The 144,179-nt window shown below is 41.0% G+C and overlaps 1 protein-coding gene and 2 long non-coding RNA genes across 3 annotated transcripts; 2 read left to right on the plus strand and 1 right to left on the minus strand.

Annotated features, from left to right (window-relative positions):
- Positions 1–7,294: 7,294 nt before the first annotated feature.
- CDH6 (cadherin 6) lies at positions 7,295–114,281 on the minus strand. Its single transcript, XM_052781010.1, has 12 exons — positions 114,095–114,281; positions 60,506–60,861; positions 36,370–36,664; positions 34,742–34,861; positions 32,527–32,694; positions 30,813–31,000; positions 29,105–29,358; positions 23,094–23,230; positions 18,415–18,536; positions 17,496–17,613; positions 17,158–17,409; positions 7,295–13,535 (listed from the first exon to the last, which is right to left on the minus strand). The coding sequence occupies exons 2-12, from the start codon at positions 60,731–60,733 to the stop codon at positions 13,045–13,047; spliced, it is 2,373 nt and encodes a 790-aa protein (XP_052636970.1). The 5' UTR covers positions 60,734–60,861; positions 114,095–114,281; the 3' UTR covers positions 7,295–13,044.
- Positions 72,113–74,015, plus strand: LOC128139079 (uncharacterized). The gene is made up of 3 exons (XR_008234213.1): positions 72,113–72,277; positions 72,677–72,715; positions 73,935–74,015. It is a non-coding gene; the product is annotated as an uncharacterized LOC128139079 (long non-coding RNA).
- Positions 96,312–98,714, plus strand: LOC128139083 (uncharacterized). Its single transcript, XR_008234214.1, has 3 exons — positions 96,312–96,554; positions 96,656–96,736; positions 98,278–98,714. It is a non-coding gene; the product is annotated as an uncharacterized LOC128139083 (long non-coding RNA).
- Positions 114,282–144,179: the final 29,898 nt, after the last annotated feature.

A 144,179-nucleotide genomic window follows, 5' to 3' on the forward strand; every position in this document is an offset into this window, starting at 1 on the left:
TGTAATAGGAGACTGGGGACTTAATTTCCTTCTCCTCTTTTTCTCTTCTAAACAAACTAACTCCAAGACCTTTTACAACCAATATATGCCAAAACGTCATTTGTTCATTTAAACTGTACAGCCCAGTGCAACTTAAATATAATTACAGCACAGCAGAACAAAGCTAACTTCATAAAACTAGGACATGGCAAGCAACATCTGATTAGACAAGCATCCTCCTACAGGTACAGAACCATTGGCAACAAAGGAGAGTATCGCGTTAATCCGGGATGTAATAGGAAATTAAACAGGCTATCATTTTGTCATTTATTGCAGAGGGATACACCAGTACATTTGTATGGAGCCAATTTCAAAGTGAGCGCTGTAGCCATCCCTGCAAATGGAGCAAGTTCGCAAATATGGCATTAATTGTGTTAATGAACCCTGGCCTAGAGTCTGTTCATGTGTTTGTTGAGTTCTCTCCAAAGCTTCTTTGTCTAAGTATTCTTCTTCTGACTTTATGGTAAATGACTTGAAGTTGCTACAGCAAACAGATGAGAAATCTAATGCAGTAAAGCAGCAGGGTTTTTGAGGACTGGAAAAGACAGTGCCTGACAGTACATGTAATAATTTTGCCATGAGTATAAACTCTTATATCTGCAGCATATCAGCGTGTCTTCATAAGTGTGGAAGTGTTTTTTCAAATAACAGTTGAGACTGATTAGAGTTTGAATCCTTGTCCCAGACTTGAAGAAAAAAAAGCACCAATTTCGCCCAGATTTATACATATTTTTCATTTTATGCACCAGGACCAGTGCCTTTAGTTTCAGTGAACTGACAGACTGAATAATCATAAAATACAAAATAATTCAAAGTCAGCTTCTGAGCCCCCATCATGTTCTAGAAATCAACTCCATCTTTTTTGGAGCAGCCTTTGGATTCCTGAGTTCCCCTTGATCAGCTCTTGTGTGCCTGCAGTATTAATGGTTCAGGTTTATGGGAGAGATGTAAATATGTCCACTAACCTCTCATGACAGTCCATGTTACATTTCTGTCAGGAGCAACGTTTCTCCAGCTGACCCTCAGCACACCTTTCTCTTTCCTGCAGCATCAACCCCTTTTGTCCTTAGGTGAGACAAATACCGACAACTCTTGTCTTCCTTTTCCATGGCTGGTACTAAGTGGGAGGAGGTACTACGGAGGAGTAGGAAGAGAGCGCTAGCTGCCACTGGTTTCATAGGAAAAAGGGCTTCCTAAAGCTACTTTCTGGGCCTTGCTTTCAGCGTGGGAGGAATCATATGTGTCTCTTTCCTGTACTCAACAGCCCTCACAACAAATAAAATATGTGCCTTATTTGCTAAGGAGCCTAGAAAGAGTTCTGGTGGCCTCTAACTCACTGCTGTCCCAAAGAGATTGGGCAGTGGGAAGGCAGACTAAGTGGAAAGTGTTTTTCTTTGAATAATCAAAATATCTTCTGGAGTTTGCACTTTCTCACTTCATCACAACAGTAGCTCCAGCAATGACAGGAATAGCTTGTGTGCTGGCAGTACTGCACACGGAGAAAAGGTCTTTTGAACTTTACCAGTGATTAAAAGGTACCTAGTGAGTGCCCTGAACTATGTGCATCAGTAAAATGTGAATAGTCCATTCACAATTGCAGGGGTAAACCAGAGCGTGGGCTGAGTACCCGGCAAGGTTTCAAAAGACAAGATGGAGTAAGGTGATAAGACTGAGTAAGCATTAGCATAACAGCTTTGTATGTATATAGTTAGTTTATAGCGTAAATGTTTATGAATGTCTGTAGACTACCTAGAGGATAAAAGAAGGGATATGCAAGAACAAGAGCTGAATGAAATAAGTTTGCAGTCCAGCTTTGGTCCAGCTGGTCTAGAGGCTGCGTATGCAGGAGGAGTGGTGAGAGCTGGCACAAAGCAAGCACTGCCTGCAACAGGGACGTGACCTTCCAGTGGGGAGGAACCGAGAGAGAGAAGGGAGACAGCTTACAGGATTTGATGTCATCGCAGCTGACATACAATGAGGGTTTTTTCTGGTTTTGCAAAGTAATAGTTAAGGGGCAATAACATGAAATGCTGAAGTCTTAGCACAATGTTTTAAATATTATGATCCTACTGCCAGAGATCTTTGTTCACAAGTGATTCTTTTATTTCATAGTCCTCAGGAGCAACATCGATAATCTGAGTCCCTTTGTCCTCTGCTGCGCTTCATGCTGGTCATCAAACAGTTAACCTGTATTGTCTTTCAGGAATCCCATTTCACTCCTGCAGAATCAATGATAAAATTCTGACTGTGCAAGTGAGTGAGCCCATGGGCCAGGTGGATATTTGGTATCAAAACATTTGAAAGGCTCTTTCTGCAATAAAAAGCTATATGAAGTATTTGCTCTAAAGACAAGTACCAATCTCTTGTCTCTAGGGCATTTGTAATCAATATTATATTACAGGTTGATTAAATACCAAGATATTAGAACGGTGAATCTCGAAGTGTAGTTTTGACTTTTCTTTGCTACTCAAAAACAACTGTAAAAATTGTTTAGAGAAAGGTTGACAATACCAGAAAACAGCAAAATCAAAATAGCATCATAGTTACTATTTCTGGACGTGCAACCTTGGCAAGGGGGAAACGCTCATCATTGGATCGGTACCTGGCAGATGCTGTGGGTGGGCAGAATATTATAACCTTGTGGGCTAAATATTTTGCCCGTTTACCCTGCGCTCTGTGCAAGTAGATAGTAGAATGTGTGGAATAATTTCTATGCACAGCTTCTTAGACTAGTATCCAGCGTGTGCATAAGACGTGGGTGCCTCTCAAAAAGCTGGTAGCATCCACTTGAAGCCAAATAGAAAAGTTGAAATCTGTTGTCTTCACAGATACGTGATAAGGGATGCGTCTGGTATGGAAACTCTAGATTTCATGCATTTGACACTGACAAAAAATGGGTAAGCAAGAGAACGAAGGCCGTGTGAAGAGGCATGGCTAACCCAGCCATCATTGGGAGCAGTAAGAGGTGGCTCGGCCCTGTTGTCACTGGATTCCTTTTATCCCTTTAGGCTTTCTGTCTTTGGCAATAGGTATTAGGTTCATGTCCATCTGAACGTGAGCGATAAAGTCTAGGACCGGTGTGAGATAGAGGAGGCAGAGAGAACCTGGCTCTGTACTCTTAACTATGAAAAAGCTGAGCCATCAAAATGCCCAGCAGTGGCAAAACAAAGGTGCACCTAACTCTCTTTTTTGGTTCTGACAGGGATGCCTTGGTACACGGGGGAGAAAAGTACATGAAACGAGGAACAGGGTGAAGAGTGCACCCTCTGCGAGCCACCAGCAAGCAGACTTACAGACAGCGGGCTGGTTGGACCCCCACTTTCTCCTCCTGTCCCTACACCAGCTTCCCCACTCTTTCACTTACCAGAGCTCTTTTATTCAGTCCTCTTTTCAGTGTCTTGTTACCAAAATTTAGGTTTGTTCCTTGGGGGCATTTTTGGGTTTTGTTTTATTTTATTAAAGAAGGTTTGAGAGTTTGTTTGTTCTAATAAGCTGGAGCTGTGATTGGGAAATGGGTTAAGCTTGCTTCCAATTAAGATAATTGACATGAAATACCCAACTGCATCCTGAGAGAGAGTGAAATAAGTTCCCCAGCTGAGTTGTAGAAGAGAGTGGCTTTGTCTAACAATGTAGGTAGAAGCAGATGTTTAGAAAAACATGTAAAAGCAATCAGGAGGGGATTTATTCATTTGTTTATTAATTAAGATGCATGCATGAGCAGACAGACAGCAAACTTTCAAGTTAAGAAAGGCAAAGTTCCAGCAGGGGGTATAAGGAAAGCTGTATATAGGTGATTCTTGGGGATCTGTTTTTGGTTTGTTTAGTTTTTTTTTCTTTTTATAAAAGAGGAAGCACCCCAAAGCTTTTTGGAAGATTCAGGTCACCATGTCCCCTTGCATATAGTCTTCCTGACTCTGCTCACCTGGTCCTGGTAAATTTTTTCTCTTTTGTTTAAATAAAAGGTACATGATAAGGTGCTATCAGGCTATGAGTATCTCCTCAGCTAGTAAACATATACATGGTTTTCTGCGCTCTGTGGTTTGCTAAGGTTAAAAAAATGTATGAGTACTAGAGCGACTCTGAAATAGTGAGTGACTGAGGACTTCTGACAATGCTCATGTTTGTTTTCTAATTTGAGGGGAATAAGGAAAGTGGAATCAGCTTTTCTGTTTGGAGGGACAGAGATGCTTGGGGATCTGATGTGGGGACAGACGGCTGCTGAGAACCTGTTAGTTGGTGAGGTCATTTTAGAGAAAAGAAAATGTAGAGGGTGGGTATTTGCTAGATAGCTGGCTGTGATAAAAACAGGCAAAGATGTACTAGTGCTGGTAAGAAAGAGGAAAGGCTTCAAAGGCTTTAGATAAGAATAGGTAATTTTTTTCTTTTTTTTAAATGTCTGTACCTTATCCGACAAACTTGGATTTCATTTACAGCATCAAAAGTAACATTATCTGAGATTAAAATTGGAAGGACCAACACTGAATTCACTCGGCTGCTCATGTAAGTGATCATTCCTGCAATTTTTATGCAAGTATTAAAGTATCAGTTAAATGCATTGCTCTTTTCTTTGGTTTCCTTGTTTGAGCTGTCCTTGAAATTCAACAAGGACTGGCTAAACTGTTTTAAAGTAAGAGACAGTAGGCTTTAATGGCTTGTCTGGCTAACTTGTCTCTGTGATGACTTTGGTAGTATTAATGAAAGATGAATGTTGGCGGCTTGTGGTTTCTGTGTTGCTTGTTGGGGGTGGGAGGAGTTATTTTACATGGATAAACCTGGTAAATTAATGTCTGAGAATCAAATATGTTTTCTGGCTGAAATGCTAGCCTTTAGTTGCCTTTTCTTTGTGATCGAGGTGTTCTTTGGTACAGTAAGTCAAATAAGAAGATAAGAAATATGGCAGATTCCTCTTTCATGTAAATAAAAGTGGTCGGGTCTTTCTGTCCTGCTTCTGGTACTCGGAGCCTCAGTACACGTGGAGGGTTGCAGATCCTGGACCACCTCTCAGCAGGTGAACAGCCAGGATTCCTGCTGCTGCTACTGTCTTTGTGTAGAAGATGAAAAGCTCAAGCTGATGTTTTGTGAAATCTTGTAGGGCTGCTCTAATGCAGAAAGTACCAGAGCCAAGAGGTGGGCTAACCGCAGCCTCTGCGTGCTGACGCCTGCAAGTGTGTGTCCTCGCTGGAGGCTGCGGAGGGGCAGGAGATACATCCTCCACGTACAGTGCAGTGCTTAGTTTCTGAGGTTTGGTGTTCAGATAATGAGACAGTTAAAAACAAACACTTTTAATTAGTATGTAGACCTATGTATTGGCAGCCTTATAAACTGCTATCGAGTGTCTAAAAAAGCTGGTTTCTTGGGCTATTCATACAGAAGTTTTCTTCTGGAGGTCCATCAAAGATTGCAGGTGGATGCTTAGGCTAATTCATCTCTTTGGTTACAAAAGTTACTCAGTTCTTTCATAAACCGCATATGGGTTTCAGTAGTAAACTGGTCACTTCTTGTGGTTAGTTCTAATGCTTTTGATGAAGTACTGCTTTGTTGTGACCTTTCCTACTCTTTTATTTGTCCTTGTATTTAGGAAGAAATTGAAACATGATGGAATTTCTGGAGATGTAGACAGATCTTTTAGTAAAGAAGTGTTAAAATGAATAATTTTCTTTGGAGGTTGTTCTCCTTATGTAAAAAGATATTGCAAATAACTTTTGGAGTCTCCATAAGTGAACCAAGCCTTTAAGTCTTTTTTGGACCTCATACAATGAAAGGCAGATAACTGAACAGCGCTATTATAAATTATGCGAACTTTATATGCTTCAAGGAAGGTATTCCACATGCTTTACTTTGACGAAGCTCCTGCTGACTTCCTGGGAAACCTTGGCTATGCAAAATGTGGCTTGCGATCCTAGACTAATATACTCCACATGGTAAACATCACTAAATGATGCCTTCTGAAATTATATCACTCTTTTGGGAGGCCTCACTGGTCACTGAATAGTGATCCTACTGCTCTTACAGCACGTTGCAAGCCAGACACTTAACAAATGGCATTTGAAAGACTGAGTCAATTTACCCCTGTGTCTTAAAGTGATTGCAGAATCTTTTCAAAGGTTTATCTTTATGATAGCATTGTAAATACAAAACAGAGATTGAGAGAATTAGGAATAAAAAGCCCCAAGTTAGAAAAAAACGATTTATTAAGTAGTATCATATAAATAACTTGTTACAAAAATCAATTTGCAAAAAGGCAAATTCACTCTGTCTGTGAGAAATTGTTGTTCAAATTGGTTTCTCATTAAATCCTTAAATTTCTTTCCCCCCTGCCCCCCACCCCCAGAAAAGAAGCCAGTACAGTGAACAGGAAATATAAGGGAGAAGAGTGCACACTTGCCATCTGACCATAACAAATTGCCCATCCACGCTGCAGAAGAGAGAATCATTCCAGCATGGGTCCCTTTGCAACACAGGGAAGCTTCTAGGTGTAAATCTCTTGGGTGACAAAAATCTTACTGCCCGCAAATGTCCCTCTGTGCTGAGCAGTGACCAGATCCATCTGATGCTGAGGCTCCCTTGGCATAACCAGGGGATGACATCGCGAGAGACTGTGTGGCTGGAGCATGCCAGCAAGTAAATCTTCCCAGGCGGCGGCATCAGTTTCAATTTATGCTTGGAAGTATTTTTAATCAAAAAAAATCAATACCGAAAAGCATTTATTTTAAGGGTTTAAAAATCACAAATCGCAATAGGAGTTTGCCAGATTGATTTCGCTCAGTAACACAGTTCAGATGCACATAGCATTTATTATAAGGCCTTTCTTTTAAGTTTAATTTTTCAAAGCAATGAAAGTAATCACAGAATTAAAACAGTACAGTGATTCTGAAGAGGTTTTTTTGTGTCAAAATCCAGAACAATTTTGTGTTTGCAGTGTCGTTTCTTTGTTGTGTTCACCTGAATGCTTAATAATTCTATACATTTGTTTCTTTAATAAACACTAAAGTAATAGATCATAGAAAACTAAAAGCTTATAGAAAGTGTCTCCAGGTATATTTACATAAATAGTGCAGTCTCATAGGAAAGGTCAAAAGCCCATGGGAGTGGAAAGAATTTCTCTGTATGCTGGACTTAAGCTTTATTTGTCAAATTGACTTTGTGGAAGGAGAAATTTGAAGTTAGCAGCTCCTTTTTTTTCCTTCTTTTTTTTTTTTTTTTTTTTTTAAAGAAAGCAAAAGACACATGCAAAAAAAAAAGAGCAGGTTCTGTAAGTAACTCTATGCATAATATGACAGCTTTGTGGCTTTTAAGTGCCGCGGGCCTTGCATATGAGTGATTACCTCTCCCCCCAGCCCCCCATGCAATCCACTTTCTGTTCTTCCTCCTGAAACTCCCAGTTCTCTGACTCTTGTACTCCCTGTAACCCCAGCCATGGCTTTTGCATATCCACTGCTGAATTTAATGAACTGTTTGGGAAAATGTTTAGCGTATGACAAACGCAGGTCTGGGCTGAAAAGTGTAATATCTCAAAGTGATGGGCAGGATCAAGGTTGTTTCAGCTGTACCTAAATAAAACTACTGAGGGGAGAGACTGACATTAAAACATTGCATTGGCTGCTGTGTTTTTTGCCCTCCCTCTGGAGCAATGCGTGAGGCTGTAGATAATTAAATATGCTTTTGTTCTTCTTCTTTAAGTACAGAAACAATCTCTAAGAAAACAAGTCTTTCTGAAGACCGAACTGAAAAAACCCCAAAACCTGTTGTAGCTTTGATATTTATTGGAGGAGGCTGCTGTTCACAGGTCTGGAGGGGTTAGAAGAAAACCCTGCCTTTCACAACTTAAATGACTTAGTTCATACTCATTGGAAGCAACGTAATGACTGTTAATTTGTCAGCTCTCATTTAACAAGGGAGCTCAGCCTACAGTGTTTAATTGAAACACAAATGGGCAGGGAATGGCAGCATCCAGTTGGGACAGCGGTCTTCTGAAACACTTCAATACTACTTACAACCAAAGGAAATGTGGAGGGATTTAAAACAGATGGTGGCAGGAAGAGCTAACACAGTGGTGTTCGCAGAGAGTTACCTGCTCAGAATCACTGTCCATAATTCACCCTGCAGAAGGCCATCAAGATAGATCTGCTGCAGAAATTTAACACGTTTTAATAATAATCATGACAAAGGGACTTTCTTTCCTAGAGAGCTGCATGGAATGGCCTGGATTTAATTTGCGTGGTCTGAAAAAGATGATGTCTGTCTCTCTATCCATGCAAATGTCCCTCTGGCTGATGTAGGAAGCGTGAAAGTGTTAGAAGTGACTGTGCACCATTGGCCCTGCTCAACATGGATAAATCTGGTTTTGAAACATGGCCAGCTTCCAATGTGCATTATTTCCCTTCTTTTTATTCATACGGTACGTGTGCAGACACACATGCCCAAAGCCATTTCTCCCTGCTCTACTTCTTTATGACCGTTCTGCTTTTTATGGTACTTCAGATACTCAGTTAGTTGGGTTTTGTGGGATTTTTTTGTTTTTGTGACAGAGAAATGGAAATGTTGTGCCTTGTAATGGAGCCTGCTACTTCCAAAACTGGATTGTTTGAAGGTTGCCTCTCCCATTCACTTTTAACAGCCAGGAAATACCTGTCCATAGAATGAAGTAAGACCTGACAACTAACGAAATAAAAAATGTCAGAAAAATATATCTGTTTCTTAGGACAAATTTAGAAAATACTGCTGTTGGTACAGGTGAAGTGTTGTACTCAGAATCTTTCCCAGCATTTTTTTTTTTACCAGCAATAAGTAGAAAACACAGACAACTTGTTTTTCTCACGGTTAGACACATCTCCGTCTATGTCAGGTGTGGGAACACATCCCAGTCATGTGGTACTGTTGGTAGAGCCCTGTGGAAACACCCAAATTCCCTTGTCTGGAGCTCACTGCATGTTTCTGCCTCAGCTCTCTTCCAAGTGCTTGTCTACACAGAGAGATGTCCTGGCACGACTGCATTGGAGGTATGTGCTGCCGTGTCTCCCCGTACTGGTGCTGCTGTGAGATAGAATCAGTTTTAACCTGAAATAATAATTTTTCTGGAGTAAAAAAATCATTTTTCTGGAATAAAATGGCTGATTTGGGAGCTGGGATGAAATAGCTATACTAGAAACCTTATTCCATTTCAAGTGTAGAGATGTTATTGTTCTGCAGTAGCAAGGCTGGAAAAGTCTCCCATGTAAACATGCCCCTGTTTCATGTTAACTCCACTGAGTTCCTTGGTATCTTTTAATAAGTCCCCTGTTGTTAGATCAGATGCTTTTACAAATTAAAAGCCAACTGCATTGCTCATCTCTCTACCTGGCTTAGCTAAACTTCATAATAATATTTCTTCTTCTCAAATACATGTGGTTTTAAGAAAAGCAGGCTTAAAACAGCCTTGAAACCCACTTCATAGCCCATAGTCTAACACTTGTTTATCTATAAGTGACAATTCTAGCATTGTTAAATACTCGGTTCTATCATCTAGCACGCCGGCATGCAACAAAGTGCAAAGACATACTACTGCAAAGTTTTGTATTCACTGCAATATGGCACTTTCAATATTTAATATGCAGTACTGATTTTATAAATTGCACTTTGTGGTACTGCCAAGCAAGAAGAAAAGACAGAATTGAACTCTTTTTGCTGTGTGAGAGATGCTAAATCTGTCTAATTTGCAGGAAAAACTAGACCTTAAAACCTAGATGCATAAATAATAATTTGGATGCAAGTTTGCCTTGAATTTTCCTAGAAGGATCCATTTGCTATTCAGGCACCCTATTTGTGGTGACATAACATAATTTTATATATAATATATATACACAACAGGCACGAGTAGCCACTCTCTATTATTTACTGTGTCACTCAATGGACAAGATAAAACCAGTTTTCAATTAAAAGAAAAAAAAAGAAAAACAAAAAAAACCCCTTGCGCTTGGACTGCTACTAACAATCACTAAATCGGACAAAATCACTGTACAACCATAGGAAAGTAGTTACAAGGAGATCAGCGATCCTCCTGTCTTGTCATTCCACCCCAAAGAGTGACTAATGCAAGTTTACCTGCAGGGTGGCCCAGCCCTTTCAGGGTGCAAGGTCTGGCTTCAGTCAAGCGACGGTAAGTCCCTCTTCCCCGCGAGCAGCTCGCAGGGCTAAATACGTGTGCGGTTCCACAGCCGCCTCTGCCATCCCCTCCGCGCACAGATCTGCTTCCTCGGGGCCTGAGGAGGGGAAGGGACAGTTCACCGGCTCGCTTTGGGCGTCCAGCCGGACTCTGAGGTTGAGGCGATTTGCTCGAGGCAACCCCACGCAGCGAAGGGTGAGACACAGGCGTGTGTTAGGGAGCCCTTTGGAAGAGCCCCCGAGGGATATTCTGCCTCCACCGACTACGAGGAGAGCAGCCCGAAGCGAGGGACCTGTGACGGGTGATGCTGAGCATCTGCTGCTCCTGCACGTGGCTGAAACCCAGATGGTCCCTCCTGCGTGCCAGAGCCAGGCTTCGGACAGTTCGCCTCCTGGTTGCTCTGATTTCAAGGAAGCTGTGAAGGGCTAGGCTTTCAGAGGCTTTTATAATCTTAAATGACTGAGGTGCCCTCAGAAGGGCATAATAAGGGCCTAGTCGTGCCATTGCCACCGTGACGGGCGCGACAGGCTCAGCCCCCCTAAGCGAAGGAGTTGGGCACCTTGCTCTGCTGGACCGAAGCACCGGGAGAGGTCTCCATCAGGGAGACTGGGGGCTTGGGACCCTTTGAAACTCTGGGCCCCTCCACTCTGAAAACCCATCTAATCTATCATGCTGGGCTTCTGCAAGCCGTTAGCTGCCTTGCCCTAAACCTATAAATGTGCTCCCCACCGCAAAGGAGTCCTTCCCAGTCCCAGCCGGGGACCACAGCGTGGCTGGCCCATCCTCTTCACTGTGAGCTGGGTCGCAAGACATGCCATTAATTCATCGTGCTTGTAAAAGTCTAATGCTCGGGAACCTTACTGCTCTCTTTAACTCTCTAGGAGTAATGAATTCTAGGGATTAATTTTTCATCCCTTTAAATTTTCTGTTTATTAACTTTTTTCCCTTTTCATTTTTAGAGTAAATTGGAGCTGCTGTTTAGTTTTCAAACTGATTCACTTTAGATTCGGAGGAGGGGGAAAGTAGATGCATGCTTCTAATTCTGGTATTAAATATTGTTTCAAAATGAAATAAATGAGATAAGTTATGTAAGAGTTATACTAAAAAAAAAAAAAAGAAAATTCCTTCTTTCCTTGGCACAGTGCCATGGGCTGTGTCCCTGCTTTGGGATACAGGGTGGCTTTTAGCTGCTGGAATTGGATATGTCCTATGGCAGTGCCTTAAGGTTTTCTCCAGATAGCCTCTCCTAGTTGGCTGGATTTGAAGAGCAGCAACTGCATGCGTTTGACAATCCAACAGAAATACTTAGTGGTGCACAAGCTATAAAGAAAATTGTTTTGGCCTGAGACTATGGCATCTTCCCCCACCCCACCCCGGACAAAAATTACTTAGCTTGGCAAAGCAGATAAACACACACAGAGAGACTTGTGATTAAAATTTTACCTTTTGGTGAAGTCTTTAACAACCCTGGCCCGATAATTTATTTTTTAAAATGAGTTATAGTTATAAACCCTACTCTTCAGGCCACTGGAATGACAATTGATTCTTGCTTACTTGTGCATTCACGGCTTGAATCAGGGGGGGCGAGAAAACAAACACCTGAAACACGAGAAATTAGTTCCTCTGGCAGAATGCCAGCATTTTCCATCTCTAAAGCATTTTCCAAATTACTTGGATAATTCTTGCAACATCCTGATGAGGTAGGCATTATTTCCCCACTTTACAGATAGCGAAGCTGGGCAGAGAGTCAGTCGGGAAGCCACCCTGGGCATCCAGGCAGGGAAGGTCAGGACAAAAGAAGCACTCTTTCCTCCTTTGCAGTAGCTCCTTTTGCCCCAGTGGGTGGCAGTCCCCTTGAGGCTACTGCTCCCCTCCTGCACACGAGAACAGGCAGAAGTGGATGGCTAGGAAAAGCCTGGCTCCCACCTCCCCAGTGCAGTGGCCATCACTGAATTGATGTGCAGGGGGAGGCCGACTGAAGAAGTACAAAGAAAAGCACAGTTATGATCTGCCACTTCCTCCAAGTCATGATCTAATCTGGCGTTGGATTAGATGACTTTCCCCATATCACAAGGCAAGTCTGGGTTAGAACTGGGAAACCATCTAAGAATTGGATATTGGGGCTACTGACCACACACACATGCACGCACACGCATCTCTCCAGCAATGCTAGGTCAGAAGAATATATACATAGCAGTCAATGAACTATATATATATATGTATGTTAGTATGATTCAGTGCATTGGGGGCAATGGTGAGTTCTAGAAAAACACTTAGGTTTAAATGACCATTGGCCTTTCTACCCTCCTCATGAGTAAAATACATGTTTGATGTTTTTTCTCAGCTTACTCTACTTGTATAATAAACCTCCATTCCATCACCACTACTTTTGACTATAATACATAGGGTAAACTAGGGTACCTCATTACATTGGGATGTGCAATACACAATCGGCAGAGCAGTCGTCTGAGCTGAATAGTCCAAATACAAGTAAAAAGAGCAAGTGAGCTTAAACAGTAATGTACTCCAATTTACAATATAAGCAGAACAAGTAAAAATATTGCTCCCCATCTGATCCTTTTTTTTCCCCTCCACTACTGCCGTGCCTGTAAGATTGGCTTGGTAAACTGGATGCACTAAAAAATAAGAATTTTGCCTCTTGGAAGCTCATAAAATGATGCTAGAAAAAGTTTTCTGATGGCTGAGTCACACAGACTGCAGTCATTAGACAATTTGAACGGGTAGAACAGAGAACCCCTTCACACAGCTGTGGAGAAATAGAAAGAAATAACCACTTCACATATCTTAATGCTGTTTCTGAAAATGAGGAAGGGAAACAAAAAAGAAAAAAAAAAGGCAACATATTAAGAGTCTTTGTCACTGTCCATTGCGCCATACATATCTGCCAGCTTTTTAAACCGAGGCCCCCAGTCACTGAGGTAATCGTAGTCCTGATCTCCGTCTGTAGTCACCGACTCCAAGGAGCTGAGGGACTCGGCCACAGAACCATTACCTTCGTACGCGTAGGTTGCTAACGAGTCATACGGGGGTGCCGTTGGGTCTGTATCATTTTCCTTTAACCTTTGGTTAATGAAATCTCTGACATCCGTGTTATCTCGCGCTGTTGCAGTCCGCCGTGGCATAAAAAGTGTTTCGGGCACAATGTCTCTGCGTAATTTATTATCGTCTATGGCTTCGGGATTCCTCAGCGTGCCGATATCAAATGCCTGGGTGTCTTCCTCTCCACCACCCTCATCATTATAACTGACAATGTTGTCTCTGATGTCTTCTTTGGAAATAATCAAAGGCTCTTTTTTCCGCTGCCGTCTCAGTGCTGTAAACAGCACCACTGTAACTGGAAACAAAAATAACAGGGGAAGCGAAAGGGAAAGGTTAATCCCTAACTCCATTAAAACCCAGAAGAAATGCTGCACCTCTGCTCAAATTCAAAGTCTTAAAAGATGTTTTGCAAACCTGCAAATGTGCACATCAGGTTTTCAGACTGTGCTTGCTCTGCCTGTGAGTACCTTGGGAGATGAAATGGCATGGATGTGCACTAGGAGAAAGGAGAGGTCAAGCTTGTAAGAAGCCAAGTGGCGCGTCTTTTTGTCAGTAGGCACATTTTCACCCAGAGTCATATAGCAATTTTGTTGCCTTGAGAACAGAACTAGCTGCATGAGAGTTGGGAAGGAAGAAATGCTTTCTCCAAAATAAGTAACATCAGATGTTGTTTACCTTGAACTCCTGGGACGAGATGCAACTTGTGTTATGGACAAGGCTAGTATCTACTGGGCTATGACAAAAGGTTAGCAAAGCTGCATTTCAAGATAAGTAAATCTATTCTCCTCTGGAAAAAAAGCTTGGAGTATGGAGTAGATTTTCAGCCAGCACAAGGTCCAAGTTTTATTAACTTCCCTGGCATGTTTTTACAATGTACGTCACCTTAAAAATGTACAGGGTTTAAGTGTTAGACTGATGAGATATGGTAACGGTATTTTTTAATCTGTCAAAGGCATGAGATTTCTCAAACAGATATTTTATGCCTTTTGTTCTAAAGTGTGTGTGTGTGTGTTTACATATATTTTTCATTTATTTGGAGGGCAGGAACTCTTTCCAAGGCCCTGATCCAAATTTAAATATTTTATAATGATCACCAGTACTGTTGGAGAAGTGAGCACAGAGGGTGGAAGGGGATATGTTCAACAATTTACTTCCTTTTGAAGCTAATTTCAGATTTCTTAGCTGGATTCTACCTTAAGATGGCAAATGGTTGAATATTTACAAATGAACAGCAGCAAGGAGCAGGGCTGTATTACTACCGTCTCTGTTGCTTTGGTAGTCTGAGGTCCACAGTGCCCAGTATTTCAGCTCTGCTGTGCAAACTCCAAGAAAAGACACATCTTACTGTCTTTATAGTTCTTTCAAAGCAAAGCAAATCAGAAAATGCCTAAACTCATTGATATGAGATAATAAGGTGGATCAGAATTATCTTTCATATCAACTGTGTTTCTAAAATGGTGTGTGAGTCAAAGCACAGTAACTGTTAAAGACTTTTTTTTTTTTTTTGGCAGTCCCTTCCTTGTTTGTAACCCTTTTAAGGACAATGCCATGGACTAAGGGCATCCCCAAAAGAAAATTTTAGCCTACTGAAACTTGTCTGTCTTAAATTCCTTTGACAGACAAAAAGCTGGGGTTTTTTTGTTTAAATGATGGGCTCCCCTGCAGGATTGCTTCTGTAGGTGTGCTCAAGCATGTTGTGCAAGAGTCTCGTACTCTTTCTCTCCATTGACTATAGAGGGATCCCAAGAAGAGAGGATAAAGTAGGAAAATGCTCTAATTCCTGCTATGTCTTTACAATAGGAATAGTGTGAGTAAGGGAGAAATCTGTTAATGTGAGTTGAAAGGAAATAAGTGAGGTGGTGAAACTGAAGGAATTAGGAAAGCTGGTTCAGAAGTGAAAGCATCAGGCTCTCACCCTAACGGTGAGGATTTACTTAGTGTCACGTAAGGTTCCTAATCTGAGTGATGATTCTTTGTGCTGCTGTGCAAAAATGCAGTAAAAGAGAATTCTCTTCCTTAAGAGCATAAAGCTGGGCCACTATATGGGAGGACTGGGGGAAGGTCTATGTGAGAGAACAGAGATAGCTGGAGAAAATTTTGGAGAACTCGAAAGACACAGTGTTGATTTTGAATGGGCTTCTGGAAGAGCAACCGGTAGAACGATCTGAGTAAGCGTAGGAATGATAGTTTTTACATTGAAGGGTTGCTGAAGTATCTCATTAACAAAAAAGGTGTTACACAGAACATGTAAGGATGAGACTTTGATAATTATGTCACATCTCTGATACTTGGATTTTCTTATTTTGTGCTGAACTTGCAAGGAAAAAACCCATTAGAAGTTATAGGTTAAAGTACATCACCTTTATTTGCATGTCAGTGTTTAGCAGTATCTGAGGCCTCCTGATAAGCCACTAGACTTACTCAAACTGCAAATAAACTTAGCAATTTACAGGCACTTTTTGTTGTTGCTAAACTTTAAGTTGTGGTTCAGGTCTGCCCAGAGTATTGTTTTTCACTCAGTAGTGGTTGCACATGCAAACCCTGCAACCAGCCTGAAAATAGAAATTTATATAGCTGAGTTAATTGAAAATCTGCTTATGGTGCATGGTGGCGTGAGCAGTAATTGACATAAAGTGCTGCTTAGCACACAGAATCAATTATTTTCGATTGACATAAAACAGGAAATCGTTTAATGTCAGATTGATATTAATGAGCACAGTTGTACTAACGAATACAAGACTACCTGCAGCATTAGATTTCTTTTTCTGGTAAGGCGCTTGATACAAAGTGAGCTCAACCCTTAGAGGCAATGATACCATGTTTTGAAAAATGAATTTAATGGTAAATTAAGGGTAAGATTGTTATTGTGGGAATCTTTTCTGAAAATGGGATAGTACTTACTTGGGCAAGGCATGACTATATTGTTGAAGTCTGAGAATCACAACATGGTCTTTGACTCATCACTGGAGAGGGAAATTTTGTTAATAGTAAAGATCGGGATGAATCTGCAGTGGTGATGAGCACGTCCAAGGAAATTACGAGTATGGTAGAGGAAGTGGAATCACTGAGGAAACATTTTCTCCCGTTTGACCCTACTGCTATAAAATTGGTCTGACTCCCGTCTTTCCTGGCCAGACACTGAAGGTGTCTCCCCGAGAGCTGCCTGTGTTGTATTGTACAGTTCTCGCCAGATGAATAGACTATGGCTAATGGCCGAGGGACCAATCGGCTCTGTTTGCTGTACAAGAGGGGTGGAACCTGAGTGACAGGAATGTGAGAGATGTTGCAAGCTGTCCTTATTTTTATATAAAAATAAATGTTGACCACCTGTAAGTGCTTTAGCCAGAGATCTGTACATCCTCCACACTCAGGATCCAACCTCTTCATATTCACAGGTGCCTGAAAGAGAGAACCCTGCAGCTTTTGAGAGAGTGCTTTAGTACCCAGACCATTTCAGCATCCTTTTCTAGCAGAATGGAAGCACTGAGACTTGCTTCTCTTCAGTTTAGACACAGGAAGTTAATTGTTTAAAACTAAGTTACCTGGCCTCCTTCTAGGGTCAACAGAAAGAGACGGACACCTGCAGAAGGTGCTTAGTCTGGTCCACCTCAGATACCAATAAGGGGATGGGATGATGAATCCCCACTCTACAGGTGCCTGTCTCTTTCCATTGATCAGAGGGTGCAGCCCAGCTGTGTCCTCTTGCTTGGCCATTGCTAACTTTTAGATAACTAAGATTAGATAGGATGTGTTCTATACACCATATCTGTAGCAGCCCTCAGAGGATGAAACACAATAATATAAATGGAGGATAGGACAAGGATGTCTTTGCTTTGCTCTTGTCCTAGCCTTGGTATAATCACTTGTAGAAATGCAGAATAACCGTGAAAGGAACAAAATGCTTCTGGGCTACTTACCAAGTAATATAATGATACAGAGAAGAATGGCAATAAGAGCCCCAGTGCTAAGACCAGTAGGATGAATCAAGGCTTCTGCATTACAGGACAGCATCTTTCCTCGATGGTCACAAGCACATACTCGAATAGTCACCGTTTCAGTGCTGCTCTGGATAGGATAGTCATTGTCTGATATTACCACTGGCAAGAAGTAGGTACTCATTTCATGCCGGTTATATCTGCTTTTTCGGGTGAAAATCCCTGCTGTGTTGTCTGGAAACACAAAGCATGCATCAAATCTTCATCTGAAGACTGAAACAAGGATGAGATAATAAAGAAAAGTCTTCCTAGAAATTCACCTCTGTTGTCCTGTAGTGTAAAGTTTGAGCTGCTGGCTGCCTCGGGAGCTAAGGAGAATGAAAACTGATGTCCACTGTAAGAGTCATCTTTATCAACAGCACTTAATGTTTGTATCAGCTGAAACAACAAGGACAAAATTAGCTTCAAAGTCAGTGGACCTTATGCTTATTTATGTACTCTAGGATTGTAAAGCAATCTTATTGTATTAATTTTTTTCTTGTGCTTTAAGGCAGCTGCTGCTGCTATGGCGAGGTAAAGAAAAGTGGTCTGTGTGCTGCTGATGCTGTTTAGGATCACCATGCTATTGTATCCTGTACCATCAGCCAGTAACATAATGAATTTGAAAGTTGGCAGGAAAATCATGTTGAATTCAAGAGCAGGCTTGGGTTGATGCCACTCCAAATGGGTAGGAAACCTTTGTGTGTGACAAGCAATAGAGATGAAAGGTAAGACAGTCCAAGCTGTATATTTATCTACCCAAATCTCATGTCACAGGAGTTGTTTGGCTGATCCTTCCAAATTATCTGCTACTTTGAACCATTTAGTAATAGGACCGGTAGAGCGAGAATTATCTGGCAGAGAACAGTTATATCACAGACAGGACCTGTAACAGTCATGGACCTGAAACTGTTTTTAAGGAGACAGTGGAGGTGCCTGAACAAAGCAGAGAATCACAGAATAAAAATGAGTCAGGGATAACAAGGTGCAGTACAGAAAAAACTACAGTCTAAAACACACTGACACATTAGCTGAAAGAATACTAAGTGTAATCAGGTACTATGCAGCCACTGTTTAGTTTAATTTTGCAAAACTACAGTTTGATGCAATGCAAAGTATACTTCTTGATGAGGTGATGCAAGAGTAACAGCAAAGCTCAATTAATTTGGAGTATTTTCTTAGTACAAGCAGACAACACACCTGTTCTGCCTTTGCATTTTCACAGACGAAGGTCTCGTAAAACATGGCAAACTCTGGAGCATTGTCATTTACATCCAAAACCTTAATGAACACTGGGACACGGCTGCTTTGTTTTGGGTTGTCTGAAATGATAAAACCAGAAAGAATAGAGATTTTATTTAGCCCAGCTACTGACTCAGTGCAGGAGAAGAAACGAACAGACTTAGGGGGTCATTGCCTTAATTCTTCTCACTCACAACACTCCACTTATATTCTGTTGATTTCTGGGGAATGCATTATGGGGTGAATTCCACAAAATCGTGCTGTGTTATCACTACTCTGATTCTGTGTAAGCTAGACAGTTAAGATAGGGTAGGAATCCAGGATTTACACATTCCTTTGAACACTCCAAGTATGATTATGAATGTATGCATGATATATATATAAATATAGTACTGGAATTAAATTTAATCTATTTATTAGCCTAAGTGATACAGTTTGGTGGCAACAAAGTTTCTAGAACATAATCCCTTCCTTAACTCTGAAACAGGAAGACTGAAGAGTCGTGAAGATGGGATTGAGTGTTTTTTTTCCTCTTCACCTGTTATATATAATATTCTGTCTCCTACAAACCTCATGACAGAGTTCCTTAGGCTACCATGATTACCATTATGTTATATAAATAGTAACTGAGGCTGTGATCACAGATATTTTCTAATCTGTTGTGAATTGATTTGGCTGATATTCTAGAGTTAACACTAAAATGTACAAGCTGAAGAATATAAGCGTTATGTAGAATCTGCAGACCCCCATATGTGAACATGGTTTTCTCCCTATAAGGACTGTATAGTGCCAAGAGATTGAATTTGACAAGGATATTCCTGAGCATAAAATACTGATGAAACTACTGTCATCTTTCTAGATAAAAATGAAAACATTTGGAAATGCACCACATTTTATAGATCCTTCCTTTTCCTGTTGCACTATTGGTCCTGTTGGACCATTCCTTTTCCTGTTGGGGGGAGACAGGCTTTAGTCATGAAGATACACAAAATAAATAAGAAAAAAAGGCAACAGATATCAACCTTGTCTAGGAGCCATGAACAGTGAAACAGGCAAGATTCAGAGGCAAAAAGTCACATCATAACATCCACTGACTCCTAAAAGGCACAAGATCTGCCCCCAAACTAATTTGTCATCACCAACCAAAAGGAAACCAAGAGACATTGCCAGGACGTGATCTGTGCTCCATATCGCACAAAAAATTATCTAGGCCAGGTCATGCAGACCTACCCACCTCAGTGCCTGGGAGTATGTGGGTGTGGGAATGTGTGTGATTGACATTAGTTTCATTTAAAATAAATACCTTCCCCCTCCCCTTCATGAGGGCTCACACTGAGTTTTGCTACATTAACTTCCTACCCATGTTAATATAATTTATTAATGCATTTTAATCTATGATACAAGTGAAAAAAAAAGTGCAATAAAATATAGAAGGTCTAAGACTCTGTATGATTCTACAAGCATTCATTATAGTAGCTTGTTGAGTTAGGCTTTAATAAAAGTCCTATTACTGTGTTTATCATACTTTTATAAATTTGAAAATGCCTTCTCCAAAATTGGCACTGTATATTTGTATTACAGAGTTCAGTCATTTGGACAACATATTGTGCTTTAAAGCTCCACAGCCCCATTGAAGTTAATATGATTCCATTAGGCATAAACCACTTTCTAATATGAACCATAGGGCTAAATTCATTCAATGTCTAAAATAACAGTTTATGTATAATATAGACTATGCTGAATTCTACGCTAAAATACATCAATACAAATGCTGAATTTTTATAATAGGCAGAAATCAAAGGTACTCATTTGAAGTCACAGGACTATTGGCAAGACTATTTTATAAGGGCATACCTTTCTAACAAATACATTCAAATATATTGGCAAATGTGCTTCTTCTCCTCTCAAGAATTACGATTGTTTTCTTTCCTGCTTTTTGAACCATGAACTACGTATTTTCATTGTACTTCTAGGTGCTTAAGATTCTCATGATTTAAAATAATACTGTAATAAATAGAAGCTTCATAAAAACTCTATGGACGTGGGCCTTTTTTCTGATTTAATGGAAATGTAAGTCAAAATATACGTATACGTCTTTGAGTCTTTCTTTGTCATCTTTCAAATTATTTTTGCAAACTAATGGATGTAGGTTAATTTGTTTGCATTATACTTTAATTACTGCTGGGCTTCATCTCCAAAACCAGCTCCACAGACTCAACAAACTGCTTAAATTTACTCATCTCTATAGCTGTGTGTTTTCTGTTTAGCCAGCAACCAAACTGTTGAAGTGGTTTTTTTCTGAATACAGCCTCAAAGTCCTGCCAATATTTGATTTTACCCTTAAGTAATAAGTAAAGAATATTTAAAAATACTCTGGGAATTCTCTCTGGTAAATCGGCTGTAATTCTGCAGCTGTGAATCACTAGCCCTGTGTACTCAGTTTTATTGCCAGTTTGCCTTCTGACTATAGCAGATGTACTGACCTAGTGTTTCACTATTTGTCTGCAATATTCACAGAATGATTCTCCAGGCTGCTGAGCAACTGCAGCTCATACTGGTGAAAAAGAAAAACATTTAAAAATGGAGCTATCTACACTTACTGACAATTCTAGACAATTAAAGGCAAAACAACTTGCATATTTTCATTTTTTTTTCTACTGTAAAATGAAATCAAGAACAGTCATCTCTGAAAGGTGTTTTTCTTTATGACTTTATAATTTTTTTTAAACTTTTTATATCAAAGGCAGCACCCGTCCATCTAAACACACATCCTGCCTGTAACTTGACTGGATATTTCTTTTAGATTACTTCAGTGAAATATACCTGGAGTTTGATATGATGGTATGTCACTGAGAGCAGTGATTAGCTGGAATTTAGTGGAATGGGACTTTAGCTAGCCTTGCTAGAAATTACCGGTTTCAGCTAGGAACATTAAGCAGTGGTGCTTAGTCTAGTCTCTTGAGACTAAAATTAGTGAGGTAGCCTGGATCAGACCAAGGCTTGTTTAAACAGTAGCTGCATTTCAAACACGAAAATTTCCTTTGGAAGGCATCTACCCCAGTTATGCCAAATTTGGTCTAGGCTCAGTGAAGCAGAGCCTGGGAAGTACCTTGTTGCAGCCTGTAAGGATTCAGACTAAAGAGGTATGGTAATTAAGACAGAAGCCTGTGTCAGACACAAAAGGTTTAGTTGAGAGGGTTTGGACCACTAGAAGGTCTGTCCTTAGAGAGGGAGGCAAGGAACTAAAAGAGTATCTCTCATAGATGCTAAGTTGGTTTTCAGACAGTATACAATTGTCTATACTGTATATTATTTCAGCTCTGCTGGGATCAATGCAAGTGTGCTTCCTAAATGTGCTTGCTATTCTTTCCTTTTTAGGTGTTTATTTTTCACCTCCTCCTCTACCCAGGAGCTCAGTCTACAGTGTACAACTCTTGACCCTAGATCACTCCTTCAAAGACTTAACAGAAACACAAACACCTGACTAACAGTCAGCCAGAAGTCAGTTTGGTATGCTGAAACCACATACCTAGCATTAAAAGGTGGAAACTTTCAAGAGAGGGAGAAAACTGTTAAGACACATCATTCCTGTAGGCTCTAGCCCACTACTCTTTTACATAATCCCATCTCCTTGCCTCAACAGCATTGTTTCACATCAGTTTTCAGTTTTAAAAAGACCTACAGAATAAAGAAATCTGGAGTCAAGTACTCCTTAGTTACACTCTTCTCACCATTCAGCAGCCAACTGAGCCATATACACCTACACACAACGTAAGAAGGTAGAGCTTATATTGTCTCAGAATATGTTCATAAAAAAAAAAAGCCATTTAGCCTCTGAGTTGCACAAAGACTTTGTGACAGTTATAGAACTGGTGTTCGTATTAGATCTAGCTACCATTCTGCCACGCTTCACTATTATAGGTGCTGTGACTGCAAAACCAAATAGAATTGCATTCCCTAATATTTAAGCATGTCACATGCTTGCAGTTAATGTATTAAAATAAAGAGGATTGTTTATTAAGGCCATCTGGCATACACGTCCTTATCTAGATCCCTGGCATTTCAGCTCCTAAAATCAACATGACTAGTATTATCACAAGATTAGTTCTTCTGAGCAATCCTAAACTAAGTGACAGACTGATTTGTAACTATAGCTCATAATTTTGAAGGATGCGACAGAAGTTAAAAATGGAAAACCTTAAAAGCGTTTAAGATCTGGGCACCTAGCTCAGCCTAGCCACCTTAGTCTTACTTGAAAACAGCCAGCCTGTGCTATATTCAGTCTGGATCAGACTGAATTCAGCCATGGAATGCAGTTTGGCTTTAAACTATCTTGCCTGCTGCATGCCAATTTCACAATTCAACAATCATGTTCAAAATTAAAAATGGCTATTACTGATTAGAAAACACAGAATTGTTACTTTTCCTCCCTGCTCAGCTGAGTTACCTCTTCATGAACTGTGTCCCTAGTACACACAAAACGGCAGACCACCTCTTGCAGAGTTTCCTCTTCTTCATTAGTATCGAGTGGACTATCCATATAACCTGACATCTGTCCAGCCGTGCTTTCCCCACACTCAGCTAGAAGGCTAAATTCATTACATCAGGCACAGCAGTGGTATTTAGGTTTGACTTACTGATCTCTGCCGCTATTACTGTAATGTTGTGCCATAGCAGTGTTTCCCGGTCAAGGGGTTTTGAAGTAAATATCGAACCATTTCCTGAATTGATGTTGAATACTCTGTCCATATCAGTGTGTCGATCTACAGAGTACCTGCAAATACAGAGACAGGGGTTAGGTGAATGTTTTCCTTTTAATTTCTGTGTTCTTAAACCATTTTCTAAGACTAGACATCAAACAGCTAGTAAATGGGGTTGCCTTTTGTTTTCAGTGCAGGCTTCAGAGTCTTTATATATTCACACGAAGAGCTAGTTCTGAGCTACTGGATAATGACACATTGGAGGTTTGATTTAGAAGGTGGAGCATTGTCACTGAATAAATGAATTACTGCAGAATTTACATACCTCTGAGAATCATCAAAGCTTTGTTTTTAGTGAGAAATGTGAAGTCTGTGTCCTGAAAGATATGAAGTTTATTTTAAGGCTGGGTTGGCTTTCCCTTTATAAAACTCTCTTTTTATGGTTTGATATCTCAACTATTCCAAATAATTTCTGATATAAAATTTGACAGCTGGGGTGCATTTCTGCCTTTCACTTCCTGGCATTTAAAAAGACTGTCCCCCCCCCCAACAAGTCAGCATGGAACAGAGATTCATTATTCCACGGTACCTATCACATAAAGGTTTGCTGTAATTCATTAAAACTAACATGCTAAGCCCTGCTTGATGGTATCTAGATGTGAAAAAGCATGCTAACAAGCTCTGGAGGAGCTCAGAGTCTAAATACAGATTCAAATTTTCAACCTGATCTTTTGCTTTTTTCTGCTGAACTGAATCCAACTTTAAAAGCAGAACTCTCCAGTTCGTGGGAGAGGGTGCTACCACCCTGATCCAAATGCTGTGACTTGGTTTCATCTCTCATGAAGAGCAAATTCTTGAATAAATTACAGAGGTTTTGATGGAAATATGTCTCTCATGTTGCTAAAGCAAGAATGTAATTGCATTATTCTGCTCCTGTTTCAAGCCCGAATGTGTGCTGATGTACAATCCAGGACAGAGCCTTAGGAAGCCCCGCGTGCTCCCTTGGTCTCCTTGCAGGCCACGTCAATGGAGACAAGGCAGCTACTGCTGTCCCTTGTGTCCAGACAAGGATAAAGATATGGCTGAGCTGGTATGCAGTCAGATGAAAACTGGGCCAGGAGAACAACTGGCAGAGATTACTGGCACTACAGAACTGAGGGGAATGCAGAGGCTGAAGAAAAAGTTCCGTCCCCTGCTCTGCCCTAGGAGCAGCTGCGTGACATGTCCCTTATTCTGCACAGATTTCCCAGTGCCTGTGTAGTGTCTCTTAACTTCTGAGAAAGATCTTGCATGGATGAAGGAAGGAACAGAGGAGTCCAACTGCAACACGTGATTCTGACAAAGGTTGAAAATTAACTAAATTGCTAATTACCTTGTAACTGCATTTTTTTCCTTCTTTGCAAGTAAAAAAATGGCATATAATATCCACAGCAAATTAGACAGGTCTTATTCTAAAGTAAGAATTTTAGCATAGCCCATTTTTCTAAATAAAACTATAGCAAGTATTAATTATTTGCACTAAATTGTTTTTCCACATTAAATTCCTATGGAAACAACCAAAGGAGATTCAAAGGTACTCGCACAAAAAGCTAACCTTTTTTGGTAGGACTTGCATAGGCACACCGTGCTAGTTTTTCAGGAGTTGATTTAGTTTTTATTTGCTGCTGTCACTTGACTAACAGTACCGTAGTTTCAGCTGCACAAAGTCAACTGCAGTGTCGCTAACCTAGTTCCTTTATACAGCATTGTAACATTACCATCAGCTTGAAAAGAGTATGTGAGAAGGTAGGTAATAGGCAGCGCTGACTGATGGGACAGCTCCAGCAAGCTGTGTTGTTTTGTCCAAATCTAAATAGTACATGTGAATTTGATGACTTAGCTGAAATGTTTGATGGAAACAAGTTTATACAAACCAGTCTGACTCTCTCCTATTTTGACAAAGTAAGTATTTGATATGGTAAACATTTCATTCTAACTTTCAGTCATTCAGGCTTTTATATGGTATTATGTTGGTATTTCGTGAATTCAATTATTTTTCAGATATTCTGTAGCTCATTTCCATATCTTTCAGCTGAAATACTTTGGTATTTCCATTTTGCAGTAAACTTAGATTTTGCATTCCTATTTGAAATGAAATATCAGGATTTTCCATAGATTAGCTGTTCCAGCCAACTGTAATAGTGTGTTTCAGGCTTTTATTCAGCAAGGTATTTAAGTAAGCAACTAGCTTTAGGCATGTGTTGTCCCTTCATTTGTTTTTTTTCTTCAATTATGCTTTCACTCATGCTTCATATTATGAATGGACTTAAAATATCTTAATGCATTAGCACATTTTAATGCCTTGGCATATTGTAATCTCAACCTTTACTTTGTAAAATTTCCCAAATTCAATCTGTGGTACAGTATCTGGAAGAAATGAAAAAAAAAAAAAAAAGTTCTGGACTTTTTCTGAGGTTACCAGAGCTGTAACATTGAGGACCTCTTCTTCAAGATATGAAGAATTTTGAAATATAAGGCCTTGTAAAACTGTATGTATATTCAGTCATTTGTACAGTGGAGAGTTAAACTCACAAAAAAACCCCAACCCAAAACAACCAAAACCAAACAAAAAACCCTCAGAGAACAACTTCTTAATGAAAGGTTAATTTTATTTCTTCATATCCAAAAGAAAATACATACAAGGTCAATGCAGTTAAAGTATATTCTAATTATACCATTAACCCTGGTCTAGAAGGATGATTTTAATAAGCTAGACTGTCACTTCTCTTTCTCAGTTTGTATAATCCAGTATCTTTTGATCAAGGACTGTTAATTATGTTGAATTGGTGGTGATTCTGACTTATGGATCATAACCTAGTAAGAATTAAGCAGACAACATCAAACTCATTTTTACATTTATTTAATGAAATTACTGGTGTGTATTAGTCAGATTTCAGGACTTCATCCCTTTCAAATCTTGAGGAATTGACAAGCTAGGAAGTTAAAAGGTATCTATGTAGATTCCAGTCTCTCCTTGTACGTAACAGGAAGAAGGGGAGGGTGAAAGAGAGAATCTAACACATGCAAATATGTTGTCAGTAAAATACACAAACAAAATTAAGCCTTACATTTGTTTGCAGATCATTTTCATCTGGGATACTTTAGTAAATCAAATCACAGCAGGGAGACAGTTCCAGTGACTGATGAACTTCATTATGCCTCTGAGGAGTTACTATAGCAAAAAAACTCAACTAGCAATTTAAAAAGATCTGATGTACAATACAGCAGTGCCAGTTGCAGCATTTTTTTTTTCAGTACGCAGCGGTTCATAATATTTCTGTTTAGATCAAACACAAGCAGAATGCAAAACTTTTTTTTTATAACACAGCTGGACAGTGGAGTGTTACTCAGGAGTGTAGTAATGTCGCTACGCATGGATGCATATTCAAATATAGCCAAACATCTACTGGTGTAATTTTTTATTTTCTTAATGTCATGTCACAGCAAAGCTTATTTATAAGGGCTGGACTGATGAAATGCTCTACCAATACACAGGTCATGAATGATTATGAAGTCTTACAACTAGGGCAGGTATCCGCTCCATATTTTGCTATTGCTTCGTTGTCTTCTGATGTTCAGCAGCTTGCTGCCTAATGTAACCGCAAGTCAGAAAGATTTGTGGGTCAGGAAGGGATGTGTGTGTGAATTTTTCATAATGCATTTTCATAATGATATTGTGAAGGTTTCCTTTAATGGAAGATCAAAGGGGCTTTCATCTAACAGAGTTAGGGCTCAGTTTGTTTAAAAAGAGAAATCTTCCCTCAAGTAGAGGAGAAAATGGAAGGTTTTCATTGTAATATCAAGTATCTAAAGATTTTATTTTTAACCGTCAAGAAAAATTGACAAGCAAGTGACAAGTCATATATATACAGTCTAATTGCATCTTCCCTGAAGCTGAGAGTGAAAATCTGATTTAGCATCTCTATTGCATGATGGAAAAAAAAAAAATCACCCTGTCAAAAACATGCAGACTCAACCCATGCCCCTAAATTCTAGGAGATACCCAAGACGTTAGCACCATAAAATTACATTTATTGCAAGCTAACCTCTCTCAGGCTACTCTTCTCTGCTGATTTCTTTTCCCTCTTACTGATTTTCATGTTTCTTCTTGCTGTGTTTATTTCTATTACTCTAACCTCTTCCTCATTTTTCTTTGTCTTCTCCTTTCACCTTTATTGTTGCATGCTATTAGAGTATAAAGGAGACAAGTTTTCTGCTGCACTGCATCAATTTTGACACCTCTGCTAAATTTTGCTCAATAATTATCTGATACTTTAATATGCAAAGTACCTATACTGTATTAAAGAACTGCCCTTTGAAAGATAGGTAAATTTTAGCGCACACATTCAATTAACAGAAAAGAGCCAGTAGGCAGTACTCAACAATGAACAGCATAATCCCTATCCACTGTAAATCACTTGTAATTAGGAGCTGCCGCTGGTGCGAAATGCAAATGGTTGTAGTTATCACCACAGGAAAGCAGAGGGAAGCAGGGAAGTACTCCCCTCACTCTCCGGTGCCATTAGATAGAAACAAGCAGGTTCATATGAAGACTGCAAGGGGCCTGGGTGTCACCCCGACCAATTTTTCATCTTCATGCTAGCATGCCCAGGAAGATATGCTATAGAAGGTATTCATGCTCTCCCTGGGCTTCACCAAAGTCAGCAAAACATCAAGCGGTTCTTTAAGTTACGATGCTCTGCTAGTCTAGAACTCGATCTAATTGTTGCGTGGCGTGATATAAATGAAAGCAATCCTTAATTAAAATTAGAAGGCTTAGTCTTGAACAAGAATTCACATGCAGGGCATTGCATGTAAACTGAAGACAGAGTGAGTATCTGCTAGAAACATTTTAGATTCAGTTTCTTCATCTAGGAAATTAAGATGATAATATTTACCCCTCTCACAAGATGAGCTGAGAGCTTAAAATTTACTCATGCCTCATAAGCATTGTAAGATATCTTGATGAAAGATAGTTGTTTGCAGAAGTGCAAAGTATTGGTGGATTGGATTTTTATTAAACCTGCATTGTTCTATTTTGATCTTAAGACTACTATTGCATTTCCAAGGTGCCCAACCCAGAGACATGCTGAAAATTGACCTGGATTTAATATCGCTGTATTTTTCATTTCCTCCTCTTACTGCTTTGTCAGTAGCAATGAACTTTAATTAAAGCAAACAACTCTTTAAAAGTTCTTTTATACTCTATCCAATATGACTTAAGTACTCCAGTATGTTTTCAAATATACTGAAACAATATACCTGCTAATTTACAAAAAATGAAAGCTTAGCTTTAGCTTCTCCAACCTTAACATTTCCTCCACTTCCTCTAAGACTAGTTTATTGATTCGTGGCAAGTGTAATTTATGAAGTCCATGAGACTGATTTCTTATCTTATTAACCTTACACTGATACAAGTGAGATCAGAGTCTGTGTGTGCACATGAGCTGCTTTTAAGGCATTTCTACTTGCAGTTTAGAGAAGGTGAATGTGACCTCTGTTAAGTAGGTCTGGAGGGATGGGAGAAGAAAGGGCTGCTCAGTCAGCCCCCTGTCATATAGCCAAGAGGATGCACTGCACTGCACTGGAAAATCTTAAAGGTGGAAGGAGAACACTAACATCTTCTTAGTGCTCTCTTTGCAGTAAATTCTTCCATGGTAGAAGTAACCACAAACATTAGTTACTGAAGAGGATAGGATATAAATCAAGATGCAAGGGCCATGCAAACACAATCACACATACCTAGATATGCTCAAGTGTGAGAGATCATTTACCATCTACAAGACCCCATATTTAAGCACACCTGAACAATTTCATTGTTACAAGTGGGTTTTTTGTGTGCTAACATGAAAAAATCAAAATTAGAGCTGTAAAAAGTTCACACACAACCTGAAATAGTCTATGCTTACTTGACAGGGTTCTTGGCAGCATCTGGATCCTGAGCAGTTACTGTTCCTATCACACTGTTTATTGGAACATCTTCTTTCACTTCCATTATGTATGCTGGTCTGCTGAACACAGGGGGTTCATCTACATCCTCCACCTGAATTCTGACTGTAGCTGAGTCCTTGAATGGGCCCAGGTAGAGGAATCGAGGGTCCACGTGAGTATTGGTAGCTTCCACTTTCAGAATATACAGGTTTTTATTTTCGAAATCCAATGCCTGGGAAGAGAAAAAAAAAGTTTGAGAAGTCTGTGGGGATTGCTGTGGCTTGCAGCCAGATGAGCCAAATGAATGGGGGGATGTCATGGAAAGGCCTGTGCTAGGTAACAGGTGGCTGAACTGGAATTAAAATGCCAGCAAAAAGGACAAAGACAGGACTCTGTGCCACTGGTGATACAGTATAGGAAAAACACTTTTTCAGGGAATTCTATGCCTGGAACTCCTAAACATCAATTAATCTTTCCTTCTCAAATAGTCTTAACTCCTCATGCCTTTTATTCTGTCATTTTTGACATTTTGATCTTTTCTTATCTACTTCTTGCCCCTAAGCACTACACGCTAAAGGGGGGAAGAATTTCTAGGAGCTGCTTGTTTAAATATTGGCATTCCATCACTAAAATGAAACACTGTGACATCTAGTGCCTGGACATCCAGGACCACCCATCAAGGAAAACATTATTTTATGATAGGCTATGACTATATCACACTCTTTTAAAAGTATGAAGAAGCAGCATTTAGCGACTCCTTGTTACAGTACTTAGAGAAAAGTGGGGAGAGAGTAGTCACCCCATTTTTCCATTACGTTGTCGAAGATTCACAGCTTCTGTCAGCAACAGACAGAAATGCAAACAGAGTTAGACTGATATCATAATCAGCCCCTGGCAGGCATCTCCTAAAAAACAAGTAATGACAGGTGTCGTACTGATATCAACAAGCAAGTGCATGTTTGGAAAATCTACACATTGTCTATCTAGTGGTGACTGAACTTGAACTGATGGAGGATGATATCTGTAACCTTATCAAGCTTGCCTGATAACCCACTGTAAACAATATTTCTCAAACCTTTTCTGACAGCCAATGTGCAACCTAGTAGATGATGTCCATTGTGATCCAGCAAGGCACTGTGATTTTTTTTTCTAAACCAAAAGCACGCTGATGGATTTATTAATTAGTTTTACAAAATGTGATTCAAAAGAAATTTGTCTATGTACTTTAATGCATTATAGCTCTACAATTCAACACCTTCTGATAGTGCAAAATAGGCAATGTCATACTCATCATTTCTGTGGTCTTAACACAGCACCTTCTAGTAACTGGGCAAATCCTGTAAGCATCACAGGGAGAAAATCACAGTTGGATGGTGGTGACTCCTTGAGTTATTCTGCAGATATGTTCAGACTGTAGAATTTTTTTTTCAGTCCTATCCCACTCCCTAGGTTATTTACTCTCTCAGGTCCTTCAAAGTATGTGCATTGGTTTAGTAAAGAAGGGTATAAGAGGAAGGACTCCAATTGCTTGTATAAAAGAAACTTTACATAGGTAATGTAGAGATTCCTAATAGATAGCATTCAAATTAATAAACAACACATGTTGCACTAAAAATGGAAAACAAATATGTGCTAGATAAAGTATTGAGCGGTATTTCAGAGGCTGGGATTAAGTGTGTTGTGTACCTTTTTGACAGTTATAATTCCTTCCTGTGTGTCCTTGTCTGTGGTAATTCCAAACATGTCATATCCATCCCCCTCAGTGATGCTGTATTCAATCTCTGCATTTTCATCCACGTCAGCATCATTAGCTTTTATCCTGCCAACTGGTGAGTCAGGTGGCGTAGACTCAGGAGCTCTGAACTGGTATGTGCCTACAGCAGAGACAGAAGGAAATTTTGTCAATCGGTCTCATGGTACTTTGGACACCATCTCTCATCCCGCTGTCCATGCTGGGCATGCACAGATGAGTTAGCAAGTCGCTATGTCTTCAGGCCTTGTAGGGCAACAGCCTTCAGCTTCTGCCTTACTTTCATGTGGATAAAAGTAAATAATTTTTCTATCTATTTTCTAGTATGAAGGATGGACGATTTTTTTTTTCCTACATACATGTATCTTTAGCAACATATGTCCCCTTCTAGACATTACCAGGGTGTCTGTTGGCCATATCAAAATTGTATATGAAAAATGTCTTGAGGCCAAAAGATGAATATTAAGAACTTCCGGAGGCCAATGCAGCTTAGTAACACTAAAGCCAAGTGCAGCGCAAATGCCTATTAATAAGGTGCTACATTGAATTCTCCTCTAAAAAAACTCTACTTGGGGAATGTTGGCATTATGAAGCTGTATCTTTGGCTTTTATATTGAAGACGCTTATGTCCAGAGATGTATAATTAACTCATTGGAGGCAGAGTTCTATATTTTCTCTTAAGTTGCTCTAATTTAAATGGAAATGCTTTGCCCACAGCTAAGAACAGACTTTGAACTTAAATGACAAGTTGCTTCCAATAACTTTCCCAGTGACTTAACCGCCAAATCTTGCTGATTTGTCTGATAGTATCTGCAATTATTTTCTCTAACAGCTGCTCTTGACTTTGACACACACTGACACTGTGATACACACACATCACACACAGAGCAGTGGTTAGACAAAGCAAAAAAGAAAAAGAGAGAATGAAGGAAGAAAAAGAAAGAAAGAGAGAAGGAAGGAAAGAGAGGGAAAGAGAAGTGGATGAAAGCTGATCCACTTTGAATCATTTATGGTCATGAATGGTCATTAATAGAAATTACTTTCTGGCTCAACCGATTCCCTTAAATATCACACAGATACCTACCAAATGATCTGAGGCAGGGGAAGGAAAATAGGCAGCAATGTCTGGTATATTTATGTATGTGCTTTTGTTTCAGTATGCAAAGAATATAGGAAAATCCATTGAGGCATGGCACCCATGCTTCCTGGGTGTAAGTATTAATTTTGATAGAATTGCTCTTGGGATCATTTTATGTATTGAAATAAATGTTTCAAAACTTAGATATGTTAGATTAGAACAGATATCTTAAAACTCAGTCAACCACAAGGTCTAATAGAAATAATATTGATCAAGAACTATAGATTACATCAAAGGTATTTAATGGGTAGGAAAAATAATGTTTCTGTACATTAATTCACCTCTCAGATTATCTACTGCAACTGCAGTAAAAATACTAAAGATATGATTCCCAGTTATTGCAATTAACCTTAGCATGATGCTATTGCTTGCTTGTGTGTTCTTTTTTTCTTTCTTAAAGGAAGTCTGATAGTAAGTGCACAACAGAAGAAACAATATCTCAGGTGAAAAAAAAAAAACAAACAATTTTTGTCCATTTTAATGTAAAGACATAGAATGTAAATGTTCCATACTCTGGGGGAAGCGAGGTGGATTGTCGTTTACGTCAGTCAGTGTGATGTTCACGGTGGTGGTTCCTGATAATCCGCCCATCTGGCCTCCCATGTCCTTAGCCTGGATGACCACTTGGTATTGCTCCCTGTTTTCACGGTCCATGTTTAGCAAAGCAGTTTTAATAATGCCTGAAAACATGAAAATTAAAGAGGGGGGAATTCACAAGTAAGGTACTGACTTTGATGGAAATTCTTATTAAAAATAACCCCACAGCCTAAAGAACAAAACAATCGCTGTGCAATAAGTAAACTTTGCCCAATACAAATATTTACTGTTATGAGATGGCACATTAAATTACAGACTTGTCATATCATATCTCAGGCTGCTGCCTATGTGACAGACACAGTATTAGTGGCATCCCCAGAAAGATGTTCTTTCTACCTATTTGTAACAGTGTTATTTTACATAACTATTTACCCCCTTGCAGTTCCATGCTAAAATCTCTCACTGAACTGGAAAGAGGGTCTTTGTTCATTATAATGTGCTCCATCTTTTCTCTCCTGTTCTGTCAATATTTTTATTTTGACAGACATGGTGAAAAAAAAACCAGTTAACTTCAGCGAGACATCATTAAAGAGGCAGTACAACAACATTAAGTGGGAGAAGAGAAATTAATTAAGAAAATTATGAGCATCCAAGCATGCCCAAGTATTTATATTTCTATTTACACATTGATTTAAATGATTTTGCCAGTCACTTCCTTCTTCAAAGGCACAAATATCAGTTATGAGGCCAACTCCTATTGAAATTCAATCATTCAGTTTTACCATGAAGTAAAATGTTTGCATTCTCACTGGGTCTTTTAAGGCTAAGAACTGACTCCTTTGTAGGCATAAGGGGTGAAATTCAAGTACTGAAATCCATGGCAAAATTCACAGCAGCTTCGACAGACACTTATTTCAGTCTAGGAGTTTTGCAATTGATTTCCATGGCAGGAAGATCAAACCTGTGGTTTACCTTGCTTCCCCTCTGCGCCCCACACAACCCTCTTGCTAAAAGATTATTACTGGTGAACTCCCAGCTACATCATCCTTATTATAATGCCAGATAGAAGAGCACATAGTGTACTGTCCCAGTCAGAATGAGTGCATCAGTGCAAAAATCCTTGCTTGTATTTTCTAATACCTTATGCTTGAAGGGAAGCTCCCTTTGATCTTGGCTCTCACTTTTCAGAATTAAGTACATTTTTTCACCTCAGGTTCTTCTTTGAGACATCTAATCTCTCCCTCCTTTTCCCTGCCTGAGTTTCTAAGATTTATTTAAGAAACAATGCTAAAACCTGACTAATTGTCTGGGATAATCCATTCCTTCCTGTAAGGATGCTGAGGAGAACCAATTTCTCTGGTTTCCAGCAACCTATCACAGTGAATGTTCCTATTTAAGGAGTTTCTTGAGATCCTTTGTTTCTTGTTGGAGAATTTTGTTATAGATCTTGGGAAGAGACTATCTATGTAGTCAGATAGTCAATGGTACAGCAGATTCAGTCAGCCAGAATTCTATGTTTTACATGCACAGGTTCCAAAGCTGTCTGTTACTCAGACCATAAAAAATTCCAGTCACTGTATATAATTTAAATGCCTTCCAAAAACAGAGCTCAGAAGTTTGGGATTCTATTTGTGATCTTCTAGTGTAACGCAACAGCCAATTTTACCTCTTCTATCATTATTCTTAATTAAGATTTCTTTCATAAAATTAGCATTAAAGTGATATGTTGCAGATGTACAGAAATTATAATTACTTTAAACAAGTTTTGAAGAAGCAGAAGGAGGAAATAAAAACCACCCGAACAAACCCTCAGTCTTAATTTAGCCGTTATGAAGATCTATGAGGATTAAGCACTCTTTTCCACACCCACCTGTTTCTCATTTTCATCTAAAAGCCAACCTATTTGGTTTAATTTAAGCATCCATGGCAGTCTCTGTACCCACTGCTTATTAAAAATGATTGAAAACTGGTTCACATCCAGTATTAATTGTATTTATTAGACTTTGCTGGTAAGATTAAAATAATGTAGGTGTCATGTTTACAGATGTATCGCCCTATTAAGTTTGTCAGATTTTGCACTGAGGAAGATGTAATCTCTTTGAAGTTTTTGTCTAATATGTCCTAGCTTGGCTTAGCATGTCATTTTGAATTACAGACATTGTCACAGAATGACAGATAAGGTCCCCTGACCTGTCTCAGATTCGACGGAGAAATATGGTTGTCCCTGGAGAATACTGTAGACAACTTTAGCACTGTTCCCATATGTAGGATCATCGGCATCAGTTGCGGTGACTTGCACAACAAAGGTACCTGCAATGATAAATTAAAGAAAATAAAAATCCACAGGTTTTTTTCATGGCCAAGACAGTTTATGATGTAGAAAAAGCATAGTTAATGTTCAGGTCAAACTTGTGGGAAGAAGTTAGAGATATTCTTATTTTGTAGACGTTTCTCTGTTCATAAAGGACATAGATACAAAACCAAAATAAGAGTTGGGTTATTCTCAGTTCATTAAAATACACAGTTACTGATTGGATATGTAGAACCTTCATCATATTTCTTATGAAGAAACCAGAAGTGCACCCTTCTGCAGATATTGAAGGCATTCAGAGTTTGAATCTAGGTCAAGAATATACTTTTGCAAATTTACTCATGCTTGTAAGGTGTTTGACATAGGATTGTAAATGTGTTTTTTCATGTGTCTTCTAGAGAAAGAAATGGTGTTGAATCACAGGCAAAGTGTTAACAAACATAAAAAATTAGCTTAGTTTTTGGCATTTAAAACAGATTTGTGAATAAAGTATTCACTTCACATATTAAAATGTGAATATTAGGTTCTCTCTTCACCAGATGAGGTTTCATCCATGTGAGAAGTCCCATGAATGAGAAGAGAGAGTATGCCCCAAAGTCTTTATTTTCATATTGCTTGAGCTTTATTTTAATCTCATTCTTGATTATGATTAATTAATGCTCCTCTCCCTGGATACTATTTCGGATTAGAAACGTGCTTCTTGCAGTTCAACCATCCATCGCGTTCTGACAAAGAAATCCAAATGACCTCCGTAAGAATCAGAGACAAAGAATCAAAACCTGTCAACTTCTCTGGAAAAGATCCAATCTTAAAATCATATTTCAAGCAAGTTATTTTATTTTCTTTTATTGATTGATTCTTACAGCTTGATACATTTTAAATCAATAGAAAGATTTCAATGGACTTCAGTAGACTTAGGAGCTCTTTTCTTTTGCATGAAAAGAGCAACAAAGGTCATAGGAAGTTAATGGCATATCTCGGAATCAGTGATGAGTTGACTCGGGTGACAGTTTTCGCTTCTGAAGTGTGTACAACCACTTCTGCACCTGCCCTTTTCCATTTTTTTTACCTTCCTGAACTAAAGAAGTGTTGCTGAACAGATCTAGGGGTGGTATGGACATGCTTAGGTGACCATGGATTACCATATTATTATACTGCTACTAAATCATGTTAACAAAGCGTATTAAACTCTTTACAAGTGTCATGTAACACAGCTTAGCTCAGCTCACTTTCACTGTGAACTAAAATAGATTGTATTCACTTGCATTTTTTGTGGTACAACAGAGGGAGTGGGTTTCACTCAGCTGGCACCTCTGATTCCAGCAAACTGTTGTCACTATCTTCCTGGAGTTAGACTGTTTTGTTTTTTTTTAAATGGCTGAGGTGCTTTTACTCCAGACTCAAACAGCGGATGCCTGTTTTCAGTGCCTGTAAACTTTGGGCCCTTCATTAGCTCCACAGAAAGAACCCAGACCAGTCACTGAAATCAATTATAGTTAGCACCTACCAACATCTGACATTTCGGGAATGCTGGCATTGTAAACGTCCTTTGTAAACATTGGCTCATTGTCATTGATATCATGGATCTTAATGATGAACTCAGATTCTGGTTCCACTGGTCTTCCAGTCCTTCTGTTTATAGCCTGGGCACGGAGTATGTATACAGGCTTTTCTTCTCTGTCTAGTCTCTTTGTGGCCTGGATGTCACCAGTGTTTTCATTGATAATGAAGAGGTCTCCTGCTCCATCTCCAGAAAGGATGTACTTAAGTGATCCATCTCCTTTATCCTGGTCTGAATGCAGCTGGTGGTGAAATGGGAATAAAAGAAAGAAAGGAAAATAAATAATTGGGACACAATTCTAGATACTTTAACTGATACCTTGATACATGCTTTACTATTATTAATACCCAGCCAAAAGGCTGTACACTGCTTTTGGGAAATGAGATGCTACCACAGTAGAAGCAGTGAATTGATAGAGTTGTGTCTTGATGTCGGAATTGAAACAGTCTGCAGTATTATAAGAAATTGCCTGAGGGAAATGATGAACGGAAGCTGCAGATCACTTTCCCAAGCTAAGTGTACATCAATCAGGTCTAAATGCTAGTGGATTGGGTGGAATCCTAGGAATATGTAGGACAGTGAGATCCTACACTGGAAAAACATTGGATTTGGGAACTGCAGTAAGCAAAGAATTAAAAAGTGGCCAGGCCAACCACTTCTTAAGTTTATATTCTGGGGTGCTCTGCTCTTAGGCCCCACGGACATTATGTAATATACCACACAGTGCACAACGTAACAACATACTAAATACATACATGAACAGCAGATAAATACATGCATTCACAGATGTGGTAAATTAAGAGCAGAATCAGGCAGGCATACTAGACTATTAGAGCACTGGTAGTGAAGAGATCGGCTGCCTTATCCAAAGGGACCCGGACAAAGCTGAAACATGGTGGGGGCAGGGGAAATAAGAGAATGATGGTAATTAGCATACAAAGCATGAGCTGCCCAAATCATCAGCTTTTTTTTCCCAGGAGATTTCCACGTCTTTTGAAAAGCTGCTTAGCACACACGCAAGGTATGACTGATTAAATCATACTCTCATGGCTGCTCCTTTGATAAAGGCTTATTTATCCCCCTGGCCTTAAAATCAAGGCTAATCAACTACAATTTGTTTTGTTGTTACATTAGAGAAAATAGAAAATAAAAAAATGAAACATTAAAATTATTTCTAAGGTTGGGGCATAGGTGGTGAAATTCATGGGGAAAAAAAAATCAATTAGGTAGCAGATTCCTGGAAACTGTTGATTTCATAGAAAAGACATGTTTATGAGTCAGGAGCGCTGGACTTTCTCAACCAGTTCTTTGCTTCTCTTTTCCTGCATACAAGTTAGAAAAAAACCACCTAGTTGACTATGTGGCAAAGTACTTAGCATTGTTGGATGGCATGCTTTGTAGAAGAGAAAGATTTCTGGGTTGAAAGAACACAGAAAGTTTTCACATAGACTTTACCAATGCCTGGCTATGCCCCTACCATGCTGGAAGGGCAGCCTCCAGCATGACCATATGGTCAATGTTTTAGGCTTCTTCCAACTTTCTGCCCAGATCAGTACTGTGCCGGCAGCCTACTGACTATCCACTTGGTGGCACAGTGCTCCACAGCTTGTGCTTATGCCTATGGTCCCTACAGAAAGCATGTTCCATACACTAAGTCTGCCTTTAAGGGCAAAACTCTTTGTCACCACACATACAAAAAGTGTCCAATAACACAAAATATCAGAACTGTAGCACAGTTAATCGTTAGCAGACGTGCTGAGGCACTCTTCTTAAGTTTCTCCTTCAGGGAGAAAATGGGCATTCCATGTAATTTTGCACAGAGCTGTTCCTCTTGATAATAGGAGTACTCTCCTGGTTTCAGCTGGGATAGAGTTAATTGTCTTCCTAGTAGCTGGTACAGTGCTATGTTTTTGAGCTAGGTATGAGAAAAACGTTGATAACACTGATGTTTTCAGTTGTTGCTAAGTAATGTTTAGTCAAAAGTCAAGGATTTTTCAGCTTCTGATGCCCAGCCAACAAGAAGGCTGGAGGGGCACAAGAAGTTGGGAGGGGACACAGCCAGGACAGCTGACCCAAACTGGCCAACGGGGTATTCCATACCATGTGATGTCACATCTAGTATAGAAACTGGGGGGAGTGGGGGTGAAGGGATCACGGTTGGGGGACTAACTGGGCGTCGATTGGTGGGTGGTGAGCAATTGCACTGTGCATCACTCGAATATTCCAGTCCTTTCATTATTACTGTTGTCATTTTATTAGTGTTATCATTATCATTATTAGTTTCTTCTTTTCTGTTCTATTAAACCATTCTTATCTCAACCCATGAGTTTTACTTCTTTTCCCGATTCTCTCCCCCATCCCACTGGGTGGGGAGGGAAGTGAGCGAGTGGCTGCGTGGTGCTTAGTTGCTGGCTGGGGTTAAACCACGACAAGTACCAATCAATAGCTTGTATGCAACATTTTTCATAAACAGATTTCAAAACCCTTCACAAAAGCAGTCAATACCATTTGCTCTGTTTTCTGGAAAACAAAGCATAGAATCTTGAAGTTTCTCAGAAGGCTAGTCTTGGAAGCTGGAATAGAGTTTAGGTCTCCTGAGTCCCATTCGGTTGGCCAATACACTCAGCCATAGGGCCTGGAGGAATTATATGATTTACTAGATAAAACCTCAGCCTCTGATTGATATCTGTTAGACCTGCCTGTTAAGAAGTCAGACTAGAAGTCTACTGCGGAAAGTAATTTCAATAGGACATTTGAGTGTAATTTTCCTCAAAGGCAACCTGAAACAAGAAAGGCATGGGAAGAATTTTGTCTTTAAAATTGTGTATTTTTTATGATTGTTTCACATCAAAAATTCAACTTTTGTTTGCCTTGAAAGTCTCTTTAACTTTGTCTGTATCATATTGGGATAAAACCAGCCCTCAGTAACAGACCATCATTAATTCATAAGAATCATGGAATAGTGCTGTTGTGAGACTTATTACAGGCTGAAATCCCAAACTCATTTTTATCATCATTTTAATTAAAACTAGTTTCAATGAACAAGGTAGCAAAAAAGGTCAAGCTAGAAAAGGTGTTGGAACCTCTGGGAATTGTCTGCCATCATATTCTTTTCCAGACCACCTAAAGAGCTAAAAATGGAAACTTGTGTGATTTTTCCAAGTCCATAGTTTATGAAATTTCCACTCCTTCTCCACAATTAACCCACCTATGTAAGATCGACTGCGACTTTGGATATCAAGACAAAGTATACCTCAGTGTAATGACTCATCAATATTGAGAATGAAGTGATCATCAAAAGATCAATCTCTAGCCCTTCAGCAAAAGCACTAACTTTTGAAAATAAATGTTCCCTAGGCCTATACCACAACCCTAGCATCAACCACTTAATAGCTGGGCCAAAACAGTTTGGATTTTGTTCCCTTCTTTTCAGAAAACCGTTTTGGTTTTATATATTAGATAAAACAAACAGATCTCCAGAAAAGTTTCTCATAGATGATAAATTTGTAACATTCACTTGTGAGGAAAACATCTGAAAAAACGATTTATTATTTTAGATTACTTTATCTGTCCTTGACCGTTTGCTTGGTAGAAAAGTTTTATTCAGGCAAAGGCAATCATCTGTTTTATTTTTTCTTAAGTGTCAGTTTATCTTGAAAGCAATATTTTGCCTGTGTGACCTATATGAAGAGGGAAATTGCTGCTGTAACCAAGTTAAAAAAAAAATAAATTGGGAATAAAATTAAAGGAGAAATAAATGTGCAAGTTGAGGCTAAAAAGAAGGGCCTGGAGGTGAGATGCACTTAGAAATACAGTTGGTGGTTTTGTATATAAAACTTAACACCGTTGTTAAGTTATGAGGATGAAATGAGTAGTAATAACAACACCTCTCTTTCCTTTTAAGTTGAAGTTACTTTTCACTACCCAGACACCTCATTGCAAAGGAAGTTTGCTGTGATGAGATACTCCTATAAATTATACTGCAGATGCTTTTGGGAGGACTGATCCTAGCCAATAAAAGATATTATAGCTTCACTCTGCTAACCTGTGTTGCAAAAGAGTGTCCATTATCCTCTGCATAAAGTTGGTCATGGGACAGATAAATGGACCATGGCAGATAGTCATGGGATAGAATAAAATGTCTTGGGACAGAGTGCTCATGTCAGCTGGGCTGTATCATATTACCATTCCTCAATACAAAGTTAATTCAGCCACAGGTTTTTAGGGCTCCACTTAAAGGTAGATTTTTTTTATTTCCTTAGGAACTCAGTGTTACTCAAAGGCATTCATTTCAACTGGTGACTGAACTGAGCCATACCTCAAAGGTAAGCAAAATTGTGAAGAAGTAAGTCTATGCAATAAAAAGTAAATGCATCAGCAATTGCACTGTATTAATATTATAGTAAATTGATTCATTCAGAATCTAATCTGGACACTTTTGTGAAATCGTCCATCAATCACTGGCTAAGGCTGAGGATGAAAGACAAATTAAACATTTTACTATGCCCTAGGCATACTTTTACTCATTTTACTTTAATACCACTGTTAAGTGAACCATCTGGTTCGCTTTTAATGACCTACAGTCAGATAAAAACTGTCCAGCCGTTCTTTCTTCCCTGTGCCCCCCCCCCCCCAAATGTCCTGGCCCAAAAGATTCAAATACGGTGTCCTGAAAACAGGGAAGGCTTCAGGCCTCCAGGAAAAGGCATTTAAAGTGCATACAGGACTGCAGCGTTAGCTGCCTGTATTTGACATTCTGCTTGTTGTCACATACACAATTACTTTAAAAGGAGAGGGGTTTTTTTCAAAGTAGCTACAATCTGGAGTAATCTCCTTCTCTGCAGCGCTTCTGGCAGAGCCCTCTGAAAGCTCCAAGGGTGGTGGCAATCGGGTGTCTTCAGCATGACGAAAAGGAAAGGGCAAGTGAAAGCTGTGCTTAAAGTATTTGCACCGTGAGCTTTTTTTTTTTCTTTCTTCCCCTGAGTGAATGTATTTACAGCATTTTTGTTCCTCTCCAATAGACAGTATTGCTTCACTTTAAAGCAACACTCCAGGAAAATTTACCAGGGTTTTAAAAATTGAGTTGGACCCATGCTACACAAACAGGAATTACTTCAGCTACGTATGTGGGAAGAATTTAAGGGCATGTTTCATGTGCTTTTGCAATAAGGCTATAAACTGAAACGGCATGAAAACAGCAGATCCGATTTGCATTAAGTTGTACAATTCATTATTGCCCATCTCTGATATCATAAATTCATGAGCTATACTCCAAAATGTCGGCAGCACTTACAAAAGAAGCAGCGTTAGTGTGTTTGAAAGAGGTGAGGGATGGCGGCTCCCCCGGGTGGGTCATGGCAGGGCCTGGCAGCCAGGACCTGTCCCACCGCCCCAGCCGGGAGCGGGGCAGCCGGGGGGGGGGCACCGGGGCAGCCCCAGCCCCGGGCATCGGGCACAGCCCTGGGGAGGGGAACGGGCCGAGGCTGGGCAGGAGGTGGGCCCGTGGCGGGGCCTGGCTTGGCAGGGCCCATGGCCGGGCAGGACAGGGCTGTGGGGAGCCGGAGAGCGGCCCTGCTGTGGTGTGGCTGGGGCTGACGGCCCTGGGGGCTGCCGTGGGGTCCTGGCCGTGGGCGGGGGGGGGGGGCCTGGGCCTGGGCAGGGACAGTCAGGGCTGGCGGGGCCTCAGGGCCCTTTTCTAACCATGCTAAATTAATTTTGATATGAAACTGCATGAAACAGCAGGACCAAAACTGTATAATGAAAGTGAGATCCCATATATTTTAATAGGTTAAGGCTAAGCGCTAACTTTTTTGTGTGTTTGAATGGAATACATTAGAGAGAAGCGGCTTTCTAGCACGCATATTTGTAACAAGGTTGTACTGAAAATGTACTTTTATAGCTGTGGTAATTAAATTCAAAAAAATTGAAATTGCAGGCTCTGAATATTCTCCAGAATGAAATAACATCCCTCCTCTACCTCACTCTATAACACTGATTTAAACAGCATAGTTAGTCTCATTTATGAAGTGGCTTTAGGTTATGCAATATGGCTGTAAATTGCAGTTTAGCTCCCACTAATGTCATATTGCTGGTTATGATACCTGGCAATTCAGTGGGTGAGATGGTTTTCCATCTACCCTGCAGACCAAGTTCTGTTTCCTGTTGTGAATATAACACCCTACTTGGTGAATTTCAGAGTCGTTACCGAACCTCTGCAAAGATCAAAGTCAATAAACCTTGGGATGTACACACTGAACCATCAACCTACAATTATCCAGAAATAAGCTGCCTGTTGTGTCCTATTATTTGTTTGTATTTATAAGACAAACTTGCTATTCTGGGGTTGCTGTGGTCACATTTTTGCCCCCTAACACAATAATGAAATAGAGACCAATTATTAAAATAGTAAGTAGGCAGTTGGTAGGTAGCTAATAAAGAGAATTATGGGTTTGCTCTTGGCAGTATTCATAGCACATGATTTTGCTCCAAACTGAATAGATCCAAACAGCAGAGCCCTGTCTAGTCGTTAACAAACTCAACCACATGTATTGCTTGAGGTTACACAGTGCAATGCTACAGCATTCAGAAAAACTAAAGCACTTAAAATGAAACTGCTAATACTATAATATTGCACACAGTTTCTATTTCAGAATAATAACAACTTGCACTCTTCCGTTTCTCTTCTGGTGCTCTGTATCCCTATAGCATCAACCAACCTCTTCAGTTAATATCCTAATCAGCACCATTAATATCATCAAATAATCACTGCCAAAGTTTTTGCTCCACTTGGTGCCTCCGTGTTGAGGAAAATGGCATTGGTTTTGCACATTAGATAACAAGTATTTACGTATATTTTGCAGAAGTTTAAGTATAGACTTCTTCCTAATGCACAAAAAACGCCCCCCAAACACTATATATGTGTTCCATACACCTACATGTACACATACTATATCATGTATCATCAGGGCAAATACCTACACAAATCATTTATTTCAAGCCATAAAAGATCCTTTCTTCTAAAAAGATATTCCACAAGATCCACAGCAAGATCCAGCATCACCAGAAATGACAGATTTCCTATGGATGTGTGTGCCATGTTCTTATGGCCTCAATTATGCTAAGGTCTGGTTCCTTTCATGGTCCACATAACCTCTCTATCTGACTCACCCTAAGGCAAAGCATCCTGCTCTCCCTCATATCATTTACTCCACTGCATGGTATTTTATACTTCCTGCTCCAGCCCGTGTCCTCAAAACCTCTTGACTGCAAAATGCTGCTACTTCTTGTGTTACCTAAATACTGGCCGGAGAAGAGACAGCACGGGCTGTAGTTGGTGGTGGCTTATATGTGTGTTTGTGGAACAGCCAACTGACCAAACAGTCAAGGCACAATGTAGGTTTATTTGCCTTAAGCAACTACTGTTCTTCCAAACTGTATATGAAATTAATGGTTTTGACACCTTTATTCCTCTATAAAATTTAATTGAAAGCAGTTCATGGATTTAAAAATTATTTAGAGGTGGCCAATGGAGAGAGAGAGAGAGGCTAGAGTGCTGAAGCTAGTTATATGCTCAGGCCAGATATCTGGAAGGTTATGTCAAGACTTAGGCTACACCTAGGGACCACTATTTCAAAAATGTAGCTTAAATTTCTGTTAAAAATGGGAGGATAAATGCTAAAAAAGAAGTTGGAAGACAATGGGAGAAAGATGCTACAGTGCTTCCAACTTTTCTTGGTGTTTAGAGAAACTAGAAGAGGTGATTTCTTTCCATTCTTATATAAAGTATTTTGAAGATCATATGAAGATTTATACTCTACATCCTCAAAAGAGCTGGACAGCCAGAGTTTGAAGTAAGATTCAAGCACTGTCATTTTCAAAGAAGATAAAACAACAAAAAAATATTTGACAAAATTAAAAAAGAAATGCAAACAGACCCAGCTTTACCAGATCACAGCACCACGATTCCAGATGTACAGCTGTCAGAAACAGCACTTCCACACAGGAAGTGTTGTTAGACTGCTACAACAGGCACTTTTTGTATCTCATCACTAACCCAAAATCTGCTGTCCTAAGCAATCGGCAGTCTTCATTGTTCATCACTTTCTTGAACTTACAGATGTCACAGTTTATAGAATACTTAAATTAGTTAACTATAGAAAGTGACAAGTTTACTATAGTAAGTATAGTTACTATACTATAGTTAATACAGTAAACCTGAATATGGCTCAGTGTGACTGATTCCTGAGTGTTTCAGTTTTTTAATGCAGTTTTAATTTGCTTGCTTCCCGCTATGCCTAGTGAAGAAAAAGGCGCAACAGGTACACGGTTCCTATTTGAAGAAATCACTGCTCTGGTGATTAGAGTGAGTCTTGTTTTCCAGATTAGATGTGCATTTCTTGTGCCAACATTGTTTTTCTGTTTTAAGAACCTCTTCCCACATAGATACATTCTCCCTCATCCAACATTTATACATAATAATCCCATATGCTCTCATTATTTTTCTTTGCTAGGCTACCAGCCTATATACAGTCCTTGCTTGCAAAATAGGCACTTCTGAGTCCTCAGCTGGAATCCTGTTTACAACCCCAGTCTCTCGTTTTCAAGTCAAGTGGATTCCAAAAAGAGCTAGTGAAGAACAGGCCAGATATGAAGAGCTGATGATACTAGTCATTTTTCTGTAATTGCTGCATTTCAGTTGGCCTGCCTTCTGTATGAATAGACACAGGTCTTTGAACAATAATGTTGATATTTTCCTTTCTATTAGAAATGGTACAAACATTTGCCATTTTCATTGCCATATCAAACTACCTTTTTCCTATCATCCCATGACTAAAACACTCAAATTTTTTGTCCTTCTTTTGCTGTTTCTAATTTATGACCATTCATTATGTGTTGGATTTTTTTTTAATAACTCCTATTTCAAGAACATTGCATTTTTATCCTGTTTCTATTCCTTCCATTTTGAAGAGCATACTTTTCTTCCTGTGTGATGTTCTGGTCAGCAATAAAGGTTAAGATTTGCTACTGAAATCTAGCATGCAAACATTAAATCTGTAGTAAATTAATGAAATAGACCACTGAAGGTTACTGAGGCTATATGAGATTTCTGCATTTTGGGGTGTTGGTTTCTTTGGAGCTATTGGAAAATAAGCTGTGTCCTATTTGCATTGTGCTTATTTTCTGGGTTTTGTTTATAAGAAGTTGTATAGCAGAACCTGAAATTCTTTAAACCATGGCTCATTCAGCTGTGGGATCCCATTAATACAATAATACATAACAGACTATATTTTTATATAAAGTTCATAATGGCAAGCTACTTTTTTTAAGGAAACCTTATCAGCATCAGCCCTGATTGCATGGAATCAGGTATCCTAGAAGAAAAACTCAGTAAAAAAAAAAAAAATTGTAAAGGATACAGGGATCCAATACTTGGGCTATTAAAATGCAAATGAAATGTTTTATTAAGGTAACCACCTCAGAGTATACCAGGGAAAGGGTAAAACAATAATGCCCCCTAAGGGTCTCCTTTAGCCTAAGTACTGCTTCTTAGCTCTAACCCTGAGGTTTTTACCAAAAAAATTCCATGAGATTAAAAAAAAAAAAAAAAAAGCTAAAATTTCACCCACTGCAAATGGGGAAAAAAGCTAGATGTCAGATAGAAGTGTTCAGTAACAGCAGTATCTTCTACAAAAAAGATTGTCCTGATATCAAGAACTACAGGAGGAATAAAAAAACACCCAGAAAAAAACCCACCAGGGTGATGCTATCTGTTTCTTGAGAGCATCAAAACATTAGTGATCTTTCTCATTCACTCTCAAAAGTAGGAGTGCCAATCTATTCCCTGTAAATGAATGACACTAAGAGAAGCTACAAAACAGCTTTGTGCTGCTGAACAACTTCAGGAAATGAATGGACCAAAAAGGACTAAGAACATTTCAAGATTCAGAAGCAACCAGGTACTCAAAAGGCAAACTGAGAATAAAAGATGGTGGCATCTGATTTCAAAACAAACAAACAAAACACAGAAAAGGCACTATAATAAAAGTAAAGGGTGCTGGAGTGAAAAAAAAAAAAGAGTAAGAAATAGAGTATAAAGAGCCCTGGAATACAAATTTGTTGTTTGACCGGGGACAAGAGGCAAAGCACTCTCACTTTGGACCCTCCAGGCAGCTGGAAGGCTCCTTTCATTCTCTTTCTGTGAGGGCTATATGTGAGGCTGCATGGCCTGAGATAGACAGGGCCAACAGTTTGTCTGATGTTGTGATCCTTGGTTCATGGAATAGGCTGCCCAAACAGTAGTCGGGAACCTATTGTTTTATTTTAAACTTACAAAGCTAAGAATAAACACCCATACTCTGGTGACTCACACCTTTATTACACATCCTTCAAAATCACAAACAGGTTTTCTAACCTGAAGTGCAAACATGCAACCACAGCTAATCAGCTTTGCGAAAAATCAATTGGAAAATGTCAATCCTTTCAACATTGCCTAGGGCCTATCTACTCTTTTCCCTCTTGGGTTCCCCAGTTGCTGCTGCTCTTCACTGTGATTAAACAGGGACAACGGCACAAGAGCTTTTGTCCTGCACTGCAGTACCTCAAACTAGAAAGGTCCCTTATTCTGTTGTCCCTTCTCTCTAGGGACAACTTGTTATCAGATCTTAATGAATATTTAAGCTACAAACTAGATAAAGGTGTCTCCATGTTCTCCCAAGCTGAGTGCTGCTCAGCTCTTCTGTGGTAATGCAGTTTTATTTGTTCCTCTTCCTATTATCTCTAAGCATAATTATAGCAGGAATTTACAAATTTTGCCTTTACAAAGACAAACAGGTCTTTAATTTATAAGGCACAAGAGACTGTGGTGTCAAGTCTGATCTCTATATGTATGGGCCCTTGAATTTCATGTTCTTTTATCAAGCTTCTTGCTTTTCTTTGAACTACTGTATAACGGTAAGAAAGATAGCCAATCTTCCTTTTAGACTCTAAGGCACTCAAAACAATTCTGCCTCTGAATAATAACTCACCTCTCAAAAAAAAAATAAAAACCCTTGGTTGTAAACTGAATTTTCCCAGTTTTACTTACAGCAGTTGGGTTTCATTATGCGTTTGTCTGAAAGATTAGAGAGACCTCTCCAGCTAAACGGTAATGATGTTAAAAGAGCATTGTACAGACTTCTGCAATTACCCCCACAAAAGCATGGAGCTCTGGTTGTTCTCTTAAGGAAGGCCAAGGCAGTTTAAAAAAACCTGTATTGTCTCTGTCACAGTCTTCCTGTCTCATCTTAGATCAGTACTTGACGCTTCCACATTCTCCCTGCAGTAAAATGTGAGTTGTTAACAATGTCCAGTTCTGTATGTAATGATTATAACATGATTTGAGAGCCTTGGGTGTAATTTGTTCTGCGTTAGTTTGCGGAAAGACTGAGGATTATTTAACTGGAGTCAAGGCTAGCAATACTGTGGCTTTGCCCCAGCCTGCTGCATTTAGAGGGTGGGGGATGGCCTATTCCTAATCTAGCTGCAGTGCTGGAAAATCTAATTGCTCTCAGGTGTTTGTTATTATCCACCAACTGAAAGTTACTGTCACCACAAGTTAGCTAAGGGATGGGGTAGAGAGGGGAGTTTCTGCACTCCGGGGCTGGCTATATTAGCTCAAATAACATTTCAAGGTATCTTAAGACTTTGTGGTAAAGCGAAATTGAATATATGTGCTTTCATTTCTATTAGGTGAGCTGTGGGGTTAAGGAAAATTAAGTGCCTAACTTGTAATGATTTTCAATGGGAATACAGTGAGTCCCTAAAGGGATGCATGCCTCCCTGGGAAATCTCTCTCCAAACCCCCTATTTTTCAATGAGAATTGTGCATACAATTGAAAACCACCAACTTTCATTATAGCTTTTTTCCAAGTCAGAGCAAAATAGTTCAAATATCCTGATATCCTTGTTTATGTAAAATACAGGTATCTGCACAGGAAAAGGTACTTACAGCATAGTTAATGTACCTCCACTCTTTAAGCTTACTAATTAATACATAAACTATGTCCTATTTTCCTTTTTTTCAAGAAAAGATACTTATTGAGCCAAAAGGCCCAGATATATATATCTCATCTTTTAAAAATTACACAGGGAAAAAACCCCAAAATCATATGAGTCTTTTTGTGTACCGAGCCATTTTATGGCAGAATACTTTTGTGGGTTTGATCTAAATACTTTTCAGTTAATTTGAAGGTCTTCAACTGACTATAATGAGACTTCTGTCCTGTACTGCATTACTCAAACAAAAAGGGAACTCACATAGTGGTAGATGACAGCAGGTTTTCTACTGAGATTAGGATAAAATATTTTTTTCAGAAAAGAGTACATTCAACAAACATGCACTTCAATAATTAATAACTTGGTTTAGTATATGACCCTTAATCTCTAAATTATGTGATGTCTATAGTTAGTGAAATCAGTCTGTATTATATGCCCAGCTTTGATTGCCTGTGATTTCGTGGAGAATTTACTCAGTGACAGTTGCTTACTTTTTATCAGTGCTCAAAATTATCAATTTCATCACTGAGAAAATGTTTTCTTTGGACTCATGAATTTTCAAAAATGGCTCTCAAAATTTCAAAAATTATATGGTAGGCAAATATAGCACCTTCATTAAGGTATATGAACAAGTACATTTCTAATTCGGTGAAAACCTCTATTCTCCTGTGGGGGTAGGGGAGAAAGTATCTCAAAGACGAACCAGGAAAAAAACAAACCAAACCAAAAAAACCCCCATGGCCTAATATCCAGAAATGTTTTTACTGGGATATAGTTGAATAAAACATCAGGCTGCTTCAGCAAGTAACAGCTTCTGACTACTCCCTGATGGATGCGCTTGAAAGCAAATGCTCATCCTTTGCTTACTGACAAAGGTGACCCTTTGATATTCTGAGCACTTGATGCTGACAATCAAATCCTGAAATATGTGTATGAATTTTATATGCTATATAAAAGTGTGTGTGGCAGGGAGGAAAGCAGGGGGATGGAGAAGGGAGGATATAGACAAACACTAAAACAAATGAGAACCCACATTCAGATTTAAATGAAGACTTAACAAGAAGGAAATTAATTCATATCCACAGGTTTAGTCGAGTCTTTAATCTATTTGCATGCCTGGATCTTTTAGTTCTACAGTTCAGAAGCTGGGGAAAGGAAAAATACCTCCATGCTGTCGTGTTCCCTAGCTTTGTTTCTCAACAAAAGTTTGTGTCGTGTAAACAGATAATTAAGGATTTGTGTGAGACAGCAGGTACAATCTAAAAGGCTGCACATTTAAATCTCAACAGGACCCTCTCGAGGAAGGCTGCTCAGCTAGGAATATGTTTATGGGAAACCTTAGCCAAGGCTGCCATTGAGTAGATTCTTCTTTCAAATGAGTATTCCTCAAAGTGCATTCATCAGGATGTAAAGGGATAGCTCACATGACTTGAATGCTGCAACAGAAGGATATAGGCCCTTTAGAAATGCCAGGCCAGGAAAGCACGCAGGTGGATTAGCGAAATATCAGCTCAGGTAGATGGAGCTTTGCTTTGGAACAGGTCACAAATAGTCAAGAGCTTGTGGATAAGAGGACAGACCAATACAAGACATCACGGTAGGCATCTGCTACAGACTGCCTGCTCAAAGAGATGAAGTAGATGAAGCCTTCTTTAGACAGATGGCAGAAACCCTGTGATTGCAGGCCATAGTACTCATGGGGGACTTTAATCATTCTGATGTTTGCTGGAAGGGCAATATGTCTGTGTGCAAGCAACCCAGTTTTCTGCAGAATGTCATAAGAGAATTTCTTGATCCAGGTGATTGATGAGTTGACCAGAGGATGCATTATGTTGGACCCATTACTCATGAATAAAGAAGAACTGCTCAGGGATGTGCAAATGCAGTTTGCCCACAGGCCCCAAAGATCCTTGAGCCTAGCAGAAAATTCTGGTGGAGTGAAGCATTATCCACAGCAGACAAAAACCAATAAATTAGCGGCCTTTTAAATAAATTGGACAAACTCACTTCTCTAGAACAACATTGATGCATCTAAGGATGGTGATATCATTGGGGAAGGTTCTTAAATTCCAAAAATAGGGAAAGTCACACTCATTCTAAAGAAGGGCAAGAAAAAGGATCTAGAAACTAGAGACTGGTCAGCTACACCTCAGTTCCAGGGAAGGTTATAAAGCAAATCCGCTTGGAAGATACATTCAGGTACATGAAGAAAAAGGTGATTTGGCACAACCAACATGGATTTAGTAGTGGAAAATCATGCTTAACTAACCTGATTGCCTTCCATGACGGCATGGATGGCACTGTGGGCAAGTAGAGAGCAGTGGATATTGCATGCCTTTAGCAAGACCTTTGACACAGTCTCCCATAGTACCCTGACAGACAAATCAGTGAGATATGGACTGGAAAAATGTCCAATAAGGTGGGTGGAAAATTGGCTGGATAGCCAAGCTCAAAGTGTTGTGATCTGTGATAGGAAGTCTGACTGGTGGCTGATTACTAGTGATGTTCCTCAGGGGTTGATACTGGGGGTCAATGCTGCTTCATGTCTTTATTAATGACTCAAATGATGGAATGCATCCTCAGCAGTTTTTCAGATCATTAAAAAAATGGAGGTTGGTTGGGTGAAGCTCGCTCAATATTGAGAAGGTAGAGGTGCTATCTGGAGGGACCTCAACAGCCTGGAGAAATGGACTGATGGAAAACTCATGAAGTTCAGCACAGGCAAATGCAAAGTCCTGCACCTATGCTGGAATAATCCCTTGCAGCAGTACAGGCTGGATAGAAAACAGTTTTGCAGTGAAGTATCGGGGCATTCCAGTAGACAAGAAATTGAATATGAATCAGCAGTGTGTCTTTGCTGAGAAGAAAGCCAACTTGTTTGTTTTAGCAAAAGTATAGCCTGTTGATTGAGGGTATTGATCATTCTCCTCCATTCAGAGTTTGTGAGAATACAACTGGAGTACTGCATCTAGTTTTGCCCCTTCTCTGTACAAGAAAGACCTTAACATATTGCAGTGAGTTTACAGAAGGGTCACCAAGAGGGTTAGGGGGGCTGGAGCATATGATGTATGAGGAGAGGAGAGAGAAATGGTTTTGTTTAGAATTAAGAAGAGAAGGCTTATTGTTGTTTACAGTTACCTATCGGGAGGGCGTAGAGAAGGCAGAACTTGAGAAGGCAGTGACAGGATGAGAGGCAACAAGCGACAGGATGAGAGGCAATAGACACCAGTTGCAATGAGGGAAATTCTGATCAGATATTAGGAGGGGGAAAAAAAAAAGAAAGGAGAGATGGTTAAGCACTGAGAGAAGTGCCCAGAGAAGTTGTGGAGTCTCCATCCTTGGAAATACACAAAACTTGACCAGACACTGCACTGAGCAACATGCTCTAATTGGTTTGAGGAGGAGTCTAACCTTCTTTGAGGAGGGGGTTAGGCCAGGTAGCCTCTAGAGGTTTCTTAATTATTCTGTGATTCTATCTGGCAGAAGTGATATTCAGTCCCAGGCTTCAGGTAATAGTTCAAGATCCAACATTGCCTGTCTAGGAATGAGGGTTTGTTTTGACTGGAGTGAGAATACTTGTGTCTATGCTTTCCCAATTATATCATATCTAGTATTCATGAAAGAAAAGAATTCTCTCTGCAGCACATATAATTGGTGTGATCCTATCACTCTAAATAATCTAAAAGGAATTTTTCATAAAATACTTTCTGTAGGTAAAATAATAGCTATTTGCATGAGGTAGGTTTATCAGGTTAATGGTGTATAGATCCTGACAGGCTTTGTTACTTGGAAGTAGCATGAGGCTTAAGCACACACCAGTTTACAATTACCATGAATATACATGCAAGAGTTTTCATCCACAGGGCATTAACTCTTTGCCCTCAGCCCCCTTGGCAGTTGTTATTCCCTGTGTGTACAGGACATTCTGTGAGGAATTTTAGCAGTTGTAAGCAGCATTAACTCTGCTTTAAACAACTGACCTGAAATGTGTAAAACCACAGAAAGAGCATGGAGTGGAAAGAAACCGTGAATGCTCTGACACCTGTGTTTGCATGCCCTTTAAATCCTCTGCCAGTGCCCCAATCAGCTTGATTGTAAGGGCTGCTAGGTAGAAGGAAGCATGTCATAGAGCCAAAGGTACAGTTATACTGTTTGGCCCTGTCTTTTAGAGAGACCTTAACCTTCCGTTAATGATAACATGATGCTAAACACAGAAGTTATAGAAATTACTTAACTTGATGTTGCCTTCTGACATGAAGATATAGTACGGGCAAAGCTGACAAACATGCTAAAGATGACTGAATGATCATTATGTGAGTCTGCGCGGGACAGTAAAACCTTCTTTGTTCCAATAGACATCTAATGGTGAAATATCGCTTGATGTTCCACAAAGAAACAAAGTAAGAAATAGTGCCAGATAGATGATATTCCTATACAGAGAGGCCATTCTAGCTGAGCTCTTCTGGAGCCCGGCTCTGTACAGCACGGCATATCCAAGTTGGGGATAGAGGGCTGCAGTCTTTATTGAATGATATGATTCCAAAATAAACATCTCTGAAAAGAAAACAGTGGGAATGATAGTTCTAGCATAAACATTTGCTGATCTGTTTTTCCCCTTCTCCTTTAATGTACGGTTTTAACTCCCAGCTAACTCAGTGTTTTATTTCTTTACAACCTTTGTTGTTCTGGGGTTTTTCCTGAAATTAAAGAGAAGAGAGAAAGGATTGATATTTTTCCTTTCTCCTTTCCTTCCAGAGGGTGATTCTTCCCTTTCCTTCATCTGCTACCTCAGACTTTCATAACTACAAGCTTCACTGAATCCTCAAGTACTTGCAAGTGCATGCTGGGGTTTGTTTCACCCCATTAATGGTGAAAGCAAGCCACAGTCTGCATTAGCACATACGGATCAACAGTAGGTATTCACATCACAACACATTTTCAGTTTGTGTTTTGAAATGTTACACTGACTGGCCACAGCTCTCAATCTGCTGCTGCCCCACTGTGAACCTATGTTCACCAGTGAGAGAAACGGCAGCAAAAGAAAAGGGAGTCACAGACAATATGAGTTTCATTTAATAAAGAGATTTCTCCAAGTTTTATGGTTTAATATTTTTGGTGAGCTAAGTGTAAACAACAAATGGTGGAGTAACAATGGTTCTTTGTCTTGAGCCTGAAAAAGGGATTTTTTTTAGCTGTCGCTAGTGTGCAAGTTCTATATTCATGACATTGCAGCTTTATAGCGAGGACTTTACTGTGCTATACAAACAAATAAGAAAATGGTAATCATGGCTCCAAAGACCAGTGATCTAAGTAACCCAAAATAAAGCACGAACTTCACCTGCAGTCTCTTCTTGGGGAGGAAGATTAATGTGTTCAGCTGTTTTTCTATAGCTAGAAGTCTAGGGGTACACAATTCAGGAAGACATGCTGATTGCTAACATGAGGAGGAAAGGATGATCTGTGAAAAGATGTGTCCCAAAATGTAAGCACTGGTATGAGCAGGTCATTAGCATACGGAAAACAAAATTCTCTAGTTCAGGGCACAAAAAAAGAAAAATAAGAATTAACAGAAATACTGGCTTGAGGGTCCCAGGATTTGCTTGCTTCTCTAGGTGAAATGGGAAGAAGGGGAGGAGGTTATGTACTGTTACACTGTAAGTACCATCATGTGCCATAATGGAGGAAATGTGGTATGTTTGAAACAGATGGTTGTAAGGCTCTTATATTGTGTAATATATTTGGATACAAGGATGATGCCAAATAGATTCACAATTATGATGATCATAAACATTAACCATGCTATATTTCCTGCCTTTTCATTTTCTGAATAACATTCTTGTCCATCCCACCCATTTCTCATTATCTCCTTTCTTAGCCCCCATATGACAGTTTAAAATCTGCAAGCTGTTTCTGGATTGTCATCCTGGGCCTCTAACCTCTCAACTGTCCCTCATTTCAGAGTTATCTCTATTCCACAGAGACCGGGAGTACAGAGAACTATCAGCGCCAGTAAATCTTTCAAAGAGGAATATAAGACAAGTGTGTGTATGTGTGTGCAATTCAATATAGGAATGAAGGGCACTTGGGAAAGTCAAGTGGTGGAACATAAAATATGAATGATGGATGAGGAATAAAGGAAGTGCAGATGCACCACGGCATTTGTTCTACCTTTTAAGAGAATGACAAGTATTCAGCCTATTGAAGCGGGAGGCAGGTGACCTAATCATTTAAAGGGGGGGGGGGGTTGGGGGAAGGGGCTAAGAACTCTGAATTTATTATTTTTTTTTTAAATCTCAGTTTAGAAATTTCTGACTTTCAGCTGTGCATAAGGTCATTTAGCCTCCCTGTACATCAGTTTCCTGGTGTGTAAAAGGCTGGTCTTAATGCTCCTTTCACCACAAAGTTAAACATATCATTGCAATTAACTAATATTGGTACACGTAACGGACCCTGTGACTTTCTTGTCAGGAGCAAGGGCAGAAGTGCCATAAATGGCCCACAAAAGCCCTATGCCCTGCTAAGAGAGAAGTTCCTCTGCAGAGGGTGATGCAGCCAGCCAAGGACCACAGCACCCTCACACAGATGGTGTGCTGGAGGGAGCCTACGTTTGGAAAAATGCAAAACTTTCGTCCTCCTCCTTCTGCATGGTAAAGGGTGCGGAAGTCCTCTGAGGGGCACAGCATAAAGTCAAATTTCGTGTGCACATTTAGTTGTGGAAGAAGACCGTTGAGGACTTGCCAGCAACAGGGGTCCAGCCCAGAGCCTTGTGTACACTGTGGGCACTGCTGCAACCCACAGAGCACCTCAGATTGACTGATGCAACCTAAGGATGACTGACAGCTGCCTTCAGTTTTGCTGTGAGCCACTTCAAGCCCAGGAATTGTTCAGGACTGGGAGGTCATTTAGACTTAAAGCCTGGCTCTTGGGCTGCCAGTTCTCCTGGAAGCAGAGTGCAGAATCTAGACCCAGAGAAAGGATATTCTGAGCATCAAAAAAAAAATTGAAAACTGTTTTGAGGAGAACCCCTGAATAAATAGAAGTTACAAGTGGAACTTTTAATTTTAGGCCTTGGAAAGATAACAAATAGTCACTGTCTTTGGAAGAGGAAACTGAAGGCATCAGGTGTATATCATAGTGCAAGTTACAAGGTAAAGAAAACAAACAGTGAGCAAGTGTTTGCCAATACAACTGCATAAAGGATGTTAAAAGTGCAGATGGGAAAAATGATTTTAGTTTGACTTTTCACATCTTGTTTTTTGGGGGGAGCAATAGTTTTGATGATAAGTACAGAATGCTAGTGTAGTAAAGATCTTTGAGAAAGTGAAGGTTTCTCTTGCTAGTTATCAGGTCATCCAATTAAGATATGACACCTTTTAACCACTGGAGTAATGTGACACATTATTGCCTCAAATGCTGAAAATGTATGGACAGTATTACATGACAATAATTTTCCTTGTTTAAATAGCCCCTTGTGTGTGCTCACAGTCAGATATTTTTGTCTCAGTATGTGACTTAGTCCCATTACTTGCAATGGTTTGGAGAGATTCTACCTTTTGTTTGATTTGCTTCTGGTGAAATACACTGCAAAGAACGGTTCTGCTTGCCTTCAGAATAGCTGTAGCCAGAAGCAAAATCAGGCAAAAGAAAGAAACACAGTACTGAAAATATATTGTAATGCGATGCCATTTAATTCATCCCCTCCCTCTCCAAAGCAGGATCAACAGTACCTTAAACCATTCCTGACAGAGGGGAATTTATTTTTCCCAGTGGTTCTTTCAACACCAGACAAAAGGATTCTGGTTTTGCCTACAGTAATGCAGTATCCTCTCTGCTTTGCCCAGTCACATAGCAGAAGGACTTTGACTTTATCTTCTTTGAAAAATGGAGTTGTCAGCAGAGGATGATTGTTTATGATGGGTTGTACAGGTAGTAACATCAGATAGCTTCCAGGCAAGCATACTGCTTGAACTATATGAACATCAGTAAGACATAGCAAAAATGAAAATTATGTCTGGAAGTTTCCTTTTAGTGCTGGACAGAGAGAGTGTGACAAAACCGTTCCCCAGTTGTGCCTGTTATTATCAGGAAAGCAAGTTGCTCCTTTCCACCGCAGGCTGCCAGAAGCTGTTTCTAGGTTAATGAGTAAGATTTAAGACTTGTTCAGATCTTTCTTTAGTCTAAAAGAAAGCGGCATCCTATCCCTTTACGTAACAATGATTTGTAGGTTTGTGCTCTAACAAGACCACTCACTGATGGATGCCAGTACATGGATTTTATGTAGCCAATGGGACAGCCGTGCAAAGACATCAAGAGCATAAAAATGGTAGCTATACCTTTGAGTATAATCTTGGAACACGGCAGATTTTTTTCTTTCTTTTGCCCAGGAATATCTGAAGACCTCTAGGGAACGTAGCATATATTTCTATATACAGCTTCATTATTTACCAGTGATTTAGAGATGCATTCACACCAGCCCTTTAAAATTGTACTAAGCAGCCACAGGTACAACTAGATCTCTTTTAAAACCCAACTCAGATGTGGCAGATTTTGGATAGGCAGTAGTGCTGGGCACTTCCCTACTTTGATGCTCATGTGATCCTTTTATTTTATTTTGGGATTGAGTCCCTGCCAAGTGCCATAATTTCTGAACCAGAAAAAAAGATATCTTCAGGTTAAAATGTCACTGTGCCCATCAATCACACTTCAATGAATAGCTGTAGTTCACAAGTTATTCAGCAGTGCAATGAATAATTCCAGTCTAGAACTTTTCTGCAAGTTCCTTATATTATTATGTCTGAGACTAACCAAGACTGGAGGTGTCAATTTCTACTCTTTTTAAAAGGCTTTATTTCATGAATATACAGGGATGAAATTCAGGAATAAAAGAACTGGATAATAAAGTGATGGATCTGGTGTCAGAGCCACAGAATACAATCAACGCGTCTTGATAAAACTGGGAGCTTCTTGTTGGCACCCGCATACTCTTGTCCAGTGTGATACAGCAACATATTTGGGCTGACAGTAAAATGTGTAGCAGACAAAACTGGGGAGCACTTTTTAATAGCTGACAGTACCCACGGGTACACAAAAAGGGCTACTTTCTCTCATGTGTGCTTCGGCAATTATTTCCTAAATGATGGAAAGCATTTGGGTTTATTGGATATAGAGTATACGGGGTATGAATCACAGTAGTGCTCTGGTTCATGACTTGGATGATGCTTCAGCATGTCTTCAGTACTGCCTTCAGCTCTATCTTCAGAGAGATTACCTTTCTTTTTTATTATCTCAAACCTGAATGCATTCCCCTTCACTTTTCTTCCCCTTCTGTCTAAAACTATTTTGATATAAATGTGGGTTTTGTAGAATAAGCAGTTACAGGATGTTACAACTGTAATTTGGGTAGTTTATAGAAATAATGCTGTTAGAATCTTTCACAACAGACTTCTTATATCTCAAATTTTGATGTAGATGTTTGAATTAAACAGATGTTAATAAATGAAAAGACAAAAGTAAAACCAGCCCAAGTAAAAGATTTTTTTTTTTCTTGTAGCTTATATGGAATCACTTTTTTACAATTATGATGTTAATGCCCATCAGCTTTAACCACTATACACAAAAAAACCAGAAGATCTGGGTGTGACTGCTTATACAGTAAGACATAAGCACAACTCCCCTTGACATACATATATTGCTATTTTTTTAAAAGATTTTTCTGTTCACATTTCTTTATGTTATAAGAGAATAAAAGGACTATAACAAAATATTCTTACCATTTTTGGTTCATAGTAAAGGTTAACATTTAGTCCTCTGAGGAAAAATATGCTTCATAAACATGTTCATTATCCTCATTTGCCCACACCAATCAAGTTTAATTGCTCAGTTAAATTGCCTGGTTACCTCAACCTGGAGACATTCAGCTGTTTCTATCATTTATCCTCACACCAATATGCAACTTTCTCTAATAATAAATGGCTGCTCTTCCATGCCTCTTGGCTAATTGTTCAATTACAAGGGTGTGAGCAGTTCTGACATTTGAAAGACGTGTGAAAGGCCACTTGTGAACAGCCCAGGAACACAGAATCAATGACATTTATACATTATGTGTTGTTTCTATGCTTTGTAATAGTAAGTATATTAAAGTACTGATAGGTGGAAGAACAATTTTTAAAAATAACATCCACATTTTTTTCTCTCTCAATGACTCCAGTTCAAACTTTCTTGGTTTTCTGGTCGAACTAGACCATTTTTTAACTGTCTCTCAGCAAACTCATCCTACAGGAATATTTGCTCCCTCATCAGTCTTTCTGAAGCCAACAGCTTCTACTCTAATTCTGCAGTGGAGAGAATAGGGGACTTGAGGCTGAGCAGGTTTAATGTCAAAATTCACAGTGAAAATGACAGGCTGTAGGACTCGCCTCAGGACCACATACTTTATATTTGGAGAAAGAGATCCCCATTACCCTGACCCCCCCGAGTAGACTGTGGAACAGGAGAGTGTATGGAGGACTGCTGTCTGTTAATGTCTTTCCTTTCTTTTTTCCTTGACTCCATTTTTCTTACCTGTTGGGTTTTTTTCCTTTACTGTCTCATCTTCTGTTTTTATTTGTGCTCTCTTTAGGTAACCTTTTTCTCCCAACTCCTATCCTCTACTGCCATTTGATGTCCCTTTCCCCTCCTCAATCTTGATTCCTCTTTGTAAAGTTTCCTCTCCTTCCACCTCTGTCTTTCTAGTTCTTCTCTCTTACTCTCTTCTGGCTTTTTTTCTTACCCTCTTATCTTCCTTCTCTACTACTTCTCCCTGTGGACTCTCTGCCTTTGGCTTTTTCCTGTAGATTGGGCTCAATGGTACCCTTCATGAATGCTGATTATCCTGGTCGGAGCTCTATGAGTATTACACCAGCTGAGTAGCTCTTCATTTCAGTCATGCCTTGCAGCCATTTAGCAGGAAAGGAGTGTTGCATCCAACTTTGACTGACAGCTGATTGGCAGGCAAGAAAAGCAGCCACCATCCCTCATGGGAAAGCTCAGAAGTTTGCAGAGGGAGATAAAATGTCAAACCACTGTGATCTGCAGCCTTTGCTAAAAGGCTTGAGAGATCAAACTAGTTCAGACACAATCCCATTTTAGTTTGGAAAGCTAAGCTGTATTGTTTCTGCTTTGAATGTCATCATCAATAGCATAATTACTGCATTCTGCAAGAGAGACTCCTATAGACTATGGCACCTTGGGCAGTATAGACTCTCTCTAGACTTACCACAGGTGCATTAGCTCTACAATTCACATAAAGGTTGTTACCTACATGGGGGTCTGCTGCTCAGGGAGATGGATATTCTCAGAGTTAAGCTGTGATTTTTATTTTTTTTAATTATTATTTTTTACAGACAGTTTTCTAACTGTCAGCATGCTTTGAGCTTAGAAATTTTCAGCTGCCTGTTGCTTCTTAGTCTATAAGCACAGTGTGCTTCAACTCTTTGCAATAGCATGGCTTGTGGTATTAAGGTCATGTCACAGAGTCCTCAGTGGCACCACAAAACCTCATCAGAAAATGGCTGCAGCATTGTTGTGTGCAGTGGGGAATAAAAAGGGAAATGGTTGCCTGTTTCTGGGTAGAGAGAATCCTTACCAAAATATGGGTACTGTGAATCCCAAATATCTTGGATCAAAACCTCTTCTGGTTTATATAGTTTGACTCTAGCAAAATTAATGAGCATGAGGGAAAATGCATATTACATTTTAAAGCTAAAAATCTGGCTTAGACAACCATATAATTAAGCTGCATTATTTCCAGACAAAAATAATACGGAAAATCTTTAACATAATTGTGCATGATTGGCCATGGGATTGCTGGTTAAATGAGGAACTTCCCGTTGTTGATTACAATTTGAAGCTGAAGTGTACTAACCTTTCTGCTGAATTACTCCTCAGCAGGAGCTGGGCAGATAGGAAGACGAACTAGAAGTTGTAGCAGGCATTGTTCTTACCTACTTGCTATTGCTGGCCTTCCAGCACTTCTAAAATCAAAACATAGATATGTATGAAAGAATCTTACCTTGCCAACATATTGGTAGTCAGTTCCTGTGTATTCCTCCAATAAAAAGAACTGATTCCACATCCAGCTCCTTTTGGAACGATGGAGGTCTCGCCTGCTGTTTCCAGACAATACCAAAACCTTTTCCTTTTCTGGAAAGCCACTAGTCCTTTTGGATAATGGAGTTAAGAAACTTTGGTGGGGCTGACCAGCCCAAAACAGAAGCCAGAAGCAATGGTAAGTTCTCATCACGGCAACACAAGGGGGTCTAAAGAACGACTTTTTGTCTTGTCCTCAAACTAACCTACTTTACTGCATTGAATCCAATCTCATGCCGTCTTCCTTCCTTAAATAGTCTTTGCAGTCTCAAAGGATCTCTGAAAAGAAAAATAACAATTTTTTGAGCATTTTCAAAGGTATTTAACATTCATCACTCAGCAAAAAAGTCCAAAAAGTAGAAAAGTAATAGTGATTGTTGAAAAGCTGGTCTGTTTCTGGTTCAAAATATTGCAAGTTGTCCTTCAAATAATCTGAGTGAATCTATATTGAGTAGGAGGAAGGAGTCCCAATTGGGTTTGTGGATTTCTGGGAGGGGGTTCCCCCTTTAACTCCATTTACTTCCATTCATTGACTAAGGCAAACCAGGCATTTGTCTTTTTACTGCCTGAACATTGGGATGTAACAACTGATTAGTTTCTGACTGGGGATCTTGATGAGGTTACTTTATTACATCAAAGAAGGGCTAGCAAGAATGCACACTGTCTGCCCAGGAGGCATTCTGTTGCTATAGTTATAGGATGAAGAGCCTGGACTTAGAAAACTCCAGGATTGTTCCCTCACATTTAAGAAGTTTTGCCTTTGACTTCATTTAGGAAGTGTCAGGTAAACAGGTTAGTGAAAGAAACGTGTATATTTGTCCATATGACACACATACTACACCTGTTTGCTACTGTTTAGGAAGTTAAGTGAACATTTTGGTTTTCTCAGTTACCTACTGCCAGAGTTTTGTACTGAATTAGGTTCTTTAGATACATAGTTATATATGTAAATGTTTTCATTAATAACTTCTAAAAATAAAAAAATTCAGCTAGTTCATCACTACCTGTGGGTTCTTACTAGCTACTGCTTCCTACTATTATTTACACTAAATATCTGTGCACCTACAAAATAGTTATGAAAATGATCCCTGTCTCTGAAGACTGCATGATTTTCATCATGAAAAAAGCTATACATACAGTACCAGAGTGTAGTGCGGACAGTTCTGTTTTTAAAAAATTTGAAAGCTTCTGTTCAGGAAGAAGAAATTACACTATGTGTTTCAGGTAACAGGTTATGCAAAATGCCTAATGAAGAGCTTTGGAACATTTTATAATGTGAAGAAACCAGAATTAGTTGACAGAAACATTCCACAACATATAGTTTTCATAAACACTTTGTTAAATTTTTAGTCCAAACAGATCCATACTCTTAGAGAAGGATCATTTGATTAATTTTCATTTGGTTTCACACAGATGCTCTTTGGAAAAGTTATTTTTTTTCAATATTCTGATCAAAAACCAAGAAATCATTCTGAACCAGCTCAAAATTCAACACAGCATCTCTCAATTTTTGTAAATAAAGATTGTGGAATGACAGTCTGACTATACCAAATTGAAAACAGAATTTTTTTTTATTTTTATTCTGTAAGCATTTCACACAATGCTACTTGGATCATACTCTATATCAAAGGCCAATTTTTTCCCTATATCATGTGTTTGTTTTTTAAAGGTGTAAATCAGGCAGAATTTAGCCTTTGAGCTACACTGATGGAGTCAAAGCATTTACAATGCCTCAGGTTAGCCACTCTTCTGGTTGTCATTGTTTTTAGTAATAAATTGTATAAAATAACCTCAAGTCTCTTACAGTTCTTCTTAGTAAATCATTTTCTATAAAGAAATATCACTTACTTAGCTTTTAGATGGATAGTAGGTAATGGAACCGGGCTGTTCGAACAATATTGTTTTACTGCTTCACAAGGTAAAATACTGTAAAAAGGTAACTTCTGGGTGAGAAGGAGTCAGTTTTTTAGCATTAAGAGGAAGAATGGAAAAGGTACAATTAATTCTGAAGTAGTGTAATTTCCTCCGGAGAAGAGGGAAAGTTTCTAGGTCACTGTCATTAATGCCAGTGAACTTTCTGTAGGTAAAAACAACTCTGTCCTGCAGGTCATGGGAGCTGCGTCCACACAGGGCTTTGAGTGTTGTTGTGAGAAAGACAGTGACACCTAAGTGTCTACAGACATACATATAAACATTAACACACACACAGAGATAAAAGAGCAAGAACAGAATCACTGCCCACCACAAGAAGATATTCACAGAGGAGGAACAGAAAAAGCCAGCGTGACTAAGCTTTACAATGTGTTCAACAATTGCCTTCAGTGCAATTCATGGAGCGCCGGCAAATAAATATGCAGGTCGCTAGAAGGGGACACGGGGAGATTCAGGCACCGGGCTAGGGAGAGCTGAGGTGGCTTTAAGTGTCTCCCAGTTTATTGTCTCTCTTACCCTCCTCCTGTACCCTTCCAACCTGCGTAGGGTCTTGTCCTTTACGGCTCTGCTAACATCCACTCCTCTAACACCCGGCTGAGTGGAGTCTGTTCTGGTGGGCATTATTCCCTGGCGTGATACGAAAGAGGAGATTATGTCTCACCCAATATCTTTGACTTCATTTTCTTGCTGGGTTGGTTTGTGGGGAGGCTGGGCCTGCCCAGGTAAGTTAATTAGTGCCCCAGGCAGCAGCCCTGGCGAGCTGCCATGTAACAACAGCACGGCTGTCACGATCTGTGCTTGCAGTGCAGACGTGAAAAGATGGATGAGACGGTAGCTCTGGCTGTGCGCACATGGCTTGCCTTATCAGGGAGGCAGGGTCTGAGGTAGGGAGCGCAGCATATGAGCAAACCTATTATTTTGCTATTAGTGAAGTCTGCATGGATTGCTGAGGCGTGAGGGAGTGAAAATCATCACTCGACAGGCTCCCCAGTGCTCGTCTCATTACCCCTGTGGCCAAATCCCACAGTGGGTCTCCATACCTCTGCTCCTGCACATAACATTTCCTGAGCAGTGCTGCCCGGAGCAGCATTACCTAGACAGGATTTGCGCCAGCCTTTTAAAGGATCTGTCCTTCAAACGCCAATTGCCAGGAAACAATTATTCTTGTGGGGGAATTTTCTGTGCTTGAAGTCAGCTATATTTCACAGCTCTGATGTCATGGGAGAGGTTTTATAGTGGCTCATGCTGAAATATAGCTCGTGAGAATGATATCATAGCTGTGAAATACAGCCTTTTACTCTTCTCTGCAGAGATGTGTCCAAAATGCTGAAATAAGGGCATGATCCCGTAATGTCCTTCTTGACTGGGTAGTCTTCACTAAGCAGCAGAGCAGCTAAGCCCCGGCAGCTTCCCTGTGAGTGGCAAGAGAGGAGACACACCTTTACAGACCTCGGCTTAAGCGTGCAACTGGGGTAAGTACCAACTGAAGGCCAGGATGTCTTTGCCCTATAGGTGCTGATAACTGGTTTATGGGTCATAGTGATAAATTCAGTTGAGTGAATAAAAAGGACAGGAGCACTATACTCTGAGCTGAGCCTTTAGTAAAGAGTGAGCTCCTGTGGCTCTTAAATGCCATTTTGTGCTCCAGTCCCAATGTCTCGTGCTCCAGAGAGGTCTCTGCAATGTAATAGCTTTTCTCGTGCAATCTCCTTTCTTTATTTTGAAAACAAGCCATTCACCAGGCATATTTTACTTTCTTTAAATGTAGGTGTGCAAATGTAATTGATGGGACCTAAAATTTCTTTGGTTTCTTCACATCGCATAAAGACAGGCAATAAGACAAAAGGGGAGCTTTAAACATGGCATTTCTCTCAACCATCAACTGGTCAGCTGGTTGGGGAACTCGCTGTGTTAATCAGCTCTCAGGAGTGAAAAACAATTTTACTGTACAACAGCCTCAGCCAACTGGCTTAGCTCTGTCAGCTCAAATGTATAGCAAATCGGGGCTTTTTACAGGAGAAGAAGGAATCTGCATACCCAAGCTTAAAAATACTCCCAGTCTAACTTTAAGTATGATGATTGTTAACTTAAAAGCAATGTCACTTGCAGTCACAGAACTGTCTTTGGTGTGACAAGTCATAGACTTAAAGTTTATGCTCATGCCTCTTTGAAGGATCAAAACCTCAGACAATTGCTTAATCACTATAAATATCAACTTACTTCAAAATGATTTCCCCTAGGTGATGATATTCATAGTCAACCTTTCTAGTCACCCTTTCTTCCAGTATCTCATTAATGTAGGTAATGTCTTAATGCCACCAATGTGAGAATTCAGTGCAAATTTACACCTTTCCAGAGCAATGCTTAATTATTTCAACTATAAATCAAAGAGGCAATGTGTCCATTGGAGTCATTCCTATGAATCAGGGAGCTCTGCCCTGGAGATGCCTTTCTGGCACAGCAACAGGCATCAGGTGCAGGTTCTTGACATGAGGAACCCCAAAGAGGTTCCACCTCCGCTCCCACTCAGCACTGTGGGTTGTGCTGCTCTTCCTAGTTGCTGGTTAAATAAACCAGACTAGCAAAGAGCATTCCCATGAGAGGCATCAGCAAGGAGAAGGAAAACATTTTTTCTTCATTCCATTCTGTTGAGCCCCATAGTACTCCCCCAACCAATAGAGTCTCAGAAGAATATGTTCTATAAAGTATCCTACACTCTGGATTTTAGCATAATTTCTTTTCAGATCCCATGCATTCAGTTACATTTCTGTATGTATTTATACATCTCGGACCTTACAGGCTGCTATTAGATTTTAAATAGCCTCTAAATATGCCAACAACCATCAGTGTCTCTAAAGTTTCTGACATAACGTTTATTCAAACAGAAGTGCCAGTATAATAGATCTTTTATTTCCTAGTCATCTAGGTACAGTTTCATTGTTTGAGGGTTGGGTGCAAAGCTTCACATGTTAGGATTAAGGTCCATTAGTACACTGGATTGAACATTAATTGTATTTTCAAGAATTGATAATGTAATGTTATTCTCACACTGAGAATAACAGTGAAATGAGAAGGTGAAAGTTAATAGATGATGTGGCGTAGTAATTTAGGAAACTGAGCATGGGAAATGATACTGATGTATCTGGGTGAGTGTAATATGGATCTGAAAATTCAGCTAACAGGAATAGTTAGTTTTAGGTTGGGATTTTGTGGGGGGGGTGTGTGTTCCATTTATGTGACACAATAAACTGCATCCATCCTCACGGAGATTGCTTAGGTTCTTGGGGAAAAATGCACAAAGACAGAGGATAGACCCTCCTCTCTCATTCTAGCAGATTACACTATGAATGCACCAATGTATGTGCCTTTACTGCCCCAAAATCAGGTCTGATTTATGGTTGTTGGTGCAAAGATGCAGACTAGTCCCTGGCTTCACTAACAGACATATTATATGAAGTGTCTACCACCATATTTGGAAGAAAAGGAGGGTTCTTCCCTGGAAGCTTTAATTTACATTTAATTTTGTAGAAGATGCGGGGATGCACTAAAAATATTCTGATATCATATCTTCTAGATGCTCACCCAGCCAGCGCCAACTGAGTTTGCCAGGCAAACTGACCCTGTTTAAATCCCAAACAATGCTACAGAGCAAACTGCCAGCCGTAGTAACTGGACCACAGACTTTAGCTTCACAGTTTCCCTGTGCAGGAGAGTCAGTTGCTAGTCCCCCAGCAAGACCATGCAGTGAGAGACTCTCCATACTTGCATGGTCCTGCTGGAAGGACCTTCCCCTGGCTCAAGCATCAGGTGCAAGTGTTCAACCCATCAAGCCTGAGAGAGACGAAGACATCAACACTTCATTGTCAAAGCCTGAGAAATGAAAGATGGGGAAAGCATTAATGGGGGAGGAGGATAATGGTGAAATAGTGAGTCCTGTGTAAGGTGTGATAGTTTGTGGTATGGAATGAGGCATGCTAGGTAAGGATCTGGTGATTATTTGCTTGGGTTTTACCTTGTTGCAAAGCTATCCCAAAGAATCAATGTCCAAGTCCCTAAGAGAACTCGCATGACCCAGAGGAGCCAGGACCCCAGGCTGTCGTTGGGGCTGTCCCCACAAACATGAAGTATGTAATTCTGTTACCCTGCAGGCAAGACTGCAAGGAAAAGATTAAGGCTGTAAGGAAAACCTGCAGAAAAATTACTTTCTCATCACGGGGGGGAAAGGTTAAAATAGCAATAGCTTCACAAAGAAAGTATTCCAACTAACTTAAAAAAACAGAGGCTTCCAAATTTATCATATTCAATTCTTTTCAGTGTCATCTTCATATATTTTAATATATCATATTGATACATTTTCATACATAGCAAAGAATTCCTTTGCTAGATATTTTCAGTAATAGCTAAGTTTCATGTGCTCAGAAGCTGTAACACTGCAGACTTGTCCATAATTGACTTGGACTTAAAAAGCAGTTGTTGAGTTTGAGCTTACTTTACAATTATGTCTCTCTTATGACCAGTCAGATCTGAAAGTCTCCATCTAATAATTTTCTCAAGCGTGAATTAGCTTTTACAGTTCTGAAATCCAAATGCCCTTTTCCCTTCATTGTCCATGAGGCATTCATTTGTAAATATCAGTCATAAACAGAAAAAAAATTTCAAATTTCAGTGCAAAGATAGCTGATGAAATTTTAATCTTCTGATGTTCACTTGTTTTGATGTCTTTGTTATATAAACCCATATGCTCTAGCGATCGTTCCTGTAAATACACCTCTGAAATAACAAAACAGAAGAGAGCCAAGAGAGAATTCAAACTGAAAGATTTGTGGTTTTAAACTAGAGGTACTTTCTGAAGACATCAAGTATACAATGTAATTGCAGCCAGCAGTGGTTGATTATAGTGTCTTTCAAAGTCATTTTTTTATTCAATTCTCTCAGCAGGAAAAAAGGTCCAGAATGATAAAAATAACTAAATGCAGCAGAAATGTTAAGATAACTACTACCTCTGTCCTGCATTGGGATCTATTAACATGGCCCTTTTGAACAATGCAACTGCTTTAACCCTAGTGGACCCAAATGCACATGAACACCAGCCTTCACAAAAACACAGTACAAAAGAAGGAAAGTGAGCAGTATGTGTCTTTCTTTAGTTCATGAATGGTGGTGGCAAAAGATGACTGTATGACTTTATTCAGTAGCTGGTGAGTGAATTGATGATGATGTTTGTCTGCTCTCAGATGTTTTGATTTTTTTTCACCTGACATTTGCAAAGAGCCTTAGTGTCATCTTGTTTCAGAGATGCCCACTCTAAGTCTCTGTATTTAGCCACACTGGGAGCATATCTTTTATCCACTGTGCATAAACAGTCTCAACACACAACATAGAGGAATGGCACAGAAAAAGGAACTCTTGTTTCCATTGTGTGGTTGTGTTAAGTGACTTTTCTGTGGTCATTCAAGAATATCTAAGGTGGGTCTGGAACCTGGACTTAGATTTTCTGAGTCATACAGCAGGATTTTGATCACAAGGTTATTCTCCTTCCTTTCTGATGGTGTGCCCATCAAAGGCATAATATCTGTGCTTTAGCCACCACCATGTGCACCTTTGCTGCACATACTGGCTGGATGTTGGTGTATGCTGCAGGGTGTGTGGAGGGTAGCTGGAGCACCTGGAAAAAGATCTGACGTTCCCTGGGTGCACAGGCAAGAGCAGTAACTGCTGCAAGAGCAGCAACCTTACGTAGGTGTCACAGGCTAGTCACCTCTGCAAGCAGCTATACGGAGGAGGAAGGACAGACCCAGCTCTAGCTGATCCTGTTGACTTTGTGAGCTACCTCTGCATGGCATTAATAGGAAGCAGGAGCTGGTCTTGCTCAAGGCTTCTAGCCTCTTCTGCCTTTTGCAAGTGATGTGGGGACAGGCCTCCATGGTATTTCATTGTCCCCCTGCAGAGGGAAGCATTCTGCTAATGCTGCATTATAATCTAAAATGGGGGACAGGTGTGTGACTAGCAGGTAATACAGAATAATACTGTAAATTCTATTAAGTTGTTCCTTGATGGAGAGTGGACTAAAACAGTTAAGCAATCAACTACGTTTAGCAGGAGAACAAATCGGTAGCATTCCTACTGCTGTGCAAATCCTGCACATGGGTCTTTTATTCCTGATCAATATCTTAATGGCAGAGAGTAGCAGATGTGTGTGGAATCATAGCCAAAGGGTTTTCAGCAGTACCAAAAGTATCCTTGAAGCCATGAAAATGCTGTAGGAAAACCTTATTCCTTGTTGCAGTACTTGATGGAAGTCTGCAGTGTTGTCATCCTGTTGTGAAAGTTACTGTTGTTCTCAGACATGCATTGCTTTTTATGAAGTTGGGGTTTTCCCTAAGCCTTTTTGTTTGTTTGTTTATTTTAGGATAGGGAACTAGCAGGTTCTTCAAAGCAGGAGTGCCATCAAAAAGAAATTCAGTCCAACTTACGCATCAAAATGTGATGTCTGAAAAGGAGCCTAGCCTCCCTACCCAGTTAATAGAAAGAGGAAGGCTCTTGGGTGACTTGAAGTGCCTAAATTAAAGCATTTTGTCCTTCCACTAAAAAAGCTATGTGGTTTGAATACCTCTTCTTCTGTTTCTTTTTAGACTCTGGTACTTGAAAGTCTTCTAGACAGGATCTCAGAAGTGATCAGTGACTTTTTAGGCTTTTTAATGTAAAGCAAAAATAGAGCTATTTTAAGCAACACTCCATTCTGAGAAAGGTATGAGATGCTACCACCCAAAAATCTCTAGTAAGGGAACCATTCCAAATCTTTTGATATATTAAAAAAAAAAAACAAACTGGTCAGCTTTTCCCTGAAAACTGGTTTTCTTCATGTAGGTGAGTGTGAGAGACAGGACGGAGTTAATGCCTCAAGCACCCTCGTGAGGGACAGAGATCAGGGCCTGGCCTTTGCAGTTGAGGGAAGGAACAGAACTTGCTTGCAAGGCTGCATAGCAACACGACATGTGAGGGAATGAAAGAGCGAATGTCCCAAACATGGTGGCGGGGCAAGTCAGGCACAACAGCGAACCTGCGTAACAGCGAGCCGCAGGTGGAGAAGCAGGCCAGCAACAGGGCGCGGAGGCCGGGCTGGGCCGCAGCACGCGCGGTTCCCTGTGCTGGTACACTGCACGGCCAGGGATCAAACCAGGGTCGTGCCTGCAGGGGGGGAGAAGCTGCTCCCCAAACAACCCCCAAGCCCACCAGCCCATTTCCTGACACCTAATTAGCCTAATGAGTTTGAGTGCCCGCCCACTAATGAGTTCGAGTGCCCACCCGAAGGAGGGGCAAGGAGATGATAAAAGGACATGAATTGAAGCCCCGTGTGTGTGTGCCCTCCAGAACTGGACCCTTAGGCTGGTGGGATCAACGCTGGACCCAGGACTGGTGAAACCTTTCTCTTTTCCTCTCTGTCTCTCCCTCTCCTCTTTTCCATAACCCCTACACCTCATCCCTTTAGACATAAACCGTTGACCAAGTCTGGGACTAGGAGTGGATCCAGCCGCCCCTGGGCTCCTCTCTGGGAAGGAGTCCAGAAAGCAAGGGGGTCCGTTCTGAACCTCGTGACTCAACGGGAGGGATCTCCTTATTGTCTTCCCTGAACTGATAGATCTGTGGTTAGCACGTGTTACAGGGTTTACTGAGGTAGTTCCATGCCAGTTCCTGTTGAGAGAAACCCCGACACCTGCTTTTACACCTTCTAAGTTCAGGCTGCTTCTGCCATGAGTAAAATGTTTAACTGATCGTTTGGTGTCCTTTCACCTTAATTTAGCCCGAGGGAATTCCAAACTCACCATGACCCCTCCCTGGTCTGTCTAGCATGAGTTGTGATAGTAAGATACCCTGTTTGTTTTTTTCCATGCGCACTCGACCCACTGTTTATTAGGCACCTACCTCCATGCCACCAGAGGAAAATTACCCACAAGCTCCCATAAATGAGACAGAACCACAGACAACAGATCCTTTCTGTGCTGATCAGCAATTACTCAAAGCCAAGGTGTCAGCCATACTCTCCAAGCACAAGAGAAAAATCTGGGCTTGCAGCTGCTTTAGTGGCATTGCAGTTCTCCCTCAAGTATTGCAGTGTGATAATGAAGGCAGAGGATATACTGCCATATGCATAGCCAGGAATAAAAGAAAGGAGGAGGTAAGGTTTCTTTTTCAATGGGCACCAGCATATCTTCCTATCAGACTGACTATTTCTGACAGTAGTGCTTAGGCAGTGCAGTAACAGACACAAGAAAAAGAAAATTGTTTGACAGGAATGTTTTGGTTGTGCTTTGGGCAGTGTGTATTGTTGTCAAACACGATATTGATTGCTAAAATCCTGATTTACTTCCTACAGAAGAAACCCGCAGACTGAGATAACAGAATTGTTATAGCAAGTAGTACAACTGAGGGCAAACAGGTAAGCAGAGTTCACCTGATTGTAATTTAGGCACATTAGAGCTTATGCACTTTTCATATGCACAAAAGACATTGTTCTGTTCTGGTTTTTTTAATTACAACTGTCTGTAACTTCACATTTCTAGGATAGCCAGAATCCTACATGTGATTGCTACTGCCTTTTTTTTGTTTTGGTGGGGGTTTGGGGTTGTTTTTTTGTTGTTGTTTGTTTGTTTTTTAGCAACCCTAATCTCTTCTGCCTGCCTGCCTTTTGCAGTTCTCCTTACAGGTGCTCTCCTCACTACCCCCGTTCCCAGTGTGCCCCATTTCATCTGTGGTAGAGCGAAGCAGTTATCTGTCTTAAGCAGTTTTCCATTCACCAGCTGCTGTTTGCTTCTGTCTCTCTGCTAGAGGCTCAGTGCTCACTGTATTTTTCTTTACTTCTTGACAGAAACATATGCTAATTTCCCACTCTGAAGTTAGGCAAGAACATTCGCTAGGTGGGACATGAGGTACTGGACCCGGGGAGGACAGAAACAGCCAAACTTTGGTTTTGTATTTGATTGTCAAGGGCTTTCTTATTTCTCATAGACTTTCATGGTCATTTACCACTGTGAAATGGATGTCGAGTGCTACCAAATCAGAAATGCCTGCAATGCTCAGCTTATTGTGGGCAAGTGAACTCCATTTGTGCAAATACGTTCCAACAGGAGCAATCAACTGGAAAATAGAGGGGTGCCCATTAAGACTAATTTCATTATGAATGTGCTAATAAAAGAACTGTAGATTTGTAGGTCATGTCTCTCTTTTGATGAAAGAGTCTATTATTTCTTTGATTGTGATAGTAACTGGCTATACTAAAATGCTATAGCTTCTTTAAAAGCCTCTTAATGTTACCCCTATTAACTGCACAGCTTAAGAAGCTGTAGATAGACAGGAGAGCTAATACAGATCTGCTGGCCTCCCTTCTTAGATGTCTTGATCTTACTTGGAATCCTATTAAGGATCTAGGAGATCTTCTCAAGCAGGGCTAGACTGGATGGCAGAGGCTGGAAATACCTGTGGCAAGTCCTCCTGGGCAATCCTCGTGGCTAGCATTAAAAAAAGCTGCAGCAGTGGAAGGGACTGACCATTTCTGAGTGACTTCAGAGTTACTAGGACTGGATAATGACTATTAAAATGGGAGTAAGGCATGCTTGCGGTTCATACAGGGTGAATAAATACCACGCTGTGATGGCAGGAATGTTCTGGCAGTCTGACTAGTAGGACATTCTTGTCCAGGCGGGATGATATTTATTCATTGTACAACTGCACACCAGAAGCATCTACACTCTCCCTGTGACTTCAGGTGAGGCAATAAACTTTACCACTTCAATGTGTATTTCCAGCCACGATGACTCATCACTTAACTGAGGTTTTGGGAACAGTGAGTGATGTTTCTGAAACTCTTGAAGTTTCTTGAATAGGAAACATGCATACTTGCTTTTCAAACCGCTAATCTGAGAGGTGGCTTTCTTCTTTGAAAAGGGCCTTTTAATATGTTTTTGCCAGTAATTTTATGTTTCTCAGAATATGAAAATGTATAAAAGAATAATGCTACTTGTGACTGAATAGCTTCTGAAATATTTAATAATGCCACTTATGTCACTAGTTCTTTGAAAAACCTTAATGAGTTGTTTAATTAGGAATATTGAGGAAATTTGAATCACACGATGGTTTTTTTTTTCCCCTCTCTTTGTTCACACAGCTCTGCATATATACACTGTGAACATCAAATACTATACAGGTGACTAACCCCTTTACTTGTATTATTAAAGCATACTCCTCTGGGCATTAAAACCAGTAAGAAAGGTTCCTTTCAGTGGTATGTGATCAGACCCCTGTAAACATCTTGCCTCTTAGGAGTAAAAATAAAAAAGATAGGGAAAGAATCTGATCTGTCTTAAAACAATTGGTGTTCATAGTATTGTTAAATTCTTCGCAATTACATGTGGAATCTCTTTGGGATACAAACCGAGTTTATATTTTTTGGAAGTGGGGTCTCTAATGGAATTACTGCAATCCTCCCCTTGTGTAATGGAGACTTGAATGTGGTGCTTTTTTTTAAAAAAATCTGTTCCAGATAGACTCTTTGCTATTGTTTTCCATCGAAGGGAGCGGGAGTCATGCTGCAACTGTTAACTGTATTGCTAATGCTAAATAACTATGTGATCATCATGTGCAGCAAATTGGGGATTAGAAGCTTCTAGGACAGCTCTGCTATTATGTTTTAGACAACTGAAGGAGCTAATCCTAAAAATACAAAATGTGTGATGCAAGTGGCAGTTCTCAGTCCAGGCATCAGCAAAACATTGCTCTGTGCAAGCCACTGAAGATGGCAAAATTGGCCGCCTTTGCTCAGTGGAGTTTTGGGTTTGATTCTGAATTAATTCCATGGAGTTGCCAGGATTTATAGCCAAGATCAAAAACACTGGATAAGTGGTTTGGGAGGAGCAGAATTCAAAGAAACTATTTCTGCATAATTTGTGCTTTCATGCCTGTAAACAGATGTCTCTGTTTAAGATAAACAAAGAGATACTAATCTGGACAAGAGAGACTTCCTTCTTATTTTGGAAAATCCTTTTCATCTCAAAGGTATTCCCCTGAGCAGTTAATGCTCAAGAAAAGTATTTCCAGTAAGAAATGAAACTTGTCCAGGTGAGGCGTCAGTACAATCCCTGACACTACTCTTCACATCAGAAAGGGGTAAATCCACAGTTCTTCCGTTAGTGGAAAGACTGCTCCATACATCTTAAATATTTTCTTAAGCCAAAACTAAACTTCTCTGATGCTCTTACAGACTATGGTAAACAGAAACAAACAGCCTCAGTCTTGTTGAAACTGGTGAGAATTTCGTGTCATTAGAGCCAGCATGTCAGGCCTGATTTTTTTGTTTGTTTGTTTGTTTCATGTTTCTTAGTCCTACTATTGCTTCTTTCAATCATTGATATTCTTTTTATTGGCAGACTTCTGTTTGCCTGATTTTAATGACTACAGCTGAAGACACTGGAGCTTAAATACCACATGAAGTCACCAAATATTTACTGACTATCTAGAAAAGTCCATGCTTTTGCAACAAAGGATGCATTTAATCGAATCTCAAACATTCCTAAAAATTGCACTTATTTGCACTCATAATATGTTCCACCCCAGTATCTTAAATATTACATACACTTCTAGTGCATTGTGACTGTCGTCAGCTTAGGCTGCTTCCTTCTGGAGAGATAAAAGCCTCCTTCCTGTCAAGGTCACTTAGCTTTCATCGTAAAGTCCTCCCACGTTCTGCTTTCCTGTTTCCTTCTCGCCTCTAATTATGGGCAAACTGATGTAAGCTGAAAATTGTCAAATTGCCCTGAAGGCAAACATGAGTGTTTATTCACCTAAGGTACCTGCATAGTCTCAATTGCCAAGGAGTTCGATCACTTAATAATCTTTATTGTATTTATCCTCAGAGTAATTTTGTGAGAATTGCAAAGCTACCATTCCTGAAAATGGAAACAAAGTGAATGTAAAGACCAGACCTTCAAAGGCATTTAGAAATCTAACTCTTACTGCAATCAGGTCAATGGCATTTAAGCCATTAATCCCATGATGGTTTAGCACTAATTCAAAAACATAAAACAATATGGACACCGAAAAATCTGAGGAATCATTATAAATGGAACATGGATAAACTCATAAATACATACATGTGTATCCTTCTCATTACTCTGTAAGATTTCACGTATTTCTACTCAAGTCTTGACAACTTTGTTTTGAATGATGTTTCCTTAAATAAGCTGTAAGACATTTACAGTTTTATGATATTTCTCACCTGCTGGATGAAGACAAGTTTCAAAACAAAATCAAAATTACACCAGCAGTTTATTAGCTCCATCTACACTTTATCCGTTGAATTGATTGTCTTGTAATGAAATGTTGTTTCTTCACTTACATAGCCAATCCATAATTTATCTGTTTTAAACCAGAAATTAGATTCTCTCTCCTATTTAAAGCCCTTGCAACTTAGCAACAATGCAGGTCTTAGGTACACTCCTCTGCTCCCTCCCCATAATCTCTAACCAATAGCCCTTTCTTCTGATTTACTGCAGGTTATTTTACACTGTAGGCTGTAAGAGGACTTATTTTCAAGTATGGGCACTTATAAAGCAGTAGGGATTATCCAAGATTCAGGCTGTCTGTGAAAAAACATGGTATTTCATTAAATGGGCAATCTAAGATTTATGATTTTAGATTTTCATTCCTTTCTGTTTATAAATGTCTGAAGTTTGTCAGAGGTGTGATATATTGTCACTTGGTACCATATTCCAAGTGTTAGGCTTACATATGTATATATAAATATATATATTTATGCCTGCACCTGTGTGCTGTACGCTGCTACCTATACTAGTAATGGCTAAAGTAATGCTACTATTGCTGGTGGGACCTGAACTTTGATTTCAGCGCTGAATGGCTGAAGTGTTTCCTTGATGTTAGTATCTAGAATAGGATGGAGGCTTAAAACCACAAGCTGCTGTTCCTTGAAATGAAAGTGTGACTCTATCAGATGTGAGTAGAGCTGAGTGACTTCAGCTGGAAAGAAAACCTCAGGTGTTTGGGGGAATAACATTTAAACACTTTCACTGTAGTTCCTTTGACTGTAACTGGACAAAGATCAGGGAAGCAGAGTTTTACTGACAAAAGCATTGATGTAATTGGTATGTATGAGAGGGTGTATGCATCAGCAGTACTAGTGTGAACACAGCTTTTGTAGCCCTGCACCTCAGGAAATAAGATGTTGCCATTGCTACTGAAAAATTGCAGATTTGATTTTATCTTAACGTAGGCCACTTCAGGCCTTGTCTGGTCCTGAGCTTACGTTAGCTTATTTGAGCTGAACCAGCAAGTGCCCAACAGGTGACTAATGTCCAACTTATTTTTTGTGTTAGCTTAACTCTGGGAAATTGCATGGTTTTACCCTAAAGAAATTATACCATGTGTGTTGTCCCAACAGCTCCTAAGTGAATATTCTGTAACTAAAGTTGGGCACAAATTAAAAAAAGCAATAGCAACAGACTGTGTGAAAACCCCAAGCTGACCCAGGACCAAAGAGGAAGAAACTCTGACCACCAACAGCATACTTCTCCCAGTGTGGAACTTAGGGCACTATTTGCTGTTGCTACTCATAAGAAAGGTGAGCGTGACATGACAAAAAGAGGTAGATACTAGGAAGTTGGTGACTAACAAATTGGATTGTACTATTAATGGGAATTAGCAATAGTTAGATAATATGGACTATAAATGTTAGCATCGTTGTAACAGGACTTAGAATAACTGTTTGATTTATTTTGATTTTACTGTTGAAACATTAATTAGACTAACAATAAACTCTAATTGTTGGCTCTGCATATAAGGTGTGCTCCCCTGTGCCCATAATGAGACTTTGACTGTAACACTCTTTGTCAGATGGGCAATTTTTATGCAGCAGAAATGTGGAAAAAGGGAAAATAATGAGAAGTAACAGCAAGGAGAAAGAGAAAGAGTGGCAGCAGAGAGGATCCTAGCTTGGCAGCACTTCAGAGCTGGGACACAGCTGGTTATCCAACTGTGAGCCTGGAACGCAGCCAGACGAGGAAGACTCAGGGCACACCCCCCAGATGTACCTTTTCACTGCATTTATATTAAGCTCGTGCCCGTGGCACTCTGACACATCGACTGGCATAGCAGGGGTCAGGTATTTTCTTAGGCTCCAGCCTGGCAAGGAGTTTGAGCGGGTGTCCCTCCCCTGTGCTGTCCGCTTGGAGCGGCAGGGAAGGCAGGGGACTGTGGGCCATCACGAGGGCTGTGATCTCCCTCTTGGTCACAGCCATCAGTTTTGTTCTTGAAGCAGCCCCCTCTTCTCAGCAGTTTTGCACCACAGGGACAAGCCCCGTGCCAAAACAGACAGCGTCAATTCATTAGTCAAGGCTGACTGAAATTCAGAGCCGCGTCTTGGAGGTGCAGCCCGTAATTTGGAGGCCTGAGGGAAACATGGGTGAGGGTGACTTTAAGCAGCCTGGCTTTCTGGCATGCTCTGGGGCTGAAGCAGCCCCTGACAAAGCCTAGGCAGTCCTGGGGAGCTCTGTAGTCGCTACAGCAGCCTGTGCTTTGCTGCTTAGTCTCCACCTCCCCAAATCTTTGCATCTAGAAGCAGCAGTCCAAGACCATCCTGGACATGCTCTCTGTGCTGATAATACAGGTGAGCAGAGTTGCTGGAGTTCAGCTCCTGTGCAAATGATGAAGTCTGGGGGAACGTGTCCTTCCTGGCGGTGTCTGGGGCTTTTAAGGCTCCTTTAACAGCTCCTTAAACAGACCCTTTAGTAAACACAGGGAATCTGGGAGAGTGATGGATGGCTCCCTATTCATATCCAATTGCAGCGTACAGTGTGACACACGAGTTGGTTTTCTCAATCATAAAAAAAGAAGAAAACAACATGCCTCACTGCTCTTGAAAGCTAAACTGGGAAAGAGAGCATTTTCACTTCAGTGGAGTTGAATACCCATTGAACTGACATGGTGGGGAAAGGGCTGGTCTGCGGTTCCTGTGGAGGCTCCCAGTTAAAAGGCACCTGAGCCATGTGTCCTGAATAAGCATATGAAGGAAAATGAGTTGTCTTCAAGCAAAAAATGGCAATGTCAGGCCTGCCTCGCCATTCCTTCTTAAATGGGGGAATACAATATATCATCCCCGCCTAAACTCTGCATATTGAGTTAAACCTAACATTTGGATTTATTAATAGTACAGCTTCCCTCCTTCATTCCCCTAGGATAAGAATTCAATCTTTTTTCCCAGGAGCTGCATTTTTATGCATACTTATGGGCAGACAAGGTTTGCAGAAGGTGACTCCCTACAGAAAATGTGTGGCTTCTTAATGTCAATTTGTTTCTGCATTTGCTGGAGGACCCTGTAGTAATCTGCATGAATCCTTGCTGTAAATTGATAACAAAATATGATGTCCTAGAAAGTATATGCTAGCGTGAAACATGAGGGAAAAAGAATCCCCGTTCCATTTAAAATTAACAAATTTGTTACAAAATGGAGAGATTTCCCTTTGTGTTCTGAAGTAATTTATAAGTTTGGGTTTGTTGTTTTTTTTTTTATTACAGCTGTTTGGTGAGTGGGATGGGAAAGAGACAGATAATTGATGAATGTGCTTTTTCTGATGTGGGGGGATGATAATCTTCCCCTTATGGCTGGGGAAGAAAGGGAATATTAATTGTCAGTTGGTCTATTGTGCAAAACTTTGACAAACTTCTACAGTGCGGAATCTATGCTTTTTGAATGTTTGTCTTTTTCTTCCCCTGGATATATGTGAACATAATACTTGTAGTTCTAGGTATGGCAGGAAAGATGTTAAAATGCAAAACTTCAGGAAGAAAATCAGAAGCAGAATGGGTCACCATTTTAATTCCGAACATTTCAGAGCCTTGGAGGGATGGGAAAGGAGCGGCAGACAACTTTGGCTCGGTCAAACAGAATTTCCCCTTGGGTTTCAAAGGGAGTGCATGCTGCCATTGCGTCTCTTTCAGCCACTGTGAGGGGACAGTACTGCATGAGCACTCTGGGTATCTAATCCTATTCCTCGTACTTTTGGCTAGGTAACATCAACCTTGTGGCTGTGGGTCATCTTCTGCCTTTTGCCTGAAGCTGCACTTGTTTTAGTCATGATTAGAGTTTTTTTCCTGAATTGCTTCTAATTGCACTTTAAGGCTGTTGTGTCCTACTTTATTTTCATCCTCATAGTAGAAGGGCAAGGTCTATAAATTCTATTTTAGACAAGGAAAAAAGCTCTGAACAATTTTTTAAACTGTTTTTCTTACTTGCTGTTATTTATAGGCTTGATCTCCAACCCTGTGCCCCAGCTCACCTCTGTACCAAACCACATTAAGTCTTAACGAGAAAATCTTTAGGGTGAGATCATAACAAATAAATAGCTGTTTACCCATGAGTCCTTTCTATTGTTTCTCTTTTTTGTGTGTATTGTAGTATTTCTGTGGCTTGATAGGATCAAAGTAGTCTGGCTTTTGTATTCCCATAGCTGGTCACAGGCTATATGAACATTTTTCAAATTCAACCTTCCACCCAGGACATGTACTAGCTCTCAAGGAGGCATAAAGGAAACATCCCAATCCAATGACTGCTGCAGATGTGTTCAATAAAAGAAGAGCTGTAACTACACAAATTACCTTTGCTAAGCTGCAGGGTGCTACAGAACTCCTGGAATGAGTTTCTCCCTGCCACAATTTTCATTCTCTCTGCTGGTTGTGAATGAATACAAATTAAGAAGAAATCCCTGAAAGAGGTTATAGGCCTATACAAATATCTTACAAGAGAATTGGGCTGCTCATGCAGCTTATTTTTACATTGCAGAAAGTTTTAGGAAGAAAGGGATGCTCCCTCTTCAGAAGCCTGCATGTGTAGGGCAGGAATGTGAGATGTTCAGCACAGCTGACTGGCAATTTCGTTACAAGTCTTGCAATAATTGATATTTTAATTAAAGCCCCAGCTCCTGGAGATGGGTGATTGTCGGAGAATCTCCATTTTCATTTAGGAAAGCATGTTTCTAGTCTGATGTTTGCCAAATAATATTTGGAAAAATAGCCTGTGTTGTCCTAGCCACCCCAGAGCTGGAATGCAAAGAAAGCCAATCTGTACTTAAAATGTGTTTTCATTGTTCGAGACAAAATACCTCCTGAGTGGAAAGCCAAACTAATACATGTTGGGGCCTGGCCCCAGACTTTCAAATGTGGCATGGGTAATTCTGGATGTTTAAATTCAAGATCTGAAACGTGCTGAGATTGAGAACAGCAGATGGAAGGGGCTGTGGCAGCCTGTTGTGGGGAGGAGAGTGGAGGGGGGTGCAAAATACCTGTTGGGACCAGGAGGAACAGAATAGTTGTAGCAAACTCTATCTGCTAGCTGCATCCCCAGGAGGAGCAAAATCATGGTCTCTGCCAGGGAATGAGAAGCTAACAGAGAAAAATTGCTGTGTTACCTTCTACTGAGGAAAACTGTTTCTTACAGAAATTGATTTACTTCATCTTTTGGCTCCAAAATGCCATTAAACAGTGTATTCAAAACTGCATGATAAAACGTGGGCCCTGGTTTCAGTCCACAGGCAACCCAGACTCTCTCCAGACCTCTATACCTGACTAAGGCTCAGCCCAGTTCTTTCACCAGTGGCATCTGCAGCTCTGTCGTGTTTTAAGAAATCCACCTGCTTCTCCTTCTCTGGCAGAGGCGCAGGGAGGAACTGGTGGTGTTTTGGCTTCGTAGGTATAAAAGCAAGATTTTAACTGTTCTTCCATACTTACAGGTCTGTTTTATTTCTCCTAGCAACGAGTCCCTCCTGCTGCAGAACCCTGGGAAATGAGACCAGGAGTTCACCTACACGAGAGATATATGCTGCCATAGTTTTTTTGCTGTCTGTGAATTTGCTATGCACAATCAATTTCAAAATGCTATAAAAAGAGCCAACATGAAAGAAATTCAAAACCCTTAGTGGAGTGTTGCCTTTAAAAATAACAACATTTTGGCTTCAGGCCAACCATGCTGAGAAAAAATGGAAGAAAAATTCTCTTAAAATATTTAACATTACACAGTGGATTATACTGGATTACAAATAATCAAACATGTCTGTTTAATTTAAAAAAGACATTCATGTCAAGTGCGGTTCTGTAGCTTTCATGTTTGTTTGTTACTACTCAATAATATTTTAGTAAAAGCCTCTTACTGGCCAGAAAATAATACTTCATTCTTTATTGGTTTTTGCCTTTTTCTTATATCTACTTTAATTCAGAGGATTTCTTGCAGGGACTTTGAGAAGAGTAGGGTGGAATCCATTTCCAATTAGCAAATGGTACTTTCTTCTTCCTTCCCTATCTCATGAAACATGTCACGTTACACATACAGGCATGGTCATGGAGTGAACTAGTTGCACCAAATCATTGGAATGAATATAACCAGTTTTACATATAATCTGCTCTGGCATTAGCTGACAGCATAGGTAATTTGATGCCTTTTTTTTCTCCCAAATGTGGCTGATAACAGTCTCCACTTACATAATTGGCAGAGTTTTGGGAACGAGCTTTATTAATTTGTCCTCTTTTGAAAGGATGAGTACATCAGGAAGGAAAAAAAAATGGGAGAAAGGGATGGAGTAAGAATGCTTATTATGTGGGGTTTTTAATGGATTAGTGACATTTGAGGGACAAAGGTTGAGAACTGCGAAAGCAACTTTCAAATTATGGAAGTGCTATTTGTCCAACCATTGAAATAAAATAGTCAATAGGATCAATTCTCCTGGACAGAGAACTTGGGCCCTGAAGCTGAGTATTTAGAGCCTTTGAACCTTTTCTCAGCTGCCAGCTGACCCTGGCTGTGCCAGAATTCCCCAGGCACTCGTGCTTCTGCCATCAAAGCCCTCCAGGTGCGTGCACTTCTGCTATTGAGAAAGGGCAAAATTATGCAAATCTGATGCAGGCAGGCAAAGTGGCAGCTAACACTTGGCACGATTCACAAGCTAGACCCTCCTTTTTCTATTTCCCCTCAGGAGCCTCAGCTGGGACATCAAAATGTGTCCACCAAATTGGAACAGCATTCAAGCCCTTTTCCCACCTCTGGCCACCATGCTCCGGTGGGGCTTTCAGAGCTGGGTTCTTTTCAATTTGTTGTGCTAAGGCTGTGTAACATATTCTAATATTCATAGCACCCAGGCCGTCCATCTGACTGCCCTAACCACCACATCTAAGCCTCCTCTCCAGCCTTTCTTTGGCCCAGTAGCAAAGGGAAAGGTTTGGCTTAAGTTCTTTCTCCTGTCTGATTGTTTTCCTTTTCCCTGCTCCTGCCTGAATTGATAGAGCATAAACTGTACCGCAGCTCTACCTTACACAACCAAACGGGCTCAGATGGGGGAGTGGGGTATTGTCCACACGTTCTCTCTCAGCTGCAGCTGTGTTGGCTTGAGAGGCTTTTTGTCACCAGACACTCATCTGTACGCCCTGCCAGGAGAGGAGGTTGTTAGCTGTACTACGCCTTAACCCATTTCAGTCGAAATAAGCTCATTGTAGCTTGCAGATCTCTAGTGAACCTGTACAGTCTTGACGCAAAGGAGGTGGGGAGTGCTCCCAGGAGCAGCTCTGTGTGAACAGCTCTGGGAAGGTGGCCTGCAGGTGGAGGAATGCTGCTGCCTCCTTCGCCAGCACAGCGCAGCCAGAAGAGGATGTAGGAACAAGGCTGCAAATGGGGGCTGATGCAGCTTCTGTGCGGAATAGATGAAGGGACTGAATTGCTTCTGAACCCCGTGCTTGCTCGTATTTCCTGGCCCAGTCTGCAAGATGCCAATTTAGCTATTAAGGTCTAATAACAAAATGGAAAGCTCAATTATAAAGGATGAAATGTTGCATTAGAGGTTAATAGAATGGTCTGATAAACAAATCAGTTGTTGTTATTTCATCCCCCGGTTACCAAATTACTGGTTTGTCAGTTGTATGCTTCCACCCTTCCCTACTCTCTATGTGTTTGTTTGTAATGCAGTTGCTTTATATACTATCTGTCTTCTCTTTGAAGATAACAAAGTATAACTAAGACTTAGCTATGTTGCTTTAGCTAAAATATCTCCTGTTCTTTTATCCCTCAAACCACATCTCTTGCTTCAGTCATGCAGAAATGGATGAAACGGGAATCAGACTTGGGGGATTTAATTGCAGTGCCAAAAGGCACGGAGAGCCCTGGGGATTTGGCACCCTCTTTTAGCCGTATGATGTTGACACCAGGGAAATTTGAGATGAATGCATCTGATAGAGCAGAGCTTGCACATCATCTCCATAAAAATCCCCACTCTTTCCAGTTTCACTGAATACTGTACATTTAGGCACTTCTGCCAGAGTTGAAAAGCACTTTATAGGCACTGAGTGGAGCCTTGCTACACATCTTTATGCTAAGTGCTATCTTTATTTAAAAGATTGAAGGGGGAAGGAGAAGAGGGAAGGGAAGCCAAGAGGGATTAGTGCCAAGAGGGACTTACAAAAATACTTGTGTGAGTTAACTTAATGGGAATTAGGCACCCAGCTGACTTCTGTGCATCCCATGAAGGCATCTAACTCCCATGGATGAACTCCCTCAGGGACTTTTGCAACTCTCTTGAAGTAACATTAAATCTTTGTAAATCTCATACAGAAGAGTGTGTCAAGCCTGAGCCAACTCCAACTGTGATTAGGGCTGAACATTTCTACCTCTCATTGAAGTAAATGGGACTTGGGGCTATATAAGAGGTCAGCCTATACAACTCTGAAGGGGATGACAGTGAGCCTAAATAATCCAGGAGCCTGCCAAACTAGTGCATTTGTTGGCCAAGTGTGCTCATACACAAGAGGCTCCATGTGCTCTGGCTGTGTGTCCAGGATCAGTATTTACCTGGCATTTAGGGTGGCCCTGGTTAGCCCCCAAAAGGCTAACAAACACCTCCATGGTGACTTGCACAGGCCACTCTGTAATGCAGCAGGAAATAAAATCTAGTTCATCTTACACCAGCTGTGGAGATAGTGCTTCTTCTTGGTGTAGTTAGTGCCAGGGTAGGGAAGGAGCTGAGGCAGTAAAGACTACAAGGAGACAACCTGCTCCCCCTGAAGTATTGAGATAATCTGATGGCTCTTTTGTGGCAGAGAGTTCAGAAATGCTCAATATTTGCAATGTTAAGGTTTTTTCTACTTCTGATCCTCTGATCTCTATGATTACACACGGCCTCTAAAAGCCTTTTGAATTAGAGGATATGTTTTAAAATCTCATTGTCTTTTCAAAAATCAAACAACATCTCCCCCCCCCCCCCCCAAATCTCAGCAAGACAACTGACAAATCCATGCTTACAGGCATAAAGTACAGAAACTCAGAAAGTACACAGACAATACAAAATAAGGTAGGAATTCAATGATATGTAGCATGCTGCACTCCCTGAGCACAACTATAATGCTAGTTCAGTATAGATGAGACACTGTCAGAGCTTTCAAAACCTCTTCATACATTTTAACAGTGTGCTGCAAAACTAGCAGGCTTGGCCCCAGTGCTGCTCTGATCACAAAGCAAAGAGAAAAGCAAGAGCAGAAATGAGAGCTATGTCTGCCGATACAGTGAGTGCTATATAAGCTGCTGGAGCACTGCTGATACAGGACTGCATGTAAAAGTGTGTGTGTTTGCTCAGGTGTGAATATATGTATTGCCTCCCTTTGTTTACATGGATGCTTTTGTTTCCTGTGTTTATACAAGCTTGTTTTAAAGGCTAGCACGTCTCATCTTTGAAGCTGTGAATCCCTCAAATTCCATCCAAGCAATCCACACTGCCAGCAATCCACAGCTGTACACAGCAAGAGCAAGTGAATAAACCAAGTGTGACTGGAAGGAAAGCAATGCTGCTTTGCTCTCGTGTGAGCTTTCTCTTTAGTCCTGTGAAGGACCCAATTTAGCAGAGCACTTTGCTTTCAAACTGTGTGCTTTTACTGAAGGCTGCTAGCAGACCTAAAGATAAAGCTGTACCTGAATGCTTTGCTGAATCGAGGCCTAAGCAGCACAGCATAACAGAGAAAATGTTGATCATTATCTAAGAAATGATGGGCTGGCATCATGCTGATAGAAGTACTTTTTCAGTGCACATAAAAACAGTAGGGATTACAGGTGAGGAATGGATTTCTGCATCTTATCTCTCACTCATTGAAATAAATGGTTTTATGTTTCCAGCAAGTTTATTTAACTTACTCGTTCCAAACAGGCATTTTGTGTTTGAGCCAGGTAGGGAAGAAGGTGAATGAACTCTTCTGATTGTTCTGCAAGTTCAGGGCAGCCTTAGTTTTTCTCCAGCGACACATCTCTAAGTGTGGTGGAAAGCTCTGTGTGGGAAGAAGCTTTGTACTGAGATGTTCCCTTTGCCAAACGGCAAAGAACATTTTGTCTTAGAACAGGTTGGCAGACCGGGAGAGAGGTGACTCTGTTTATCATCTATGCTGGAGACCACCGCACCTTGCCATTCCCAAAGCACAATAGCATTTCTGAAACTGGGAAAAGCAAACACTAGTCTGGTAACATAAATGTCTTCCCTGAGTTAACAATTTCCCTTGCAGGGAAAGAGAAGGGAGAGGAGAATTTGAATTTGAATGTGCCCCCCTGCACACACACACACGCATATATACCTCCTGCCAAAAGATGCATCTGGTTCTATAAAAATCCCAGATCCTCTTGCATGAATGCAATCTGAAGTCATAGGTTTGCATAAGAACCAAATCCTCAGCCAGAGGGCTGTGAAGTATCTGTCAGCTCGTCAGCTGGATACACAGAGCAAGCTATTTAGAGCTGATGTTGCTACTTGGAAGGCAGGGACTTGGTTATCTTTTTGCTTCTGTGCACCTGTGGCCTATCTTGCTTATTTCATAATGCTTCTACTTGCTTTTACTTCGCCTTGTTTGAGCTAAAGGCAACCTCAAAGTAAGCGGCTAACGTTTGGGTGCTCTAACCCTTGTGCGTGCAAACCTTTACGCAGGGAGAGTGGGGCAGGGCAGGGCCGAGGAGCCGGCTTGTGAGCCAGGGCAGGAGAGCCCTGCGTGGAGGAAGGAGAGCCCAGACAGTGTCAGGGAGAGAGGCAGGCACCAAAGCCAAGGGGAGCGCATCTGACCCATCAGACCTGCAGGGAGGTGGCTTGGGAAAGGTCTGCGTTTATGAAGGAATCAACTGTAGCGCAACAAGAGCCATATGAAATAATGTTAGGTGAGATTCAGCAGAACCTCCCACCCTTGTCTCAGGTGATGTGTCCTCTGCTTTAACTTCTGGTTCGAGCAAACTATAGGCTTTGAACAAAAATTCAGCCAAAACAATGCAGGTTAAGCAAATAGGCTTTCAGAAAATCAGAGTGCGTGTTGACCATATCATTCTGCAAATAACCACCTTCGTAACAGAGGGCAACGACACCACTGACTCTCTACCCTTTTAAAAAATAAAAGGAAGAAAATAAACTATGCTTTTCATCCCATTGCTTCTCGATCAGCTACAGGTCTCTGCAAACTGTTAGAAAGTTACTCAGAGGAGATGCTGCAATGCCTGTAATGCTGGTGCCGTTAGAGTCTCTTCCTAGATGCAGGTGCTGGCCAGCAAACTTGAAATTAAATCCCACTGTGATGTTCTTTTTCCTATTCCAGTGAAACAAATGGGATTGTGGTTCACTGCTGACTCCTTCTCAAAGCACGGTCTGTGACAGTGATCGTGGAAACGGGTCTGCGAGGCAAGCTCTCCCGTTCCTGCTCTGAAGTGCTCTAGCAGATTAAAAACAGTGGGATGGAGAAGGAGAGGTTGCTGAGCAGTTAATGGCACTAGAATGGGGAGATTGCATGTTGTGATGAACATTGCCATAGTTTGTGACCTTGCCTGGTGCATGTGGTGCTGATTATACAGAAGGATCAAGCAGATGTGAAGGAAAATTGAGTTTCATCTCCTCCCAGCTATCACAGGCCCTCTTTGGTAAGTGGAGGATTATGATGCTTTAGGAAAATAATGTATATATCTGTGTGTGGCTGCAATAACGATGGATTTTTTTCCCCAACCAAAGTAACTGTGATTGATGCAGCTGGCTGCAACCTATAACGAACACTAAGGTTAATTGGAGCCAAGGGCACAGCAGTCCTTAAGTAGCATTATTCTGTGGTGCACTCATGTGCTGTCATTAATTTTCCTATTTGTTTGACTTTACAAAAACACATAGAAAAAAAATCTGAAAAGAACAGAAAAAAGAGCTCAATTATACCTCTTACAAGGTAGTACTGAGGATGGGGAGGAGCTGAATCACCCAAGTACTTGATGACATTATGCTTTTGTACAGCATAACGCCTCCAGGTAACTGGAGAGCATAGTGTGCAGTGGCATTTGCTACATCTGTGCTCCTCTGTCTCTTCTAGCTGGTGCATTAAAAGATTGGGCATCATAACACTTCCAGGCCACAGCTATTTTATTACAGCAGAGTCCAACCTGAGTCAGAATTTAAACTCCTGAAGGACTGAAAAAATACATGGAACATGGGACTAGAGCCATTGTGCTGTGTGAGAACAAACACATGGCAGATGTGGTCTGGTATCTCTTCTCCGAAGGTGACCAGCATCTAGAGGAATGGTCAAAGATCCCAGCAATAGGCTGATATGGGGATAATCTGTTTTCCATGTGGGGATCCTAATCTGGTAGAGTTAGAGAATCTGAACATCTGAGGTATTATGGGCATTCCAAAAGCAGTCATGGGGACCCTGGGGCATTCTCAGTCTGCAGTTTGTGTCCACGCATGTCCCATTCCCTTCTGGACATTAGTGAAGTTGGGTTTAGCAGGATTATGCGTTGCAGTGGTTCCTGCAGTACCTATTCCTGTTACATGAAAAAAAACCCCAACATTTCCTATCCTCTGTATTTATACATTTAGGGGTGGGGCCACAAAGCTTAGAGTTGTGGGGTGTACTGCAAAGCAGCCGTCAGAGTGGAAGAAGGTAGCGGGAATTGCAACAGTGATGTGAATGAGAACCGATAAAACACAGATATCTGACAAATGATGTTTGTCTCTGCTGATGCCACAGTGTTGCACAAATATGCAAGACAAGTCAAGCCCATACGTGTGAAACATTATATACTTGTCAGAACACTTCAAACAAAAACCTACCAGCCTACTCCCTCCCCTCCCAACAAACAATGCAGTATAAGAACTTCTGCTTTATTATAGAAGTCAACAAGTCAGAAATGATTCATATTCTTATATAAAATAGATTTTTACAAGGTTTTGTCTGAATGAATGTTGACTGTCAGTATATGGCTACATTAGGATGCGTATAAGTAGAGCTTTCAGTGTAATGTAGTATCAAGGACATAAACTAAATTCAGATTACAGGGAAAAACAGGTCCCTATGATCTACCTGAAGCATACCTTAACTTCTAATACCTTTGCAAGATTTCAGGGCAATCAATAACATGCCAGGTGCAAAACCTACTGCCCAATTCATTCCATGATAATGGCCAAATTATGATGTTTGGCCATCAAAAATAAATACTCACGCCAAGAAAAATGACAAGTGTCTCTACTGCCTACGAATAACTCCGTACGTGTACTTTTTCACACTTGCACCCTTACAACATATTGCAAGGGCATGAGGGAGAGGAGGAAATGGGAGCGGGGGCAGGATTCCTGCATGTTACAGATACTGCTAACAGCTTTTTTTTATAGTCTTTCCCTAAGACCTTCTGGTTGCTGTATTTCGACCTTCTGGTTGCTGTATTTCATACATGAGAAAATTTCAAGACCCTTCCCTTGTTATCACTTACTCTAACAGCTATGTGTGCCCTGATGAGACTATTTTCTTGGACATATTCTTACTAGTGCTCTTAAACATGTATTTTGATATGCCTCTTTTGGCTCAACTGCAGCAAAAAACTGTAGACGTACTGGAAAGTAAGGACATCACAAACTTTTCCAGACTTTTGCAAACAGCTAGACTTCTGAAGAAGAGGAATTACTATTGCTTGGGAAACATGAATCCCTGCCACTGTGTCCAGTATTGCTTAAGTTTATTGGGTGAGCAATAACGTGTCAATGTCAATCTAACTAATAAGCAATGGAAAAGCTGGCAAGTAAAATTCAAGCTCCTGAAAATAATTTCTGAATATATTTCACATTCATATTTTTAATCACTCCTTAAAAGAAACCAGAATGACTGACAGGCTCATAATCCTTTTCAGTGGGCCCTAAAAAGTAATCAAGATATTAACTCTGCCCGTGGTGGGTTTTTTAGTGGAAACGTAGCAAGGAAGTAGGTAAAGCATAGGTACAATTTGAGGCAACGCATTCCTTAGTTGTTATTGTCATGTATTACAAAGACAGTAGAACAGTGTTCACGTCATGCAAGCATGTATTTCATATGGGGATATATTGACAGGGACATAAGACTTGGGGCAGTACATTACCACAGTGAGCAAGATCTTGCTTTTGGCCAGTATCAAACAAAACTATTTTATGATGCATTTTTCAGCGCATCAGCATGACGTTACATGATCCAGCAGAAACCATATGGTACAAACTCCTACACAGTTGCAAAGTACCTGGGATTCAAAATGAGTGCCACCAATCTTTTTGCCAATGCTTTGTACTTCTAGAAAGAATTACAAAGTTAGCATTGCACAAAAGCAGCACAGGGGAGCCTGACTCATTCCAAGCTGTGGCTTAAGAACAGCTTGGGGAGCAAGGGTAAGGTTAAAGGTGGCCTTAAGCCATCCTTATATACTACTAGTCCTCCGTCAGTTTCTGCCAGATCATACCCTTGATCTCTTCCTTTCCTTTATTGTAATGTCATTTACATTACAATTGTAATGTAAAATTGCCATTTTTAAGCTTCTTCTGCATCTTGTACTTCAGGTCTCAGGTGGGTTACAGGATGTAGTGAAGGGTGAAGTGTGCTGTGCACTCCTGCAAACTAGATGTCTATTATGTGGAGACTTGTGATTATGGGAGAGCTGGACTCAGTGTCCTGAATGATTCCTTCTAGTGCTATGTTCCTGGGAAATTCAGCAATATTTAGAGTAGCCTGAAGGCTATTTTAAGTTGTGCCAGCTGCTAAACACAGCAGGGATTCAACAGGGTGATAAAGGACATTTTAGACCAACTCCTGACTTATACTCTCTGCAGGGAGTGTAATACAGCTAGGAAAGCTCTGCTCAGTCTAAGAATTCACCTATTTTGGGATAAGCCTTCCAGGGCTGAGAGAGGGCAGATTTATACTGGAGGAATGGTGCCAATCTGCGCTAATGCAAACAGGGTCTGACTGCGGAAAGGGAATAACAATAGCAGAATTATTTAAGGCCAAAGATTGATATCTGCGACCTAGCTGGCTAGAGGCTGGGTTTTTTGGTATTTGATTTTTCATTCATTAAACCGATAACTTAACCCATTTTCAGTCCCTGTTAATGCAACTCAATTGCATGAGTGCTTTACCAAGCCATTAAAAGAACCACCTTATAGAAATAGATGGGCAAAATTGTGTCCGTATTACTGCACTGTGACTATCACAGGCATAATGTACTGAGCATGATATAGTGCTCCTTCAGTACTCTCGCTGAGGCTAGTAAAAAGTAAAGAAAGGATGGGATGTTCAAGGGAAAAATCTCTAAGCTCTGTGCTTTCACATGTGATTCAAAAGCCAGGATTTTGAAATGACACTAGCCAGGTATAAATTGAAGCTGCAAGAAGCAGCAGTGTGTCCAGATAAAAGCACGCTGCCTTGTTATATATATTGAAAGAAGGATACTGAGAAACTTGAGGAAAGAGTTGATGCTATCAGCCCTTGTGACTTCTTGTGCTTGCTATCTTGGTGAACTTTTGTGCTTGCCAGAAAAAAATATTCATCCTCCATGGCCTGCATGTTGCTAATATAAGTGGTGGAGAGGGGCCAAACCCACCCTCTCGCTCCTCACAGAGGGTGCAGGCTGATCCAATACATAGGCTCTGGAGCTCACCGAGGCAAGGGCTGGAGTCAGATGATGGAGGTATCTCTGTAGGGCTCAGACCAAAAGGTCACTCACAGCACCTCAGGTGGAAGTCTTTGCCCTCAAGCCTAAACACAGAGAGGTCTACACAGGCGCAGCCCTCAGCCCCGCTGGTACAAAGCCTGCACGCTTAATTTCTGCATCAGTGGAGACTGGTGTAAGTCCAGGCGATTTTGCACTGAACTTAATACTGCACTCTATCAGTACTAACTGCTGGTAGCGGCACGGCAACATACGGCTGGTGGCAAAAACCTTTTAAACCATTTCCACAGTACCATTCTGTCCCATGGTTGAATGCCTCCCCTGTGAATGTGCAGTGGAAAGATAGGGTATTTTTAGCCCCGCCGCCCCTGTGCTTACAGCCTTTGCTGTGTTCACCCTGTCTGTCTGGCAGGACAACACAGCCCTCCTTCATGGAAGGCTCCTTTTCCTCGGTCAAGTGACATGACCTGGCCTTACAATTGCCACAGCATCCGAAGTCCCGCAGGGTCACACCAAAGGTCTGTGGCGCCCGCGGCCTTCCCGGGGTGACTCCGGGCTGGAAACGAGCCACAACCCAAGGGGGAGAGTCAGGCCACCGAAGTCTGACTACGCTACTCTCTGAGGGAATTTGTTTCCCCTTCTTCACTGTTCTAGGAGAAAATCTTGCAAAACTAGACTCAGTAAAAACAGTGAAAAAAGGATTGGGGGGGGGGGCGGTGTTTTGTTTGGTTTGGGGTTTTTTTGTGGTTTTTTTTTTTTTTTTTTTAATTAAAAGTGGTGCTGCAGTGTCAGTTTGAACGAGGCACGTTTGCGTTTGATGGCAGGGCAGAATTTCTGGTCGACTTGTGCACAGTTCCCAGGCGGGAGGTGCAGGGAAGCCCGCCCCGGTGGCGGGCGCAGACCCCGTTCCCGGCCCCGCTCCCGTTCCCGGCCCCGTTCCCATTCCCGTTCCCGTTCCCATTCCCGCTCCCGTTCCCGTTCCCGGCCGCCACGTGGGGGAGCTCGAGGCTTTGGAGACGGGCGCCGGCCCGGGACTGAACTTGTCCTCCGAGTCGGTCCGCTGATACTTTAAAAAAAAAAAAAAATTAAACCGGTGCTTTGCTGGGATATGTAGCTCGGCAAATAATGTAAGGGAAGGAGGGAAAGGACCGCCAGTCTTTTTAAAAAAAAAAGAAGTGGCTCCTTCACTGATACACCTTTTAAACCACAAACGGCTAACCCTTTCACTGTTTCTTACTAAAGTATTTTGCTGTGACAAAAAAAAAAAAAAGTGGTTTTCAGAGCACTTTAAACAGCTCAGCTAGAAGCACAGAAATTAGCATGAAGTGAAAGACTGATGGGAGCTTAATACAGTTTAAGATTGTTATTTTCTCTGCCACAAGACACCAGGGCCAATTAACTACTTCCTATTAAGTCGCCTAAAACAAAACAGCATGCAGCAAGAAATAGTGGCCAAATAGTTATGACCGGACTGTAGAATGAAGAGAGACTGACTGTGAATGTGAGGTCAATAATTTTCTGATACCAAAATATAAAAGTACTATAGCGTGAAAAGGCAACAACTGGATGAAAGAATGAGAAGGGAAAATCACGCTCAGAACTGACATTATTAAATACTGCTCTCTTCAAATCCTACCCACTAAATGTGGAGCCTTTTGTTTGTCTAGATGTGCATCATATTTCATCGCGTAATTCTGCTACGCAAACGTATAGTGGAATGCATTCCTCTCTACTCATCTGCCAAATTCCAAACCGGTCATTTTTTTGTGAGATTTCTATACAGAACAAAGTTAAACATATACAGTGAGAGAAATGTATTTAGTTTTGTCTTTGAATGACTCAAAAATTGTCTAATCAGGATGTCACCAGGCTGTGATTATGTGTGTTTTATTACTCTGGATTTTTTAAAATTCTTTTTTATAATGTTTAATGTTTTTGGCATCTAAACAGTTGACATTGGAGTTGGCAGTTTGTATCTCATTGTCTGAATGGGAAAGAGAGTTAAAATGTCTCTGAAATGGATGAGCTAATGTTTACAGTTTCATAACCAGGCTGTTGCTTGTGCTGTTGTTTGCTCTTCAAGGTTGGGTTAACAGTCTAACTGCCATGGTGACTCTCTGGAAACAGAGAAATGCAGAACAGCACTTCAGCAACTGAAAAAGACAGAAACCTAGTGTTAGATTACAGGATACTTCATAGCAAGGCAAAAATTTTCGAAGAAATCCTGCAATCCCAGAGGTTGTGTTTATTTTCACATTGATGATTTACGATGACAATTTTCTCACACTTTGTAATGACACCTCAGGTAAACCGTCTTGCTCACAACACAGAACTTGGCCACAATGGGGAGAAAAAGCGCACTGCAGCCTCACAGGTACAGCCTGACAAAAATATTAAGATGCTCTGATACTTTTGGGTGCTAAAAAAGTAAGCTCAGAGTGGCTTTTCAAATGACAAATATTTTCCTGTGAGCCCAGGATGAGTCTATACATCAGTGGTTATTTTTCAACTGCCATTTTTCACAGTTCAGCCAACTTTGAGTTATTTGCATTGGAACAGTATCTTAAAAAGACCTAAAAAGGTGTGGGTTTAAGCTACATTGTAATGATGATCTCCCTTAAGATCATTGCATGTAATGATTAGATCTTCCTTAAACCTCTGAATGATAAGCAAGTGGCTACACACGTAAGTGCTTGAGACTATTTCTGTCTCTAAAAATATATCTGTGCATAAGTATTTGCAAGATTGGGCTCATCTGGTCTAACCTGCGACCACCAGAACTAATTTTCACTTTAGCTTAAATTAAATTCTTTTGGCACTCATGAGTGTCCTTTGTCCATTACCCTGATAGCTTTATCTTGCTATTACAAAAAGAAGCAGCGACTTTAATTGCAATCCGTTGTGAAAAATTTTTCAAACCCCAGAGACGAAAGAGGTTTGCATTGACCTCGCATCCACGTTTCGCAGCGCTGGGGAGCCTTCTCTCACACACTCCCGCTCTGGTCCAAACCTGGGATAAAGCGCTGCACAGCGCTTGCTGCCTGCGTTGTACGGAGTCATGCTCTTTGTCTGCAGCACTCATAAGGGCATGCCTACACGGCTGTGGAGCCGAGTGCGATGCAGAGAGCCCCCAGCCCAGGCAGGCGCTGCCAGCAGCCCCACCGTATCAGCACCACGCTGCACCTTGCCTCATCCATCCATCCATCCTGCTGACGGGCAGAGTTAACCAGCCCGGACGCAGCACGGGGCTGGTACAGCTCGCCTGCTGTTGTGGGATCTCTGACTCGACCCTTGCACGGGTACCGGTGAGCTCTGGGACCTGCAACGCAGCACTGAACGAACCCCCTCCCTAAAGATGTTCTTACCACCTCGGTATCAAAATCAACAGTGCCGCTATCAAACACCGCCTGGGAGGGACATCTGCTATTTAAATGTGTCATAGTGGATGAAAGAAATTGAAACACAAAACCCAAACACATCCCTTTTTCCTAATTTAATCAGTATTTTTAAGCAGTTTATCTGTTTATTAATAGGAAGGTTTTAAAACATTTTGCTTGAGCTGACATTCTTTAATTATAATTTTCACACCGCTGAATATGCAGTCACACCAGCAGAAGCTCTGTTGTGAAAGAACACACAGATTCAATCAGTTTCTTTCTCGGAATTTTTCTAACTTGGTCATATTTTTCCATTCATCATTATTTTTTTGTTTGCTTCTCACATTTCTTCTTAAATGGGTGGGTTTTTTCCTCTTACTCTGTTGTTCCACTTGAAAACACCAGGATTAGCATGCAGATGTTTTTTTGATCAGAGATTTTTTTTTTTAATCATTCCCCTTTTCCACAGTCTATTTGGGTAGCTGGGGATTTTTTGTTTGTTTGTTTTCGACCCTGTCTTGTTTTTGGTTTTTTTTAATGATAAATGCACTACCCTAGTCTTCTGAGTGTAAACACCTTCTGTTTGCTATTGTTTTCTTAAAACAGCATTTTAGAAAATTAACTATTTCTTCTAGTTAAATAGATCATCAGCTATGCTAACTATGCCAATAATCTAATATCTTCCATGTTTTTAGTGCTTTGCTAACCACAAAAGTTTAGGTCAAAGAGATATTGTTTTAGGAAGGTTTCACAAAAAAAAAAAAAAAAAGGATAAGTTTTCAGCATGTCTGTTATCTGTTGTAAAACTGTGCTGTAATACCTTTAAAAATTGCTTTTAGAATTCACGGAAGTTAGAGGATTTACTGAACACAGAGTAGGTGGAAGAGAAAAGTAATCACACTTCTTGCCAATAAAGACCAACTTTTTTCCTTTTTTATTTATTTAAAAAGAATAATGACCTCTTTAAATGAGCACCAGTTGGAATTTTGGCTGTCTTGTAACCTGCAGGCTAACGTTCACGGGAGTTGAATTACACTTAATTTTTAGAAAGCTGAGAGGAGAGAAAGACGTTCACCAGCTTAGCGTAGGGAAACTGCTATTGCATGTCACTTTAGCAATGATGGGCAGAAAGAATACAACCTGAGTTGTTACCATCCATGAAACTGGCAACATCCACCTTCATTAAATCTATATTATAAACACTGAAGAGGTTCAGAAATGCCTTCTCTCTTGCATTAGAACAAGTAATCAATGGATTTTACAGGGCTGGTATTTCAATATAAATTTTTAATGTCAAGAAACTAAGGTTGGGCAGGGGGGTGTTCTTCCATAACCCTGAACATTGCCAGTAACTGGGGTATCCACCACTGCCATTTAGTGGCTGTATACTTTTTTAAGAACTTCCATGCCCGAAGCACCCGTGGAGAGGGAATGTCACCTATACACCATCCCTTACAAGGAAAAGCAAAATTGCCTTCAATGATGTGTGCTGGGCAAGCTCAGAAATGCCATGAACTTCAGTTGTTCGGGAGCTTGGCCAAGTCAACAGAACATCCTGCTCATTTCCAAAGTTCATTTAACGCCTAAAACTTTGTCAGTTGATAATTCCTTCTCATCCAGAATGACCTCATCTTCCCTGGTGGGCAACGGTGATTGCATCACCACGTCCTAGCATCCCTGAGGAGCAGCTCCGGGGCAGCCCCCCGGAGCCTGGAGAGAGGTCAGTTCAGCAGAGAGGAAGCACAACCCACACAATTTAGTTGCCTTTTAGTGAGCATCTGCCACTACCTTTTCCATGCAGTGGACTTAATTCCTGAAAAGGATTATTGGCTGAAGTTAAAAAACAAGATGACATTGGAATGTGAATTATCCCTTGAAAGTTTTTCTACAAATAAGTAAATGCAAAAATCCATGGATGATGCTTTTTCCTTTCCTTTGTTGCTAGACACCTCATAAAAAATGGGAAATTTTTTTTGAGTAAGTTTTTAAAACAAGCTATCTTTTCTCCCATAAGATAAAGCAGGAGATTTTCTGTTACTTGTAGCTATAATCAGGTTAATATTACAAATTTGTTTTTTTTCCCTGCAATTCTATTTCTTTTTGCTCAAGTAATTAATTTTTTGTGACAACACATACTTCAAGGAGAAAACACAAGATGACTCTGCTACAGCAGTACAAGCAGAGCAGCAAAGAGGGGATTTTTTTTCCTCTCTTGCTCTGCAGTATGTAACTGAAAATGCTTTCGGGGTTAGTCAGCTTTCTTTAAACCTGTGGCCATTAAAAAGTGTTTTCCCAACCCTTCTTCTGTGTCCTATCATCACGAACAGACAAAGGCAGACGTGCCTGTAGCCCTGCAGCTCCTTTGCACTGATACAGCTGAAGCAAAGGCAATGGAGGCAAGGCATAAACCTCTTCCAAAAAAGGAGTGGGTGTTTGTCCAGAAGTCTAGATGTGTGCCATCTCCAATGAGGGACCTGGGTGCATGAGGTTACAGAGAGATTATCCTAAAGCTGCCTCCTTCTAGCTTGTAATCTAGTGATTTCCTATCCCAGCACAGCAGTTTATTACAGTAAGGACATAATTTAGCATCTCTCTGAACATACCATTATTACTGAATGTATCGTAATTAGTTCCTGCTTGCGAAGTACTTGCACACGGAGGAACATGTAAGTGTTAAGTGTTACAGTCATTATCATTCACCTTTACTTGATACATTTCTGTCTTATTTAGCCACTTGTGACCAAGGCATCTGCGCGTCTTTGGCCAGATTGTACGCGGGTGAGCCAGTGAGACCACAGGAACAGAGCGGTGGAGTCCTGAAATCTGCCTTGCTCCAGACAGCTGAGAGGTAAGTTTGCTGGTAATGTAATAAGCTACTAGTTAGTGAGGAAGTAATAAATTATTGCAATTAAATTAACTGTATTGCCAACCCTGAGTCTCCAAATAAATCATAAGTTGGACTGACTTAAAAATAACTTAAGATTATTCTATTTTTTCCCCTTGGTAGACTTCATGCTTTCAAGGTTTTCTTTATATGCAAGAGCTAGGAATTTTACTTTTTTAGTGATAATTAAAATCCCTGTATAATAACATCTTTACCTTAACAGGTCAGAGCTTAAAGGAAAACGAATGCTAAGAGTGGACAACAAGGAATGACATATGCAGTGGATTTTGAGAGGAAATAAACACCACCAAAATACTAAAATGTAAGGGCCTGATTCATTGCTACTAGTCACATAAGCTGAGAATAATTGCACTAAAATCTACGAGTAAAATCTCAACCTCCCAAACTCATAGAAGTCCATTGAAAATGTTGCCAGGATCTCCAGTGGAGAGGGAAGACCAATAATCCAATGTAAATAAGAGCAAATGTTGGTCCTGTCATTTGACCAGACAGTTTAAATGACAGAAAATAGGATCATGTCCTCAGTTGTTATAAATTTCAATTGTTTTTGCTTTGCTTTTCCCTTGGAAGAATACTGATTTACCTGTCTGATGAACTGAAACTTAAGGCTGAGCTTTAGGTCTGACTTAAATCTAAGTGGAAGAAAAAGGTGTCTGCATGGCACAAACAGCTATACGCATTTTAGATGCATATACATCTATTTGTGTGAGGGCAAAATCTGTTCTGTTTACGAATACGTGCTGTATAGTCTCTTTTTGCATGCCTGTGCTTCTGTTAAGGTGCATATCTACAAAGCACGAATAATCAGAGAATCTTCAAACCCCAGTGTCCAGGTCTGCAAACTCCTGTTCAAGTGAGTCGCTACTGGCTTCATGAAAAAATTTTTTTATTGCAAATTTGCGAATGATCTGCTCTGGGGTATAAAGACCTTAAAAGGTAGTGATAAAACACACTTTATTAAAAAAAATTGAACTCAGCATGAGTAAGGATTACTCATGAAAGGAAGGGCACTGACACTTAAACTTTGAGTTATGCAATTCCTTTTTAAAAACTGGTCTCTAATGGGTGGTTGCAAAACTCTGAGTGTCTTTTGTCCCTCCTTTCCCTGATCCCTCTCCATCGCAGAAGACGTTGCAAGTCAAAGTTTTAAGATTTAAAAATGTGGCCTAAATGCATTAGGTATATTCACTGCAGGTCTTTCACTGCATGACTAGGGTGTGGGAAAAGTGAATTCCACCCTGAGATAAGAGACTCCCCTGTCTGTAGTTCTCTGCAGATATGAGAAAACACAGGCTACGGGCTCTTTGAGTAACTCGGGGGCCCTAAAGTTCAGGAATCCTTCCCGTGCCTGCCTCCATGGCAAGTCAGCTACCTTGGAATGAGCTTTTTTTTTTTTTTTTCTTTTGAATCCCTCTACTGATGCAAAGCTTCTGCAGTGTAGACACTGCCAGCTGCAGAGGCTGAAGGCTTTTATTTGTCCACAGAAGAGATAATGGATAAACAGCAGCAATGAGAGTTTCTTCAGCCCACCTCGACAAGAAGCCTAGAGCTCATTTTGCAGCGCCGTCCTCCACGCCACTTCTGCTGCTGGCTCAGGAGCCAGTGCCACTGAGGTTCTCAACAGATGATGCTATTAATACAACCCCCTACTATTTATTTTTTTCTGTATGAAAGGGAATGGACATACTTGTTTTGCTTACACAGTCCTCTGAAGAGCCATTAGGTGGTACTAATGGTGCTTTCGACTGCTGGCATCTGTTCTAGCTGGGGTTTGAGTAGGGGCCTTGAAGGTAGAGGGCTTTCAAAAACCCATTTGCTTGCCAATCCCCTGAGGAATACCAGCTATGTTGGTATCAACATACTGAAAGATGTGTGATACCAGCCAGCAAGCCAGGTGCTCTCAATGGCAGCATAATAGTTTATTGAAAAAGACAGGCGAGTGAGGGTGAGCCATGAAGTAAAGATGCAACATTTCTCTTGTGCAGTCTTTTAAACACACTCAGTGAACTACCTTGTCCAAGCAGCGTTAGTTAAAAGCTTTTGGAGAGTGTTCTTTTCTGTTCCCAGATATCCCTCCCCCAGGGGCGTTTACCAATCCACCGTATTATGGGGAAAAGGTAAATGCTAAGACTCTCTCTTTTTCTTTGTGAAAATAGAGAGAATTTTAGAAGTAAAATATAATCATATTCTTTATAAATTCTCACCATTCTACATTTTCCTTGACAGTCCTGTACTTTTTTCCAGTGCCAGTGGCCTAAATAGTAATGGTGTAGCACAAGCCAGGCTGTCACATGCTACTCATCCTGAGCAGGAGTCAGGTTAAAATGCTCACTCCTGTGTCCAAAAGAACAGGGCTTGTTATTTTAATCTTTTAAGTTTTGGGGGTTTTGTTTGTTGGGGTTTTTTTTTTCTGATAGAAGAAAAATCCCACAGGCAAAAAAATATCCTTTCTGATGTGAGATAGTCCCACATCCTTTTCCCTCTTTGCTTATAGCTTTTAAAGAGATCATTTCTGCAGGAGCGAGGGTTCAGCTTCCTATTTTTGGCACAGTGTCCACACTTCTGACTTTGCATGGGAAGAGTTAGAGCTGAGAAAGCAAACCTGAGGCTTTATATTACAGGGTATGTGAATTGTGCCTAGAGCCAAGCAGCCAGAAGTGCAGGCGGATTGCAGTGTGTCGGTGTACACCCCGTTCTGCAGAGCGGACAACCAGCAGAAGGCTGCCTCCCTGAAAGCGTCCTCCCTCCCTTTGTGAAAACATACTCCCTCCTTTTGGTATCCTTTCAGTCAGGCAGAAACGATGCATAGCCCAAATGCTCCAAAGCATCCTCTGCTTTGCCGTCGCAGAGGCCTGTTCATCAGCTGGTAAAGGCGACAGTTCCTTAAAGTTAGTAGAGTTACACATGGATTTACTCCAGTTAAGGACTTGGCCCAGATTCTTTTTTTTTTTTTTTTCCCTTTTTTAATGTATTAGCAGATGGCAAATATGCACAGAGCACAGAAAAAATACTGGTTTTTGAGGGCAATGGCTGCTTGCAATGCTAATTTGGGGCTTTATGTTTATGCAAGCTAACCTGGAGGGACACATTTCAGAGCTGGGTTGAAGCAGCAGAAAGACTTGAGCCACGAAGTGCCGAGCTGGGTACCAGTAACCCATTTAAAGCTGGGGTGTGTGGATGCAGGGCTAGGTGTCTGCTCGTTCTGAAGAGATTCAGAAAATAAGGCAGGAGCAGATGTTAAGAGATCACAATTTCATGCATTTCCCTCATTCAGTCATGTCAAGATGATGCCACTTGCACAACGTGGACCTCAGTTCAGTCTCCAAACACCTTCATCGTGTGAAGGTATTTGGCTTTACGGTTTGGATTCAGGCCAGCTGACACTCTGCTGCAAGCTGATATCCACATGTTCTCCTGGAAATGATGTCCACATGAGAAAATCTTAGTGCATTGACGTGTGATGGAACTCAATTAGTAATGAGCATCCAAAAGTAGAGGTTGAGAGATGTGTATGAACCAGGTGTTGACAGATTTTTTTTCCATCTAGCAGTTCTTTTGATGCATACACCATGTCCGTATCTGCAAACTGTGGCATGCTGTTGCAGACTTGTGTGGAACAAAGCCAACATTTCCCACAAAACCCTGTCATCCTTGCTGCAGAAAGCAACCCGGGATAACCATAAAATACCTATTGACCGAGGCTGAGCGGCTTATAGATAACTAGGGCCTAGTTAGTGTCTAGTTCAGACTGTGCAGCCACAGAATAGGAATAAAATGAAAAACAAAGCAAAGAGGCGGCCATTTTCCTGGCAACAGTCCTACCCACAAATACAGCGGAAAGATGTGTCATACTGAGGGCAGAATTTATCCTGAAGACTGCTGAAGGCACATATTATGATCTCCACTGACCCCCAGGAGCTCCCAGAGATTGTTTTGTACCTCACTTTTTATTTCCTAGTTCTTTCTCTTACTTTCATCAAAGAATTGTGATATCCTTATGTTAGGTCTGATACCATGTTGCTCCTCCACATAAGATATTCTTATGCGTTATGGTCAGACCTACTTTTTTTTGTTTTTAATTTCTGATTCATTTAAGGGAACCAAGAAGCCATCGTTGGGAATGAAAATCACATTGACCTCCCCTGAAAATTCTGTAGACAGAAGACTTTAAAATCATTCCAGTGGTTATAGAATGAATCATAATATAGTAGGCATTCAGCTATTTTTTTTTTTGATAAGTGTGCTTTAATTGGACAAAAGCATAGCTGACATGCTTAACTTACACATCTATTACAGGGTACAACTCACTTAACCACTCTGTTCTAATATAATTTCCTGTGAAGTTAGCCACATTTTGGTCAAATAATCCTGCAGCCAAGACTGATTTCTCTGAACTTATTTGCCAGCTGGGACTCTATTAGGTTAGAGCATCGCTTCACGCAATTAGGACCTGTGGGCACCAATGTCATACAAATAAATAATAATATGTTGCTGCAGAATAGTTTGGATAAATAATTCATCACACAGATTAAGTATGAACTATTTGCTCGTGCTGTTGTTTGCTGTGTCACTGGCCACAGAAGTCCCATGATATCACTCCTGCTCTCTGGCTACATGGCTGAGGATTTTTTAACGGGAGAGTGAGGAGAGAGTGGGGGGAGCTGACTGCTCTGAGTTCCTGGGCATGTCCACTGTTGATAATTTATTCATTCATTTTCTTCTGCTTGCTTGGTCCAGTTTTTCAGCTCATGTTTATCATTACAGCTCCCTGAAGTCAATGGAACAATATTCATTTGTCCTCTTTTGACTGAGAATGTGACTAGATAAAATTTCAGTTAGAACTGAAGAATAAGATGATAGAAACCTTGAATGTTGCTAATCCTGAATCTAAGGGCCTTATTCCTTGCAGGTACTGCTCAGTCCCTGATTCAGCACAATCTTTTGAGCATTTGCTTAAATCCCACTGACAGTAATGGCCCACAAGCACATGCCGAATGCAAACGCCACAAGAAAATACTCCGATTGCGGTTCTCAGAGTCCCTCTAACAGCAGATCCTTGAAATGTGAATGCAGCCCTGAAACTAAAATTCGGTTTATCACATCCTGAAAAGCCAGGGAAATGAGAAATCTTCCTCTGAATGTGTTAATGCTCATTTTTGCTTTGAAGAGCCAGCAGTTTTCAGATTATGGCTCTAGTGTTTTAGAACTTAAAGCCCTCGAGTCCAAGACAAAAACTGAGCTATTGATTAAAAGAAAAGCCATGGAGATGTTGAGAGTTCAAATAAAGCGATGAAGATGCTCAAATATCGGCATTTCTTTTGAGCTTTTTAGTGTCTTACTGACTAGAGAAGCTCAAGAAGACAAAAATAACGTCTCCCTTGCTGTGAGCCAGCGGAGCTCATAGCCCCTAGCTGACAATCTTTTCCCTTAGCTCTACAGGCTACAACCACCACATCCAACCCTTGGTGAAACGAGTGTTAAATCCACTGAAGAGTATCAGAAATGGAAATACACAGGGGAAAAAAAAGAAAATATGCCATACAATTTTCTGAAGCAGCTGAACTTGAAGAAGACAAAGTCAAGGGGGGGCATTAGATCAATTTGAAAATAGATAACAGAACAGACCATTGTTATTATTTTCTACTTTAACATTAAAAAGTTAAAAAAAAAAACAAACCCAAATCAGATTTGCCAGAAGTGGAATAAATTCCAGTATGTTCCACTAAGCTGCACATCTTTGACCTGATTTTATACTCAGGAGAGCGAGCAAAGTTTGGCCGGCAGATTTACTCGTACCTACTCCTCACCCCCTTCCCACCTGGCAGCATGTTCCTTCCTGGGCTGCCTCTGTATTAGCAAAAAACAACAGCTCCTGCTCCGTTGCTTCCCAGAACGTAGCAGCAGGATCACCCTCTGCCTCCTCTCCTAGCAGAGGCTGCCCAGCAGTAACCTAATAAGGAGAGCTGGGAGGCTTATAGAAAAACATCACTGAGACAGACATGCAACTAGTGGCACAAAGTAAATGTCAGAAAGGAAAATTCCTCTCTGGGAAGGTACGTCAAGCAAGCCTTGGTCATGTACAGCTGGATTTCATTCTCTATAGTAATGTTAGCTGGACAACGTTCAGCTCCTGGGCTTGCAGATCTCAGCCTGACTCCACCAAGGACGGCTCACCCTCCATCCCAATGCACTTCAGGGACAGTGAAAAGCAGCTGAGCCCAGCAAGAGACAAAAGCCGTCATTTTGCAGAATCAAGCCCATCGCATGATACAAGAGACCAGTTTTCCCTCTGACACGTGTGAGGGGATGAGGTACTAAAAGATCACTACAACAAAATGGTCCCTGCAATGTTCACATAAGCAGTGTTTTAGAGGCAGCAGCAGTAATAACAAAAATAATAAATAATGAAAATATAAACGTGGGTATGGTTTCTCTTAGATGCAAATTAAGATTTAAATATAAAAATGATAGGCTTCTGCTAATCCTTCTTAGGAAGTCATAAATTGTTAATCAGACCTTAGGCGGTGTTGTTTAATACCAACTTTAATAAAATAGCTGCCTGAAGCAGAAAGACAGTTGGGATCCTGACTCTAAAACTTTGGTAGCCTCATCCACATTTTTGTAGCCTGAGGCTCTTACACTACCATTGATACCAACTCCTTTGAAATATGCTCATTTTTTAGGCTGCTAAATTATTAAACACCTTATTAGTAGAAAGATTAGATGGAAGAAAAGTCATCTCTGTATGACGGAAAATGGATTGGAAGAGGAAGGAAAAGTTGAGGGAATATTTACATAAAAGATACAGCTCTGTTGTTGATATACAGAGGTAATCCATAATCCATAATTCATTTAAGAAATGAACCCATCAAATTACATCACAATGCATGACAAATTGCTACTGTTGAGCTGTCCTACAATAAATTACATAGAATCATTCCTGTCAAGAGTAAAACTTGTTTGAGGCTAAAAAAGCAATGTCGCTACAAGGTTATTTTCCCTGTTGTTCCATAGGATTTGTCTATCATACACTACATCTCAGATTTCCATCATATATTTTGATGGGGGTAGCAAAAGTTCCCTTGTACGGGGCAACCACAAAGTCCACCAAAATAAAACTGCTTTCAAAATGGCAAGAAAAGGGAAAAGGAAGAAAAAGGAGAAATGTTTCTTCCTTATTATTCCTTAATAGTATTTGTCAGTCAGGTGAGAAGAACTCTAGACTGAAAAAATAAGCAGCAGTCATTTCCTTAAGTGCAATGCCTTTTCACTGTATGTCCAGAGCAGCTTGTTAGGATGCTAATTGTTTAGTTTAATATGCAAAACAGAGCACACTTACTACTTTGAAGTGCTTATTCATGATGTCATGGATATTAGTGTATATTTCTTAATTACACAATAGGACAATCTTTCCCCCCTTCAACTTACACTTTCTGTTGCTCTGATTGGTTTCTCTAACTAGCCAGAATAATCATTTTGCCACACAGAAGCAGATAAGAAAAAAAAAAAATGTAAACAATTTTAAAAGCCATTTTAATTTAATAACAAATTGGGAGCTGTACTTTGTGTTAAATTAGCTCTGCAAGCCTCATATCAATTCAAGGCAAGGTTCCTTGTTCGTTACTGCTTAATTAATCAGTCCTGTTTCCATCTAAATGAAAAGTTTTCTCTCTCTCCCCTATCATCTCTAATATCTCATTTCAGGCAGCACATCAAGTTAATCTTGCTTACATTAGCAACTTATTTCTAATGGCTCAGCTCAGTTATTTACAATAATTCATCCTATCCCAGCTTGCAGCTGAATCCTGCTCGGTCCCTTTGCTCTGTTCAGACAGTCGGAGTCAATGGTAAAACAGCAAGTGCAGAACGAGCTCATCCAGCCCCGTGATGCACCGTGTGAGGACAAAGACCTACTTCCAACACACTGATCTCTACTGAACTTTTGGCTTCCTGGCGTGTCTTGTCTTCCCACAGGCAACAGGGTGCTTAGGGACATGGTTTAGTGGTGGACTTGGCAGTGTTATGTTAACGGTTGGACTCGATGGTCTTGAAGGTCTTTTCCAACCTAAACAACTCTATGATTCTAACATGCACAGAGCTGGGCAAAGGATGGGTATCTTATAAAACAACAGATGAGCATGAAACGGTCCAATGGAAGAAGAGAAATATATAAGAGAATGAGAACGTAGAGAGGTGAGTGGTGCCTGAAAACACGTCCTCGTCACCCTTTATACAGCACATCCCATAAATAAAGCTGGGATAACCATGAGTCCTGCACTACCATCAGTAGTGTGTATAAGCAGAAAGTTTTCCGGCTGCCTCCTGGGGCTGGGATGCCTGACCACGTCAGGATGGCTGTTGCTAAACCCCCCGTCCCCGTCCCCCCCCAGGCAGCACCACTGCTCCAGCAGCTCCGTCCGGCAGTGACCCACCCACAGCCTCGGAGACGTAACAGATACTAGCTCGGATCAGGGCTCGAAACTAAATCTGCACCCGAGGTGCCTGCATCACATGAAGGCTGGTTTTAATGCCAGTCTGACCAAACATAAATACCTCTGTAATAAACAGAAAATACACTTCATAGTAAATGAGCCATTCCAAGAGGACAAAACCTGTTTGTTCCTGAGCAACCCCAGTATTTATTTTTGCTCATCCAGGACTCAGGATTGTATTGCAACAGGAAACAAGGATGTGCAGTGTATTTTAACCTCCTAGATTTGCAGCAACCAGCTTCTGACCTCACATTTACCAGCCTGGTTGAAATTTCAACCTGTTGCTAAGGAAAACTCTGTCATACCTTAGAGTAACTGTGATATCAAGTAGCTTTGAGATATCTGACAGATGAATTACAGTAGATTAATGAGGAACCACTTCAGAAATCCTGCAAAAGACACCCTAACATGTTACAATATAATACACTTCATTTAATAACAATATAAATTCTGTGCTGAGAAAGTGGGAGCCTGTTTTTGTGTTGGTTGGTTTGTTTTTTTTTTCCCCAAGAGGAAGAGAAACCCTTTCTACAAATCAGAGTGCACACTTCTGTTTCTGATGGGAAACACTGCTCCGAAAAGCACTGAATTTCAAAGCTGCTTGAGATTAGATTGTCTGCAGAATTGTGCTGATGGCTGTAAATATCAACAAATAAGATACACTGGGCCAGCTTTTTTCCTCAGATGCTTATGCACTGCTTTCTCTTAAGTGCAGATGACCTGAAGACACAGGCACCAGAAGGAAGAATCTGAGCTAAGAATTGGCTTGAGAGATGTAACACACAGTGACACTTGCACAAAGGAAAGATGCTCCTGCTATGTTCCAGCAGACCCAGCCAGCAAGTGACAATCTCAGTCCTGTCCTCTGGATCCCTGCTGCAACTGCCCCCAGCTGCTGATGGGAGCAGAAGGACAGCGAAGAATCCACCCCCATGCTGTACAAATGAGCCAGGGCTATTTTGCTGAAGGGACTTCAATGGGAAAAGATGATCATTCCTTACAGAGGTTTTTTTCTATCCCCACTTTTCCTTGTCTATTATTTAGGGAGACCAAGTATACAAATTTTTGGAGGTCACGGTTTGGTCACCATGGAAATAATTGCAAAGTTGTAAACACTTCATAACAAGATCCTGACATCTTGATCCAGGAAGGCCCTTAAGTATTCAAACAGTCTTGTGGACTTCAGTGCAGTTTATTGGTATGTTTAAAAGTAAACTGCTCTGGGACCAGGTACGATAAGACAGAGAGAGAGAAGAACACTGCTTTGTTTATAGTGAAAATAACTTGGTAATTATCAGCAGTGAGAAGGGAAATACTATTGCAGGGCATTCATATTATTTAGACTTAAATGGAGTTTAGATGAAATACAGAGTTTTATAAAACTGGTTGGCACAGCATGAATTGCTTAAAGGGATGTGGCTGGTGGACTTAAAAGTTGCTTCTGCATCTTTTTCCCTTTCAGCAGTGACAGCTAAATTGAGCACCAATTTCACAAAAGGAATTTGCTCCCTGAAAGGGATTCTAACTCTATATATTCCTGCTCTGTGATCTGCCAGAGCGCTCTTCGCACTGTGAAAATGAGGAAATAGGCTCTCTTGAATCCTTGTAGAGGTCCATTAGCTGTGAGGCCAGCTCCAAAAGCATTAGTAGGTGGCACGCAGCTCAGAACCTGGTACTATTGGTTCTAAACATTCCATATAACTTGGAAATTTAATGTGTCTTTCTTATGTGTCTTTTTCTACTTTCCCTCTATTTATTTATACTAGGATCAATACCCATGCCAGGGGTATTGGTCTGCGCCATGTCCTTATTCAAGTGACTTCCCTTTGACTCACCTTCATATCTATGCACTAGGAATACTACTCCTTAGATGTTTACAAAGCAGGGGTGCTTTGAAATGCATTCATACAGGCATGGACGTGAACAAGAGAGAGTGTGGTGTGACCTCTAGCCGCCCCAAACCACGGGTAGCAGCATGCACAAAAGACAGCCTTTTATGAGACTTTTTTATCCCCTTCTCCCCAACAGGCATAAGTAAGTGGGAATGGACGAGGCAGGGAATGGTAAAGAAACTCTGTGGCCGGTCCAACTGGGCCAATGCAGAGAGGAAGGTCATCGCCACCTTGCTTGGGGACAGCTCAGATTACTTTCTCCCGGGAATAAGATATTCAGTCTTGTCCCAGACTGCTCTGGAGCTACCCAGCCTCCCCCCTCCCCTCCATGCAGAACTCGGCTGAACAAACAAGAAAAAAAATCCAGAAAATCCTTTGGGGGAGAGAGTGTCAAAGCGGCTGCAAGGAGTCCTTGAGAAAAATAATTGGCTTTCTTTGGGATGAAAAAAAGAGACCCAAATCTGATTTTTTTCCCCATCCATTCTTTGATCAGCTCCAACAACTCAAGTGAGCAGCAGAGAGCCAAGAGGGTTGACTGTACGCTGTACTTGCCGTAAGATCCTGGTTCAGCATCCCTGCTGTGCTACGGCCTCCTTGTGTGACCTTCGGCAAGTCGCTCACCTCCGTTGTGACTCACTTCCCCCTGCTGTAAAACAAGGCCAATTATACAGGCCAGTCTCGCAGGGGGGCCGTGTGGTGAAGACATAATTTTTAGACATTGTGGAATACTTGAACAGCTTTTGAGTGAAGGCCCCATGTCGATCAGCTATGCCTTGTCCCTTACTTGAAGCAAGACTCCCAAATGTCCACAGAGCATCTCACAATGATAGCGTTACTTTTTTTTGGCAGGCTACTATAAGCTATTTCGTTTTCTTTTTGTCCATGAAGATGTTTTTGTCAAATAATGATTGCCAGACTAATGACACCCTAAAGTCACAAACCACCAGGCACTCAAAGAGAATCAATTCAGTGAGGAAACAGATTTCACCTGGAACGCTTAGGGCAAAACTAAAAGCAACCGTGCTTTTAATTATTTTTGTTAATGTATTGGAACTTGGCAGCCCTGAGGGAGGAGGACACATGGGTATCTTTCTAAGCGAGAGGGCTTTCCCTCAGGTGAGAGTGTCAGTACGGAGGTTGGCCACTGTGCTGCATAGTGTCAGCACCCTGGATGGGACCCACGGGCACGCGTGGTTCTCCCACCACCTCACACGCAGGACAGGTCTGGATCCCCATGGCCTTTGAGAACGCAAAGCGGAGTTACCATCAGAGGCAAGTATTTTCATTGAGTTTGGTCTTACCCTTCGCACCAAAGCAGAGCTACATGCTAATGATCATGTTGATTAAGCAGGCTTTGTGCTTATAGAAGCTATTAACTGACAATTGAAATGCAGCAGTTAGGGAGTAGGCGGCTCTGCCTTACACCCAGACGAGCACGCACCTGCAGTACTTGGGGAAACTCGACTAGGGTTTAATTTCTGTGCTAATTTTCAATTCCTGCTGACCCTTCTCCTAGGTCCTCCTGCTCTGGCTCTGCGATTAGATGCAGAAGAGGGAATGCTGAAAAGATACACTACCTATTATCTCGCAGGCAGCTGTAAACATTACAGCAAGATAATGGAATTAGTTTAGCTGAGAGGAATTAAGGTACCCAGATAGTACAGGACTGATCTCATTCATAAAGTGCTCTCTTCTGTGCGTTGCAGTGTGTCACTAGGGAAGGGTTGAGGGGTTACGATGGGTATTTATGTTGCAAATCAAATCTAAGAGTCACATTCTGGTTAGAATTAAACACTTTCTGACTATATACAAATACATATATATATCCTGGCAAGACAGGCTAATTAATCCGTAGAATATTTGCCCACAACACCAGAATAAAGCCATTATTGAACAGGTTACTTAAAACATAGCAAGGCTGGCACTGTTCCTGAATGCGACCAGATGGAAATCTATATGCTCTTTTGTCTGTGTGCTTGGCGAAGAAGAGAGTATGGAGAGGCTGTCTTGTGGCTGGGTGTGAAGAAAGATAATGCAGTATCAGTGTAATCTTGGATGGTTTCAGCACAGTGCTACCAAGTGCTCTGGCACCGTCACAGTTAAGCAATCACTTCTTTGCTTAAAGCTTCTTGCTGAAGGCCCAACACCATAACTCATGAAGGACACCATGCCAGACGTGCCTTTTCCATCCTGGCAGGGCTCGCAGGCTCCACTCACCAGAAAGACGCAGTTTCCCTTCCCCATCAGTATTGCTCCTTGCCGCTGCTACGGGGTTGCAGCTGCAGCAAAACTGTCTTTTCTGGTTTATTCTGAAAGAGGAAGATACTCGGAGGAGTGGGCAGCTCCACGAGACTGGATGTACCAACCAGTAACATTAATTCACACCACTCTAAGTAGTCCTGAACTACAGTTATCCTAGTTTCTTCTGGGAATGCTCCTGTTAACAAACAAACAAAAGCATAAATACAAATATTCACAGTATTTGTTTGGGCCTTTCGGTGCCAAGTGCACGGCCAGGAAAATAAAAAAGGTGGAAGACAATGTTGGCAACCAGCCACAGCTGGAGTAAATACAGGAGATGGTCACAGGTGCAAGGAGGGATAAGGCTGCCCAAAATAGGGAGGGGAAACCACTGATGGGTGATCAGGATTAGGACACACAGCAGTGCCCTGGAGAAGCTTAGGAACCTGAGGCTGGATGGACTCCAACAGATATTGGCCAGTCATTGGGGAAGGATGAGAGAGAAGCTCTTAGGCTGAGATTTACAGCAAGAAAACCCCAAATGGATTTGAAGACAAGTAATCAAACTCAAACTTTAAAAATGCTTTTATCCAGCACTTCCTCCACCTGGTTCCACTGCAGCATCACTCACAACACAACCCAGAGACGATGACTTTTTCTGCTGATGTTTTGCATTAATTATGCATTCTTCAAGGGTGTTTTTAAAACTCAGACAGGGACTAATAATCTGCCCTATACCTTTTGTTAAGCAATAAAGACAGATAACAGCTGGATTTAACCGCACTAAACATTCCCTCTACATCTCTTCTCTCCCCATCCCAAATGAAACAAGGTGAGATGCCATAACACCTCTCTCCTCACAGAGCCCAGTTTCTCCAGACCCCTTGGAAAGGGCTGCCATGACTAAGCAAGCAGCATGAGCAAACCAGCTGCTGCTGGATTTTTATCTCAACCAGAACACATTTAAACTTGACAGCCGTGTTTATACTGCAAGTTGAATCCTGCAGAGAGTCAGCAGAAGAGATCGGGTTCGGTGGCACACAGAGCCGTTCACTTCATGTGCAGGATGGGGGATTCCCTTTAAAGATTTATGTTGAGAAGGTCCTGAGTTTGGCCCCACATGTCAGTCGGGATAATCACAACTAAGTTTATCAGCCCTGTTTCTGAGAGTTGTGAATCCAAGTAATTATTTTAGAAAAAAGAAAAGGAAATGGAAGCAAACCCCAAATGACACAAAGACTTGGAAGAAATCGGAACAGTTACTGCAGCTAACTAGGTCTTCAAGGGGTTAATGAAGAAGTCTCCCTAACACCCAGCTTCCAAGGCACAGCCCCTCCATGGCATTTCCCGCACGCTTATGATAATCAAAAGATACTGAAAACCAATTCTACTTTATTCTGGTATAATTGCAGCAGAGCCACTAGAGGAATTGCAACCATTATGCAGGATGAGGCACCATCACAGTGGGGCCTGCTGTTTCCAACAGATTCTACCCACTCATTTTTATAGATTTCAGCTACCTTTCATTTTAGTAATTAGCTACCATTTCCAAGGAGATCCATAAGCAATTTCCTGCCCATCTTGAGCCATAATGCTACAAGATTGCACTAGCAAGTGAACATAGTTTAAAAGTAGTCAACGAAGAACAGACAGCACACTAAAAAGTTCAGGTAAGCAAGCGACGGAGACCACCATTTCATTTAACAACAGATAAATGTCAATGCCCTCTAGGTCTGCTTGACCACTACACAGCACACAGGCATCCAGTGGAAAACCCAAGAGCGATTCCTTCCAAACCCTGAGATACTGCCAGAGTCTATTAACAAGCAGCAGATTGGTGTGCAGAAATCCTCAGTCAAAGCAAAAATGATGCAGCAGACCTGAGGGTACAGTGGACTGGAGGGAGGATCCCGCCCTGAGGAACCCAGTGTGCCCTTGAGGAGAGGGTTGCTCGCAGAGAGAAGTGCTCTGGTAGGATCTCAGCTGGTGAGAGCACACGCACGTTCATAACTTCTATCAAGTTTGCATTAGTTTCGAGATCTTCAGCAGAAAGGAGGGGAAAAAACCCCCCCACAACATTTTTTAACCTGTGTGTTTTGCTTTCAAGGAAGTCTCTCAACTAAATATTATTGAAACAGCAGATGGCAAAAAGCAAACTTTATGAAAGGGAAGGCTGCCTTGAGCAGTAGGTTACCGTCTGCATGGGAGAGCTGTGCAAGGGAGGGAGGGAAGAGTCAGAAGTTAAGATGCATATTTCCAGCTGAACAACTTGATTAGAAAAGGATGACCATGTCTATAAATGTAATCTTTGGAGTGCTGGCATGGAGATATGCAAGAGTTGTGAACTGGTGTGAAAACTGAAATACCTAGAGGGACTAATAAGTCCCTATGGGGACCCCAGTTCCTTAAATGGCTGCAAAGGATAATTGCAGAGAACTACAACAGGACTGAATCAATGCCATTTTCCCTGAAAAAAAGAAAAAAAAAATGTATTGCTGCCTCTGATTACACTATTCTGAAAAGACTGGCTGCTTTCCTCCCCCACCCCCCCCCACCCCAGCTCAAAAGTCAACTGCAAGCCACTAGAAACATGTCCAGAAAGATTACAGTACAGCTGAAAGCCAGAAGCATATGAGATTATATATTTACCGGTGCTGTGTCAGATAACATCTGAGAAGAGAGGAAAAGGATTCAGCCCTGCAGTCTTTATTAGCATGTTTGGGCTGTTTAAAGGAGCTATCCAATTGTGTCATTGCTGCCAGGCCTTTAAAACTGTATATATCCGTGATAAAGGAATCTACTTGATCTTGATCACAAGCCTCCAAGCCCTACCCGACTTTCCTGTGACATGCAAACTTATTGCCTTTAAACAGGAATTAGAAAAAAAGAAATTAATAGGGATGCACCATTACCCATTGCATTATATTGCTTAGGAACAGATGTTAATCATTTTTATGGAATGCTTTAAGTAATATGCAAGCACTTTTGCACAGAACTGACTGCATAATAGATATTTCAGCCCAGCAAATACATGAGATAAGCCTTTATCTTGACTGGGAGAGTTATGTCTATTTTGATTAAAACTAAAGAGGTCTGCACGTTCAAGCAATTTTATTCCCTTGGAATTATGTTCTTTCCAGGGTGCTATTACATATGGTCCTATGACAAAAGGGAATGGAAATAACCTTGCTCTTGATTGTAGTGTTCTCCTTGCACATATGCTCATGCACATAGCTAACGAAGTACACATGTAGGATGCATGTGCCATCCTCACAGAGTCCTGAATAGACAGGAACAACTGTACTCTCTGTTCCAGCTGTGCTAGAAGAACGGTAAATTTGGAGAAAGGACTGACCTTACACTCTGTAAGTAATTTTTGCTACACCATCTCCCACGCAGTGCTAACAGAACTTTAAAATCCCACACCACACACAAGTACAAGGAAAAAGGTGCCCCATCTTCTCGATTTGTATCAAAGTAGCAGCTGTGCCATTGTGCTGGGAGTAATTTCAGTCATTAAACTTCTTGATCCTTGAATGTCATCAGGAGTTACTTAGGTGACCATCCACTTGCACTTACAAAGTACTGCATTTAACTCTCCATAAAATATGGATTTTATTGCAGCAGTGACAAGACTTCTTTCCACAGCCACTGACCTCTACTGCTATTGCTTATCTCTTGACTCAACCTTTTGCATAAGAACACATATATATAGTATACATACATAGATACATACATAGTGTATCGGTTTCCCTGTGTGTGCATGTAGGTGTTATATACATGTGAATATATAAATAGTTCAATCTATCTGACATACAAAGTATGTTACCAGCTCCTTAGAAACATTTACAACATAGCCAAATTCAGCGCTTTCTTTCTGCAATTATCCAACTTCTCTCCTGTAAAATGCCTGTACGCCTACCCCCTTTCTTCTACCACCTCCATCACTCCCAAACCCGTTCCTTTATCAAATAAAAGATCTCACATTTGTCAATTCCTGTAACGTCCCCAGACCTGCCCCCTCTGCCCCCTTCTTTTCACTGAGGGAGCACCTCATTTCAACCATGCTCTACATTCAGGTCTGCACTTTGCCTCTGATTTTGCTCGTGATCCGAAGGGTTTTGCCCTGTAACCATTTCACAGCAACTAGGCAGCGTCAAGAAACCGAGATGGATTTTTTTTTAATTATTATTATTATTTGCTAGTTATTCATCATGTTTCTCCTGTTGTTCCTGTTGTTGTTGTTATTATTAGATTCTTATTCCCTTCCAAAACCCCACGACCCTCCTCCCGCTCTCACCACCTCCCCTCGACCCAAGTGTCTTGCTGGCGATAACAATTCCCAGGAAAACGCCGCATCCCTTCGCCTCACTTAAAACGACAGCGAACGTGGTCCCCGCACGCCCCGGAGCTGGGGGGACGGGGGGGGGGGGGACACGACGGGACCCCCCGGCGCGCCGGTGGGGTGCAGAGCCCTCCTCAACACAGCTGCCAACTTTGCAAAATAAAGTGCTTGCCCCCCCCCGCCCTGCCCCCCGCCTTAATTAGCATTCCCGATAAGCTCGGAAAAAAGAAAGGAAAAAAAAAAAAGAAAAAAAAAAAAGAAGGGAAGAAGGCAGCTGCCTGGTGACAGTTGAAACTTGCTCCTAAAGAAGTGCAAAGCCGCATCTCCTTACCGGCAAAGCAGGCACGACGGGGCCGAGCCTCGCCCGGCGCGGCGGCTCTTCCCCGGCTCCCCGGCCCCTTCCTTCTCCCCGCCGCTCAGCCTCCCCGCCTCGCACTGGGGCTCCTGCTCGGCCGGCAGCACTTTTTAACTCCAGCATGCAGGCAGCCCAAGCCGAGGGGGCTCTCTATCTGATTGGTTTCCATTCAGTGCTCCTGATTAATAAAAAAAAAAAAAAAAAAAGAAAGGGGGGGAGGGAAAGGGGATTAAAAAAAAAAAAAAACAACCAAACTCCTCCCTCCCTGCTTGCCGCCCTGGCAGACTCACACTCTCACACACACACACACACACACTCTTTCTCCCCCCCTCCCGCACACACAGGCGGTCCTGGCGCCGGCGCTGCGGCTGCCGGAGCTGCCGCACTGGGGGCGCGGAGAGGCGCGGAGCGGGCGCGGGCGCGGAGCGGGCTCCTCCGGGCGGGCAGGGATTTGCAAGTGAATGCGGTGGGAGGGCAGAGGGGGAGGGCTGTGCTAAGGAGCCCCCCTTCCCCCCGAGAGCCGCTCCACTCTAGAGGTGGAGAGCTGCCAGCTTCTTCCTAATCGTTTGGTACTGATAGTAAAAGCAGAATAAAATCGGGGCGGGGGGGGGGGGGGTGAAGAGGAGGGAGAGGCACGCTCCTCTGTTGTGAACTGTGTGTTTGTGCTGTGCGGCTTCTCATCCTCGGAGCCGGTTTTTAAGTCCTTCTGTTGACACCAGAGATGCCCGACTGGTCTTTTCCCACACTTCCCGGGAACTTCCTGGACTTGATGAATCAAGAATTTCGGTGAATTATTAATGGAGATGACATTTTTGGGGGTGGGGGTTTTGATCACTTGCGGCGGTTTCTGTGTGAATGGGAAGGAGCGGAGGAGGATTTTCCAGGTACCTGCCTTTGCTCGGGCCACCTCTTCCCAGAGGGCTCCCCCCCGCCCCCGAGGTTATGACTAATCTTAATGCAGAATGAACTGAAATCTCGGCTCTTGCCGTAGGACTCGTGGAGCCCCTCTGCACCCACGCATGCTGTACAGCCTCCCCCGCACCCAAGTCTAGCCTGAAATAAGGCTTTAGGTCTTTTAATCTAAATATTAAATGACAAGATGGAAATTGCCTGCCAGTTTATTATTTACCTGACAAGAGTCCGCTCCGATTCAGCTGCACGGTGTCCCCTTAAGATTCATGGCAAATGTTGCAAGTAGTGAAGCTTTCTGCCATTTGCCTCTCACATCTACAGTCTTAGCTTTGACCTTTATGATTTTTTTTTTCCTCTGCTAGTCAATCAACTCATCTTTTTTTTTTTTCCCCCTTTTTCTTCCCTTCCTCCTACCCACCTCTCACAATTTCTGCTTGCTGTATGTCTTAAGGATGGGGCTGTGCTGGCTTTAAGCCACCTTTGTGTCCTCCTGCTTCTGGACTGTTTCAAGGCTTTTAGTATAATTTAAATACCCTGAGCACCAGAAGTTCAGGTAACAATCTTGCTGCTTGTACTGTAATTTCTACTGTGCTGCAGCACCATCTCCACAGCTTGGCTGTTATCCCTGAAACTGGTGCTGGGCTCCCTAAGGAAGCCTTCAAGCTATTCCCTACAGTCACTGTGTTGGCAGAGTCCTTCTTCAGCACAACACTGGGCTTTTAGGGACTCTCTATGATACCTACAAAAGCCAAAGCAGTGTAAAGAGGCTGGATTCTGCTTTCCATATGTTTGTGAACTCAAGCAAATCACCCAGAAAAGCCACTTAGGTACCACTGACATTATCTAGCCATTTTAGACTTTCTACACAGTTGAGTTTTTCCAGCCTGCAGATCATTCTGATTGCTCTTCTTTGAACTTCCTCTAGTTCCCTCTTTTTTTTTTCTTTTTCTTTTTTTTTTTTTGGCAATGGCAGGTCAGGAGCTCAGTGAGTATTTGCAGAGTATTCCTTCGAGAGCCTTCTGGACACAGTCTCTCTCTCCTTTACGACAGACCACATTTGCAGGCTTTCTTTTCCCCTGCCATATTGTATTGTCAATGTCTGATTCACCACTCACTCTGACCCTGAGGTCTCCTTGGGCGTTATTCATTCGTGGATGTGCCTCATTCCGGTTAGCTTTAATAAGGCTGCTTTTTTTTTTTTTTTTGCATTATTTTCTTGGACAGGTCAGGGTTATGCATGTCCAAGATGGACTTCTGTATTTTTGTCAAAAAAGAAGAGTTGGTACCAGAACTGTTGTGTTCTCCAGAGCATGTGCATGAGATTTTTATCTTCTCATTAATTATATGAATTTGTGGTTGACAATTTTAAGTCCATATCTGTGTGAAGAACACTTTTATTCATTTTTGAGGGACATTGTCAAGATGGTGCTCTTCCTCTTCAACCCTTTTCTGTTGACAGCTATAATGATATTAGAATTCCCAGACTAGATCAGGTCATTAGCCCATGAAGTGTCCTGTACCTGACACATTAGCTGACTGAAAGGCTCAGCTAGGATTGGGAAAATTAATCAAGATCAGCATTGGTTGAAATCAACTTCCCTGTCATAGGGCAGAGAATTTAAGAATTTTAAGCTAAGACTGGAAAGGAGATAAAACTCTTTTTTTTTTTTCAGCTCTTGAACTAATCTAATATTTGGAAATCAGGATGAGTACTCCATGTAAAACATACTCACACCTGTCTTGTCTGTGGCTGTTCTCTGAAGCAAGTATTCCTGCCCATGGACAGACACAGCACTGAATTAGCCAGAACAAAGATCCAAAGTGGCAACTTCTGCCTCTGCGGTCTCTGTGGAATACCCAAACCCTGCAGACTGTGACCAAAATATTCAAGAATCTCAGCCACCAGTGCAAAACCAAAATACAGCATGAGGTAGGAATATGTGATGGTTTGCTCTGAGCTATTCAGGAGAATTACCGTTTCCAAACACTGGAAGATGGCTATTTAAGGACTAAGAAGAAAAATCCTGAAGCTGGTTAAAAGGCACCTACAGTTCACTACAAGCTGCACTGTCTATGAAACAATCTGAAGGTCTCACTTTGTAACTCCTTACATCAGTCAGGCACTTCAGAGTTTTCCCAGCCCTGCTTATTTTCCAAAAAAGTGGAGAGACTTTGTTCTGAATTTATAAAGAGGAAACCTCAGTCTAAGAGAATTTCTCTTCACGCTTTTCTGCTTTTTTTTTGGGGGGGGGGGGGGCACACAGAGACAGAAAACATTCCAAAAGAGAATATGACTACAATTTTGCATCATCATGGCAGAAGGGAAAAAACTTTACATTGAACCTGGTAGGCAATCAGATGATGCCAAAATTTTTGAGGTAGAATAAATTATTAACTTGGTGTCACATCATTACAGATGCTATGCATGGTCATTATCCAGATCTTTAAAAATCCACAGTTTAACACTTCTGACCTTCTGTGATAATGAATTCCACAGGTGAACCGCATACAGCATAAATGTGTCTTTGTTTCTTTTTTTGCTTTGTATTTATAGCCTTTTAATTTCAGTGTCATTTTTATATTAAGTATCAAGAAAATAATGAGCTCCTGGATAGTTTGAACCATATTTTTCATTTATTCTTGCTAATAGAATTAATTTTTTTTAAATTTTTGCTTTCCCAATCTTGAATGCCATGTCTTCTAAGTCTCTAAACACAGTCCTGTAGATCTATGTGCAGTGATCAAGGATTAGCCAGGCAATTGTAAGGGGCTGAGATAACATGTCGCAGTTTACCATTCCTCAAGTGAGACACGCTTCTCACAGCACTGAAACTGACCCCTTGCGTTTTCCTAATCTGTTGCAAATACAGAAGAAACAGGTGAGCTCCAACCACTTTCCCATCTTCTGTCCATACCCCTGGTCTGCTCGGTGACTGGAGGAGTGATAGTTTTCCAGATGGATTGCAGTGATTGCATGCAACCCTGCACTGCATATTTGTTCCCCTTCTCTGAGTAGTTTTGTTCTTTGTTGAAGTCCTTCTTCCAATGAGGCCCTCAAAACTGGAGAAAGAGGTTATTCCAGCAAATGTGAATGCCTTATTCTAATTTGAGTTTGTTGAATGTTTTAGCCCCTTCTAGAAGCGATGCAGAAAAGCAGATGATGGCTTGACTGGTTGTTTCACAAGCCACATGAGGAACTACTCCATTTCTGCCTATTCCATAGATATTGTAAGGTGAAAGAGAATCCCATTGCGAGGTACGAAAGAACAAAGAAACAAAATTTGCATCACAGCTTGCTGATTTCATGGGAACGTTATGAAACCTGCCTGCATTTTCTTAGCTTGCTCTCTGAACCTCTCAACTGCCTCCCAAGTAGGGAACCTGGAACTGCAAATTCTTGCAGTTTCATGGCTTCTTGAGTGTCTGTCTTTCCCCATTTCAGTGGTAAAAGTCAGGAAATGAAGGTAATTAGGCAATAGTAGTAACATTTTCGGTTTATCCTTGAAATAATTGTATTTATTCATTAATAGTGTAGCTCCTTTTAACAAACTAGAACTTCTGTCTTCTTGTCCTAGTTAAAGATGAGAATTTGTTTTAAAAAGTGTTCTGGAAATTCAATTTTCCAGTCAACTACCATGCTAGCTATTCCTCTGCTGCTCTGTGTCCATCTGAACTGTTCCAAATAGCACCATTTTTCTTTAAGAAATAGCTATTACTTCTGACTTGAATAATCCTGATCATAGTGGCCCTCTCCCAATTTTTCCTCTGGTGTCTAGTCCATGTGTTTTTTGCCTAGGGATGGCAAAAGCAATCTCATTTTGAATTAAACTCATACTGAAACAGATATTTTCAAAACTGTCATACACCTCTGAATTTCTTACCTCTCCTAATTCCAGTGGTATTAAAATATCACAAGAACAGCTGTTGTTATGTTGCTTCTGGAGTCAGTAATTACAGAATTGTGTTGTGAAAGTAACATGCTAAATGGTGGTAGATAAGTTTCACATGCATCTAGTTTAGGTATGTTCAGCTGAACTGAACCTTTGCGTTTCAGGGTTCACCCCTCACTCATTGCAAACTACAAGGAAACTCTGCTGTTAAGAATGACAGTAAGGGAGTGCTCCACCTCTGCATTACCAATGATGTGACTGATTGATCATTCCTGACAGAAGCATAAAAATGTCAGCATAACAAATAAGACTTGTAAATAGCAGCTAATGCCTCGGGAATTTCATTGCCTCAACAGGTACATGAAGTTATAATTGCTCTAATCAGCACTCCCCCAAGCAGTTAGCACTTCTACTTGCCATAGAAGAGGCCTGAAAGGACAGAAGCATCTTCCATTCAAAGCACCATAGAGATCAAATACATCATAACCGGTATGGTCTTTAAAACCAAAAGCTTGCGTCATTAGGGTAAGTGAGGAGCCAACACACATCTGCATGCATGGGATAGCAGCAAATGGAAAATCAAATTCTATCCCTCTAGCTGAATAATCACTATACAATAAAATCAAGTTCATGACCAAATTTCACTGTAAGTCATTTGGCTACACTCAGAATCTCGATAGCTTCCCTGTAACCGATAAGAAATGTTATCAGTGATCCTCTGATGCTGCTGTTGCAGGAGTTGTTAGTCATGGGCACTAGCCAGAATCTGTAGATATTAATCCTTTCCACATGTGATGTTATTGCAGTAAAACAAGAAAGTGATGCCATCTTACTAGTGCTGTCAAAGTTTTGGGTGCTTTGGGAATATTTTACAAAATGCATGTAAGTATTTTTCATGAAATGCTTCATTTTCTGAAAAAACTCCCTTTAATTTATTGTGAAAACCACAGAACTCTTCTACAGGGTTGCATCTGCTATCAAAAGGCCCCACTTTGGCCATGAAACCTATTATTTATTTGTGTGAATCTAACATTCGTACCAGTCTCCTGTCTGTTTGTATCCATTGATTCTCTCTTCTCTTAGGGCTCAGACTTTCTGTGTAAGTTACCGTGGTTTAACCAGTTACTCCTCTCTGCCTAAGCCACAGTAACTGTCTGTGTGTACTCTCACATGGTAGAGAACACCATGTAATTTGACTTTGTCAATCCCTTTTCACTGTGGACTGGACTAAAAAGAATTATCTTCCATTCGTTCCTGGCTAAGAGTTCCTATATGAACGGTTACTATGCTTCAGCTGATGTAGGCTACTCGCTGTGCAGTAATAACTTGCTTGTGAGTCTGACATGAACATACTTTATATTTTAATAACCTCTGGAGAATTGACTGTCTTTTCTGCCTCTGCTTGCACTGCACCTAGTACAATGGGAGAAAAAGCACTGAAAAAGTCACGCAAATAATTAATACATCAAAATCACAGTGTATTTTTCAGCAGTACACACACGCACACATCCACTTGCAGACTTTCTGGCCCAGAGGGTTTGTCACCTAAATAGAGCTGAAAGGCAAATGCTGAAAAGGAAAATGAAAAGGTGAAGTGAGTTAAGCTTCACGTAGCAGGTCGGTTTAGATCTGGGGATAAAATCCAGACCTGATTCCTACTCCACTCCAGCTCACGCCAGTGTCTTATCCTCTTATTCACACTGCCTGCCACGTCTGGTTCCTACCAAAGGTTTCAATCCAGGCATATCTTTCTCATTTCTCAGATAAGTATTGCTGAGAACCACAGGTCACTCCTTCCCCCCCGCTGATCGGTTCTTCCTTCTCAGGATTATGACTTAGTCCAAATCTTCATCTTTCCTGATAACACTGTTGATGCATATACCCGTCTGTGTGTTAGGTTAGGTCATCTACACAAGGAATAGTAGATAATTTTTTAGTGATTTTCTAAAAAGTGGTGCTTTGCTTTCCCCCATCTCCTCCACATTTTGATTCACATAGTGCCAAGTATATTCCTTGCATGGCTGCAGTGATCTGTGGGTTTACACCAGGGTTGAATTCTGCAACACACACCTTACACTAAGGTTGCAAATGTACATTGCATTTTTCTTAACAAAGCAGTGTAAGTCATTTTCCCCTCCTCTACCTGTGAGCTAGTCACTCTTGCCTCTGCCCCAGCTCACCTCTCTCCAGAGTTTTGTCATCAAAACCATCTGTGGGATGTGCTGTAACCTGGTCACAGAAATCAACATAGTTAAAAATGACTGTTGCCAAAGTTAGTTTTGTAACTTAGATAATTTAAGTCACCTGTTGTAGTGGTAAATCTGAGGGAATGGTGAACTACTGCATCTCTGTGTATGTGCCAGAAAGTGGTGGTTGGGGGGAAACTTCTTAAATGACTATGGCATTGGAAAAAATGTAGTGTCACATTACACGTTAAAAGACACATTCCCTTTTCAGGAGAAATTATATAGCAGCATAGTAATAAAAATGATGAAAAGTCCCCAGGACATTTGTGAAAGATATTTCTCTAGCTGTATACAGAATTTGCAAAGAGAGCTAGAGTTTTGTATTAGCATTTACTTGAGCTAATCGGCAAATCTGCTAGTGCCTTTCTGCTTGCCAACTGGTATTGTCATCCCAGAGGAAACAAACACCCTTTACACCACAGCTTCGTGGGTTGTCAGTATGCCACTCACTTTATCTAAGCAATATAACTTGATGTTCCTGATGTTTGGCTGAAGACAGGGCCTAGCAAAGTTCTTGATGAGATTTCACGTGTGCTATTTTATTCTTCCCCACAATATGTCGTATTTTTTTCCTTCCTTCTTCTTTTTGGAATTCCTCTCACCTGCTTCCTCACAAAAGCCTTCATCTGAAGAGTGGAAATTGCAGCTCCTTGTGCCTAGCTTTAAAGTTGCCAGGTGGACTAGTCATTAGAGACCTCTTTGTGATCCCAGTTTTTGGAGTCCAGTGACCAGAACATTTTAATAACTTTCTTGTCCCTACCTCTTGTGGATGTAAAAGTTGTGTTACTGTAGGAGAGTGAGAGTAAAAGCCAAGTGTGCATCTTAAGAAGGCAGGGGTATTTTGAATTTAAGTGGATGTCTAAATTTCAAATGAAGGTGTGATTGCAGCTGAAAGAGTAGGAATGCCTGAGCAGTGTTTGTAAATACATATACTTTTCCTAGGAGGCTACAGCATTTTTAAAATTTCCAGCTCATCTACTGCCATGCTGGTTGCTTGTAACTCCTTATCCTAATCCTTCAGGGTTACTTACATGGGTGCCCAGTCATCCTGCATCCTCTATCCCCTAAGCCCTGGCCCTTTCAGGGGACTTGTAGAAACAGGAGCCAAAGTCTTGGCAGAATTTTTTATGACTCCCTTCATACAGAGTTGCACAACTACATCTATGGGTGACATTAGGAGTACAGTCCCTAAGGATGTGGCAGCTCGCTTCAGGTTGCCGTGAAGTGCAGAGGAAATAAATGAAACTTCATAATGCGGCTGGCTACTCAGCCTGCTATTAATATAACTTGGCGTCTTTTTTCCTTAAATGAAGAGAAACATTCTCTCTGCTGTAAAGGATTTCCAGTCAGAAAGAGAAGCAGCAACCTTTTATTTTGCATTTAATGAGAATAGCCCCCACTAGAAAAGAGCATATTGTCAGGACCTTTTTTATTTACTTTCTCAATTAGTAGCAAACTCTGATAGTAATTCACGAGAGAATTCACACACTGGTTTCTGCATTTCACTGTCTCCTCTTCCTGTAGCTATTTTAGGAACTGCAGTGCTGTGGGATATACCTAGTTCCCGTTAATAGGTACTATACTGAAAAGGAGAGAACTAAACATCCTCTACTTGATCCTCTTTCTAATCTCTTATTCAGGGGGCCTTCTAGCAGGGTGGGAAACATTTTAGCAGGAATTAGAGAGATGGAAGTGGTCTTTTGTAAGAAAAGGCCATCTTGTAGTTGAATGAAAATAAGTAGACTAGCAAGCACCCATGATAAAACAGGGGAAGACAGTAGCTGCTTTGGGAATCCTGTTGGAAATGTTAGTTTATTGACCTAGGTTGTAGCTCTGCAAGTTAATTAAAAAACAGACTGAACTTTGGGCACCTGAGTAGTCCCCCCGAGGGTGAAATGACTGTCTTTCTTACATCTTTCTTGAATCAGGGCTCGAGGTGTTATGAGGTTAGCACTACAGTAAGCCCCCTGCGGACTGTAAAGAGTTAAAAAATCCTGTTTACATGTTCTCCTTGAATTGAGTGAAGAAATATTTCCTGAACCCACAGGCTTTGTTTCACACTTGAAATACTGTATGTCCCATTTGAATATTTTTGTAGTGCTTAACATTAGCATCTCTCACACAGTTTACATTACTTTGACTTATGGAGGTCCCACTGTGGAGGACTAGGAAAAACTGAAGTTCTGTATTAGTAAGCCCATGACAGAAAAAGAGGCAATTATCTCTTACTTTAAAAGCTCCAAAGTGTAATTCTTGCAATTAATTCCTACAAGGTTCAGAGAATCTAGGCTGGATTTGGTTTGTAGTAGATATTTACATTCTCTTTGGATCAGCTATATATTTATATATAAGAACAGTGATTTCAATAACAATCTTCTACTTAAACTTGCAAATCAAATAGACCCTATGGGGCATCTGATGTAAATTAGTGAACTGTTGTTAAAGGTCCAGCTGAGTATCTGATGCTATGGACAAAAATAGCTTTCTTGGCATGTCTTTGACTCAAAAAAAAAAGTAGTTTATAAGGCTCTTTCTTGCTAGAATTAATTCCCTCTTCTATTTTCTCCCATATGATTAGTTATGTATTAGCTAAACACCACAGTGGGGAAAATACCCAACAACTATTTAGAGACATAAAACCAGCCTATTATAACACACACCCCATAGGAACATAACCCATAGGAGCTGTTGGGGTGGGGCCTTAGGAAAGAGCCATAATTTATAATTGGCCAGTGTTTATCTGACAAAAAAAAGGGAATTTCTGAGTTCAAAAGGGACTTCAAAATGTGAACTTGTCAGAGCCTGTGCATTGTGTTTGGTTTGGATAGTGCATTAACATCTCTAGCAAAGCTTATGCTGTTTTGAATGATGGAGGTCCTACTGTGTAGGGCTGGGGAAAAAAAAATAAAGTTCTGTATTAGTAAGCATGTGACTGGAAAAAAAGGCAATTATCTCTTTCTTTAAGAGCTACAAAGTACAGTGGTAGTAGCTTCTGACAAGAGTAAACTAGATGTGCACAGCTTAAAGGCAAACTGAGGACATGCAGATGAAAAGTTCAGCCCTCTCTTCCTTCCCCCCTCCTTTCTTTACCCACCCTTGTGATCTTTTTGCTACAGTTTGAGAGAAAATCTGGGGCACTTGTTTCTTTTATTTCTTCCAGACTGTTATTTTATCTACATTTTTGGTAGAGCGGTAATGATATCCAGTGGCTGCTTAGATAAGTCACTGATAGATATTCCTTAGGGATATTCCAGAAAAATGCATCCCAGCCAGGACATATTTCCTAAGTCACAGCATGAATTTGAAACCTATATGGTCTGCCAACAGTAATCAGCTCCTGTCACTGGTCAGGTTTCCATTATTTTTTCCCTGGCACTCTTCTTCAACCCTTCTATTTTCTCCACCCCCACCAGCAATTAAAGGCTGCAATGAATCTCTTACGTGCCTAAGAAGGTGGGAACACACACAGGATCCTTCCTTACCTTTCCTTGCATTTTATCTCCAATATATTTTTTTTCTCCCTTTGCACTCACTAGCTTATGCTAGCTTGGTTTGGGTTTTACAAGATACTTCCATTTCTTTTCTTGGGTACTTCACAAGTTTAAAACTTGTAGGCATTTCTCCTCTTTGAAATCTGCAAGGAGTAGAGGCATAGTCAACAGAAAAAGAAAGGATTGGGAATATTATAGTGAAAAGGCAAGTGAGCTTTATTCAGGGATCCGAAATCTTGAAATGAAAGTGACATGTACAAAGGCTCCACATCAGTTAAGGAGGTGAATACTGCTGCTGTATTCAGTGGTTGCTTCTGAAAGTGCAAAGTAATCTCCCCGAAGTACGGGTCGTGTCACAAAATGAACTAAGAGCTATGGAGGGGGTTTGTCCCGTTACTCCTGAACCAGTCATCTGAATTGGGACCATGCTGGCAGTGACCAGGACTGGTTTCAAGCTGGGAACCGATTGCCACAGAAGCTGCTGCAGGCGTGTTACAACATCTCCCTGCAAAATCCCCTAGCTGCGGTGTTACCTTTTACGTAGAAGTTCCTCCCCCGGTACGGCTTTTGGAGTGGCAGAGTATATCAGCTCTCCCTCCTCAAGAAGGCTTTCCAGTTGGCCTTTGCCGGTTGCATCAGCTGCCTGTTAGAAAGCAATCTGTCACTGCTTTCACTCTGTGACGCAGCGGGCAAAATTCTAAAGGAAAACTCCTTTAGAGCTGGATGAAAATCATTTCCCGAACTTGCACGACAAGGTATCCCTTACCGTAGCAGTACTGAGAGCTCCCGCGGCCGAGCTGACGTGATGGCGAGCGACGGCTGCCGGCTTCCTCGCGTGTGCCCGTCCTGCCGCCGCGGCCACTGCTGGCACCAGGCTGGGGCCAGCCGGGGGTGAGGCGGAGGGAGGGAGCGGGGCTGCCTTCACCCCGGCGTTGCCCAGCCTGCAGCTGCGGCCCCGAGCAGCAGATCTGTGCGGCTGGATCGCTGCACGACGGGCATCTGGCCTGGATCAAGAACAGGCTCACAGTTGCTTTGTTGTTGTTGTTGAACTGGAGCATAGGTTCGGAGTAACGGGTGGTGGTGTGTTGGTACGGCAGCTGCGTATCGGCTATAGGGCAACAGACAACTGCTGATGCAGCCAGCTGGTAAAAATTCACCTGTCACAACTGGCAGGGTGAGTTAATACCCAATCGACTCTCTGCATCCAAGAGCTCTGATGAGCTCTGAAGCCAAATGTACTCTATTGCCAAAACACAGCCTTATTATTTGTGGGATTCTTGGTAAAAGACGTACAGCTTCTAGGGCTGCCGAGGCTGAGGAGGGTGTAATTGCATGTTACGTTTGGGGAGGATGCTTGGGAAGTGCTGAAGACTGCATTGCAGTTCACTCTCCCAACTCCCCCAGCTGTGCTGACACAGCTCGATGACAGCTGAACCAGTGAGCGAGGTCACTGAAGTTATTTTGCTGTTACTTCTCAGGGTTACGTTTAACCCCAATCATTCGAGTGATCTGGTTTACAGAGCAGTCAGATAAACAGTTGCTGTGGCACACCAGGGAGGGTAAGACTGCAGCGCGAAGTGAGAGGCAGAGCGGGTAACTACACTGACCCAACCACTCTGTTCTGAGCTCTCTGGCAATCCCTCCGTGTCAGAGTTGAAGAATATGGTGTATATTTTGCAGCATTGCTCCCAGAGGTATGAGTATCTTAGGAACAGCGTACTATCAAACCAGCACTTCTCACCGTACAGTCTTCATCTTAAAATAGACAGAGCAGGCTAAAAGATGTTTGTTTACAGTAAAACAAAAGCTCTAGATGGAGAAAATTAGTCTTGTGGTATTTAATTTGTGATTCAGGCTCATCCGTGACTCTTCCTGTTTCTCTGCAATTAAAAGAGCATGTAACTGCACATAAACATTTAGCCTAGTCAGACTTGGGTGCCAAACTTCTCTTGCTTTTCGGTGGCATTTGGGTGCTAAACTCTTATTTCTTCCTTTAAAAGCACCTCCAGGATTCAGGGTGGGTTTCAGGTTTTTTTTCTTTTTTTTTTGTGCCTAGTTTTTATGTTGTAGGGATCAAGTAAATATTGTACAATCCTCCCGCTAGTGTTGCAATAACAACTCCATGTAATATTAGCACTTATGTAGCAAAAAAAGCCACAATCACACACATAAAATTTTTAGCAGATCCTAGCTAACTAGTATATTTGCAGGGTGCCATGTCATGATCAAAAACTTGTGTTATTATCTCTGTAGGAAAGCCCCAGTGAGGTCACATTACATTACCTCCTGCTGGGGATTTTCTCTCTCATGTCTCCTGCTTGGGGCTAAAAAGATTGTAAGCTGGGTGTTCAGTGTCCCACAGAATTAGCCAAAATGCCAGACTAGAAAGCAGCGATTTCTGCTTATTTTAATCAACTTTGTAGCAGTTTGGTTCATCATCCTCTCAACAAAAGAATTGTTTATCCCATTTTTGTTATTAGATCTCAAATTAGTATCTTCCAGGGGAGGCACAGAAACTAATTGGAATAATAAATGTTTTCATATTTGCTGATATATTTTAACATACTACAATTCAGATACAATGCATATGAATAGTATTTAATGAAAGTTTGCCTAATGGGACACTAAGATGACACTTTGTTTTCTTTGGATCTGACTACAGTGATGTGATTTCTCATGTTATATTTTCCTCTGTCTTTCTAGGCCTTTATACTGCTCATGAGCAGAAGGCAGAGGAGGTAAGGTCACTCTTTTTTTTCCTGTATCACTGTCATCAGCAGCAACTGACGTAGCTGCAGCAGAAATAATACTATTCTTGTTTGTTCTTTCCTCTGAGACCATAGAGAAACTCTTCTGAATGTTAACAAAAGGCTCGATGTGTCTGTCTGGTATGTACAGAATGGCCTCTGTCATCCTGTTTCCTCCTCCTTAATATGGAAAGTAGGCGCCAGAATCATAAGCCCAGCATGGTGGCGGTTGCCTTGCACAGTGACTCTGTTTATTTTGTTTGCACGGAGCTTTGAAGTCAGTTCCTCATTGTCTTTTAATCAGGAGAAACTCATTGACTTTCTAGATTTCACCTTCAAACACTGAGTTACCCAAGATGTGGGATCAAAGACATGGTGTGGACCAGGCAAAAGCTGAAAAACACAAATGTGTTGTTTCCTAGTGGGATGTTTGGATGACTAGAAAGTTGAGAAGTAGACAAACAACCTTTTTCTTTCCTCCTCAGTGCTTTGTCCCCTGCTACTGCGTAGGTGGTAGATACGTTGCTAGCCATCCATGCCCATGATGTATTGTTGTGGCCAACTAGAAGCTCTTCTTGGACTGCAAGACAGTTTTGTGTTATTGGCTTTCTAATCACAGAAATCTCATACTGAATCCAAGACATAACACTATACCAGATACTAGAAAGAAAATTACCTGTGTCCCAGCCGAAACCAGGACACTTACCACAATCCGTTTTCAGAAATATGTGCTTTCTCTGGAACAGACTCAGTGATGAGGAGCAAATCCATCTCACTGCTTTGTATCCATGAATTCCTCCTGATATTGTATAGATGCCCTCAAATCTAAGAAAAACCCAACCCAAACCCAGGCTTGCTTTGTAAATATAGTCACCATACTTTATTTACAGTTTTTATTGTAGTTTGAAAGACTACTGCTTGCATCAGTTATCACCAATCCCATTTTTGCAGATCAGGGCTCTGCCCCCTTAATATGCTCATGGGAGACTACCTGTGTACTGATTTGCTTTGCTTTTTTCATCTCCACTTATGAATTGAAACAAAGTTCAAGTGTACCAACATATTTTTCTGATATTGATATGTATGAATGGAATTAATGACTGGCCTGGTAGATGAGGGGAGAGCAGTGGTTATTTTCTACTTGGACTTCAGTAAGGCCTTTGACAATGTGTCCCATAAGATCCTCATTGAGAAGCTGTCACTGTACAGGCTTGGTGAGCAGCGAGGTGGATTGACTGGCCCAGAGGGTGGTGATCAAGGGAACAAAGTCTAGCTGGAGGCTGGTAACTAGAGGTGTACCCCAGGGGTCAATACTGGGTCCAGTCCTGTTTAACATCTTCATTAATGATTTGGATGATGGGGCAGAGCGTACCCTCAGCAAGTCTGCTGATGACACAAAGTTGGGAGGGGTGGCTGATAGGCCAGAGGGTTGTGCTGCCATCGAGAGGGACCTTGACAGGCTGGAGAAATGGGCTGTCAGCCCATTTCTCAGGAACCTCATGAAGTTTAACAAGGGCAAGTACAAAAATCCTACACCTGGGGAGGAACAACACCATGCACCAATATATGCTGGGGGCCACCCAGCTGGAAAGCAGCTTTGCAGAAAAAGACCTGGGGATCCTGGTGAACGCCAAGTTGAACATCATCCAGCAGTACGCCCTTGCAGCGAAGAAGGTTAATGGTACCCTGGGCTGCATTTGGTAAAGTATTGCCAGCAGGTGGAGGGGTGTGATCCTTCCCCTTCGTTCAGTGCTTGTGATGCCACACCTGGAGTGCTGTGTCCAGTTCTGGGCTCCTCAGTACAAGAGAGGCATGGACATATTGGAGAGAGTCCAACAAAGGGCCACGAAGATGATTAAGGGACTGGAGCATCTCTCCTATGAGGAAAGGCTGAGAGACCTGAGACTGCTCAGCCTGGAAAAGAGCAGGCTTGGGGGGGTCTTATCAATGTGTATAAGTACCTGAAGGGTGGGTGCACAGAAGATGAAGCCAGGCTCTTTTCAGCAGTGCCCAGTAAACAGGTCCAGAGGCAATGGGCACAAACTGAAACACAGGAGTTTCTGTCTGAAAATCAGGAAACACTTTTTCACTGTGAGGATGAACGAGCACTGACACAGGTTGCCCAGAGAGGTGGTGGACTCTCCATCCTTAGAGATATCCAAAAGCCATCTGGACATGGTCCGAGGCAACTGGCTCTAGGTGGCTTTGCTTGAGCAGGGGGATTGGACCAGCTGACCTCCAGAGGTCCCTTCCCACCTCAACCATGCTGTGATTATGTGATTCTTTGAATTGGTTATTCTCCTGGAAGGTCTACATATCTACTATTTAACCAGACATGAACAATCTGTAGTTATGCAAATTAGCCTCTTCCAAAACATTGCTCCTGAAAGACCCTCACCTAAGAAACATTTCTGTCATTTGTGAGGATAACTCTGTCTCTCCACTTCTGCCCTGCCACTGCATGCAAATCAAGGGCATTTCAATTCTGCAGTAAAGTTTTCATGAACGTCAAGACTTTTCCAGTTCCATCGGCCATTACTAGTTGAGTTCAGGCCATTACTAGCAGTCGAGGTGTATGAACAAAGGATGAAGTTGCACATTAAAACAGCAAACCTTATTGGCGCGAAGAGGCAATTCCCCATACTCCTGCAGGGCAGTGGAGCGGAGACAAGGTAACCCAGATCCCGTTCCCACTCGCAGTGCTGCAGGAAGGGTTTGTCCACAGTAGAAATAGGAACTGGCAATGCCTCTGTGGCAGGAGTGGCATCTGCCCAAACAGTGCAATGCAAAGTACTCCAGCAGTTGTCATCTTTCTGTTGTTGCCTAGTCATGGGAAATCGAGAAACACTTCCCCTGTTCCCCTGTCCCAGGCTCTCTGAGGAGTCAGGCTGTAGGCTGCCAGTTGGTTTATACTGTAGACTGAGACGAACAATACAATCTTTTTTTTATTTTATACAGCTTTATCATTTCCAACCATAAATTTAAGTGGAAAGTTTAAGGATAGGAGACTGCTAAAAGTGAGGTGGTTTGAAAGTTATCGACTGAAGTAAAAGGAATTGTGAGCTAAACAGTGATCTCAATTGTGAAAAAGAAAATTAATCTATTTAATTATTTGCATGGGTAATATCATCATAATATCTGAGCACTTTACAGGTATTATGAATTTTCTCAGTTCACTGTAGCTTCATCAGAAAAAGTTCATGTTCAGTTCAGAAGTGGGAGCAGTATCAAGCTCACTAAAGGTGTGCAACAATTCTGCCATGCAACTACGTATGAATTTTGCCATCTGTGGAAGTTGGCTGTTGCCCCCAACATTGTGAGAGTATTACCTGACAGCCACATATGAGTAGGGATGATGGAATGAAGAGAATGAAAATTATCCACCAGCATTGACAACATTTTTCATTCCTCTTCTCAACAGAATCACTGCAACTGTGCCTTAGAGACTTTTTGCCCCATAGGATTAGCACATGGACGACGAAAGCTGGGATGTGCAGCATTTGCTTTATGTTAGATCATGGTCCTGTATGAAGAGACTTAAGGGCCAGAGGAAACCCTTGGCTGGGGGAGCAGGAGATTGCTTCTTTCTTGTGAGCAACTGAGGCTATTCAGGGAGAGGGGTCTCTGGACGATGGGGCAAGTACAAGGGACTGGGACACTTCTGAAGAGAAGCAAAGGCAAACACAGTGACAGGCCTCAGAGGTGGCAGAAAGAAAAAGACTTTTCCTGGGGACCAGAGGGCATGGTATAGCATTTTCTGCCATTTCTGAACGAATGGACTGAAGGCAAGCCCGGAGTCATGGAGCTCTCCTTAAGGACACAGTCAGTGGGATGGAGATTTGACTACAGCCCCCTTTTATTTCTCTTCTGCCTCACCAATTCTTTTGGTAACTGCACTTGACAGGTTCAAATTTATACCAGGTTTCCTGTATTTTAGAAAGTTGTCTTAGTTTATACTCTAATGAAAATTAGGTTTTAAGCTTACAGAGCTTTTTGATTTTGGGGGGAGTTCACCTCAAGTTAAAGGTGTAGGTAGAGCACTCTCAAAGCTCTTGCTGTTATGGGTTCCTTCCTCTTTTTTCACACTGCACGTATTTAAAACAAACTTTTCCATAAACTACAGTATTATGGATAAAAACAGGAGAAAAGAAAAAAATTTGAAGGAAATTGCATAGGTGTGATACAAGTTTGTGAGCACTTCTATAATAAGAAAAACTGCTTCCAGATAAATCGTACTGTGCAAACTGTGCTACTTCTCTACTTGTCTGTCAGTTTGTAGTGATTCACAAACTGCTGGACTTTCAGCCAGGAAGCAATTTCCTTTCTGTTTGTGTGCTTTTTCCCTACATTATGTGTTCAAGTACTTCATACCAAGCAAATTCTGGGTACCAAAATATTATGCATTAGAAATGAGAAATGGTTCTCACTGTTCCCAGCGGTTTCAAATGCAGAAACAGCAAGCAGTTAAAAGGGAGAGGGAAAAGGCACTGGTGGTGGAGGTGGGAGGATGCAGTGGGTAGTCTGGCCGTGCCACTAGAGGTTGGAAGGCACCACTGGTGTTTCTGCAACGCTGCTGCAAGTGTGCAGATTTTGAGTGTTTGCAGGTATGTTTAATATAGAGTGTTGCCACCTGAGCTGAACTGAGTATCCAGAACCCAGAGCAGGTAGGAAGCATACTTTGCTGAAGTCTATTCGGTCGTGTTTTCCTAGCTCATCATATGCAGGCTGGCCCATGTGGGGGCACATGTGCTGCAGTTGCGCATCTCAGCATCACCAAGCTCTGCAAGGAGGACTGGGATTAGAGAGAATGGATGAGAGTTAGAGAGGATGAAGGTATGTGGATATATGTTCAGAATTTATTCAGGACTTCTAGTCCGCTTGTACTGTTGCACTGACTACATCTGATACATTATCACAAAAGGACTAGTTTGGGTTGGAGTCAATTCGGTGTGGATGAATACCCTACACTGACCTCCATGTTATTTTGTCAGATTTATTATGTCTGGTATTAGTACTAGTTGGGTGGAAGCTAAATTATCTCCATACTGTGCTGAAGCCATGTCTGAAGCTGCAGTGTCAAGCCATGTCTGAAGCTCCCCTAATGCCAAGGGGAGACACTTCAGTGGACCAAGTCCTTGTTATGCAGTGAGCAGTGTAGGGCCCCAACGCTAGCCATAATGTTTGGTATCTACAAAATCCCAAAGCTTTATAAACACCTTGTAGGAATTTTTTTTTTAAGAGTAATTCAGAAGACTGTGTTTTGAACTAGTTACAAAGGCATCATAATGTTACCTCAGATCCGGGAATCTTAACTGCTGTTTCTCAGCTGGTAGTTATGGTCTCTCTGAAAAAGGCATATGGCCATTTCCCTGTTCTGGAAGGTGGTCCATGAGCACTGGAAGCAATCCTTCTTTCCTAGGAGTGAGTGATTTGAGGTTGGAGAACTGTATCTTATGGTTAGGTCACAGCCTTTCAGTGATCCTTTCAGTAGTAGGATCTCCTTATGCTGTCATCTCTTTTTATCAAGCTCACAGCAATTTAAGACTTTTCCAGCCTCTGTCCTTTTGTCAAGCTTGTCTAAATTTGGCCAATGAATTCAAAAGTCATGGTGAGGACAAGGTCTTAGAGACGAATATCCACACAGACAGCAAAATCACTTTGGAAAACAGATATGAAAACAATACCGCACTACAACAGAAAAGGCTGCCTTGGTTTGTGGAGCACAGTAATGGACTTGCCTGAACATGTGACCTGTCTGGGCAACAGTTTCACTGAAGTAGGATTTTATGAAATTTTATGGAGCTAGAGCTCATTTATCTGTGATTGGTATGATAACTGAGGCATTTGTTTTAAATTTCCAGAAACTGTAATTCCTAGATATATAAATTCATCTGGCAGTCGGAATAGCTATTGGAAATCCCACCAAAGGCTTGTTCTTTTTAATCCGATATCCAGGCAAGAACCCAAACTGTTCAACAGTTTGGACACTGAGCTTTGTGACCTCAAGAATTGAGTCTATGCCGGGTCCAAACAAGCAGTCTGTTGCTGCTGTCATTTTATATGGTCAGTTTTAACTCTATGTTGCACTCTCCAAGCCCCACAGCTGCTCATTTTAGTGGTACTGGTGCTGACTCAGCAACAGTGGGGATGAAGCAATCCTGCGTTCATAACAAGGCAAGTAAGCACACAGGCAGGAGGACTGTAAAGCAGCTTAATCCACTCTCATCAACAGTGGCCACCAAACTGTACACTACTAAGAAATGATGGGAACATCCCAGCCAAATCTAAGGAAAGAATCTAGCAAAAAGGCTCCCAAAGGCTCTTGTGAGTGCTGTGAAATTGTATTTGTATCAATGAATGACCTGGGGTGGTCTGTCCAAAGCTGACATGTAATGAATATGACCTGATTTACGTGAATAATGTGAGTCATAACTTCTTCCAACAGACAACTAAGGCTCTGGCAAGAATGATCATGTCATAATTTATCAATGAAATGGGCTTCCAACATGCAGAGTCAGCAGGATCTTTTCCTTAGCCTGGGTAACAGATACTGTTACCTCTTGCTCGGTCAGAGGTGAGATACTGCTCTTTTGGCCTCATTAAGCTTATTCGAGAGCCTGTGGGTTATTTAGTTAGAGTTTTATTTAAACTCAACTGGAAATCCATTGCTGCTTTGGGACTTACCATTTTTCTCACAGTTAGGTCTATTTCTGTGAAATGCAGTCAGGCTCCCAGGTGTTCTTTCCAGGCTTTTTTATGTGAAAAACCATGAAGGAATTAACCAAAGCTGACCATAAGTTTTTGTTTTAGTCTGTGTACTATGAGTTTATCTAACTGCCTCTCTATGCTCTCTATAATTTTTAGTTAAGGTGAAATAAAACATAGTCTATTCATTTACTACCATTTTTTCTAAGCTATTACCTCATTTGTTTTAGGATTTTTAGTTTGTAGTGTTTTGGCATAATCTTGGTATAAATTTAAACATTTCAAGTACAGATGCCAATTTTTTATTAGCCTTTATGAAGATTTTTTTCTGTTACTGGAGAGTATACTATAATTCTGTCATATAAGCAGGGATGCAAAACTATTTAGTTCAATAGTCTCCCATTCATCAATGCTGAAAGTCACAAAGGCCACAACCATAAGAAGGAGCTTAGCTTCCCTGCCTGCCTGGGAAACTCACCTCCCAAATAAGAGATGTTCAAATTGCTGTTCTTGCAGTTTGATCTTCAAATTATCTTCATTGCTTCATCATTTGCAATTTCAGCTAACTAGTGATATGTTAGAAGATAATCTCTTCTCAGAGGCTTAAATAAGCCCCCAAAGGTTTTCTCTCTGATAGTAGAATGTGTAAGTCTCCCTGTGTCTACCTGGTTGCTTGCCAGGACTGACTATGGCTTTATCTGGCTCATATAGTCCAATAAATGTTCAAGCTGTTAATTCCTCCCTGACCAAGCAACTGTTTGTGATCCCAAAGACACCCATTGGTACTGTAGCTCCAAAAATGCAGAGTGATTTGAAGCATTTCTTTTTACTTTAACCCAGCATAAGAGTTAAAATGAGAATAATGTGTAGTTATGAGTACTTTTCTGTGCAAGGCTTCCATATGCTGGTGGGAAGGACTGGTCTCCTTTATATTTTGTATAGGTCTGATAATTAGTAGATGGTGGGTTTGTGCCAGTGAGCACCATATAAAGCCTAACCACTGGCAGTGTTTAGGGACATGCTCAACAGATGAAAGGAAAACAATGGATGAAAGGAAGACAAACCCAGTATTATAGATGGCATTCAGCTCTACACTGTGGAGTTTTGCAAGAGGAGTTTTTTTCTTGCATTCAGGATGCAAAAGGCACAGCCAGAAGAAACACTTTTGTGAGCCATTTCTTCTGACCTCATTAATCGTGCAGGCCATATGTCTTCCTAATTGACTTAATTATCACCTGAGCTTGCCAAAAAAAAACCCCAACCAAAAAAACCCACCTGAACACATCCCATCCTTACTGAAACATTTCCAGTGATGCAGATTCTACCCTGTAATACTTCTAACACTCCCGTGGTTAATTATCCTCACTGTTAAAAATGTCTGCCTTATGGCTGGCTTGAATTTTGTCTAGTTCTGACTTTAAGACTTTGGCTTTTCTTATGTTTTTGTTTGCTAAGTTGAGATAATGGAGAGACATTTATAAAGAGTCCTCAGGTAGTGCAGCCCTGCCTTTGATCAAATCATACCTCCATGTCATTAGGCCAAGAAATGTCACCACAGGGCGTGTATTTCAGTGCATTTAATCATCCAAGCAGCTCTTCTTATAACCTTTGTCAATTTATAGTCACCCCCCCTGTAGCGTGGACATCTGAACAGGACAGTATTCTGGCTGTAGTCTCACACCATGCAAAATACTGATATCTTATACCTTAATCTCAGTTGGGATGCTTTGGCTTACTTACCCAACAACAGCACAAAGAACTGAATTCGTTTAACAGAGGCTTTTGTCAGAGTTGGATCCTGGAAACTGTTAATGTCTATCACGCAGTTTGCACAGAGTAACTAGACATTTAATGAGACATTTCATGGTTTGTATTTTGTTGTGGTCAGCGCCATAAATAGCATGTATTTGCCTTTCAACACTCATGGAACAATTCTGCCTAGGAATGTCTTCCCTTTCTAGCTTGCCACATGTTCCAGCTCTCCTGAGCAATTCTTGTACAGTTGTACATTTCAGTATGTTAGTAACAGTTATTCTAGGTCAATCACGTTGCAGAAGCTCACAGGTGCTCTTCTTGCTTCCCCCTCGGTGCCATTAACCAGGTCTACTTCAAGGGCTTCAAGCTCGAGATGTCTTCCCCTTTCTACTCTTTAGGAACACCAATAATCCTAATGCTATCTTTTCCTTATTTGTTTTATAACCTTGTCCTACAAGGTCTTCATTTCTTTGGAGTATTCCCCTGCTTTGCCTCCGTCTTATCAACTTTAACCTGAAAGTGAGACATTAATTCCCCTGACTCAGTAATTCACTTTTTAAGTCCAAGTTTGTGTGTTTTGGAATAAGAGATGCAGGTGTAGAAAGATGGCTCATGCATTTAAGCTTTGTCTTATCAACAGCCAGTCATCTCATCCACTCTCTAAGTTAGTTGAGCTCCAAGACAAGGTAGCGCTTCTTTTAAAGCAGTGCAGTTTTCTAGGGGTGACATCTACTCTGTCCAGGGGTGTATGAGCCACTTTGCTTTGGAGAGAGGACCATAAGAGAAGTCCTTTCTCTTGTTGTGGTAGGCCTGAAGGCTACATGGCATGTGGACCTGGGTCTTTCTGCACCTAGGGGACTTTGCAGCATCATCTGGGTAGGGACTGCTAATGTCATGATGAGGAAGAAAGATTTTATACATTAGGCTGAGGGAAGTTAGACAGGACAATTTCAGTGCACCAGTAACTTGCCTTTCTTCCTCTGCTTTCTGTTACGAGTTTTACAAAGTTTCTTTGAACTATCATGGTGCCCTTGGGGAGTATAAAATCGGTCTGGAAATCTCTATGCCTTTTTTTTTTTGGAGAGTTTTCTAGTACTTTCTCTTCCAGCTGAGCGTAACAGCAGCTTTTGTCTTCGTATTTTGGCATCTTCACTTCTACTCCCAGCTGGAAGTGGGAAATGCACTAGCAAATGAAATTGAACAATAACAAGGACGAAAAGGGGAAAAAAAAATAATAAAATAAAAAGAGTCACAGAGGGTTCATATGTTGTGTTGCGTGTCTTCCTCCTGAGGTGGGTCTTGATCCTGCCAACTGTTCCCCCTGTAAGAAAGTTTATGCCTGTGGGTACTCCTGCTGAGTTCAAAGTTACTCACATGAATAATTGATTGCAGGGTCTGGGACATAGTTTGCAATTCCTTTTTCAAGATAAGTTCATTATCATCAGATTTCCTCTTGCTCTGAACATTGCTGGGTTAGGGACAAGTAGGTCAAATGGATACCTGATTTTTTTGTTGCAGGAAGAGCAAGCAACTGGCAACCTGAAACAGTGATTTAATAATAATAATGAAAAAAAAAGCCACTGTCACTCTTTTGTTGGGGTAGGTTTTTATCAGAGTGGTGAGCTTTGAACAGCTTGTTCAACAAGAGTTCGAGTCCCAGGGGAAGGAGATGAGCTCAGAAAAGCTTTATGTTTTACAAATGTTTAAGTGGTATTATCCATGGCATAATACACTACCCCGGTATGTGTTTCAGAGCTCTGCCGCTGCATCTTCTGCCATATAATTTTCTAGAAATCATACATGTCCAAATTTATATTCAAGGTAATCAGTGTAACATAGAGAAATTAAGTAATAATTGAAGTGGATTCTAGCTACTTCAGCACAAAGGGTCTTATTGGAATATATTTTTAGTAGCTAGTGTACCACATTGATACAGTAACACCAACTCACTGAAGGGAGAGAGGGAAAAAAAAAGCGCAGAGTTGTAGAGGATGTGAGAAGGAAGAAAAGAACAAAGAGGACTTTTCTCCAATCAAATGCAAATGGAAATGACCCTAAAGATTCTGGGAACACAAGCTTTCTCCTGGCAATAAACATTTTCATGCAGCGAAATCCATTTTTGAGACTCATTAGCAAATGCTGTGATCTTGCTTATTTTCTATAGCAGTGTCTAGTTATTTCAAATTGATTAGGAAACCTCTGATGTGAGAGAGTGAATCATGAGCTATTCCAGGTATTTCTGTAATTGGTTATCATGCTTAATTACAAATGTTTGAGTACAACTAGTTTGTTCTGAACTTGATTTTTCGTGCCTTTCAGTTGCTGCTTAGTGCATGTGTTAGTTAAAAAAAAAAAAAGAGATATAAATTAAACTTCTAGAATGCTTTTGTTCTAAAAGAGTTGAAGATTTACAGAATGATGGATTAATTTAAGATGCACTATCAATAATGATTTAAACCCAAAAGAACTAGACTGTCTGTCTATTGATCACCTATCCATCTCAAGGGCATCTGTCACTGTCAGTGTTACCAGTCTGCTTTGGGTCTACTTACAGTTCCTTCCGTATGGCAACTTCTGTTTGCCACTTACCGGTTAAGGTCTTGGTTGTTGAAAAAAAAGTCGTGAACCTCTTCTCAGTTACACTGACATGCCATTTTTGCTGTGCTCTGCATGCTAAACCGCATAATCCAGAAACTGGAAGATGCAGTAACCTACAATGCTTGTGGGAACTTCATAAAGAAAAATGGCTATCAGGATTGTGTTATGTCAGAAAAAAAGCCCCTATCTTGAAGAGAAACAGGAGACACTTTGAAGAATGGTGGCGTCATTTGGTGTGGGCATCTGCTTGTTTTGCAAGACTACAGCAGCCATTTATAGCACTCATACAAAGAGAAACAAGCAAAACACTAAGACAATAGAGAACACTTACGGTGACACAAAATCATTGTTTATCACAGGCTGGAACAAGTTGCTTGATCAAGATGTTTATGTCCTTAACTGGTTCCAGTATCCCTAATAATGGGTTACAAAGCCCCATTTGGGCTTTTCCTCCTCTATAGAGGACAACACACCTGGGAACTAGCAGTTATGGGTTTTCACCTATATCACTAAAGTTCTGCGGTTTGTGATAAACTTAACATTCTAAAAAATTAAAAAGTATTTATCACTCAGCTCTGTCAGGAGACTAAATATTGCTAATGAGGAGACTGTGTACCAAATGTTGCTTCCAAAACTTACTCAGTTCCGTTTAGCTCAGTCATAGCTTTAGGCATCATCACCTGTTCTGCTGAGCAGGGTAGTGCCGAGCGTAAAAGCTTTTCATTTTCATTTCTGTAGCAGTGACTGGTAGGCAGAAAGGATCTCTGAAGAATGACTAAGATTTAATGACCCAATAGCACAAGTGTAGTTAACTTCATCCAAAATACCTTGTAACACCTGCATCATCACAAATGCTTCTGTGTGCTTGGATATCCTCTCATTAAATAAGCCATCTAACCAAACTGTGTGTGTTTGGGTTGTAATTTGTTGCTCAAAATGAGCTCCATGGGGCTGTTCTTTGGGAGGGAATGCTCTCCTGCACCTTCTCCTGAAGGCTTGTTCCAAGGGGCCAGACAAATGAGAAGCTGATATTGTCCTGCCAGGTTGCATCTCTGTTGCTTTCGGTAAGCTCCTGGACCTTATTTTCAGTTTTTTATTTTGGGGGAAGGATATATAAGAATAGTGTCCAAAGTCCAAGCTTGTCCTTTGTCCTACTTGCTCTGTGGTGCTGAGACTTTCTGGTGTAACCTCATAGGAAGCTGACTAATTTCTAGCAAACAATAATCTTCCACATTTACACATTTCCCAAGTTTGTAAGAATTCAAATGTCAGCTAAATCTGAGGAGACACTAAATGTTTTTCCATTTGATAGTTGGTATTATATGAAAGGAATGTGAGACTTCTGAATTAAAGGGGAAAAAATCTGTTCTAGTTCATGCAGGCTTTTTTTCATCATTGTGAGTGTGAAGTAGAGAGAAGAAACTGTTAGCTTTTACGTTTGATATTGATGTAGTCACACCAGCGTTACTTGCTTGCAGACTAGAGAGAACCATAAACCTTTTAAAAATCAAAACTTTAATTTAAGTCTTAGCTAAATGAAAATTTTCATGCGTGCTTTTGAAGAATAAAAGGCAAGCTCTGAAGGCTTTTTCTCTCTGTAGCACAACTATCAGTTCTTGCTGTCCAAAGTATTCTCTATCAGCACTTCAGTTAAGCCTCTGTGCTTCTGCTGGCACTAACATTTTTCTTTAGATTTCCCAGCATTTGCACAGCACTGATTCACCTCTCTCGGTGATAACAACAGTCAGAGGGGCTAATGGGGACTAGCTGCTGGCATTTTAATCTTGCTCAGAACAGGGAAGAGTGAAAATCCTGTCACTGCCTAGCCTGTGCTTATCCTCCCTGTGGTGAAGCTGTGCTGTTGGTGGTAGCGCTGCGGAAGTTTTGGGAAACTGTTCATGTTGTGGAAGCCTGTTGGCCCAATGACAAAGGGAGAGGCCATCGTTTTACAGGTAAAAATGCTTACAAGAGAACACAGGTGTATATACGAGGGAATAAGCAGACCCTGAAGTAGCCCGAACAGGGAGAAAAGAGAGTTTCCTAGTTATTCCAGCAAAGAATGTATCTGCAAAGTCTCAACTTTGATATTTGTTTTGAGAGTTGAATAGATATTTAAATGAGATAATTTCGCCCTGTGGATTTACTGGAGCATAAGCTAACTATTTGTCACCTTTCTTATTCAAAAAAATACAATTTCCATGGAGATAAAAAGAAAAAAAAACCCCTTCAGAAGTCTTGCATGAGGATACTTTGCTGAGATTAGTGAAGACTTAAAGCACACAAAGTGACAAGAATAGAATTGCTGGAGTCTGCTCTCTTCTCAGTGGGGACCTATTGTCTTCTTTCCCTCAATATGCATACCCCCCATAAATGTTAATGGGAGCTATTCACGGACAAGAAGAGGCCCAGAGACTCCAACATATGCAACTCCCATTCACCATAATAAGCAGGGAGGTTTGATTCTCTCGGTGCCAGCCTCAGGTCTCTCTGAGAACTCGTGCAAATAAGCTGTGGGTATGGACACCCAAAGAAGTTTCTACAGAGGAAGCGAAGCTGTGAATTCGCAGCGTTTCAGCAGCTCCATGGTAACATTTTTGCATGTATACTCTTACCCCATGGTAATTGTAAAGTCATCTGAAGTAATTCATCCTTCTGTGAAAGAAAGGAAAGTATAAGACACAATGCATTGATCATAGGTTTAAGAATGTGGAGAAGGGAGGGTGATGTACTGCAAATTTATACTTTAGCTTACCCTGCAAAAAGGTCTTTGGGTGTCCATGGACTCAGAAAAGGCCTGGGCAGACTTTGGTAAGCTACTGAGATTGAAGGAGGGTTTGGGGAGGGTGAATTGATTATATGATGGGGAGGCCCATTTTTGGAGGGTGCGAAGTTTCAGCAGCTCCTAGATATCAAAATGCTCATTACAGACTGACTAGTGACTGGAAAATAAGTGTGCTGGAGGTGTGACACATGAAGGTAACTGGTGTGGATGCTGCGATTGTAGGGTCTTGGAGAACTGAGTTTTTCAATTCCCCTTGCCGTGAGAGGTGAGCCAGAGGGCCAGGGATGCCGTCTGGAAAGGATGCTGACTGACAGAAACCATGGTGAGCATGGGACCCTGGGCAGCGGCACGTGGCACGTCCCTTTGGCTGGCCCTGAATTCCAACACACTTAAGCTGTTGTTGGAAATTAACAGGAGTCAAGTGCAGGGATCAGGTGAGATGAGATCCCTCTGCCTGTGTGCGCAGAGTGCTCTGACACTGGATTGTGGGAGCAGCATGACACATTAAGCGTGGCTCTTGTTAGGAGAGAAGATGTCACAGTAGCTACGGCAGCAATTTGAGCAGCAGGAGACTGGGATGTACTCCTAGCTCTGCCAAGGTTTTGCTCCATTACCTCAGGCAAGTTGCTGAAAACTGTCATCGATTTTGGGTCTCTGGGTTTTTGGATGCCTAGCTCAAGTAATCTGGGGCCTGACTTTCAGAGGTGCTTAGCTACTGCGGTTTTTATTGACCATGACTGATACCTAGGGCTCGGCACATCTGGCATACGAGCCTTAGCTGGCTCACCTGAGGTATTCTGAGTCATCTCTAAAAATTTTGTCATGATCTTACAGTGTCTAAGCTTGCAGTACAAAATCAGTTTTGAAAGTGATATCTACTAAACACAGGTGTCCCAATATGAAACATAAATAACAGCAAACCTTTGCATTGGAGATACTATATTTGTAAAGTATTAATTTCTTGTTTACAGTCTTCAGGTAATTTTTTCCACAAGAAAGACAGCCTACTTAAAAACAGAATTTCATTTGGTGAAGTGTCTTGATGATGTCCTGTTACAGTTATTAATAACATTGCAAATGGCACTGGGGGGAGAAAAGGATAGGAAGCCAAATGTCATTAATAATAGCTGCAATATTCTCAGTGTTAACAAATTATCAGCTGTATAAATTTTTAATTAATAGGAGTATGAACAGCAATTTGACTGTCAACAGGCATCAGTATTGATGTGTGCGAGTGAAGCATGGCAATGCAAAGATCAAGGGGGGAGGATAACCGAAACCACGTACCTGTGAATGACAAGTCAGCATTTTCTGAACAAAATTCTGAGTGTGTCACAATTCAGGTGTAGCCCTCTATAATGATAAGAAAAATGAATCTCAGTGAGGGCAAGAGAACCTTTTCGTAGTGAAGGTGAATTCATTTTGTTTGGGATTTTCCTGTATTTTAGCTGAACTGGCTGTTAATTGCAACAGCAAAAAGGCATGTAAGTTGGATGGGAATATGGAGAAAGAACAGTAGATTGGGTACCTCAGGCTAGAGACCCAGCAAGCAGGTAGGTTACTGTAGCGTAAAATTGTGTTTCTTTCTTCTCCTTTCACTAAATTTTAGGAGTTTCTAACAAGCTGCTTGAAAAAAGCCCCAAGCCTGTTGATTAGGTCAAAGCCTAGCATAATGAATCAGAGCCTAGAACAATATTATTTGGTTTAAATGATATCAGAATATTTTAAACTTATAAAAATCTCAATAACAACTTTAAATCTCCCTCTCCTGCCCAACCTGTCAGTTTCAAAGTTTTCTTTTTTCTGTAAGTTTCAAAGTGACTTTGATTTTAAAGCTTAGATCTCTTCTCTGAATTGTAGTGGGCAGCATTTCCCCCCCCTTTTTTTCATTCTTATGCTGTGAATCCACAGAAACAACTTTTGTCTTTGGGCATTCTAAGGAAAAAGTGGGGTATTTTCTTTTTTAAAGAAAAGGATTCAGATGTGGGAATAGGGAGGACAAAACAATTTATGCATCTAAAAGCACTGCTTCCCCCCTTTTTTTTCAGATTGGAAACTTGGGAAGGCATTTTTGTTTTCTTTCTGGAATGCATTTTTGCTCTTATTAGTAGTAGCTATTTATGAATCTATGAAACATTCATTACTAAGTGTATGGACAATATAAATGTACCAATTATAGATAAAAATATTAATACTAGAGTAAAACTCTTTCTAGCTTAGTAGATTATACCAGTTTTTCTGTTATATCATTAATAATCTAAAGATTAAAGCTTTTTTTCACTTTTCATTTGAGGAGATCAAAATGCTTTAAAGACATTAGCTAATTCTCCTACTAATCCTGGGAGATTGGACAGTGTTATGATAATCCTTTCATGGATGAATAAATGGAGATAAGAGGGAGGCTAAGTGACTTTTCAAAGTCGCAGATATAATCAGTGGCAGAGTTGGATATATAACCTTGAGGTCCTGATTACTGTTTTTCTCTTACAGACAATATATATATATTTTTTGCTTTCCACATTACTAGCAATACACAGTGAAAAACTATTACCATCGGTTATGTTTATAATAATAATGATTTTATTTATTTAGTGCCTCCCTGCCAAGACAGTCAGAGTGCTGCTCCAAAGACAATTAAAATGCAATTACTGTAATAAATAAACAACAATAATTAAAACATCATAAAATAAACAATATCAAAAGCAATCAAAAACACTAAGTAGCCAAAGTTAGTGCAATTAATAATGGATCTGAATGACTCATTTGAAACAAATTGCATATTTAGTGTTTCTTTTTGTTTTGTGAAAAGATTTTTTTTATTGCAAGATTATTATTATTTTTCAGCTACACTTTTATATCCAGCCCTTGAATGGAAGTTTTTTCTTCTCCCCCCCCTTTTTTTTTTAACATACAGCTATTTGCAGTTTTAGGATGG

Source organism: Harpia harpyja, chromosome 1, assembly GCF_026419915.1.
Source record: "Harpia harpyja isolate bHarHar1 chromosome 1, bHarHar1 primary haplotype, whole genome shotgun sequence".
In the NCBI taxonomy this organism is placed as follows: domain Eukaryota; kingdom Metazoa; phylum Chordata; class Aves; order Accipitriformes; family Accipitridae; genus Harpia; species Harpia harpyja.

Bases quoted from the DNA above. Each gene is read 5' to 3' on its own strand.
- CDH6 (XM_052781010.1), bottom strand. From the start codon at position 60,733: ATGAGAACTTACCATTGCTTCTGGCTTCTGTTTTGGGCTGGTCAGCCC. The intron at 32,695-34,741 runs GTCAGGGGACCT...TCATGTTTTCAG, and splicing joins CTCCGTCGAATCTGAGACAG to GCATTATTAAAACTGCTTTG. The intron at 18,537-23,093 runs GTAAGTCAAACC...TTATCATTTCAG, and splicing joins AGTAATAGCGGCAGAGATCA to ACAACCCAAAACAAAGCAGC.